The sequence below is a fragment of the Scyliorhinus torazame genome, chromosome 6 (genome assembly GCF_047496885.1).
Source record: "Scyliorhinus torazame isolate Kashiwa2021f chromosome 6, sScyTor2.1, whole genome shotgun sequence".
NCBI classification, from domain to species: Eukaryota; Metazoa; Chordata; class Chondrichthyes; order Carcharhiniformes; family Scyliorhinidae; genus Scyliorhinus; species Scyliorhinus torazame.
Window position 1 is genome coordinate 237,103,394 of NC_092712.1, and position 144,179 is coordinate 237,247,572.

The 144,179-nt window shown below is 48.0% G+C and overlaps 2 protein-coding genes across 4 annotated transcripts in view; both read right to left on the bottom strand.

Moving 5' to 3' along the window:
* Positions 1–21,983: 21,983 nt before the first annotated feature.
* On the bottom strand, positions 21,984–103,476 carry LOC140425344 (1-aminocyclopropane-1-carboxylate synthase-like protein 1). 3 transcript variants are annotated; one of them, XM_072509506.1, is made up of 15 exons: positions 103,276–103,476; positions 76,422–76,481; positions 76,072–76,145; positions 59,680–59,749; positions 56,754–56,820; positions 56,584–56,681; positions 56,416–56,493; positions 41,159–41,259; positions 32,881–32,964; positions 30,715–30,760; positions 29,279–29,420; positions 29,051–29,193; positions 25,979–26,132; positions 25,234–25,340; positions 25,004–25,151 (listed from the first exon to the last, which is right to left on the bottom strand). In XM_072509506.1, exons 1-14 carry the CDS (start codon positions 103,393–103,395, stop codon positions 25,273–25,275), a joined length of 1,305 nt encoding a protein of 434 aa, XP_072365607.1. In that variant the 5' UTR covers positions 103,396–103,476; the 3' UTR covers positions 25,004–25,151; positions 25,234–25,272. The 3 variants fall into 3 exon arrangements, with proteins under 3 accessions (XP_072365606.1, XP_072365609.1, XP_072365607.1); XM_072509505.1 differs by lacking the exon at positions 25,234–25,340 and having other exon boundaries at positions 21,984–25,151; XM_072509508.1 differs by lacking the exons at positions 25,234–25,340; positions 25,979–26,132 and having other exon boundaries at positions 21,984–25,151.
* A 23,770-nt stretch (positions 103,477–127,246) lies between these two features.
* The window catches only part of LOC140425345 (leukocyte elastase inhibitor-like), a 100,578-nt gene continuing 83,645 nt past the window's right edge, over positions 127,247–144,179 (bottom strand). The window contains exon 7 of the mRNA XM_072509509.1: positions 127,247–128,282. Within this exon, the coding sequence (XP_072365610.1) occupies positions 127,812–128,282 (471 nt within the window). The 3' untranslated portion in view covers positions 127,247–127,811. The remainder of the gene's footprint in view (positions 128,283–144,179) is intronic.

Below are 144,179 nucleotides of genomic sequence, written 5' to 3' on the forward strand. Positions count from 1 at the left end.
AAATGGTAGCAGCAATGACACAGGAGCCCAGGAGCTTATTTCTACTGGCATAGCACAAAGGGGTGGCACGGTGACACAGTGCTTGGCACTGCTGCCTCACAGCTCCAGGGTCCTGGGTTCAATTCCAGCCTTCGGGTGACTGTCTGTATGGAATTTGTATTTCTCCCCGTGTGTGCGTGGGTTTCCTCCGGGTGCTCCGGTTTCCTCCCACAGTCCAAAGATGTGCGTTAGGTGGATTGGCCATGCTTAATTGCCCCTTATTGTCCAAAAGGTTGGGTGGCGTTACTGGGTTACGGGGATTGGGTGGAGGAATGGGCTTCAGTGGAGTTCTCTTTCCAAGGGCCGGTGCAGACTCAATGGGCCAAATGGCCTCCTTCTGCACTGTAAATTCTATGATTCTAAGATTAAGCACAAGCTCGCAGATGATAGAATATAGGCTTAATTACACACCATCCCTTCCACACCGCTGAGATATGCTGCTACGGCAAGATGGTTTATTAGGAGAAAGACGCCTTTCCAAACGAATGGGGAAAAAAGGCAAGAAAAATGTAAAGGAAAACAAATGGGATAAAGGAAACTGTGGGACCCTTGTCAGATTCTGCTTCCGGTAGTGTAACATTTGCAATGCCAGAGCAAGTGATCACTGCTCACGCGCTGTGCTGCACATATAAAGATGGTAGCCACACATACAACTGTGCTTACACAGCATTGGCAGCAATCGCAGCCTTTTAAATACAAGTTGTTGCTGCTGAATCCTGTACAAAAGCACAACTTTGCCACCCAGTGGTAGAAAATAAGTAGGCATATAAGAGGTAATTTTTCAACATTTATGTTTTCTCAGAGATTCTCAGTCAATAGTTAAAGTTTCCTGTTGGGAGCATTAAGTTGGAAAATTATTTCCGAAAAGAACATTTAGAAATTCCAAATGGTGGGTGAATGGCCTCCTTCTGCACTGTAGAGATTCAATGAAGAGAACAAAATAGCACAGATTTGAAATAAGTGACAAAAGAAGCGACATGAGGAAAAGCTTTTTCACACAGTGAATGGTTGGAGTCTGGAATGCACTGAGAGTGTGGTGGAGGCAGGTTCAATCGACAAAGGGAATTAGACTGTTATTGGAAGGGAAGAATGTGCAGATTACGGGAGACGGTGGGGGAATGGTACTAGGTGAATTTCTCCTTTGGAGAGCTAGTGCAGACATGATGGGCCAAATGGCCCCTGTCTGTGCTGTAACAATGCCGTGATTCTGCGGGTGTGGACCTTTTGTCAGAAGTAAAAATTGGTATAGCTCCACTGCAGAAAGAGAATGTTGTACAAAATTCACTATTAGTTGCTATAAAAAAAGCCCTTGGGTCCCGGTAGCCGAAAATTATCATCTTGGTTTACTTTTTGTGCCTGGGCAAAAGAACATGAATCCATGCTTCACCATGCTTGACATCGTCCCATCTTACCTCTGGTGAGAGATGAGTGGAACCCTCAAAGAAAAGTCATAAATGACTTTTTTTTCCAGGGGGTTCCGCCAAAGTTATAGCAGGAATAACTCTTGTGGGATTTCAGGGCCAATTGGTTTTAGAATAGAATCTCTACCATCTCCCTGGACGCAGAAAAGGCCTCCGACAGGATTGAATGGAAATACTTCATACAGGTACTGGAGCGGTTTGGGTTTGGGCCAGGGTTCACCTTGTGGGTGAAACTGTACAGTGCTTCCATGGCAAGCGTACGGACTAACACCACCAGTTCTGAATACTTTGGCTGCACAGAGGCACGAGGCAGGGAAGCCCTTCATTCCCACTATTGAGCCATTGGCGAGCACTCTCAGGGGTGGAGAGGTATCCAAAGTGGGGACAGAGAGCATAGAGTCTCACTCAATGCAGATGACCTGCTCCTCTACATCTCAAACCCCCTGGCCAGCATGGAAAGAATAATGAAACACCTGAAGGAGTTCGGAACCTTCTCAGGTGACAAACTTAACCTGAGTAAGAGTGAAACCTTTCTGTAAACCCGCAGGGGGAGGAGCAGAGCTGGAGAGACTGTCGTTCAAACTGGCCCAGACTAAATTGCGATACCTGGGGATCCAAATAGCCCATGACTGGACATGGATCCACAAGTGGAACCTGACGAGTCTGGTGGAGGAAGTTCAAAGGAACCTGCAGAGATGGGACTCGCTCACCCGCTCCTTGGTGCTGCCCAAGTTCCTCTTCCTCTTCAGATCCCTCCCGATCTTCATCGCCCAGGTCTTTTTCACCGCAATCGAAAAAACAAATCATGGCTTTGTTTGTCATAGAATTTACAGTACAGAAGGAGGCCATTCGGCCCATCGAGTCTGCACCAGCTCTTGGAAAGAGCACCCTACCCAAGGTCAACACCGCCACCCTATCCCCATAACCCAGTAACCCCACCCAACACTAAGGGCAATTTTGGACACTAAGGGCATTTTATCATGGCCAATCCACCTAACCTGCACATCTTTGGACTGTGGGAGGAAACCGGAGCACCCGGAGGAAACCCACGCACACACGGGGAGGATGTGCAAACTCCGCACAGACAGTGACCCAAGCCAGAATCGAACCTGGGACCCTGGAGCTGTGAAGCAATTGTGCTATCCACAAGGCTACCGTGCTGCCCCTTGGGGGGGATGTTTCAGGTGGGATAGAGGGGGATGTAAAAGGGGTGGCGGAGTTGCGCTACTGGTTAGGGAGAATATCACAGCTGTACTGCGGGAGGACGCCTCAGAGGGCAGTGAGGCTATATGGGTAGAGATCAGGAATAAGAAGGGTGCAGTCACAATGTTGGGGGTTTACTACAGGCCTCCCAACAGCCAGCGGGAGATAGAGGAGCAGATAGGTAGATACATTTTGGAAAAGAGTAAAAACAACAGGGTAAACGACATGGCTGGGTTCATAAAGCTGGAGAGGATTAAGTTTGCCTTAAGAGGGTCTGCGCAGGGGTTCTACAGGCGGTGGCAACCGTTCCTAGACTATCTCGCGGAGCGTTAGAGGCAGATCGGTCAGCAGCAGCAACCCTGGGGGAGGGGGGGGGACGTCTTGGGAAGCGGTGGGGAATGGGGGATTGCTTGGGGGGGATGGATGAGCAGGAGATAACATGAAGGGTGGGGGAAACTGGCACGTGCGGGAGAGAGCCAGTGTATAAAGCTATGTAAATATACAATTTTGCCATGTATCTATCTTGCTCAATGCGATTTCGTGTTATTTTGTTACGGGGGGGGGGGGGAGGTTATTGTTTGTAATAATAAAAAAAAATTTAAAATAAAATGATTAGCATAGGGAGTAATATATTCGCATGGTTAAAAAATTTGGTCGCTGACAGGAAGCAGTGTTTGCAAAAATGGGTCTTTTTAAGGTTGCAAATTTTAATGAGTGATGTGCCACATGGCAGCAGGATGGCACAGCACCAGGGACCCGGGTTCAATTGCAGCTTTGGGTGACTGTGTGGCGTTTGCACTTTCTTCCTGTGTCTGCTTGGGTTTCCAGGTGCTTTTCTCTGTCACCCTTGCACAGCTGGTACTGCCAGGTTCATAGTGTCAGGTTGGCAGTGTCAGGGGCAGCACCTGGGGGTAGTGCCAGGGGCAATCCCAGGGCACTGCCCGGGCATGTCCCCCCAGGGGCTATGTTTACCTTGGCACTCCAGTGGGTTCCCCTCAAATCATTCCTGCTTTTGTAAACCAGACCAACGTGACATCATGTCAGTGAGGTTTGAACATTCAGTGATGGAGGATCATGTGGCTGGGAAGTCCTTTAATGATATTTAAATTTATTAAGATGTATTGAAATGAGGATTCCACTTTTTCTGGGCAGGAACCTCATTATTGATGTGTTGGGTGTTCTGGATCACAAACAGGTCACCAACACTGGAAGTGGTGCAACTCTATTTTATTATAAGGGTAACTATATTAACATACTTGAACTGTGGGTAAATGCAATACCAGCTTTAACTGTTGACCCTTGCCTAGTCCTAACCAGGTGATGCACTCAGCACATGGTGAATGTCTGTGTTGCAGGCTGTGAGCTCTGTGCTCCGAGCTGGCTGCTACTAGAATGAGCAGGAACTCTCCTGTCCCCTGTCTTTATAGTGCGTGTGCTCTCACTGGTGATTGGCTGCGGTGTTGTGTATGCTGATTGGTCCCACTGCATGTCCATCAGTGTGTGTGTGTGTCTGCACCATAATATACTGGTGTATATTATGACAGTTATGTCAATGGCGAGGGGCAGGGAAAATCGGGAAATTTTATGTCACTGTCAAGCAGTTTGTTTCCCGACTCTCGCGGGATTTGGGGCCCACATTGCTGTTTACGCTGACAGCCAACGCAGGCTCGAAATTTCACTAATTATTGAAATTGTAAGAGATTTCAAAGCTCTGAGATGCAGAGGAATCAGGGTGTCTTAGTGCATGAATCGAAAAATGGTAGTTTGCAGGTCTAGCAAGTAGGAAAGCTAATAGAATGTTATAATTTATTGGGAGGGGAGTGCAAATCAAACGTAGGGACGATAAGCGTGATAAACAAAGCAATAGTGAAACCACATCTGGAGTACTATGTACAGTGTTGGTCATTTTTTTTAAGGAAGGATGTATATGCATTTGAAGCTGTTCTGTAGCATTTTTCACCTGTTTGGTCCATAATGACAACACAAATTTATTTGCTTCACTGTGCATCACAGTGCTCAATAGCATGTTTTCTGCGTACCTTAGCTGGGTATACATACAAGCCTCAATGCTGAAGCAGAACCATGTGCCATGTATCATTACCTTAGCTGCAGCACGGTAACATTGTGGATAGCACAATTGCTTCACAGCTCCAGGGTCCCAGGTTCGATTCCAGCTTGGGTCACTGTCTGTGCGGAGTCTGCACATCCTCCCCGTGTGTGCGTGGGTTTCCTCCGGGTGCTCCGGTTTCCTCCCACAGTCCAAAGACGTACAGGTTAGGTGGATTGGCCATGATAAATTGCCCTTCGTGTCCAAAATTGCCCTTAGTGTTGGGTGGGGTTACTGGGTTATGGGGATAGGGTGGAGGTGTTGCCCTTGGGTAGGGTGCTCTTTCCAAGAGTCGGTGCAGACTCGATGGGCCGAATGGCCTCCTTCTGCACTGTAAATTTTATGAAATTCTATGAAAGTACTCAGATACAACACTTCCCTTGGCGTTTTATAAGCCAAACTGCTCACCTTGCAGCAGGACATGGAATGCACATGTGTTGATGTGCAATTTGCATCGAGGCCTTCTCCGTTGCTGCAGGGGCATTACGGTGGCCAGCAGGATAGAGAACTAGGGCTGGATTCTTCGTTCTGGAGACTAGGTCCTCACAACAGTGTGAAAACGGTGGCGTTTTGGAAAACTGCCGCAAAACGGCCACCGATTCCCTGTTCTGGGGAGGGCCAGCAGCCAAGCAGCGTAGAGCACCCAGCTCCTGCTGCCGATATGGCATGCACACGGCAGTGGCCTGCAGCGGCCGCGCCGTTCTTCATGGCGGATGCCGCTCGCGGACCTGGCCCGCAAAAAAGTCCCTCCCTTCGGCCGGCTCACACGCCCCAGACCGCCTCACCACAGTGCCCCCAACACTGAATATGTCCCCCTCTGCACGCGGATCGGCCCTCGCCCGACTGTGGCGGAGCTGGACTGCAGCCGCCACGCTGAGTTCCCGAGGGGTGAGACCATGAGAGCCCCACACCGTCGGGAACTGAGCCGGTCGGGGACGCAACATTGCGGGGCGGGCCTCATCCAATGTTCGGAGGCCATGGATACGACTTGCAGCGTACTCTCTGAGTACGCCACTTTTCAGGGGGCGGAGCATCGCTAAAACGGTGCCGCCACGATTTTGCCGTCATCTGGGATTCTCCGCCCCCACCGAATGCGATTTTGATGTCGGGGATCGGAGAATCCAGCCCCTGATCTCTTCTGGACCTCTTCCACTAAAACATGAGGCTGCCAGTCAGAAAGCCATTGGGTAGCAGGAGCCATTCCTTCCCAAGCCTCTCCTTTATAATAATAATAATTTTTTTTAGTGTCACAGTAGGCTTACATTAACACTGCAATGAAGTTACTGTGAAAGTCCCCTCATCACCACATTCTGGCGCATTTTCGGGTACACGAAGGGAGAATTCAGAATGTCCAAATTACCTAACAGCGCATCTTTCGGGACTTGTGGGAGGAAACAGGTTTGACATTCTAAGAATAAAACCGTAAGGTGAAAAGGTGAGCCATTCGGCTTACAATGCTCTCATGCACTTATATGTGCTTGCATGCACTAACCGTTTTCACCACATCATCAATGATTACTGTCAAAACGTGGTGGAGAAAATGGCTCGACACAAATGCTTATGGTTATGTATGTTGCAACTGTAACTCCCTACTGGTTCACTCCTTAGTCACACTGTTATGTTGTGTGATTGTGCAGCTGTGAAGGCCCTGAGGAAAGGTTAACAGCATGGGTGCAACTTGATAGATGGGTGGAAAGAGGAAATGGATGGGATCAGGAGGACAGCACAATTCATCCACCTGAGTCATGACAGCAGACTATATGACTGCATAATATCTGTAGTGGTAGTGGTGGCAAAGTGATGCCATCTCGAGAATCGAGAATCCACTCCATGCTTTTGAATGGTTCTGTCGAGCACACTTTGATTAGGCTGCAACAATGACACTTCTCCCAGAGGGAAAATCCATGTTGGCCCATCTGTTCCAGGGTCAGCTAACAGCTGGACAACATTTATAGCTTGGACACTCACTTCCTAAAAACAATGACATCTCCTCCAAGGCAAAGGGACCTACGTCTCAAATGGACTTTTTTTGAAGGCCCACAGAAATTATTACGGTGGAGAAGGAGGCCGTTTGGTCAATCATGTGTGCACAGGCTTTTCTTTAAAAATCGCCCCCAGACTCACTCAACTCGCATTGAACACATTTCCAACCCCTCACAACTTCTGGGCCTGGCCCCTGGCCCCCCCACCCCCCCCCCCCCCCCCCACCCCAAAGCGGATGTTCAGGCAGCCATTTTCAAAGATCAGGGGCGGAATTCTCTGACCCCCCGCCGGGTCGGAGAATCAGCGCAGCGCCACGCGAATTGCGCCACGCAGCCAGGACGCAATTCTCTGCAGTGCGGAGAAATGGCGCCATTGGCGCCGGCGTGGTCGGTGCGGAGCCGGTCGGGGTATGCGCCGACTCTCCGGCCCGGGTCGGCACGGGCCGGCGCGCCGATTCTCCGGCCCGCATGGGCCTAGCGGCCGTCAACTAAAAGCCGAGTCCCGCTGGCGCCGTTCTAACATCCTCTGAGCCGGCAGGACCTCGGCGTCGAAGGGTCCGGGAGCGGACTGTGGGGGGCGGAAGGGGGGTCTGACTCCGGAGGGGGGGCCTCTGTAGTGGCCTGGCCTGCAATCGGGGCCCACCGATTGGCGCGCCGGCCTCTCTGCCCCCCCGGCCTCCTTTCCTCTGCGCCGGCTCCTGTAGCCCTGTACCATTTGGCGTCGGGGCCAGTGGAGGGAAAAAGGCCACTGCACATGCTAGTTGGCGCCGGCCCAACTGCGTATGCGTGGACCCTGCGGCGCCGGGTTCAGGCCGGGATCGGCAGCTGGAGCGGCGTAGGCGCCATCCTAGCCCCCTGTGGGCCGTAGAATGGGGTCCCGGAATGGGCGCCGACGTCGGAGTAAAACACTCCCGTTTTTATTCCGGCGTCGGCACCTAGCCGCCCGTTGGGAAAACCCTGCCCCAGATTCGTGGAGCCGGGAATTCTCCTGTCTCTGCACACCCAACCATGGAGCAAAAATCTGAGCCCAAGGCAGCATTAAGCCAAGTGTGCATAGGGAGGTCCCATGAAACTAAGTCAATTGGGACCAGCGGGCAACTTCTCCAGTGGCTAGTCATATGTAGCATCAAGGAAGGCACAAGTCAAGTGTGAGACTGAATACTCTACACTTACCTGGAAGAGGGCTGTTGCAACAACACACTACACATTCCAGCCAAATTTGGCTGCTTGATTGCCATTCCATCCAACATATTAAACATCCAATACCTACACTGGTGGCATACTGTGTCTGCAGTGTGTGCTGTATATAGGTACACTGCAACAAGTTGTCATGTGGGAGTACCTTTAAGAAATGGATGTTTACTACTGCAATGATGTCAGAGAGTGGGTGGAGCTAGGCTGTCTGTCAGCTTTTTACTTTTGTTTTAGGCTGTTTGCTGCAGGGTGTGTTTTAGTTTCATTTTCAGTGTTGGAGCTGAAGCCAGACCAAGCAGGCGTACTGCTGTTCTCTCTGCCATCAAAAGACTATCTCTTGATCATTTGGTTAATTCAGAAATATAAATGTTTTCAGTAGTGACTTTAACCTGATGTGCTTCTGTTAAAGGTTATGTTTTTAAGTCATATGGATGTTAAAAGGAAAGCTTAAAGGATTACTTAGTGTTGTAGTCTTTGGGGGTTGTATTTGAATTAATGGTTGCTAAGATGTTCACTGTATGTTTTAAAAAGGTTAACTTGAGTTCATAGAATAAGCATTGTTTTGATTTTTAAAACTTTTCCATTTCTGCTGTACCATCCCTGTAGAGTGGACCTTGTGCTCCCCATACCACAATCTAGTAAAAGTTGTGGGTCAGGTGAACTCCATGATACACTTTGGGGTTCTCTAAACCCTGGCCCATAACAAATTGGGGGCTCGAGGGGATAAAAGTTTATCTAGTGGATTGGCTTAGTGAACTGAAAGACAGTGAGGGGTGAGCATATTGTGCGTGCTTTTCAGGTGTGGTATTTTAGTTTAAGTAGGGAGTGTGTTGTGGACAATGGCTCTTTCAGAGACTCTGAAGTTTTTCGGGGTGGAGACGGTGCCTTATGGACAGAGACTAAAAGCAGACTGTTAGATTGGGCAAAAACATTGCAGTTAACATTACCTGACAAAATGCGAAAAGATGAGGTCATTATGGCGGTGGCTAAGCATTTAAAGTTACCTGAGATACAGTTTGACTCATTGGAAATAGCAAAAATTCAGTTGCAAATTAAACAAATGGAACATGAAAAAGAATTAAAGCAGCTTGAATACGAAAGAGAGAGAGAGGAAAGAGAAAGACAAAGAGAAAGAGAGAGAGAGGAAAAAGAAAGAGAAGAAAGGAAAACAGAAAGAATAGCCCGAGCAGAACAAAAAGAAAGAGAAAAGGAGATACAGATCAGGGAAAAAGATAAAGAGAGAGAGTTTGAACTTCAGAAAATGGCCATGAAACATGACAGTCAGTTAAAATTGACAGACGTAAAGGGAAGCGTACAGTTGGGTGATAGTGATGAGGATAGTGAGAAAGAGCGTCATAGTCGAAGGCTTGGTGGGGATCTATTTAAATATGTCTAAGTATTGCCAAGGTTTGACGAGAAGGAGGTAGAAGACTTTTTAATTTCATTTGAGAAGGTAGCTAAACAAATGAAATGGGCACAGGACATGTTAGCTTGGAAGGACCTAAAGAGAGAGCTAAGAAGAGCCAGGAGGGGACATGAGAAGTCTTTGGCAGGTAGGATCAAGGATAACCCTAAAGCTTTCTATACATATGTCAGGAATAAAAGAATGACTAGGGTAAGAGTAGGGCCAGTCAAGGATAGTAGTGGGAAGTTGTGCGTGGAGTCTGAGGAGATAGGAGAGGTGCTCAATGAATATTTTTCGTCAGTATTCACACAGGAAAAAGACAATGTTGTCGAGGAGAATACTGAGATTTAGGCTACTAGACTAGAAGGCCTTGAGGTTCATAAGGAGGAGGTGGTAACAATTCTGGAAAGGGTGAAAATAGATAAGTCCCCTGGGCCGGATGGGATTTATCCTAGGATTCTCTTTGAAGCTAGGGAGGAGATTGCTGAGCCTTTGGCTTTGATCTTTAAGTCATCTTTGTCTACAGGAATAGTGACAGAAGACTGGAGGATAGCAAATGTTGTCCCCTTGTTCAAGAAGGGAAGTACAGACAACCCCGGTAACTATAAACCAGTGAGCCTTACTTCTGTTTTGGGCAAAATCTTAGAAAGGTTTATAAGAGATAGGATGTACAATAGTCTGGAAAGGAATAATTTCATTAGAGATAGTCAACACGGTTTTGTGAAGGGTAGGTCGTGCCTCACAAACCTTACTGAGTTCTTTGAGAAGGTGACCAAACAGGTGGATGAGGGTAAAGCAGTTGATGTGGTGTATATGGATTTCAGTAAAGCGTTTGATAAGGTTCCCCATGGTAGGCTACTGCAGAAAATACGGAGGCATGGGATTCAGGGTGATTTAGCAGTTTGGATCAGAAATTGGCTAGCTGGAAGAAGACAAAGGGTGGTGGTTGATGGGAAATGTTCAGACTGGAGTCCATTTACTAGTGGTGTACCACAAGGATCTGTTTTGGGGCCACTGCTTTTTGTCATTTTTATAAATGATCTGGAGGAGGGCGTAGAAGGATGGGTGAGTAAATTTGCAGATGACACTAAAGTCGGTGGAGTTGTGGACAGTGCGGAAGGATGTTACAAGTTACAGAGGGACATAGATAAGCTGCAGCGCTGGGCTGGGAGGTGGCAAATGGAGTTTAATGCAGAAAAGTGTGAGGTGATGCATTTTGGAAGGAATAACAGGAAGACAGAGTACTGGGCTAATGGTAAGATTCTTGGCAGTGTGGATGAGCAGAGAGATCTCGGTGACAATGTACATAGATCCCTGAAAGTTGCCACCCAGATTGAGAGGGTTGTTAAGAAGGCGTACGGTGTGTTAGCTTTTATTGGTAGAGGGATTGAGTTTCGGAGCCATGAGGTTATGTTGCAGCTGTACAAAACTCTGCTGCGGCCGCATTTGGAGTATTGCGTGCAATTCTGGTCGCTGCATTATAGGAAGGATGTGGAAGCATTGGAAAGTGTGCAGAGGAGATTTACCAGAATGTTGCCTGGTATGGAGGGAAGATCTTATGAGGAAATGCTGAGGGACTTGAGGCTGTTTTCGTTAGAGAGAAGAAGAACAAAGAACAAAGAAATGTACAGCACAGGAACAGGCCCTTCCACCCTCCAAGCCCGTGCCGACCATGCTGCCCGACTAAACTACAATCTTCTACACTTCCTGGGTCCGTATCCCTCTATTCCCATCCTATTCATGTATTTGTCAAGATGCCCCTTAAATGTCACTATCGTCCCTGCTTCCACCACCTCCTCCGGTAGTGAGTTCCAGGCACCCACTACCCTCTGCGTAAAAAACTTGCCTCGTACATCTACTCTAAACCTTGCCCCTCTCACCTTAAACCTATGCCCCATAGTAATTGACCCCTCTACCCTGGGGAAAAGCCTCTGACTATCCACTCTGTCTATGCCCCTCATAATTTTGTAGACCTCTATCAGGTCTCCCCTCAACCTAAGGTTAAGAGATGACTTAATTGAGGCATACAAGATGATCAGAGAATTGGATAGGGTGGACAGTGAGAGCCTTTTTCCTTGGATGGTAATGTCTAGCACGAGGAGACATAGCTTTAAATTGAGGGGAGATAGATATAGGACAGATGTCAGAGGTAGGTTCTTTACTCAGAGAGTAGTAAGGGCGTGGAATGCGCTGCCTGCAACAGTAGTGGACTCGCAAACAGTAAGGGCATTCAAATGGTCATTGCATAGACATATGGACGATAAGGGAATAGAGTGGGCTTTAGAGTGGTTTCACAGGTCGGCGCAACATCGAGGGCCGAAGGGCCTGTACTGCGCTGTAATGTTCTATGTTCTACTGATTCAAACAAAGCTGGTAGGTAGGGTTAGTGAAGTGCTTGCATCACTACCGGAGGAAGTATCTGGGACGTATGAGGAGGTGAAAAAAATCCATCTTCGGTGCATATGAACTAGTGCCTGAAGCCTACAGACAAAGGTTTAAAATTTTAAGGAAAGGATTTGGTCAAACATACATGGAGTTTGAAAGGATCAAACAGAGTAATTTTGATAGGTGGATAAGGGCTTTGAAAATAGACCAAACGTATGAAGCTCTCAGAGAAATTATACTTTTGGAGGAGTTTAAAAATTCAATTACTGATGTAGAGAGAACTCATGTGGAAGAACAGAGGGTTAAAACTGCGAGGTTAGCAGCAGAAATGGCAGATGATTATGAATTAGTTCATAAATCAAAGCTTGGTTTCTGACATCAGTTTAACCTGTGAGGAATAGAAACTGGGGACATGAGAAATACTCAAGTGGTAAAGATAAAGGTGATCTGATGGGAGATAATAAGGAGAGTGTACCTCAGATTAAAAAAGAAATCCAGGAGGGTGGAAAAGAAATGAAAAGTTTAAAATGTTTTCACAGTAATAAACTAGGCCATGTAAAGTTACAGTGTTGGTGGTTGAAGAAAAGCACTGGGAAGGCTGATGTGGTAAAACAGGATAAGACAGTGAGGTTTGTTATAGTGGTAAAGGAAAGCCCAAGTGAGTTGTTCTGCTGACGGGGATGGAAACTGGGCATGGTAACAGTGAGGAGGTCATGGGTGGAGCCGGCCAGGCGGCGTGCCAGAGGAAGCGCGACACATGGCTGGCGGGCTGGCCAAGGAAAGCGGATGGCTGATCGGCAAAGGGGGGGGGTCGAAGTGCCCCCCCAACCAGGCTGATCACCTGGAACATTAGAGGGTAAAACGGGCCAGTGAAGAGGGCGCATGGGTTTGCGCATCTGCGGGTTCTGAAGGCGGACGTAGTCTTGTTGCAGGAGATGCACCTGAAAGTGGCAGAGCAGGTTAGGTTAAGGAAGGGCTGGGTCTGTCAGGTCTTTCATTCGGGGCTGGATTCTAAGACGAGGGGGGTTGCGTTCCTGATTAATAAAAGGATACAATTTGAGGCGGAGGGCATAGTCGTGGATGGGGATGGCAGGTCGTTATGGTGAGGGGTAAGCTCGAAGGGGTGAGAGAGGTCCTGGTCAGTGTGTATGTCCCTAATTGGGATGACGTGGATTTTATTAGGAGAATGCTCGGGAAGATTCCCAACTTGGATTCGTGTATGTTGATCATGGGCGGGGATTTTAATACGGTCCTGGACCCGAGCCTGGACCGGTCATGCTCAAGAACGGGCAGGTTGCCAGCGATGGCAAAGGAACTGAGAGGGTTCATGGAGCAAACGGGGGGAGCAGATCCGTGGAGATTTAGCCGGCCGACGGCGAGGGAGTTCTCGTACTAATCCCACATCCACAAGGTGTATTCCCGAATTGACTACTTTGTTGTGAGTAGGGACCTGCTGGCCGGGATGGTGGGGGCAGAATATTCGGCAATTGCCATATCGGACCATGCTCCGCACTGGGTAGACCTGCAGTTTTGTAAGGACAGCTTTCAGCGCCCACCATGGAGGCTGGAAGTTGGATTACTCACGGACGAGGCGGTGTGCGAGATGCTGAGGAAATGCATGCAGAATTACCTGCAGGTGAACGATACTGGAGAAGTCTCGGCAGCGGTGCTCTGGGAGGCGCTAAAGGCAGTGGAAAGAGGGAGCTGATTTCAATCCGGGCGTACAGGGACAGGACAGATAGGGCAGAGACGGACCAACTGATTAAGGAAATTCTACGGATGGACAGGAGTTACGTGGAATCCCCGAGGCCAGAGTTTCTCAGGAAACAACAGAGACTGCAGGCCAAATTTGGGGTGATGTCTACAGTCAAGGCTGTAGAGCGGCTTAGAAAGGTAAAAGGTGCAATTTATGAGCATGGGAAGAAGGCCAGTAGAATGCTTGCACAGCAACTGAGGAAGAGGGAAGCGGCTAGGGAAATAGGGAGGGTAGTGGATGGGGAAGGTAATCTAGTGGGTGATCCAGCAGGGCTGAACAAGGTCTTTAGGGGCTTTTATAGGAAGCTGTACACTTCGGAACCACCCGGGGGACTGTCATGATATCCACATTAACATATCATGGTGCAATCACACACACACATTGATGGACAGTCCATGCCTCTATTCTTATTTCCAAAGTGCAAGACCTCGCACTTGCCCACGTTGAATTTCATCAGCCATTTCTTGGACCACTCTCCTAAACTGTCTAAATGTTTCTGCAGCCTCCCCACCTCCTCCTGCAGGTGAAGAGGGTGATGCTTGAAAGGAACAGAGGAGAAGGGGGGCTGGCGTTGCCGAACTTCAGCAACTATTACTGGATAATGGATGGTGGGTGCGGGATCGGTTTGGGAGCGGATGGAGGCTGCTTCGTGCAGGGGCACTAGCTTAGCAGCCCTGGTCACGGCGCCTCTGCCACTTTCACCGGCACGGTACTCCACCAGCCCGATAGTGGTGGCGGCTCTTCGGATCTGGGGCCAGTGGAGGAGGCATATAGGGGAGGTAAGAGCCTCGGTGTGGACCCCAATATGCAGCAACCACCAATTTGCCCCGGGGAACATGGATGGGGGGTATCGACTGTGGAGAAGGGCGGGGATTGTGAGGATGGGGGGATCTGTTCCTGGAAGGGAGCTTTCCGAGCATGAGGGCGCTGGAGTTGAAATTTGGGCTGACGAGAAGGAACGACTTTAGATACTTGCAGGTGAGGGATTTTGTACGCAGACTGGTGCCGTCCTTCCCATGTCTCCCGTCGAAGGGGAGGCAGTACAGGGTAGTTTCTAGGGGAGAGGTGGGAGAGGGTAGTGTTTCAGACGTCTACAAGGAGCTAATGGGAGCTGAGGATACGCAGACCGAGGACCTGAAGCTTAAGTGGGAGGAGGAGCTCGGGGGTGGAGCTGGAGGATGGTATTTGGGCAGAAGCCCTGAGCAGAGTACACGCGACCACAACATGCGCCAGGCTCAGCCTGATCCAGTTTAAGGTCGTGCACCGGGCCCATATGACAGTGGCCCGGATGAGCAGATTCTTTGGGCTGGAGGACAAGTGTGCTAGATGAGCCGGAGGGCCGGCTAACCATGTACACCGAATGGCCTCCTTCTGCATTGTAAATTCTATGATAATCTATGATACACATGTTCTGGTCGTGCCCTAAACTTGGGGGGTATTGACAGGGATTCACGGATGTTTAGCATAGGGCTAAATCGCTGGCTTTGAAAGCAGACCGAGGCAGGCCAGCAGCACGGTTCAATTCCCATACCAGCCTCCCCGAACAGGTGCCGAAATGTGGCGACTCGGGGCTTTTCACAGTAACTTCATTTTTCAGGGGCTGTTTAGCACAGGGCTAAATCGCTGGCTTTGAAAGCAGACCAAGACAGGCTAGCAGCACGGTTCAATTCCCGTAACAGCCTCCCCGAACAGGCGCCGGAATGTGGCGACTAGGGGCTTTTCACAGTAACTTCATTGAAGCCTACTTGTGACAATAAGCGATTTTCATTTCATTTTCATTTTCATGTCATGTCTCGGGTGTTGAAAACTGGGGTGGTAATGAGCCCGGAGGTGGCAATCTTTGGGGTTTCGGAGGACCCGGGAGTCCAGGAAGAAAGGGAGGCCGATGTTCTGGCCTTTGCTTCCCTGGTAGCTCGGCGACGAATACTGTTGCCATGGAGAGACTCAAAGCCCCCGGGAGCTGAGGTATGGCTATCGGACATGGCGCGCTTTCTTGGCCTAGAGAAAGGCAAGGTCGCCTTGAGAGGTTCGCTACTAGGGTTTGCCCGAAGGTGGCAGCCATTTATTGACTTCTTCGCAGAGGAGTAAGCGTCAGCAGGGGGGGGGGGGGGGGGCATGGGTAGAGTAGAGTAGAGTAGGGGGATATTGAGGTAGGTCCGTGCGTGAACAGAGCTGTGGTTTGCATTATGTTTCATGTGGAATTTGTGTCTTGACTTCTTTTTTTGTTTGTACTGTACAATGTCATTTTTTCTATATGCCTAAAATACCTCAATAAAATTGTTTGTTAAAAAAAAAGGAAAGCCCAAGTGAAGCAAAGGAGGTAAAAAAGATTGTACAGCCTGATCAAGAGGTGATTGATAAGAAGGTGCCAGATCTCTTTAAAGAATTTACTTGTGTGGGTAAAATTTACTCAGGTGTATCAGGAGCAGGTAAAGAAGTCACAATTTTAAGAGATACGGGAGCTAGTCAATCTTTAATGGTAAGAGATGAGGAGTTTCATAGAATTTACAGTGCAGAAGGAGGCCATTCGGCCCATTGAGTCTGCACCAGCTCTTGGAAAGAGCACCCCACCCAACCCCACACCTCCACCCTATCCCCATAACCCAGTAACCCCACCCAACACTAAAGGCAATTTTGGACACTAAGGGCAATTGATCATGGCCAATCCACCTAACCTGCACATCTTTGGACTGTGGGAGGAAACCGGAGCACCCGGAGGAAACCCACGCACACACGGGGAGGATGTGCAGACTCCGCACAGACAGTGACCCAAGCAGGAATCGAACCTGGGACCCTGGAGCTGTGAAGCATTTGTGCTATCCACAATGCTACCGTGCTGCCCTTGTTCGTAGTTTGGGAAGAATGTTGCCAGAAAAGGTGGTAATATGTGGAATTCAGGGTGAGAGGAGTAGCGTTCCATTATATAAGGTAAGGTTGGAAAGTCCAGTGAAGAGTGATAAAGTGGTAGTAAGAATAATAGAGTAACTATCTTTTCCAGGAATACAGTTTATCTTGGGTAATGATATAGCTGGATCGCAGGTGGGAGTGATGCCTACTGTGGTTGATAAGCCAGTGAAAAATCAGTCAACTGAAGTGGTGAAGGACGAATATCCTGGGATTTTTCCGGGTTGTGTAGTAACAAGGTTGCAAAGTCACAGGTTAAGACAAGAGGAGAAATCAAAGAGTGAAGATGAAGTTGAAGTGCAATTATCAGAAACGATTTTTGATCAGATGGTTGAAAAAGAACAAGAAAAGGTGGCGGATGAGGCGGATATTTTTAGTTCAGGAAAATTGGCGGAGTTACAACAGAAAGATATAGAAATAAAACGGATGTATCAGAAAGCATACACGGAAGAGGAATCTGAGTGTATACCAGAGTGTTATTACCGTAAAAGTGATATCTTGATGAGAAAATGGAGACCTTTACGGATGAAAAGTGGGCAGAGGTTCATCAAGTAGTATTGCCGGTAGGGTATAGAAAGGAGATGTTGCGAGTTACACATGAGGTACCAGTGGGAGGTCCTTTGGGAATAAGGAAAACTCAAGCTAAAATCCAGAAACATTTTTATTGGCCTGGGCTACATAACGATGTAGTTAAATTTTGTCAATCATGTCACACATGTCAGGTGATAGGGAAACCTCAAGCAGTGATAAAACCAGCGCCTTTAATACCCATTCCAGCATTTGAGGAACCTTTTACAAGGGTCCTAATTGATTGTGTAGGACCGCTTCCTAAAACAAAAAGTGGGAATCAATATCTTTTGACTATAATGGATGTGTCCACTGGGTTTCCAGAGGCTATTCCAGTACGTAATATTACAGCTAAAAGGATTGTGGAGGAGTTACTTAAATTCTTTCTCGATATGGACTACCCACAGAAATACAATCGGATCAAGGATCAAATTTTACCTCAAGGTTATTCAAAGAATTTATGGATAGCTTAGGAATAAAACAATTTAAATCAACTGTGTACCATTCAAAATTGCAGGGAGTGTTAGAAAGGTGGCATCAGACATTAAAGACAATGTTGAGGGCTTATTGTCACGATTATGCAGAGGATTGGATTCGTACTGTTTGCAATTAGGGATGCACCTAATGAGTCAACCAAATTTAGTCCTTTGAACTAATTTTTGATCATGAGATAAGAGGAACACTTAAATTGATTAAGGAAAAATTGGTGAGTGAGAAATCAGAACTTGCATTATTGGATTACAAGTCAAATTTCAGGGAACGATTGAATAGAGCAGGTGAATTGGCTAGACAACATTTAAAAGTTGCACAAAATGTGATGAAACGGGTAGTGGACAAGAAATCCAAAGTTCGCAGTTTTGCCTGTGGAGATAAAGGGCGCTATTCTCCCCCCCCCCCCCCCCACGCCAGGTGGGAGAATCGCAGGAGCGCCGCGTGAATTGCGCCACGCCGCCCTGACCCCCGCATACGATTCACCCACCGCTTGGAAACCAGCGGCACGCTATTCGCACCGGGCCACTCGGAGAACCGGCGAGCGGCGATTCTCCAGCCCGGATGGGCTGAGCGGTCGACACGACACGACAGGTTCCTGCTGGTGCCATCCACCCCTGGTCGCTGCCGGCGGGAACTCTGCGGGAATGCTGGAGGGGCGGCCTGTGGGGGAGTGAGGAGGGCTCCTTCACTGGGGTGGCCTCCGATGGGTCTGGCCCGCAATCGGGGCCCACTGATCGGCGGGCCGGCCTCTCCCCCCCCCTCGGCCTACCTCCTTCCGCTCGCGGCCCCAGAACACCGGCGCCAGGTTGGTGAGGGGCTGGCGTGCGTAAAACATTCCCCGCGCATGCACAGGATAGCGCGGCCCAACTGCGCATGTGCGGGTTGGCACGGCACCCATTTGGCGCCGCGTAAGGACCGCTCCAGCCCCGTGCGGGCCAGAATAGGTCGTGCCCGGGCCCTGTTCACGCCATCATGAAACGCGACGGCGTTCACGACGGCGCAAACACTTGGCCTCCATATCGAAGAATCGCCCCCAAAGTTTTAGTGTTGTTACCAGTGCAGGTGAACCTTTAAAGGCAAGGTTTTGTGGACCTTATCAGCTTGAAAGGATTAGGGTTAGGGTTAGGGTTTAAAAGCAAGGTTTTGTGGACTTTATCAGCTTGAAAGGACATTAAGTGAGGTAAATTATGTGGTAAAAACACCAGATAGAAGGAAAACTCACCGAGTGTGTCATGTCAATATGCTTAAAAGGTACTTTGAAAGGGAAGGAGAGAAAAAGGAGGTTTTAATGATTCTAACTCAAAGTGACGAACCAAATCCAGATGACTGTGAATTTGACATACCTCAAATTAAATTGGAAAACAAGGATGTTCTTAAAAATTGGGATAAATTGTTGAGTTATCTTCCAGAGGAAAAACGAACTGACCTGAAAGAGTTATTGATATCACATGGGCAAGTTTGTGGAGATAAATTGGGAAGTACTAAAATGGCTATACATGATGTAGATGTGGGAAATGCTGTTCCAATCAAACAACATCCATATAGACTTAACCCTTTAAAATTGGCACAGGTTAACAAAGATATTGAGAGTATGCTTAAAAATTGCATAATTGAAGTGGGTTGCAGCCAATGGAGCTCACCCATAGTGATGGTACCTAAACCAGACGGATCCCAACGGCGGTGTGTGGACTATAGGAAGGTTAATGCAGTTACAAGAATGGACTCTTATCCTATCCCACGTTTGGAGGATTGCATTGAGAAAGTGGGACAATCAGCTTTTATTTCCAAACTGGATTTACTAAAGGTTACTGGTAGGTACCTTTATCCGAATGGGCGAAGGAGATTTCAGCTTTTGTGACTCCAGATGGTATATACCAATTCAAAGTTATGCCATTTGGCATGAAAAACGCCCCAACCACATTTCAACGGTTAACTAACAAAGTCGTCTCAGGATTACCCAATTGTGCGGTATACATCGACGATCTGGTAATTTTCAGCCAGACATGGAAAGAACATTTAAAACATCTGATGGAGTTATTCGATCGACTTCAGGAGGCGGGTTTGGTGGTAAACCTAGCCAAAAGTGAACAGTCACTTTCCTTGAGGAGTTTCTGATACCCTCAAGATGAAGGGAAATAATGAGATTTCTTGGCATGAGCGGATTTAATCGAACATTTGTGCAAAAGATTCGTAGCGTGATTGCTCCACTGATGGACTTGCTGAAGAAGCGTAACAAATTCCAGTGGAGAGCAGAGTGTCAACAGGCATTTGACTGCCCGAAAGCTGTGATAACCAATGCTCCTGTGTTGGAGAATTACAAGAGACTCTGTGATCAGATTGAACTAAAGTATCTGACTTTAAAGAGAAATGCCGAGGCGTAGAGAAATGGACGGATCGTGCAGAGACCTTCTTGTTCAAAGAGACTGTCAATCAGGAAGGATTTCAGTTGGAGGAAGACGACCAAAAATGGACTAGATTATTGTACCTGTTGTGTGTGGGGTTGTTTTTTTTTTAAACAAAAAAAGTATATTTAGTGTGCATTTCTCAAAGAATAGTGAAAAGGTGAAAAATGAAACCATCTTGAAGTTGGTTGACTTTTTTTTCTTGGGGGAGGGGGGGGGGGGGGAGATGTTATGTGGGAGTACCTTTAAGAAATGGGTGTTTATATATGGGTGTGTATATAAATATCTGCAGTGAGAGTACCTTTAAGAAATGGGTTTTTGTTTCTGCAGTGATGTCAGAGAGTGGGTGGAGCCAGGCTGTCTGTCAGCTTTTTACTTTTGTTTTCAGTGTTGGAGCTGAAGCCAGACCAAGCTGGTGTCCTGCTGTTCTCTCTGCCATCAAGACTATCTCTTGATCATTTTGTGAATTCGGATTATAAATGTTTTCAGTAGTGACTGTCACCTGATGTGCCTCTGTTAAAGGTTTTGTTTTTAAGTTGCATGGATATTAAAAGGAAAGCGTAAAGGATTACTTAGTGTTGTAAGTCTTTGGGGGTTGTATTTGAATTAATGGTTGCTAAGATGTTCAGTGTTTTAAAAAGGTTAACGTAAGTTCATAGAATAAGCATTACTTTGCTTTAAAAAATACTTTTCCATTTCTGCTGTACCACACCTGTAGAGTGGGCCGTGTGCTCCCCATACCACTGTCTAGTAAAAGCTGTGGGTCAGGTGAACTCCTTGATACACTTTGGGGTTCTCTAAACCCTGGCCCATAACAAAGTCTTCCAAACCTGCAAACTTCATCACCTAGAGGGACAAAGACAGCAGATATATGGGAACATGAAAACTTTCAACTCACAGATCGCTGTTCCTTCATCATGGTTAGGTTAAAATCCTGGAATTTCCTGATGCAGTTGTTAGGTGCAGCAGTGCAGGACAACCCATCACCTTCTCAAGGTCAAAGACATTAGGCAATAAATGCAGGCCCAGTCAGTGAAGGGATTTTTTAAAAAAAATTTTAAATGCTGTTTAATTAGGTAGCATCCATGACCTGCAAACTCTCCAACTTCTCTTTCATGATCTAGTCAGATGGGTTGATCAGTGGCAAATGAAATTCAATCCTGAGAAAAGTGTGAGGTGATGCATTTGGGCAGGACAAACAACGTAAGGGAATATATGATAAACGGCAAGACCCTGAGAAGCACCGAGGATCAGAGGGACCTTGGTGCGCATGGTCACTAGTCCCTTAAGGTAGCAGAGCAGGTGGATATAGTGGTTAAAAAGGCATATGGTATACTTGCCTTTGTTAGCTGAGGCATAGAGTTTAAGAGCAGGAAGGTTATGCTGGAACTGTATAAAACGTTTGTTAGGCCAGTTAGAGTATTGTGTGCAGTTCTGGAATCCACATTACAGGAGGGATATGACAGCACTGGAAAGGGTGCAGAGGAGAGTTACCAGGATGTTGCCTGGGCTGGAGAGTTTTAGTTATGAAGAGAGATTGGATAGACTTGGATTGTTTTCCTTGGAGCAGAGAAGACTGAGGGGGGACATAATTGAGATGTATAAAATTATGAGGGGCATAGCTAGAGTAGACAGGAACAAACTTTTCCCCTTGGTGGAGGGGTCAATGACCAGGGATCATAGATTTAAAGTAAGAGGCAGGAGATTTTGAGGGGATGTGAGGGAAAACCTTTATACCCAGGGGGGGGGGGGGGGGGAGGGGGGGGGGTGAAGGTTTGGAATTCACTGCCTGAAAGGTGATGGAGGCAAGACCCTCATAACATTTAAGTATTTAGATGTGCACTTGCAATCCCAGGGCATACAAGGCTATAGGCCAAATGCTGGGAAATGGGATTAAAATAGGTGGTTGTTTTTGACCGGGGCAGACACAATGGGACGAGGGGCCTTTTCTGTTCTGTATGACTATTTCATGCAATGGTCTTTCTTGGTCTCCACTTTAAGTAGTAGTTTACAATTCTTTAAGCAGAGTTCACAGGAGTTCCAATACAACATTTTCAGAAGGTAAAACAGAACTCTATTTATTTCAAACATTTGAAATGAAATAATTTAATACAAGAACACAATGGTGAACAGCAGGTTCTGCTCGTTTTTAATTTGTATTATTTTTATGTCCCTGCTGCACAAGCCACAGGTTCAAGTCTGGGGAGAAAAAAAGTAAAGGTGAAAAATGTAAATTTCAAAGAAGTCTGAAAGGGTTAAAATTCAAAACAGGTTTAAACAAAACCCAACAAGCTGACGCAAGCTGCTGCTTGCTAGTTGGCAAGTTCCCACAGCTCTACAGATACAAATCCAAGGACTCTTGTTATACTGAAGCAAGGCTGTAGTCACACAGCTTGCGCACAAGAATTCAATTGATCATTATGCAGCTGCCGCCCATCTGCATCTTACAAAACACAGACAATGGGATGGGAGTATAACACACCACAGCCTTTGACAAGGTGCCGCATAGGAGACTGTTTAAGTTAAGAGCCCATGGTGTTAAGGGTAAGATCCTGGCATGGATAGAGGATTGGCTAACTGGCAGAAGACAGAGTGGGGATAAAGGTTTTTTTTTCAGGGTGGCAGCTTGTGACTAGTGGTGTGCCTCAAGGGTCTGTGCTGGGACCACAACTTTTCACAATATACATTATTGATCTGGACGCAGGCACTGTTGCTAAGATTGAGATGATACAAAGGTCTGTAGAGGGGCAGATAATATTGAGGAAGCAGGGGGGTCTGCAGAAGGACTTGGACTAGTGAGGAAAGTGGGCAAAGAAGTGGCAGTTGGAATACAATGTGGAAAAGTGTGAGGTTAAGCACTTTGGAAGGAGGAATGGAGGTATAGACTATTTTCTAAATGGGGAAATGCTTAGGAAATCAGAAGCACAAAGGGACTTGGACGTCCTTGTTCACGATTCTCTTAAGGTTAACGTGCAGGTTCAGTCAGCAGTTAGGAAGGCAAATGCAATGTTAGCATTCATGTCAAGAGGGCTAGAATACAAAACCAGGGATGTACTTCTGAGACAGTAGAAGGCTCTGGTCAGACCCCATTTGAAGTATTGTGAGCAGTATCGTGCTCAGTATCTAAGGAAGCATGTGCTTGCCTTGGAGTAGGTCCAGAGGAGGTTCACAAGAATGATCCCTGGAATGAAGTTGGATGAAGAGCTTGTCGTATGAGGAATGGTTGGGGACTCTAGGTCTGTACTTGTTGGAGTTTAGAAAGATGAGAGGGGATCTTATTGAAACTTACAGAATACCGAAAGGCCTTGATAGAGTGGACGTGGAGAGGATGTTTCCACTTGCAGGAAAAACTAGAACCAGAGGACAAATCTCAGACTAAATGGACAATCCTTTAAAACAGAGAGGAGGAGGAATTTCTGCAGCCAGAGGGTGATGAATCTGTGGAACTCTTTGCCGCAGAAGACTGTGGAGACCAATTCACGGAGTGTCTTTAAGACAGAGATAGATAGGTTATTGATTAATAAGGGCATCGGGGGTTATGGGGATGAGAAATATATCAGCCATGATTAAATGGCGGAGCAGACGCATAGAATTTACAGTGCAGAAGGCCATTCAGCCCATCAAGTCTGCACGGGCTCTTGGAAAGAGCACCCAACTTAAGCCTATGCCATCCCTGTAATCCAACCCAACCTTTTTTTGTGGTCACGAAGGGCAATTTAGCACAGCCAATCCACCTAATCTGCACAACTTGGGACTGTGGGAGGAAACAGGAGCACCCGGAGGAAACCCACGGGGAGAACGTGCAGACTCTGCACAGACAGTGACCCAAGCCAGGAATTGAACCTGGGACCCTGGAGCTGTGAAGCAACTGTGTTAACCACTAGCATTTTGGCTATGCTAAATTGCACTGTGCTACCGTGCTACCCTTGATGGACTCGATGGGCCAAGTGGCCTAATTCTGCTCCTATGTGTTTATGGTCTTATGGCTCAGGCATATCTTTATCTTTCACATGGCAAGCAGTTATTAGGTATGTAGAGACAAATACTTGCTTGTCGATATTATAACACATACGTGTTTGATTCTGATTGGTAATTATACTCAGATGTAATACATTAAGTAATCCTAATCATTAGCTGTGAATAGACAGATAACTTTTAAATAAATATATTCTGTTGTTTGGTGCATGTTAATTACTTGGGAAATACACAAAAGTATAATTGTTCTGTATTTTCTGAGAGAGGGGAGCTGACAAGCCACCTCATGGATGCTTAGCTCCCCTGCTATTGCTGGAATAAAGTTTGTGAACTGAAACTCCTGAGTGTTGTCTGGTTAGTTGGAGAATGAGGAACACTATAGTCAAATAGGTGTGAAACTTCCACAACAGAATCAAATCTTCAATACTCTAAATCACTACTCCTTTCCAAACATTATGAATAAATCAAACCAAGCTCAGTATCACTGTTTACATCAGTAACACTGGCTGCATTTCCCTGTAAATGTTGGATGTATTTCCCTGTAAATGTTAACACTATTGTTTACCGGTTACATAATGTGTTGAAAATAAATAAGTGATACTGATGTAACAACAATGCTGATGGGAAATAACACAATAATATACACGTTTATTGGGGGGTTGGGGGAAAAAGCTTGAACTGTTCTTCCACAAAATGTTTCATTACATTAAGAAAGCACATGTGCTTGCCTTCATTCTAAACCATCTGAACATATTGTCAACTAAATACACATAGGCCTTAATTGGTTCCAGAATAAACAGCATTCATATTGACCATCGAGTTCCTTTGTGCATGAACTCGGAGGGCAGCACGGTAGCAGTGGTTAGCACAGTTGCTTCACAACTCCAGGATCCCGGGTTCAATTCTCACTTAGGTCTGTGCGGGGTCTGCACGTTCTCCCAGTGTCTGCGTGGGTTTCCTCCGGGTGCTCCAGTTCCCTCCCACAGTCCAAAGATGTGGCGGTTAGATGGATTGGCCATGATAAATTGCCCAAGTGTCCAAAAAAGGTTAGGTGGGGTTACAGGGATAGGGTGGAGGTGTGGGCTTAGGTAGGGTGCTCTTTGTAAGGGCCAGTGCAGACTTGATGGGCCGAATAGCCTCCTTCTGCACTGTAAATTTTATGATATGATAACTTCTGAACAACTATAATGTATTATCTGAAAAATCACAGTCTGAATGCATCCTGACAGGGTCCACAGATGGCACCACCTCATTCAGATTATCCAAAGGAATTGTTTCTGATGCATAAGCCTGCAACATCATCTTCAGCCTCTGAATCCCTGCAAATTAGAAGAGCCTAGAATTAAATTCAACTTTTTCAGGGCATCTAACATTTTTATCTCAATATATGCCTTCATTTACCAATTCATGTACTTTCAGCCTGCAAAGTTAATTTGTTTTTCAGCTTGGGGAGATGATGTCATTGCTGGGTTGAGCCAAGGAATGCAGAGAGTCAACTTTGGAGAAGGCTTTGGAGAGAGAAGGGTTGAAGTCTGATAGTTAAAAAAGAGTAATCATATGTAAAGCAGAGCAGTTTTGTTTGGGGACAAGGAACAAAATGAAACACGCCAGGTTAACCAGCTGTTGGTAAAACAAGTATTATTCTATGCCATGCTGATTTTAAGATAGACCAAGAGCTGTATGGTTTGAGACTGAGACTAAAGCAAAACCTTTGGGTTTGGCGGAGAAGCTGCCTTAACGTTCAGGTCGCCATATTATAAAATGGATAGAGAAACATTGGAGTGGTTGCAGAGAAGATTTACAAAGATACAAGGAAATATCGACAAGCTAAGTCTCTTTTCGTCTGCTCCAAACTCTATCTTTCCCCCTTCCTTCTTTTCCCTTTCACTCTTCTGCACCGCACACCTCACCTCTGACTTGTACGCCCTCCCTCGGAAATGAGAAAAGGAATGATAATGTTTGGATGAAGATTCTTTGCTGAGAATAGAAAATAATCAAATACCTTTATTGATTTTAACAAGATCAAGGAGAGGTCAAACAGGTAAATATCAAAAATCAGAGATAGATAATGGATTCTATTTTTAAAGGAAGTTTCAAGGCCCAGTGTTTTAAAAGTAATAAATACATTGTTTTAAGCACTGCATACCCAAACGTATCCTATCAGCAGAGTCTGAAAACACCAATCTAAACCACCCAGGCTCGCAACAGTCAAAAGCTATGCCAGGACTTATGTAGAGTTTTCCATCAATGAGTTTCCACCAGAGTTCCATCTCAGCTTCTGATGTCTGAGTTCTCAGGAACTGTAAAAAGAGTTCAAAGTAATCAATTTATTATAAATATCCCCTTCCGTACTGAGTTTTCAAAAGTACTAAACATTCCAAACTTCCTTCTTCATTGTATTGTTACATTCCACCCAATGATGGCGTCTCTTCCACAACAAAATCAATGTTTTCTGTGTGAGCTATATGGGAAGTATTCAGGACACATCAGGCTGAAAATTAGCTTACCCTTTTCTCCGACACAGGATTACAATTCATAACATCAGTTCTGTTGGAAGTGGGCAGCATGTAAATTTGGTGCTGCCACCTCATTACCATGATTGTAGTGCAGAGCACCTGCCACTCGGCCTCCGTGTTCAGCGGGAACCAGTGTTGAGCCAATAGCAGGTGGTGCAACCAACTTGCTCGTCTTGAAGGGAAACAGTACTGAATAATATTGCCTCTGGCCACGAAAGAGGGAATTCCAGAATGGCAGATGCAATAGAAGGGAGCAGAGGAGAACGGGCAGGGGACAAAGACACCCACAGCTTCTGAACTCTTTGGCGGAAATAGCCTTCAGCATTATGTCGCCGGTCGCAACAAGGCCTGTGGCAAGAACATGGAGGGTGACAGCATCTGTCAACATATGCCTCTTACTCCCAGCTCGGCCTCATCCTGCTAGCTGGTATGATGCACAAAATTACCTCACATCAGCCTTCCCCTTCTTATTTTTTGCTTTTAGACACCAAGAACTGCGACCCATCCAAGTGCCACAGCCCAAGAAGGACAAGAGAACATGCAACTAGCACAGCACTGATGAAAAGGTCACATCATTTGATGCAACACTTGGAACCCACCAGCTCAGACACTAGTGTTTCACTTAACTTCGGGATCAGTGGTGCGTCACACAGCACAAGTTGTCTGCAGCCAAGCTAGGGTTAAGAAAGGTTTACTTGCCTGTTCCCTCAAGGGTGAGGTTCTACTAGACAACTCGGGTGAGGATCTCAACTGGACAGCATAGAGGACCGCACTGTATGAGCATGCACAGCAAGATGCTGGTTGTATCATTGGCCTGACAGACAGACTGGAAGAGGCTTGCTCCCAAGTTGACAGAAGCTATAACCAAGTTTGCCTCTCTGTCCATCTCCCTGTCGTACTGCAGGCCCAAGGACACTGCCATTGCTGACCCCATTACTTTGTGTGGATGGTTCAGCTAATTCTTCACCGTGCCTTTGAGGATGCATGAACACAAACTGGCAAACATAGGAACTCATTCCAACACCTCCAGAAACATCTTCCAAATGTTGTGCAATTACAGAGGGTACAATATTCCCATAATTTGTCAAAAGCTTGAGGCTCCAACTGAAAACTGGTGTGTATCTCTCGTGATGCACTGCAGAGTTTTCACACCAGATTTTCTGACACTGACTAAAAAAAAAAAGAAACGGGGCATAATTTACACCGTCGCTCTGGTGGGGCAGGCTAGATAGAGCCAGTAATGCCAGCTCAGGGAGATTGGGGCACCATCTTTAAAGTGCGCCCCGATCATAACTGACCTAAAGCTTCCCCCCGACAACCTCGCATACCCCCCTCCCCGCCCAAAATCGGGCTCTCCAGAGGATCTGCCCTCCGGCACAAGTGGGCTGCCATTGCCAGAGGGCAGTGCCCTGCCGTGCCCCCCCCCCCCCCCCCCCCCCCACTGGGGCTATGTGACCTTGGCAGACAGGAACCCTTCGACTGTTCCCAGTCTTCCTTAAGCTGTTGGGAATCAGGCGAAGCTTGAATATTCATAAGGGGGGGCCTTAAATAATATGTAATTCCATTAAAACGTATTTAAAGCGGGCAGGAATTTGCTATACGTGCTGGGAACACCCATGAGTCCTTCTCAAGAGGTTATGTAGCACAGGCCATGCTGAAACAACTGATTGCACAGTGCCCCAGCAAAAGGGCACAAGGCATTCTTAGCAGCCCTGGAAGCAGTGCACCAGAGATGAAATTCACTGAACTTTGCACTTCATTCAACATCCCAGCTGAAAGTTGGCAAAATTTCATGGAAGCTAAAAAGTAGAATCACACGAAAAGATACACTTTACACTATTTCTGTTACAGGTAACTGATTTTGTGAGTCACAGTTCTGGAGGCACCGAAGTGGATCGGTTATACTTGCCATACATTTTAAACACTCCACCTTCTTCCAAAACTCAATACTACCATTCTGCATTCTTTAAAATTGGAACAAAGCACAAGGTTAGATAATTTTAGTGCCATTCTAATCAAGTGGTATGCTAAACGTATTTTCATAGGTTATATAACAAAAGCAATCTATTTCTTCCAGCACAAGTTTACATTGATTCATTTGTTATCTTTATCATGCCTTTGACATTTTAGAAATTTTAAATTCATTGCCTTAGTTCCCGGTGGCACTAGTTTGCTCTTCCCCAACTCAATTTCTAACTGGGGCTCTTGTCGCACTAGCTTCTCAAGATATGTTGTTAATCTTCTTCACTCCCTTTCACAGAATAGAAGGAATCCTGTTCAGCCCATCACACATGGGAGCTACCCATTTGATCTTATCCCTTCATTTTTCTTCAAAAGTCATGTTTGTTCCACTCAAATTCTTTTAAATGACAAGTATTATTTTCCTTTCAACACTCCCATTAACCCCTATTTCTCAAAGTAACTGAATACTAGCACACATTCTGGGTGGGAATTATTCCAAGTTCCTTGATTGTGTTGGTGCAATCAGTCACATGGAACAGCAGCAGAACATAGAAAGGAATAAAGGTGTGGGGAACTACATCAAGAAGATAGCAGCGATATCCCATCTATACATATTAGATAGTCTAAGTTCATGGGTTGGATGCATCCTGCATAGTCTGAATATCCCCAATATGTATCCTTTTCCATGACAACTTGTTTCAGGACATCCAAAAATTAGTGAAATAAATTTTTATATTTACTTTTCTAAAGTCTGCCCAAACAAATAATCCTGCTGAGCTTCGAAAAACTGGAATCCCAAGTGCAGCTAAACCGTCAACAATGATTTGGTGTGCTTCTCTCAGACGTTGCCGGCTTCTTGGCAGAAACATTTTGTCTATCCATTCTGTACAAAAGAACAAAGCACTGTATGTTTGTGGATTTCCAAAAGGGAAAAGGCATTTTTTATTTGATACATTTATTTGACATACCTCTATCAGCAATTAGCTGACTCAGAACAAACTGAATTGGAACTGGACATCCATGGAAACTGGCCAGTTGATTAAGAGCAGAACGGACTTCCTGGTTTCTTGTATGCAAAATTGCAACTCGAATCCCACACATGGCAAAGTCCTTCAGCGGAAGGACAATAAAACATCGAATAAAATTATACTGAAAGGGTATAGTTTTTAGACCTTACATTGAAATTAGTTTTTTTTTTTTAAACTTTAGTCATCCAATAAGTGCTGAAGGGGTTAAAACTCTTCTGCATCAATTTGTATTACACACAAACTGTCATCCACAGGAAGCATGCCCCAAGGACACATCTCGCTGGTGATGGGGCCCAGGAAAGATAAACCACTTGTTCTTTATCAGGGATGGCAGGGGAACAGTGTGGGGTCTTTCGGCGGTGCCAGGCTGTCAAGGACAGGAACGCTATCCAGAGTTAATATAGCAGGCCATTTTTACCTTGGGAAACAGACTATAACTCAGAAAAGTCAGACAAGTAGATGATTGACAGCCACATTCTTGATATTGGGGAGCTGGTGATAATTTATAAGGGGACAACATATATTTGCCTTTGTACGGATAGTTTAATTAAGCATGTGGACCTTTGAAGCGATTGGTTAATTATTCCCATATACTATGCCTTATGTAAACCTAATCGATAGTAATGGTTGGACATAAATAACTAGTAACAAGTGATTGGTACGTGCTCATTTCTTGTAACCAAATCTCAAAGTATATCTGGCTGTACAATTCTTGAATCTGTACTCTCTGGAGTCCCAACTTCGAATTCCACTGTTACAATCCTACAGCAGGGGCTAAAGGCCTAGTTTTTAAACTCTCAAGAGCCTTTGTTTGGTTTCTCGTGAGTGGGAGTGAAGTACACTGAAGTCGAATAGCTGTCCTTAACAATTCCATTGAGCATACTCTCCTGTGACACCGTCATATCTGCATTACTTAAATAAGTGCAGATTAAAAATGATATCAACCCCAAAACAATGACAAGTCTAAATCACAAAGGCATCAATTCAATAAAATACCACAAAAAATACATTGAAAGGTTTTAATTTTAAGTTGCAGAAGTTCAAAATAAAGTTCTACAATACAGTAATTATTTAATTTATTTTTTTCGTATAAATTTAGAGTACCCAGTTCACTTTTTCCAATTCAGGGGCAATTTAGCGTAGCCAATCCACTGATCCTGCACATCTTTGGGTTGTGGGGGCGAAACCCATGCAAACACGGGGAGAATGTGCAAACTCCACACGGACAGTGACCCAGAGGCGGGATCAAACCTGGGACTTTGGTTCCGTGAGGCAGCAGTGGTAACCACTGCGTCACTGTGCTGCCCCTGTACAGTAGTTATTGCAACACAATTATAAATAATAAATAGCCAACTGTAAAGTAAAACCAAACATACCTTACTAAATCCCCACATAAAGTGTATTCTTTCTGGGTCGGGTGGACTGTAAATATATGTACACATAGAGAAATAAACAGTTTGTACTAAGTCAGGATGGGTTCACCCATGAAACTACATCTAGGAACTCTTATAACATTTATTTAATTTCTCCAAATAGAGCAGTGCACAGATTCATTGCAAGTAAGCAGTGTTCTAATTGTACGAGGACTTCAATTCCCTCTAATTAGAGGGAAAATGGATTAAAAAATCATTACCGTCATCCAAAAATAAGTATCAAGAATATTAAAGATGACATATTTGATATATTTTAAACGAGTGATGCATTGGATAAAGCAGATTTTCAGAACATATCTGATAAGATGTCACATAAGATACATGTTAAAATAATACATGGGTTTTGATACGTAGCAGCATGAATAAACAGATAGTCGATGGGCGGGAAATAAAGATTTTGGATTGACAGGTAGTATTAGAATGCAGAAAAGTGACTGGTGGTATACTGAAGGTACTAGGTGCACAATGGTTCAAAGACGATTGGGATGTGGCCATAGGTAGTACAATCTCAGGATTTCCTGATGCCACTAAAATGGCTTGGCAAAAAACAAGGAGGACTGCAAAATAATTCAAGATAACGGCAAGATTCACAGAATGGGCAGAAAAATGCATGATTTAATTAATGTGAAGTAATAATAGTTTGAAGAAGAAAAAAAGGAGTGTGCACTCAATGAAGGGTGTGGATGAGTTGGAGGTGTTCAAATACATAATACTGTGGAAGTGCATGTTCTGATAGACAAAGTCATAGAAATGGTTAACAGCTATTCGAATTTTATAAATATGCAAAGTTCAAGAGTAAAGAAGTTATACAAAATATTGTTTGGACCACTTTTAGAGTAACATACAGTTTTGAGGATTCTGTTATAGAAAGAATATTCAAGCCTTGGAGAGCATTAAATGCTCATTTAATCGGATTGCGCTAAGGTGGGAAAATAATCATGAGGACAGACTCAAGGTACTGTGACCATTTCACTTGCACAGAGACACGGCGGGATTTTCTGATCCTGAGGTTAAGTGTTGACGCCGTCGGAAACGCCGTTGTGTTTCCCGATGGCGTCAACATGGCCTCAGGATCAGCAATTCTGGTCCCTACAGGGGGCCAGCACGGCACTGGAGCGACCCACGCTGTCCAGCTGCTGATCCCAGCGTCCAACTGGGCGCCGCAAGGTCTGCGCATGCGCAGTGGGGGCCGGCGGCAGCGCATGCATGCGCAGTGGGGGCCAGATATCCATGCATGCGCAGTGGCTCCCTTCTCCGCGCTGGCCCCGACGCAACATGGCATAGGGCTACATGGGCCGGTGCGGAAGAAAGTAGGCCCCCAGCCAGAGAGGCCGGCCCACCGATTGGTGGGCCCCGATCACGGGCCAGGCCACAACGGAGCCCCCCCCCTGGGGTCGGACACCCCTCCCCCCCCCACAGGTCGCCCCTGGACTCTTCCACACCGAGGTCCCACAGGCTAAGAGCAGGTTAGAACAGCGCTGGCGGGACTCAGGTTTCTTGTTACGGCCGCTTGGCCCATCCCAGGCCGAGTAGAGCGTCCCCGGCTGGCGCCGCGCCGGCGTCAATCGCGTCCCTGCGTCGAGGCAGCGTGGCACAATTCACGCCGATTCTCCAGCCCCGCCCCAGGCTGCGAGAAACCCGCCCGCAGTTTTTTTTTAAATTACAAGAGTATTGAGAAAGTTTGGGGAGCTCATATGAAAAGAGACCATCAATTTAAAATGGTCACTAAATACAAGGAAAGTGGTTAGGAAAAAATATTTATGAAGCTGCTGGGGAATGCTTTGCTACAGGAAGGCAACACAATAACATTTTCTAAGGAAAGCTGAATATATATTTGAAACAAAAGAAGGTACTGGACTACAGAGAGCACACTAGTGAGCAATTTCCTTTTTGAAAACAGTGCACTAGCAAAAGCTAGAACATCAGTGAAGTACAAGGAGGAAAGGATCTAGCTGCTACTTAATACTTATGAATTTTACTTCTATTAAAATAAAAGGATAGTGAAGTTGGACTGAAGTCTTGTTCCTCACTGGGCAGTTTTTGGAATTGGTACAAACTTTATGTATGGTAAATCAAATCCAAATTACATTATATTCTTCACATACTTACTTTAAGCTAAGAACACTGGTGAAGTTGATGTCATCATACACTGAGAGCATGTAAATTTCATCCATTATTACATGCAATTGGTGTCTACAAAATGAGAAACAATAAGCAAGTTACAGACAATTCAAACATTAAATTAACACTCCTTTATGTTTTACCAAGTTGAATTTCCATGGGTCAGGAGCTGAACCTATTTCCCTATCCTAAAGGTCCTAGTACTCCAGAATCCTGAATGAAACACAATTATTTGACTTACACATTTTAAGAATCCACCTGGGATTTTTTACTCTAAGTTTCGCATACATGCATGCAGGCTCACACACAAACATGCACAACTACATTAACATAATATCAGTATTCAAAGTTACTAAAAATAGGTTTGCACATTTTGAACCAATTTTGCCCATTTATATTATAGATTTCTTTCTATTTTTCCAAAGAGAGTAACATTCAAGTATTTAATACTTGATTAAACTAATACATATATCTATGGATTTGTTTTTCTTGAATTTGTAGGCCCACTAGGAAATGCATTTGAGAATAAATTGTTTTGTGGACCGTTAATCTGGCTTCTCGCCTCCCAAACACAATTTTGTATACATCTACCATGGGATCTTCGTAACCAATATAATAGAAAATCTGTTTCTCAGGAGGGCAGTCTTATAGACCTTTCATAAAAATCATAACGTAACTTTAACAGTTGTTTCCTCAAGATTTTTTAAAGCACAGAATATTTATACTTAAACAGTGAGAACCAGGGAACTGGCTAAGATGAGCTACTGATTCTGACCTGCAATAATACAACAAAAATTACACAACTTCATTAGTTAAGAACTAGGCCAGTGTTATTTCAGTTCTCTCGCACAGAGTGTTGATTACCATCATTTAAATTATTACAAATAATCTGTTCTAGTTTATTTTTAAATACAAGATTGCAAGATCCTTCTAAAAGAATCAAGATTCTTTATAAATTTGCCTAAAGAAACCAAATAGAATTCTAAAAAATACACTAACAGTGTCTTCTGAAAGTGGGGGTAGTTCACGGGGTGGTGTAAAACGGACACCAAAAGCGATCCCCAAAGGTCGCCTGACCATTTTTTCCGTTTTCCCCCTGGTTAAATTCTCACTGCAGTACAATGTATGACCACAAGAGGCTGATGTTGAAGCAAATGCCGTGAACTTCCTTGCCTCCCTGGGCTACAGTGTAGTTGGGCAGTTTGCACTCAGACCTCAAATTCTCTTTGGGTGACATTTCCTGCTACTGTGTTCGGCGATGGGATCTGCATTATTTTGAGTTCAATGTGTTACTAACAAACCCCGTGCGTGGACAGGCTGGTAGGTGAAATCTTACAGGTGGACTGGAGATATGCAGAGTCTCCGGATGAGGAGCTCCTGAAAGGAGTGTCAGAGACCTCCAATGGAATTTGGGCTCCTGTCCACAGATAAGGCAGAGGGACAGCTGAGGAGGTTAAAAGGGGATTTATAAGAGTATGGTGAGATAGCTAGTAGGATGTTAGATGTTAGGTGAGAGAAATTGGGAAAGTAAAGGATATGAGGGAGAAGGTGGTGGTGGATCCGGGGGCAGTAAATCTCCCTTTTCAATGTAGACGCTAAATTACTGCCAAAGATCTTGGCCACACATATAGAGGACTGTGTCCCGGAGGTAATCGGGGAGGACCACGCGGGATTTGTAATGGGCAGACACCTGGCGTCCAACATTAGACGGCTCTTAAATGTTATAATGACGCCAGCGGAGGGGCGAGAGGTTGAGGTGGTAGTAGCTATGGATGCAGAAAAGGCCTTTGACCGGGTGGAGTGGAAGTACCTATGGGATATTCTAGGCAGGTTTCGTTTGGGCAGGGATTTGTGGATTGGGTCCGGTTGCTAAATCAGGCTCCGTGGCGAATGCAAGAACCAACCGGGTCCGGTCAGAATATTTTAGTCTTTGTATGGGGACAAGACAGGGATGCCCGCTCTCCCCAGTACAGTTTGCCCTGGCCATAGAGCCTTTGGCAATGACCCTTAGGTCATCGAATGTCTAGCGGGGGATAGTGAGGGGGGGTGGAGCAGAGGGTCTCACTCTACACGGAAGATTTACTTCTTTATATTACAGACCCATTGGGGGGGATGGCCGGAATCATGGAGACACTGGTAGAATTTAGGCGGTTTACAGGCTACAAACTAAATACGGGAAAGAGCGAGATATTTGCGATCAGGCACAGGGGCAGGAAAGGAGACTGAGGGAGTTACTTTTTAAAATGGTGGGGAAGAGCTTCAGGTACATGGGGATTCAGGTGGCTAAGGATTGGGGGCAGCTCCACAAGCTAAATTTGGGTAAAGCGGTCAATCAGATGAAAAGGGATTTCTGCAGTTGGGACATGCTCCTGCTGACAATGGCGGGGAGGGTATAAACGGTGAAGATGACAGTCCTCCGAGGCTGCTGTTCTTTTTTCAATGACTCCCGATTTTTTTCCCAATGGCCTTTTTTAGGAAAATGAATGCGGTAATCTCGGGTTTTGGGTGGGCTGGTAAAACCCCCGAGGGTGAAGAAGGCACTCCTGGAATGGGGTCGTGGGGAGGGAGCTTGGCCATCCCGAGTTTTATTAATTATTACTGGGCGGCCAACATATTGATGGTGAGGAAGTGGGTAGTGGGGGAGGGGTCGGTTTAGGAGCGAGGAGAGGCAGCATCCTGTAAGGATACGAGCTTGGAGGCTTTATTAATGGCGCACCTGCCATTCTCGCCGGCTCGGTACTCCACGAGCCCAGTGGTGGTGGCAGCCCTGAGGGTGTGGGGGCAATGGAGACAGCACATGGGATTGGTCAGTGTGGTCACCGATCTGTGACAATTACCGTTTTGATCTGGGGGGGCTGGATGGGGGCTTTCGGAGGTGGCAGCGCGCAGGCATTGAGAGATTTGGGGATCTCTTCATTCAGCAGGGTTTCCCGAGCCTGGAGGCTTTAGGAGGAGGAGTTTGAGTTGCCGGGTGGGAATGGGTTTCGGTACCTACAGGTACGGGATTTTGTCTGGAGGCTGGTTCCAAGCTTTCCACGCCTTCCCCTGAGGGAACGACAGGATAAGGTAATGTCAAAAACGGGGGTTAGGGAGGGGAGGGTCTCGGAGATATACAAGGAATTGATGGGAGTGGGAAGGGATCCCAATCGGGTAGGTGAAGAGGAAGTGGGAGGAAGAGTTGGAGGGGAGATGGAAGACGGACTCTGGGAAAAGGCCTTGAGGAGAGTCAATTCATCCTCAACGTGTGCCAGGCTCAGTCTGATCCATAGAGCTCATATGACTGTGGCCCGGATGAGTAGGTTTTTGAGGAAGTGGAGAAACTGTGGGGGAAGTCCGGCGAATCATGTACATATGTTTTGGGCGTGTCTGAAGTGGAGGGGATTCTGGCAAGGATTTGCAGACGTCTTGTCAGAGGTCCTGGAAGAGAGGGTGGCTCAAAGTCCAGAATTGGCAATATTTTGGGTATCAGAAGATCCGGGGACCTGGGGGGGGGGGGGGGAAGAGAAGAGAGAGAGAGAGAGAGAGAGAGAGAGAGAGAGAGAGAGAGAGAGAGAGAGAGAGAGGCTGATGTTCTGGCCTTCTCCTCCCCGGTGGCCCAGAGACGGATTTTGCTGGGATGGAGGGACTCGGAGCCTCCAAAGTCAGGAGTGTGGGTCAGCGACATGGCAGGGTTTCTCAGGCTGGAAAAGATTAAGTTCTCCTTGAGAGGCTCAATTCAGGGGTTCGCCTGGGAGGTGGCAGCCGTTCATCGACTTCAAGGAAAGTTGAACATCAGCAGCAAGGGAGGGTGAGGGGAAAGGGGGGGGTGGGGAGAAAGGGAGGCATGGTAGTGGAAGACAAGGACAGGGAACTTAGTGTACGGGTAATTAGGAAATAGGGCAGGGGTGGGAGGGGATGATATTTTTATGTTGTGTGTGTGTGCCGGCCCACTCGGTTGTTTAAGAAATGTCAAAGTGTTAAAACTGTGAAAATTACAAATGCTTCAAGAAAATATTTTCTAAGAAAAAAACAAACCCCGTGTGTCCTTTATAGTTATCGCAGTTATGCCGGCGAGGGAGGGGGAGGCGGAGATAGCGGTGGCGATGGACGCTGAGAAAGCCTTCGATAGGGTAGTGGGGGTACTTGTGGGAGGTGCTGAAGAGGTTCGGGTTTGGGGAGGGGTTTGTCAGGTGGGTTAGGCTGTTGTATGAGGTCCCGATGGAGAGTGTGGCCACGAACAAGGAGGTCAGAGTACTTTCGGTTGCATCGAGGGACGAGGCAGGGGTGTCCCCTGTCCCCCCCCCCGCTCCTCGCACTGGCGATTGAACCCCTGGCTATGGCACTGAGGGAGTCGAGGAACTGGAGGGGGTTGGTGCGGGGTGGGGAGGAGCATAGGGTGTCGCTATATGCGGACGACTTGCTGCTATATATGGTGGACCCGGTGGGGGGGAATACCGAAGGCAAATGAGGATCCTCAGGGAGTCCGGGGATTTCTCAGGGTACAAGCTCAACATGGGGAAGAGCGAGTTGTTCATGGCTCACCTAGGGGACCAGGAGAGGGGGATTGGCGAGCTCCCACTAAAAAGGGCGGAGAGTAGCTTCAGGTATTTGGGGGTCCAGGTGGCCAGGAGCTGGGGGGCCCTGCATAGACTTAATTTCACGAGGCTGGTGGAGCAAATGGAGGAGGAGGTTAAGAGGTGCGACGCGTTGCCGCTGTCCCTGGCAGGTCGGGTGCAGTCAGTCAGGATGACGGTGCTCCCAAGGTTTTTGTTCCTGTTCCAGTGCCTCCCCATTCCTATCCCGAAGGCCTTCTTTAGGCGGGTCAACAGGAGCATAACGGGGTTTGTGTGGGCACGAGGGACTCCGAGGGTGAGAAAGGTGTTCCTGGAGCGGAGTAGGGATGGGGAGGGCTGGCACTGCCCATCCTCTGTGGGTACTACTGGGCCACCAATGCGGCGAGGGGGCTGCATGGAAGAGGCTGGAGACGGCGTCTTGTGAGGGTACGAGTCTGGAGGCGCTGGCAACGGCGCCGCTGCCGCTCCCTCCAATGAGGTATACCACGAGCCCGGAGGTGGGGTCTACCCTCAAAATCTGGGGGCAATGGAGGCGGCACGGGGGGGGGGGGGGGGGGGAGAAGTGGGGGCCTCGGTGTGGACCCCGATACGGGGGAACCACCGGTTTGTCCCAGGGAGAATAGATGGTGGGTTTTCGGGGTAGCACAGGGCAGGGATAAGAAGGTTGAGGGACCTGTTTGTGGATGGGAAGTTCATGAGCCTGGGTGAGCTGGAGGGGAAGTACGGGCTCCCCCCGGGGAACACCTTTAGGTATCTACAGGTAAGGGCGTTTGCCAGGCAGCAAGTGGTGGAATTCCCGCGACTGCTGCCACGCACAGTACTGGACAGGGTGCTCTCGGGGGTGTGGGTTGGAGAGGGGAAGATCTCGGCAACATACCAGGTGATGCAGGAGGAGGAGGAGACCTCAGTGGAGGAGCGGAAAGGTAAGTGGGAGGAGGAGTTGGGGGAGGAGATCGAGGAGGGGACGTGGGCAGATGCCCTTGGGAGGGTGAACTCTTCCTCTTCGTGCGCGAGGCTCAGCCTCATACAGTTTAACGTACTACACAGGGCACACATGACCGGGACAAGGATGAGCCGGTTTTTTGGGGGTGAGGAGAGGTGTGTTAGGTGCTCAGGGAGCCCAGCAAACAACACCCATATGTTCTGGGCATGCCGACGCTGGAGGAGTTTTGGAAGGGCATAGCAAGGACGGTGTCGAGGGTGGTAGGATCCAGGGTCAAATCGGGCTGTGGACTCGCAATATCTGGTGTTGCAGGGGAGCCGGGAGTGCAGGAGGCGAAACAGGCCGGTATTCTGGCCTTTGCGTCCCTGGTAGCCCGGTGAAGGATTCGCCTTCAGTGGAAGGATGAGAGGCCCCCAAGCGTGGAATCCTGGACCAACGATATGGCAGGGTTTATTAAATTGGAGGTGAAATTTGCCTTAAGGGGATCGATGCAAGGGTTTTTCAGGTGGTGGCAACCATTCTTGGACTTCCTGGCAGAACGGTAGACAATGGTCAGCAGCAACCCGGGTGGGGGGTTCAATTTTACTTTTGTTTGTCTATACTAGGGGATCTGAGGGGGTGTATATATTTGCTCTGTGTTAATTCGGGGCGTTAATTTATTATTTATGTATAGGGGGAGGGGGGCACGGGATTGTTTTGTTTTGTATTTAATTCTATTGGGTTCCTTTTACATTTTGTTGGTGATACTTTGTGAAAACTTTAATAAAAATTATTTTTTTAAAAAAAATAGTTATTGCAGTTAACTCAGAGGTACAGCCTCCTCCACCCCTACAAGCCCCTATGTCTACTCCCTCCACTTCCAAAATGTCTCTCCAAATCGGAAGGTCTGGTCCTTTTTTTCCCCCCATCACGTTCACTGCCACTATCCACCCCTCTTCCAAGTACGCGCCCCATAGCATCAGTCACTGCCGTGTGGCTGCATAGGCTTGATCAACCGAATTGGTTCCTGCACCATAAGGACTTTTGTATCTACCCTTATCAGGACTTCAGTTGTACACCAAAGATGGCATTAGCTGGCGACTGAACAACACTCATGTAGGTGATCAGGCAGAATGGCAGAAGTGTGCTTGCTGTCAAACAAAAGGTGTGCCAGTGCAGCGTTTTGCAAACACTTTTCTGATGATCCACTTTTACAAGATGGAGCCAGTAAAATGTTGCAGGTGTGCAGAATGGAATGTGTCTGCAAAGTTTTGCATATTGGTCAGCTGAGTTGTGGCCAGCGTTTTTTTTAAGCGTGTTTTCAGTCTGTTACATATTTACCTAGGAATGGTACTGACAGGCGTCCAGTGACATTCTGTCTGACCATATTTTTAGTTCAGCAATTAGGGCTCCTGATTTTGAAGAGCAAGTTTTGAATTTAATTTCCTATCCGAGGTAGTGTTAGGTTTTGAAAGAGTGAACGTTTCATTGTAATCACTATATAATATTGAGCCTGTTCATCCTTCCAGCCCTTGCATGCAATTATCCAAATGCTAACAAAATATAATCAAATAATCCTGAGTTACACTCTTGAGCAAGGTTTCAGGAGAGAGCCATCCTTTAAGGTGAAACAGCAGCTCAATTTACAACTTTTACATTTAATAACACAAGTGCCAACAATAAAATGTGACATATTTAAAAGTAACCATGGAGACGATGGAGAATCTATTGTGAACGTGGAGTGTGTCGTGAGAGTTGGGCATTTTGTATAAGTGGGTCACCGGAAAAAGAAGTTTGAAAAACATTGCACTAGCACACGTGGTGTGAGAGTGCAAGCACCTTTCTGCCATTTTCTACCCTGGTCTTCTCATGAATTGTACAAACTCCAGCGACAAATCCAGCCAAGGAATCTGAATCCAGGCGCCAAATGCTATGTTGAAGGCCAAACAGAGCTGTTGAGGAATATCCAAAATGGTGTTATACATGTTCTCTCCCCCAACCCCACTGATTAGTGGCAGCCTGGCTATGCTCTAAAAGGCTCGCGTAATCACCCACTTTGTACATCTTTGCAACATTCATACTTTGCAAAAGTTTTAAATAACAAAAAGGTAAATGTGTGGAAGTCGAAATGTTACCCCAACCCCGCATGAGCTAACATAATGCAGCCCCATCATATACAGATAACACACTTATGTTGTTGGGCAAATTCTGTAACCATCCATTCGTTCTGTAACCATCCATTCGGTGCCTTTGTTTTATACAAGCTACCCACATGCCTGCACCCCAACCAAGAGACCAGATAGTAACATGTGCCCAACCATCCATCTATACTGGAATCAACAGGTAGTTGTGCGGGATGACTCATCCTTGGATTCTCCCTTCCTGCTGGTAAGCATCCACAATTCAGCTGAGAATGGCCACACTAAATGTGAAGTGTAAAACTGTATCTTTCATACAGCAAGCTGAAACAATGCCTTGAGTTAATCTGATCTCTACTTTCAAATGAGTATTTAAGAAACATGCATATTATATACAGAATTGCTGCTTAGTTTGTTGTTTTATGAAACATACACAAAATCCTTTCATTCGTACTTCAAGAGATTAAATTTGGAGTGCTAAACTTTAGTTTTAGTTTTAAACATTTTAAATTGTAGCTGTCCGCCAATAAATTTCTTTAAGTCCACATGCAAATATACTTTGGTCAGTGCTGCACAGCGAATACCAAAGTTAATTTTGTATTCAAATTTCCAATATGAAAATATTGCAGCCCAAACAGTGTTGGGACTCAAACCTGTGTGCAAAGTCTAGACAGTCTTTCAGTAACTGTTCAGGGTAAATGTCCCCTAACGGATTGTGAGGGTTGATCAGGATTAAAGCTCTGACTTTGATGTCCTGAAAAAAGAAAAACTGAAAGTCGAAGATGCCAAGGATGTGATTAATCGGCATCCCTTATTAAGCAAACAATCACCAATCAAATTTGTGATCGGTACATGAACATCTGTAACTGTGCTACAATTATTTAAGATACTTCAGAAAAATAATCAGTGCCCCAGTAATTAGAACTGGTATATGTCGTACGTCTAAAACAAAATAAATTCTTCTTCATCAATTGGGTCCCAACAAATAAACGTTTTGTAAATCTTGCTCCTTCAGATTTGAAAAGATTTCCCTTCTAGATTGTTTCCTCTAAAACCCCCAAACCCTACTGTCCAAAATAACAAACTAGCTGCGGCACTGATTATACATTTAAAATTACATTAAATAAATGACTTAGAATTAGTAACTATTTTATTCAAACAGGCTGCAAAAATGCGGTTTCCAATTTTTTAAGTGACTCAATCAGGCCTTGTGCTAACTAATCTCCTCTGAATCTGAACAAAAACAGAAATAAAATCTGCAGGACAATAGTTGGATGGCTAAAACGAGTGTCAGGAAATCGGAGTTAAAGAGGGAGCTAAAGTTTGAATTCCTGTTCCTTATCGTCATCCAGTGGTTCTTTCTGGAATGTGTGTGTGGATATTAGGGTCAGGATTTTCTGGCCTCCCCCCTCAGCGGGCTTTCTCGATTGCAGAGCTGGCTTGCCATCGGCTACCAGCGGGATCTCGGTAACGCCAAAGCCAATGGCCATTTGCATGGCTCAACAGCCCCGCAGCCAAGAAACATGTCTTGGAAGGGTCGGCCTCAATGGGACCATTGGCAGGAAGGGTTGGAAAATCCCAACCTAGGTAGAGGTGAGATTTAATTTACTGCAGGTACAACTGTTCCATGCTTGCTCAAATAACAATTTAAATAAATGTGAAAAACTCATGGTGTGGCAGCATCTAGAGAGAAAAACTGAGCTAACATAAGAGTCCAAATAACTCTTCTTCGTTGGGAAATCACATTCGACATAAAACATTAACCATGTCTCTCTCCACGTGCTGCCAGACCAGTTGTGATTTTCTAGCACTTCATTTTTATTTCAGATCTCCAGCATCCACAATATTTTGCTTTTAATCAAGTAACTGGCCATCTAGGCTCACATGTGACAAATGACTACTTTGGTGAAACATTAGGGTCGGGTCTTTGGTGGCTGTAGAAAATTACCCCAGCAAGGGTTGGCACCTTCAGAGGTGGCGGCAAAATCAGAAAACAACAGAAATTCAAGAATTTTGTAAATTCACTACTTTCTTTGGTATAAGAATTAATACTCATTATATTTTAGGTTAGAGTGGTTTAATGTTAATTAAAACTCGCCTAGTGTAGGCTACCATCGGATTCGACTACCATAAATGTAACTTTTAACACTTGAGCATTATTCACTGGTTAAGATAGGATTTTTATTTATTTATTTTTTTAATTGCAACTTGGGAGACTGCCGATTCAAATATTAATGCATAGTATAGAACGCAGAAGAGGCAACATAAAACATTTCAGACATATAAGCGAGCACCATGAAGACATTAACATATTGGGATTTAAAATAAAACACAAATTTGATGAAAGTAGGTTAATAAACTTCAAGTGCAACTGCTAAATGAGAAAATGTATCAAGCAGGTCTAGTTCAATTTCCTTCCCACTCAAACCCTGGGAAGGAAATGGGAATACCAGAATGATGCCCTGTTTTAAGAATGTACGTTACAAAGACAGGTTATTAATTTGGTCGCAACTGTGCTGGGATTTCACAAATTCAATTTGATCCAATTGCTTTACGCAATTACGAATGGAATTGATACAAATTGTTCACACTGAAGATTACAAACACTAACCTGAAAGTTAACAGTAAATAGGAAATTTAGTTAAAGTAACGGACTGAAGAAAAATATTACAACAAAGAAATACAAGACAAATAACCTAGGTTTCATGTGTATAAACTGAAATTTCTTATGTTCTGGTGCAAATACTCAGTAAACAATGCTGAGCCTGTGTAAGCCTCACCTAGTCAACATTTCTACTTATGAAATTGGAAACAGGATCATTTCTGGCCAAAAGAACTTAAAACAAGTCAAATTACTAAGCAAGTCATCAAACTCTAACCAAGTCAAACTGATAGGATTTGCCTGGGGCAATTTTACTTAAATCAGACATTGTCTAGGAGATAGTATTTAGTTCCATTTTCAATTTTTCATTTCCAAACAGGCACCAAGGTAAACTCTTCCTATCTTTAAAAAAAGTAAGCAAACTAACTTTCTTTTACAAAGTTTTAAAAATGCCTTCTGGTGAATTTTGCACACATCATGGTATGAATACTGGGGAATGGAATGAATGACATAAATCCAGCATCAGAATCAAGTATCTCCTGACCAGGCACAGCCGAGTTAGAGACAGAGTCGAGCTCCCTTGCCTCTTCCTCTACAAAGCCCTGCAGGCCCAACCTCAGGGAAGCATCTGTTAATATAGCAGAACATCCTTTTCCATTTCTCACACCAAGCATCATGCAGACTCTGAGCGAGATTCTTATTTCGGAGTGGTTTTGCATTATGAAACACTGGGAACCAAACTGGGATGCCCAAATTCATTTTGTGTAGGACCTCTACAGGCAGCAGATATCTGATCATTCTGCACTAAGTGCAATAGTTGTACAAATGATCAAACATTGTACCAGTACGTTAAGGGCAAAAATAATACAGTTTCTATTGTACAGTGCAGCAAAACCTAATGTGAGAATCTAATCTCAACTACACTTTGAAAATTATTTTCTCCCTTTCAAGAAAATGCTGCAACAACCAATCTTAAGTAAAAAATAAGAGAGTATTAATCAAAAGGGAAAAACAAGTACACACAGCAGCCCTCAACACATTTTCATAACTAACATGGGCATAATTCAAACAATTGCACTGATATTTGAAAATATTACCTCCATTCAGAAACTTATTCAAAAATAAATCCATTTTTTATACTAGAATTACAAGTGCCACATCAATTATTCCAATAGAATTTTCCCCTTTAGAAGAAAAATTGCTTTGCTTCATAGGAAGTCATAAAGTACAAGAGTTTGAAGCTTAAAATGATTCTAAAACAATGATTCAGATCTTAATCCTACAAGCTAGATTTAAAACAGAGTTTCCCCAAATGATTAAACATTATTTAAGGCTAACTGTTAGAATTCAAATTTGTTGTTCCTTCATGGAAGTCAATATCACGTCTTATTATACATTATGTAGTAATTTTGAGAGCTGCAATTAATCACTCCTCCTCTCCTGAATGCAATGAATGAAAAAAATGAAAATTGCTTATTCTCACAAGTAGGCTTCAAATGAAGTTACTGTGAAAAGCCCCTAGTCGCCACATTCCGGCACCTGTTCGTGGAGGCTGGTACGGGACTCAATGACTCAAGCTGAGATACAAATCTATGGGAGCATCACCTTAGCAGTCACTCTTTGTTTAAATTCAGCAGAGGTCAATCCAGTCTTTGGTCAATGTGTATACGTGATTCTTTCCTGCTGGTTATGCACTAACTTAACAGAAGCTGCAGTAGAAGCCCATCCACAAAATCAAGGAGATTCAACACAATACTAGCACTTCCTATACTATACCAACGGAGATCAGCTCAACGGACTGAATTCCTAATCGGAATGACTTGTATCCACTACATCTTCAATACAGCCCCAAAAATGTCATTTAGAAAACAATTTTTCTAAACCACAAAAAAGGTAGTTATCCATACACATTAGTTCTTAAAAGAACTTTGTTAAATAAATACAATTTTTGTAAGTAACACGAATGACCCAAAGAAACAGGAATTCCATGACAGTAACATGATTGGAATCTTCACCATACAACACCATTTCATGGTTTTCTAACTGCACCAAACATCTTCATCTCAAAACGCCACAGGCATAGAGTTCATGGACATCCTCAGCTTAGACTAACTAGATAAGCTAAACCAAAGCCACGATCTTCAGTTCTCACCTGACATCCCTCAGCCTAGTCCACAGTTTCATCCCAAGAACACCTGAAATCATGGGATAAACTCAAGAATAGCAAACTTCAGGTGTCCTGCTGTGGATCTCAAGCTGAGTATTAGACACCACATCCAAGTGCATTGATGTGGCAGTATCACACATCTCTATTCCTCCGTTATTGCTGGTAACATCAAAATCCTCAAACATGCCTTCATCACCTCTCAACCTAATTTTCCCATAGCTATCTCAATAGCCTCCAAACCTTTTAGCTCACATGTCCAATATGCCATCTATTGTGAATTGTTCCAGAATATTTTACAATGCTGAATAAAAAAGGTAAGCTGTTGTTGCAGAAATGAGGTAGACCTCAAACAACAAACCACAAAATGGAAAATAATTTATTAAAGATCTGTTAAAAAGTCACATGGTGACATCAAATGAAGGAAACGTCAACTGCGTTAATAAACAGTTATGCCCAAGGTTGACCTTTTATTAATCTTAATGCACTGACAAATTGCTTTTGATTCAATTCAAACTTGTACTTGACAAGACATAATTTTTTTATTTTTTTTTTTTTAAATAAAAGGGTATGCATGCATACCTTTTTAAACAGTGATACTTAAAAAAGGTAGAGAAACCGATTTCAGTGCTCAGTTCGTTATTTTCTCCTAATATTTCAACTAATATTTGGCCTGAACTGGATAGTTCCAGACTGCTGTTTTCTTAAAAAGCACAATTAAGACCGTTGTGAAATTTGTAACGCTGCTGAATTTTACTCCCTTTTGAAGGAAAGTTTTGTACGGAACAATTTACAACAGCAACAATTGCATACATATAAAAGAGCTGAAAGTTACAAGAAATCTTCATAAATTAATATAGCATTTCATTTGTACATGGTTTTAAAAATTATACCAACAATGTGCCATTCTTGTCCTGCAATTTGAATCAGCTTGGTTGTATAAAATTGTATTTTTCCCATCATTAAAGCCAGATGCAAGGTGAAGAAAGCAGAAATGTGGTGCACACCTTGTAACAAAAACAAAGACCATGAAAACTCAGAACGTAGGTTTACACCTACAGTACCAGATTCTCCAGATGAAGCAAGGAACTCAAGCAGGCTGCTATACCCTGGATGGTATCGAGCTTCTTGACTGATTTTGGAGCTGCACTCATCTAGGCCAGTGGGGAGTGTCATGTTGGGTGTTCCGATACACAAACGAACCAACACGGTTGTGGATGGTACAACTCTGTTTTATTATTCTGTACAATAATAACTATTAACTTCTGGCTGTGGTTCGTACTTCACCAGCTAACCTGTGGACCCAACCTTAGCACTATCTTTGTGAGGCACTCAGCACATGGTGTATGAGCTCTGTGCTCATAGCTATCTCCTGGTAGAATGCACAGAAACTGTGGTGTTCCCTGTTTTATAGTGAGTGTGCTCTCACTGGTGATTGGCTGTGATGTTGTGTGTGTGTTGGTCCCCCAGAAACTTTAGCTCAGTTTGGCTAAAAGAACACTTGGTTCGGTTGAGGCGCAGGCCGTGATCTCGTATCCGTACAAAGACACACTGGAGACGACTGATGTCTCCAGATGATGACGGCGTCAACATAGACACGCACCCCCTCGAATCCCTCCATCATCTGTTCCATGATGCGATGAAACACCTCGGATGCCGCGATGATGCCAAACAGCATCCTATTGTAGCAGTACCTGCCAAAGAGTGTGTTGAAAGCGCACAGCTTCCTGCTGGACTGATCCAGCTGAATCTGCCAAAAAACCTTTGAGGCATCAAGCTTGGTGAAAATTTTAGCCCGAGCCATTTCGCTCGTGATTTCTTCCCATTTGGGTATGGGGTAGTGTTCCCTCATGATGTTATTGTTCAGGTCTTTCGGGTCGATGCAGATCCAGAGCTCGCCACAGGGCTTTTTTACGCACACCATGGAGCTGACCCATGGCGTTGGCTCCATGACCCTGGAAAGCACTCCTTGGTCCACCAGCTGCTGCTTGAGGCGGTCCCTGAGTGGTGCTGGGACTCTACGAGGTGCGTGAATGACCGGGGTGGCGTCCGGTTTGAGCCGTATTCTGTAAGTGTAGGGCAGTGTGCCCATGCCCTCGAAAACCTCCTGGTTGTGGGCGAGGAGCGAGTGGTGCTGCGCCCTAAAGTTTGTATCCGGGAAATCGGACGTGCCTTCTGGAGACAAAGTGTGTACCCGCTGAACGAGGTGGAGAATCTTGCACGCCTGTGCGCCTAACAGAGAATCCTTCGAGGATCCAACTATCTCAAAAGACAGTGTGGCTGTGTATGAATTGTGTGCAACCTCGAGCTGGCAGGATCCCATGGCCAGGATAACGTTCTCGTTGTAATTGACCAGCTGACAGTGGGATGGCCGAATCGGTGGTTTTACCTTCAAGGTGTAGAAGGCTGACCATGCAATGAGATTGGCGGAGGCACCAGTGTCTAAGCGGAATGTGATCGGTTGACCGTTAGGGTGGCACACCATTCATCGCCCGGATTAATGCTGTGCACTGGCATCGGCTGGTGGGTCCTACTTGGGGACATCCGGTTCGTGTCTATTACCGCAACGCAGAAGGGTTCCTGGTCATCGGTATCACCAGTTTGCACGTCGTCAGGGTATGACTCGGTGTATGGGGGCTGAATGGCCCGCACGTCCCTGCGAGGCTGGCGGAATTGTGGAGCGTTTGCAGGTCGAGCGTAGTGGCCCATCCTGCCACAGCGGAGGCATTGTCAAGTTTTGGCTGGACATTGCCGCTTTAGGTGTGCGGATCCACAGTTACGGCACATCGTGACGCCATGGCGTTCGTTGCGCCACCGCGCATGCGTGGTGCGGTCCTGCGCAGAGCACGCCTGCACATCACGTCCCTCTGCGTCGACATCCCCTCTTTTGGCGCGTACAAGGAGGCCTCGAAAAGCGCGCAAAATGGCTGCCCTCGTCCGGACCGCGGACCGTGAGGAACTCGATCGACTGGACCCGCTCGGCCTCGTAGGACCCCTGCCGTGCCAATTCGGCCACCTGGAATTGGGAGTACCCACTGGTCGCGTTTTTGAGGACGACGCAGGTTTCGATGGCAGTGGCTAGGGTGAGGCGCTTTATTTTGAGGAGCTGCTGGCGTAGGGTGTCCGAGGTGACCCCAAAAACTATCTGATCCTGAATCATGGAGTCGGAGGTGGCCTCATAGCCGCAGGACTGCGCGAGGATACGGAGGTGTGTCAAAAAAGATTGAAAAGGCTCATCCTTACCCTGCAGACACAGCTGGAAGAGATACCTCTCGAAGCTCTCATTAACTTCCACGCTGAAGTGTTCCTCAAATTTTAGAAGGACCGTCTTGTACTTCGTCTTGTCCTCGCCTTCCGCGAATGCCAGGGAGTTGTAGATGTGGATGGCGTGTTGCCCCGCCGTGGAGAGGAGGAGGGTGATCTTCCTGGTGTCCGATGCAATCTCCCCGTTTGTGGCTTCTAGCAAGAGCCGGAAGCGCTGTTTAAACAGCTTCCAGTTGACGCCGGGATTTCCAGCGATTTAGAGTGGCTGAGGCGGGCTGATGGTGTCCATGGCGCAGGATGTCAGATCTCTGAAGAGTTGCAGGTAGGTCTCACAGTCGCTGGCGAGTTTCCAGTCCTGGTATCATGTCGTGTTGGGTGTTCCGATACACAAACGAACCAACACGGTTGTGGATGGTACAACTCGGTTTTATTATTCTGTACAATAATAACTATTAACTTCTGGCTCTGGTTCGTACTTCACCAGCTAACCTGTGGACCCAGACCTAGCACTATCTTTGTGAGGCACTCAGCACATGGTGTATGTCTGAGTGGCACGCTGTGAGCTCTGTGCTCTGAGCTATCTCCTGGTAGAATGCACGGGAACTGTGGTGTTCCCTGTTTTATATTGCGTGTGTTCTCACTGGTGATTGGCTGTGATGTTGTGTGTGTGTTGGTTGGTCCATCTACCTGTCCATCAGTGTGTGTGTGTGTGTGTGATTGCACCATGATATGTTAATATGGATATCATGACAGGGAGTATTCCATCACACTCCTGACTAGTCTTGTAGATGATGGACAGGCTTTGGGGAGACAGGTGATTTACTCGCCTTAGAATCTCCAGCCTCTGACTTGATCTTCCAGCTGCAGTTTTTATGTGGCTGTTCCTGTCAGTATCTGGTCCATGGTAATGCCCAGGACGCACACACACTTATGACCCAAATGAACCCAACAAGTGAGGAAGCACAGCTAGACCTAGCAACGGAAAAACAAATGGGCCCAACATGAATAAGGTTAAGATAATTACTGAGAGGGATATAGATAATAAAAGAACAAGCAATAAATACATTACAGAAAATCAAAACTGAAGAAATGAGGATACAGATAAGATGAACAGGAAAATATATCCTAGGAGCCAAGAATGAGAAATGCTGGATAAAGAGTTGTGGATAAAATTGAAACTAAAGAAAAAAAATGCAAAAACAGTAAATCAAAAGTTTAGCAAAAGGGAACTTGATAAGCTCAGGAAAGAGATCCCAGACACAAAACAATTGGTTCTGTCATGTTGTATCACTTGAACAAAAACTGATAAACTAATCATTTTTCACTTTTTTATCATTGACTGTAAGTAGCATCGTCCTGGTCAATTATAAATTCAGTTCATGAAATGTTATTTACGTACAACAGTTTGAAAAACCTGCCTTTTGTGTGTTTAAGCAATGTACAGAAAATGTACATATATTCAATAATGGCTTCAGGTAGCGGATGTGAGGAAGACGCATGCATCCAGAGACTCTTCACTCCATGCCGGAACCTCACGGTGCAGCGGGCAGCAGCTCAAACGTCCAAGGAAAAAAAACAGCTCGAAATCACTGGAGGAATAATAGGACTGTAGAATATGCGTAATAAAAACTGTAAAAAGGGGGACCGGATGTGTTCCCTGGACTCGCAGGCATCCAGGATTCAGCAGGAAACAAATGGCGGCGGCGAGCTCCCCCTCCCCCAGATGCCCGTCAGCAGACGGCATCAGCCGCATCATGGCGTCTGAGAAAAGAAGCACCATCAAGACCTGGCTGGGGAAGTTAAAAGGCGGTGGATGGGTCCCTGGCACAGATAGCGAGCAAACTAGAAGGAATGAACAAAATTCTGGAGGCACATGGAGACACAGTGAGAAATATGGAACAAGCCCCCTCTGATCACAGTGACTGGATCGTAGCGCTCGAGAAAGACCTGCCCTCGGTATTGGAATCTAATAAATATTTTAAATCCATAGCAAGTGACATAGAACATACAGTGCAGAAGAAGGACATTCGGCCCATCGGGTCTGCACCGACCCACTTAAGCCGTCACTTCCACCCTATCCCCATAACCCCTCGTAACCTTTTTGGACACTAAGGGCAATTTATCATGGCAAATCCCCTAACCTGCACTTCTTTGGACTGTGGGAGGAAACCGGAGCACCCGGAGGAAACCCACGCAGACACGGGGAGAACGTGCAGACTCCGCACAGACAGTGAGCCAGTGGGGAATCGAACCTGGGCCCCTGGCGCTGTGAAGCCACAGTGCTAGCCACTTGTTTTCAAGGGCAGCATGGAAGCACAAGTCCTGAAGTCAAAATATCTGCCACGTGGGTAGCCTGAGGGGTAGCCTGAGAGGATGGGAGAGAACACCCCCAGGAATATGTATCTAATATGCTGACCAGGATGGTGGGCGAGGGTGTTTTTATATCTCCCCCCAGAGCTAGATCGTGCCCATTGCGCACTGCAGCAGAAAACCTGTGCTGGGAACCCCACAGGCAATCATCAAAAGAACAAGTCCTTTGATGGGCCAGGGAACGCAGGGATGCGAAATGGGATGGTCATTCAATCCGGTTGTACCAGGATCTTAGCGCCGACTTGGAAAAGGAGAGCAGCTTTTACGGCGTGATTGCTGCTCTATGAAAGGTTTCGATTCGGGTTATTATACTCAACCCGCCGATTCGGGTTATTATACTCAACCCGCCTCAGAGTTTCTGTCAAGTGGAAGGATTACCTATTTACTCCCCAGAAAATGCAAACTTGTTTGATCAGAAGCTTGGTCTGAACAATGTTTAAATCTTACTTTGTTTATAAAGGGGGTGGGGGGGGGGGGGGAAAAGAGATCTTGTTTCGCCTTATAACGTGGAAGGCGAGGAGTTTGAACGGACCAGTGAAGTGGACACTGGTCTTTACTCCCTCGCGGTATATGGATGACCCCAATGGTCGTTACATTATTCTGTGGTTTGCTGGAAAAAAACTCTGGTTATTTTAGTAAATATTTATGCTCCCAACTGGGATGACCTGAGCTTCATAAACTCCCTGGTAAACCTCCTCCCCGGCTTATAGACTCACACCGGATGATCCTGGAAGATGTCTTAAAGTGTGTCCTGGACCTTAAATTGGACTGTTTCTTGCCAAAATCCCTGATCCAAACTGGGATGTCCAGGGCATTGACCTCTTTCATGGAACGGATTGGAGGGTTTCACTCGTGCTGCTTTCTGCATCCAAACAGTAAAGAATTTTCCTTTTTTTTCCCCCACATGTTCACCGCGCCTCATCCAAATTTTTTTTATTTTTATTGTTGACAAATCCCTCCTCCCCTCGGTGAGAACTCAGCAATTGTCATCGTGGATCATGCCCCTCATTTTGCTGACTTTTGCTTTGATTTTGGCCCTCTCTAACACCATGGTGATGAGACACCACTTTACTGTCGGATGACAAATTTTGTGAGCCTTTGTTGGCTGCCATAGCGGACTTTATCAAGCTCACCAAACCAGAGTCAATTTCTCGTCCAACACCCTGGGAAACCCTGAAGGCCGTCATAAGGGGTGAGATTATCTCATCACATCATGAAACAGGAGAGAGTGAAACAACAAAGGCCAGCGTACTCCATCTTCATTTTCCCCAACACCAGGTCTACTGATGAATAGATAAAATTTGCAATTTCAATTCAAGTTGATTTCCATGAACAAAGAGGTACATCAGTTATTATGTTCTAGGGGCACCTTCTACGAACTTTGGGAAAAGGCGGGTCATCTTCTTGCGCAGCAACGCAAGAAACAGGCTGCCTCCCGAGAAATCCCTCAGATTCGGAACAAAGAAGGCAACTTTGTGTCAACCACTTTCCAGGTTAATGCGGCTTTCAGCTCATATTACCACGAGCTATATGAGTCAGAGATTCCTCCAGATACCTTGGACATGAGGTTTCGAGATGGTTTACACATCCCGGCTATTGAGGTAAGCAGGAAACTGGAACTGGAATCCCCCTTAAGCCCAGAAGAAATGCAGAAATGTATCGGTTGGCTGCAATCTGGCAAAGTTCCTGGCCCTGGCGGCTTCCCATCCAAATTTTATAAGAGGTTCTAAGAGCAACTCACACCTCTATCATTGGACATGTTTAATAAATCACTGTCTAGGGGGTCACTGTCCCTGACCCTTACACAAATGACAAAGAAGGCAAGGATCCAGTTGAGTGTGGACCCTACTGTTATGGGTCAGAGTTTATAGAACCCCAAAGTGTATCATGGAGTTCAACTGACCCACATTTTTTAATAGATTGTGGTGTGGGGAGCACACGGCGCACTCTACAGGTTGATACAGCATAAATGGACAAGTGTTTTTTAAAACAAAACAATGTTTATTCTATCAACTCAAGTTAACCTTTTTTAAACAACCATTGAATATCTTAACACCCATTAATTCAAAGATAACCCCTATAGACTAAGCTGCTGCTTTTGGTTACTTCAGCTACAGCCTCTTTGTTTTCTTCATGCAGCTCACTGGAAACACACAGACACACCCAAGCTGCTCTCTCAAACTGAAACTCAAAAAGCAGGAGTACAAGCTCCCCCTCACACTCTGACATCACTTCAGTAACATGAGCAGTTCCATTTCTTAAAGGCACATTTCTTAAACACCTATTTATTAAATGTACACTCACATGACACCTACCAATCCATTTCACTCCTAAACACACGTTAAACTACTGGCTAAAGTCTTGATATCCCGAATGGAGCCCTGTTTTCTGGTTATATCGGAAGATCAGACAGGATTCATTAAAGGCAGACAGTTGTCGGCCAATGTCGGACATGTCTTGAACATTGTCCTTTCCTCCCCCCATCTGCTCGGGACCCTAAAGTCATAGTATCTTTGGATGCAGAAAAAGCATTTCATAGCATGGAGTGGAACTACCTTTTTGAGATCTTGGGTAGATTTGCATTTGACCCCAAATTTTCCTCCTCGCTTTATCTGATGTACAATGCCCCAAAAGCCAACATCCGTACAAATATGGTTTCCTCAGAATATTTTCTGCGAGGCAGGGGTACTAGACAGGGCTGCCCTTTTCTCAATTGCTCTTTGCGCTGGCCATTGAACCTCTGTCGATAGTGCTAAGGTCTTCGGATTGATGGAGGGGAATATACCGTGAGGGAGTGGAGCATAGGGTCTCACCCTACTCCAATGATCTACTCCTTTATATTATAGAAGCGGCCTCCTCAATAGACAACATTATGAGGATACTCACAAGATTTGGCACATTCTCAGGATAGAAGTTAAATGTGGGTAAGTGAGTGTCTTCCAGTGAACCCATCAACCAAAGAGGCTCGGCTTGGTTTGCTGTGGTTTCTTTTCTCACCCTCTAATTTCTGACACCTGGGGATCCGCGTAGCCCATAACTCGGCTTTGCTCCACAAACTGAACTATTCAAGCCTAGTCAGTAAGGTTAAAAGAGAGGTGGAAAAGTCTTCCTCAGACTCTTGCGGGCAGGGTCCAAACTGTCAAGTTGAATGTGCTCCCAAGGTTTCTATTCTTATTTAAATGTATCCCCATTTTTTATTACAGTTAACAAATTAATATCAGCTTTTATCTGGGCAGGTAGGAATCCCAGAATCCACAGCGCTCTGCTTCAGAGAGACAGAGGATCGGGAGGCTTTGCCATCCCAAATCTCCTGTTTTATTACTGGGCTGCCAACGTATAGAAAATTCTACAATGGCTCAGTGACCAGAGGTCGAACTGGAGTAAAATGGAGGCTCGGTCTTGCTCCACAGCCTCTTCCCTACACACAATTGCTGTGCTGCTGCCCTTCTCCCGTCTGTCTTTTCTCAAGTCCTGTGGGTGTTCTCCTCCCTCAGGATTTGGAAACAGTCCCAGCAGCAATTCAACCTTTGCTCACTGTCCTCACTTGCCCCGATTTTTGACAACCACTTCCTCGTGCCTTCTAGCTTGGACCCATCGTTCAGGTCCTGGAGAACGGAAGGTCTGGTGCACTTTCATAGAATTCACTTTGGTGAATTATTTCTAGAAGGAAGCTTAAAAAACTCACGGACAGATACAGTCTGACTGGCTCCAACCTTTTTCATTTCTTTCAAACTCAGGATTTCTCAGGCAAGTTATTTTAGCTATTCCCCTGACCCCACCCTCTTCCCTGCTGGAAAATGTCTTGGCCTTAGAACAGCAGAGGAGAGGGTCTACCTCAAACCTGTACAACCGCATTCTATCTTCGGATCCTGCCCTTTTGAATAGAGTATACGAGAAATGAGTGAAGGAGCTAAGCTCTGTGTTTACTGAGGAAGCTTGGAGGGAAGCCCTCTGCAGGGTGAACTCCACGTCACCTTGTGCCAGACTGAGTTTGATTCAGTTCAAAGTATTAGATAGAACACATCGGACAAAGGCAAGGACGAGGAGAACAAGTGGGACTGCTGTTCACTTACGGCAGCTAACCACACGCATGCGTTCTGGTCTTGTCCTAAGCTTGCTCGATACTGGGTTTCCTTTTTCAACTCGATATCCAAGATTTTACAGATAACCCTAGAAACCCACTGGTTGCAATATTTGGAGTCTCGGACTCTTCGTCATGCCATTCAGGAGCGGGGGCGGATGTTCTTGCATTTGTTTCCTTAATAGCCGGAAGGCAAATATACAGATAGCATGGTGGCACCATGGTTAGCACTGCTGCCTCACAGCTCCAGGGTCCCGGGCCGGGTTCAATACCTGCCTCGGCTAACTGTCTGCGTGGGTTTCCTCTGGGGGCTCCGGTTTCCACCTACAGTCCAAAGATGGTTAGGTGGATTGGCCATGCTAAATTGCCCTTAGTGTCCTAAAAGGTTAGGTCAGGTTACGGGGATAGGGTGGAGGCGTGGGCTTAGGTAGGGAGCGCTTTCCAAGGGTTGGTGCAGACTCGATGGGCTGAATGGCCTCCTTCTGCACTGTAAATTCCATGATTCTATATGATACTTAAATGGAGAACTCCCCTACCGCCCAAAGCATCCGTATGGGTGGAAGATATGACATTGGTCTCTCATCTGGAAAAAGTTAAGTATATCATCAGGGGCTCGGTGGGGAGGTTCTACCAGAGGTGACAGCCATTCATTTAATTCTTTAAAGACTTAGACACGTATGAGGGTTAGGGGGGTTGAGTTATAAGTGGTTAGTTTAAATATAGGGATTTCTTGTTCCATTGTACTTTTTAAAACACTTCTTTACTCTTGATTCAGTTTTATATAATATATATATTTACCAATATGTATGTTATTGTTTATATTTGATAATTTAATAAAAATATTTGACTAAACATAAAAATGCACAATAATAATTTACAGTTTTAAAACTTCAGCCCTGCTGCATTGCCAATTGTGCTCATCAAGTTTGAATAACAATTAGGTGCACTGTATAATCCAACTCCTGAATATTCCAACGTATGACTTTATTGTATGCCTACCCATGAAACATTACAAGCATAAAATGAACTATGTCAGCCAATGCTCAGTGGATAGCACTTTCCCCTGAGATCGAAGGTTGTGGGTTTGAGTCCCATTCCAGAAATTCAAGGACAAATACCTGGGCTGACAGTCGTCATCTTTCAAATAGGACATTATACAAGAGTCCTTCTCGGCTGGATGTAAAAATTGCATGGTACTATTTTGAAGAGAAGGGGAATTATCCCCCTGTTCTGGCCAATATTTATCCCTCAAATCAACACCACAAAAACAAATTATCTGGTCATTATCACATTGCTATTTCCTACGTTACAACAGTGACAACGACATTCCAAAAATACTCAACTGTGAAGCACTTTGGAACATCTCAAACCCGCGAAATAAATATCCTAAATACAAATCTTTTTTTCTTCCTAAAACAGTTCAGTGTACCTGCTCGTTTGCTTTCTGCATAGCTGCTTCAAGTTTTTTCACTGTTAGCTGAAAGGGAAAACTTTCACCACCCGACATCTAAAAATAAATATTTTTTAAAATCTTAGTTTTCCCATTGCAACTTTAGATTAAAAACAAAAATAAGAGAGTTACATTTCATTCACATACCTTACTATCCAAAGGTACATGCACAGCTTGAACATCTCCATAAAGCCACATATCTGGATTCACACCACCAAAATACGGAGTTGGAATCAGGTAGCCATCTTCAAAAAAGAAAATTAGCTTTACTGGAGTCAAAAAAAGCTAAGCAAAATAAAAATAATGACTGAATTTACCTCCAGGGTCAAATAAAACCACAGAGAGTGCAGCAAAGATGGAACAACATCCATTCATGACCACAATCTAAAAAGTGCAGAGAAATGAAGTCAAAACCAGTGATTTTTAAAAAACAGTGTTTGGCAAGAGTCATTAATTTTGACTATATTGGATATTTATTTCAAAATATTCTTTCGAAGCCCCCTAAGATTACAGGGCATGCCAACGTGAACAGATTTCTTTAAACATGCACACTTAGTAGTTGAAGAAGTTCAGACACAATAAATAGTTTAGGAAACTTGATACCTGTGCAGGGAAAGCAGTTGCCACCTTTGGCAATTCATGAAACACACGTGGCTCAAGCTGACCGAGGATCAAGCTGATGAATTGGAAGGCCTAAACTCTCAGCACTTTGCTGTATGACTGCGAACCAGGGGACATGTACAGCTATCAGAAAGGTCAACAATTTCTATCTTCACTGTCTGCAGCGACTATCCTAGCAAGACAAAATCGCGAATGCAGCAGTCCCCTCAAAGAGCTCCAAATTTGTTTACGCTGAAACAGGTGGCTTTGTTGGCTCGGGCACGTCAGCAGGATGGAAAGGGTCACATATCCAAGGGCCTTCACTATGTTGAGGCAGCCGGAGACAGGTGGCAAGTAGGTCTCATCAAGTAGGCGGCACGGTAGCAGAGTGGTTAGCACTGTTGCGTCACAGCGCCAGGATCTCAGGTTCGATTCCCGGCTTGAATCAACGTCTGTACAGAGTCTGCAGGTTCTCCCAGTGTCTGCATGGGTTTCCTCCGGGTACTCGGGTTTCCTCACACAAGTGCTGAGAGACATGCTGTTAGGTGAATTGGACATACTGAATTCTCCCCGTGTACCCGAACAGGCGCCGGAGTGTGGCGACTAGGGGATTTTCACAGTAACTTCATTGCAGTGTTAATGTAAGCCTACTTGCGACAATAAAGATTATCAAGCTCTGCTTCAAGGATGCTTGTAAGCATGACATGGAGATCCTAAACATTGATTATCACACCTGCGAATCGTCAACTAACAACAGAGGATAATGGCAACACCAGCTGTTGGCCGGCATGCACCAACACTGTGACTATTGGCTAGGCAACAAGAACAACCCACGACACCTGGTGGCTTTATATGCAGCACTTGCAGCAGAGCCTGTCTCTCAAAGATTGGCCTCTTCAGCCATCATCAAAGGTGAGTCTTATGTAGCTACCTGATCTGAAATGGATTTGTTTGCTCTGTATCCATCATCTTTTGTAGATGAAAGGATGCTGCTGCCAGCTAGTATCTAGCTAGTAACTCAGCTGAACAGTGGCAAAATTCCCCACACAAAGACAAGCTCAAGTTAAGCCTTGGGCTTCAAATTCATGGCGTAGCTCATTACATTATAATTCAATTTAACAAGTGCAAACAAAGGATGCCTGCGTAACAGCAGAAGCAGCAAGCTATAGAGGGAGCTCAGTAATCCCCCAACTACAGGGTCAGATCAAAGCTCTGCAGTCCTGCCACATCCAGTTCCACAAGGGCATTCAGCACCAGAGCTCATTACCACCTTGGTCTAAACATGGACAAAAGAGCCGCTTGCCATTGACATTGCATTATTTGACTAAGTGTGGCATTGATGACTCCGGGCAAAATTGAAGTCAATGGGAATCATGAGAAAAACTCTCCATTGGATGCAGTCATAACTTGCACAAAGGAGGATGGTTGTTGTTATCGGAGACCAACCATCTCAGCCCCAGGAATTCCTCAACGAAGTCAGGATTATTATTGGCATTCTCTCCACTTGTCTTGATATTAAGCTGGAAAAGAAGCACGTCTATATGGCAGCCCATCCACTACCTTAAACATTTACTCCCTCCACGAATTGTGCACGGTATGTACAACCTACAAGATGCACTGATGCTCCTTTTAACAGCATCCTCCAAACACACAATCTCTACCAACTAGAAAGCACATGGGCAGCAGCCTTATGGGAACACTGCCACCTTAAGCTCTCCTTCAGGTTGCACATCATCCTTACTTGGAACTATATCACTGTCGGTGGGTAAAATCCCAGATTTCCTCCCAAACAGCACATGGACTGCAGAGATTCAAGAAGTGTATAGAACAAAAACTACTTAGCTTACCCCTACCAAGGGCAATTAAGGATTGGCAATAACTGCTGGGCTTGCCAGCAATGCTCACATTCCCAAGAACAAATTAAAATCAATCTATGGGCCCTAAAATAGGAAAGGGGTGATTTTAATTTTGTTTAATCATTTCCCCCGCCATACCAGCTGTGGAACAAGACAATAGATAGCAGGAATTAGCAGTACCATTTGTTGTTTCTTTCACAAAAGAGACTGCGGAATGTTTTATCTTAGTGTCCTTTACCTTTTCCCTTTGATATTGCTCAGCTACCACCATGCATGGAAAAAAAATATGGAGAGAGTAGTTTTGACTGGAACAAAAACTAATTACAAACTAGTCTCAGCAATAAATTCCACTGCTTTCCTTTTAGCTCCTGAACAGCAGTATTGCAGGAGGAAAATAAATCAGAAGATAAGCATGAACCAGTGAAATGAATTGCAATGTAGGAAGTCTACTAGGGTTGAAAAACACACTGCACCAACAATGAGTGCAGGCCAATGTAGAACTAGCTTACCAACAGCTGGCAGGAAACGTACTATACATTTCTGGACAAATTAGTAATGCAGATTCCGCAGCCAGCACTTTTGACCCCAGTATATTAAAGGGCAACAACAAGAATGTGAAGATGCCACCAAGTCCCAGCAACTTCGATCCCTTCCTTATTTCACAGAAATATATTAGTAAAGTTAAGCAAGACTCCAAGTCAAGCGCAATTACCTATCACTAAACAAAAATACAATTTAAAGAGATAATTAAATATGAAAGGCAAAACAAAGTACTGATATTTCTTACGTGCTCTGGATTCAATGCTTTTGGAGCCCTGGCATAGTCAGTGAGAAATTTGGCAATTTTGTGTCTGAAACTGAAACAAACAGATAATGTTGACAGGAACACTCAATTTTGGTTCAGTAACATTACGACATACAAAAGTCCAGCAAAAGTGAGAAAAAAGATTTTAGTAGATTTAAGAATCATTAATCGTTCTATTCGTTCATTTAAAGTTTAAAGATATATCCAAGTCTATACGTGAGCTGTGGTTATAAATGTTCTGAAATTTTTAAAGAAATTTAAGAAATGCTTGCTCAAATGGCGCAAGCACCAAAGCGCCCTATTTTGGTCCATTATTCCATTTCAATGCATCAAGAGACATTTTTGTCAAAAAGAACATTCATCACTTTCATAGCATTAACTTTAAAATCAGTAGAAAGAAAAACAAAATACATGCCAAACTGAACATACAAGAATATATCAGTCAGCACGATTATGGCTGATCTGATCTTGGTCTCAACTCCACTTTCCTGTCCAATAGGTACAAGTTATTAGTACAACAGGTACAAGACTTCACCTGTTGTAGGGATGAGCTTGGAGGCTGAAAGGTGGATAAGCAAATTGACCATGGCCCCATGTGTCAGGACGTCATTCAAATAGGGAGTAACTAGCAATGTAGCAGCAGTAGTAAGAGATAGCATAGTCAGAGCAGGAGTCCAGAAGATTGCAGCGCCAGGGTTCAGGACATCTGCTCGGGGGCTTGGTATGAGCAGCTAAGAGATAAATTATAAAGCAGAACCTCAAAAAGGAAATAATCTCTGGATTATCAAAAATTGTGGGAGAAATGGGTTTCAATTAATGGGGCACTGGTACCAATACTGGGGAAAGTAGGAGCTCTACCTTTGGGACAGCCTTCACCTGCTGGGACCAGTGTTCTACCAAGTCATATATATCTAGAGCTGTGGAGAGGGCTTTAAAATAGTGGGGAGGAAGGGATCTTCAGCAGAAATGTGGTAAATCAAAGGGAAATAACGATGTAATAGAGCAGGGCAACAATTTAGGTAATAATAACCAGAGTGAGCAACAAGGGACATAGTGTAAAGAATGCATCAACAGATAAGGCTAGGGATTGCAAATATGCCAAGAAAAAAAACCAGTTAAAGTCTCTAAACCTGAATGCACACAGTACTCATAATAAAATGCGGAACTGTTTGCACAGATAGAAATGTACATGTATAATCTGGGAGACATTACAAGATATGGGGCAGGATTCTCTGACCCCCGCCGGGTCGGAGAATCGCAGGGGGCTGGCGTGAATCCCGCCCCCGCTGTGTCCCGAAGTCTCCACCACCAGAGATTCAGCGGGGGCAGGAATCGCACCGCACTGGTCAGCGGGTCCACCCCCGCAGATTCTCCGGTCCGCGATGGGCCGAAGTCCCGCTGCTGGAATGCCTGTCACGCCAGCGTGGATTAAAGCACCTTTTGAACGGCGGGACAAGGCGGCGCAGGCGGGCTCCGGGTTCTTTGGGCGGGGTGGGGGGGGGGGGGGGATGATCAGGCCCCCGGGGGGTGCCCCCACAGTGGCCTGGCCAGTGATCGGGGCCCACCGATCCGCGGGCGGGTCTGTGCCATGGCAGCACTCTTTTTCTTCCGCCTTCGCCATGGTCTTCACTATGCGGAGGTGGAAGAGACTCCCTCGCCTGCGCATGCGCGGGCCCGCGTCGCCCGACGAAGACCTTTCGGCCCCGGCTGGTGTGGCGCCAAAGGCCTTTCCTGCCAGCCGGTGGAGCGGAAACCGCTCCGGCGCGGGCCTAGCCCCTCAAGGTGAGGGCTTGGCACCTAAAGGTGTGGAGACTTCCGCACCTTTGGGGCAGCCCAACGCCAGAGTGGTTCCCCCCACTCCATTACGCCGGAACCCCCCGCCGGGTAGGGGAGAATCCCGCCCATGGTTGCAAGAAGGCCAAGGCTGGGATATGAATATGGAGAGATATTTGAAATTTTGAACAAAGGGGGGGGGGGGGTAGCTCTGTTGATCAAGGATGTTATTAGTAACCAGTAGGAGATTACCTTAGCTTAAAAGAGCAAATGTAGAATCAGTTTGGATAAAGATAAGGAACAGAAAAGGTAAGAGATCATCGGTGGGAGTAATTTATAAGCCCCTAACAGTAGTTGCAGGTTAGGATAGAGTGTACAAGAATAAATGGGATGAGTAAGAAATGTACTGCAATAGTCATGGGTGACTTTAATCTACAGGTAAATTGGTGAATCATATTGGCAAAGGTAGCCTGGAAAATGAGTTCATACAAATGCATGCTTAGAATAGTACTTTCGAGAACCAACCAGGCAACAGACTATTCTAGGCCCGATGAAGTGCAAGAAGACAGGATTAGTCAGTAAATCATGTAAAGAAGCCTGTAGGCAACAGAAATCATAACCAGTGACTAGCGGGGTACTGCAAGGATCTGTGCTAGGACCTCAACTGTTCACATTAATATTGGACAAGGGAACTAAATGTATTATCTCCAAATTTGTAAATGATATAAAGTTGGGTGGGAGGGTGAGCTGTGAGGAGATTTCAGAAATGCTTCAGCGGGATTTGGACAGGCTGAGTAAGTGGCCACATGCATGACAGGTGAAGTATAATGTGGATAAATGTGAGGTTATCCACTGTGGTAGCAAAAAATAGGAAGGCAGATAATAATAATAATAATAATAACCTTTTATCGTCACAAGTATGAACTTACTGTGAAAAGCCCCTAGTCGCCACATTCCATCGCCAGTTCGAGTAAGCTAGTACGGGAATTGAACCTGCGCTGCTGGCCTTGTTCTGCATCACAAACCAGGGGATTCATTCTCCGACCCCCCGCCGGGTTGGAGAATCGTCGGGGGCTGCCGTGAATCCCGCCCCCGCCGGTTGCCGAAGTCTCCGGTACCGGATATTCGGCGGGGGCGGGAATCGGGCCGCGCCGGTTGGCGGGCCCCCCCGCTCGATTCTCCGGCCCGCATGGGCCGAAGTCCCGCCGATAAATTGCCTGTCCCGCCGGCGTGGATTAAACCTTCTTTTGAACGGCGTGACAAGGCGGCGCGGGCGGGCTCCGGGGTCCTGGGGGGGGGGGGGCGCGGGGCGATCTGGCCCCGGGGGGTGCCCCCACGGTGGCCTGGCCCGCGATCGGGGCCCACCAATCCGCGGGCGGGCCTGTGCCGTGGGGGCACTCTTTCCCTTCCGCCTCCGCCACGGTCTCCACCATGGCGGAGGCAGAAGAGACTCTCCCCACAGCGCATGCGTGGGAAACTTCCAGCGGCCGCTGACGCTCCCGCGCATGCGCCGGCCAGAGATGTCATTTCCGCACCAGCTGGCGGGGCAACAAAGGCCGATTCCGCCAGCTGGCGGGGCGGAAATTCCTCCGGCGTCGGCCTAGCCCCTCAATGTTGGGGCTCGGCCCCCAAAGATGCGGAGCATTCCGCACCTTTGGGGCGGCGCGATGCCCGTCTGTTTGGCGCCGTTTTGGGCGCCAGTCGGCGGACATCGCGCCGTTTCCGGAGAATTTCGCCCCAGGTGTTTAGCTCAGAGATAAACCAGCCCTTGAAGGGTGTAAATTGAGAGAGGTGGATACTCAAGTGTCCTTGTGTATCAGCTGTTGAAAGCAAGTGTGCAGGTACAGCAGGCAGTAAAGAAGGCAAATGGTATGGTGGCCTTCAGAGCAAGAGGATTTAAGTATAGGAATAGAGATGTTTTACTGCATTTGTACAGGGCATTGGTGAGGTCAAACCTGGAGTAGTGTATGCAGTTTTGGTGTCCTTATCCGAGAAAGGATGTTCTTGCTATGGAGGGAGTGCAGCAAAAGTTTATCAGGCTGATTGCTGGGATGGTGGGACTGACATAGGAGGAGACACAAAGTCAGTTAGGATTATACTGAATTTAGAAGAGTAAGGGGGGGGGGGGACACGGAATGTCATAGAAACTTACAAAATTCTAACAGGATTAGTCAGGGTAGATTCAGAAAGAATGTTCCCAATGGTGGCGGAGTCCAGAACTAGGGGTCATAACTTGAGGAGAAAGGTCAATCGTTTTAGGACTGAGGCGAGGAGAAATTTCTTCAACCGAAGAGTGGTGAATCTGTGGGATTCACTATCACAGAAAGTCGTTGAGGCCAAAACGTTGTGTAATTTCAAGAAGGAGTTAGATACAGCTCTTGGGGCTAAAGGGATCAAGGGGTCCTGAAAGATGTGCTTGTTAGGTGAATGGGACATTCTGAATTCTCCCTCAGGTGGACCCGAACAGGCGCCGTAGTGTGGCAACTGGGGGATTTCCACAGTATCATTGCAGCGTTAATGTAAGCATACTTGTGACACTAGTAAAGATCATTATAAATATTATATGGGGGGGGGGGGGGGGGGGGCGGAAGGGGAAGAGGGAGTGGGATCAGGGCATTGAACTTGATGATCAGCCATGATGAAAATTAATGGTGAAGCAGGCTAGAAGGGCCGAATGGCCTCCTCCTGCTTCTATTTTCTGAGTATGTTCGAAAACATGATAGAATTTTACCTTCAGTTTGATGGGGAGAAGTCCAGCTCTAAGACAAGTGTTTGAAGTCTAAATAAAGCTAACTATAAAAGGGTATGAAGGCAGGGCTGGCTAACATGAACTTGGAAACTAGATTAAAAGGGACAGTAGAGATGCAGTGACAGACTTCATCATAGAATCATCAGAGAACCCTACAGTTCAGAACGAGGCCATTCGGCCCATCGCATTTGCACCAACCCTCTGAAAAAAAAAAAAAAAAAGAGTACCCAACTAGGCCCAATCCCCCTCAAACCCACCAAGGTGCAATTTAGCATACCCAATCCACCTAACCTGCACAGATTTGGACTGAGAGAGGAAACCAGAGTACCTGGAGGAAACCCATGCAGACACATGGAAATTATACAAACTTCACACTCACAGTCACCCAAGTTCAGAATCGAACATGGGTCCCTGGCTCTGTGAGGCAGCAGTGCTAACCACTGCACCACCGTAAGGCATTGACTTAGAGATATTACATAACTCCCAGCAAAGATTTATCCCAATCTGAAAGAAAGACTCTTTGATGATGCATCACCCATGGCTAAATAAGGAAATAATTGTATCAAATTGAAAGAAGCACTGTACAAATCGGCAAAGAACAGTGGTAGGTCAGTTAAGGACGAACAAAGAATAATTTTCTTTTTTAAATAAGAGGGATAATGTAGAGTATGAGAGAAAGCTAGCTAGTAATATAAAAACAAACAGTAAGAAAAATGAAATGAAATGAAAAGAAATGAAAAGAAAATTGCTTATTGTAGGCACCAAATGAAGTTACTGTGAAAAGCCCCTAGTCGCCACATTCTGGCGCCTGTTCGGGGAGGCTGGTACAGGAATTGAACCGTGCTGCTGGCCTACCTTGGTCTGCTTTAAAAGCCAGCTCTTTAGCCCTGTGCTAAATAACTAAAGTTAGTAATCATCCTCTAGCGAGGAAACAATAATGAAAAACAAGGAAATCTCAGAGACTTTAACTCGATAGTTTGGGCCTGTTTCATTGTACAAGACTTGCAGAACTTCCCAAAGATACTTAAAAATCAAAGGGTGAAAGTAAAGAGGAACTTGAAACAATCACCATCACCAAGGAAAAAATGCTAGGTAAACTATCAGATTTGAAGTTTGACAAGTCCCAGACCAGATGCCTCACATCCTCAGGTCGGAAAACAAGTGGCTGCAGAAATAGTAGAGGCATTAGTTATAAATTTGGCAGTAGACTTTAAAGTGGGAAATTGTGAACTTGTCTACTTTGGTGGGAAATATAGAAAAACAGTTTACTATTTAAATAGAAAACAATTTTAGACCTCAGCGGTACAGAGGCATCTGGACACCCTGGTACATGAATCACGATGTTAGTATGCAGATATAGCAAGTGATCAGGAAGGCAAATTAAACATCGGCATTTGTTGCATAAGGAACGGAATAGAAAAGTGTGACGTTTTACTGAGCTGTACAGAGCCTTAGCGAGACCACATGCGAGGTACATACAGTTTTGGTCCCCTTATTTGAAAAGGATATAATACTGTTTAGTTAGCAGTTCAGAGAAGGTTCACTCAAATCTTTAATGAGACTATATTGAGCAGGTTGGGCCTATACTCATTAGGGTTTATAAGAATGAACGGTGATCTTACTGAAACATACCAGGTCCTGAAGGAACTTTGATAGGATGTAGAATGTTTCCTATTCACTTAGCTGTAACATAGCTCCTCCGTGAAGGAACCCTCTACGGACGCAGATTTTCTGGACTCTGGCAATCATGTGAAATGAAATCCATATCGAGTGATGCTTTCTCTTTAACTCATTTTAGTTATAAACGCTCCTATTTTCTATCTTCTTATTGTATCCATGAAGTTTCTTTCCCCAGGTTTGAATGTGTAAATAAAATATACTTCTGACTTAAGAGTTTTCAGTGAGACATTTTAACATAAATTATCCATGGAGGGTGTTGGAAAACACACAACTTATTTCAAAAATACTTTTGCTAACAGGCAGACAGCAAGGTTCTAAGGAGTTTAGTTCTGCCTCCCTCCCTCCCCTGTCCATGACAGAAGAGGTTCATCCTTATTGCCCTCTTAATGGCAACACTTACTCTGAAGCTATGCCCCTAGTTCTAGACTCCCTCGAGTTGGGAAACATCTTCTCAGCATTAATCTCATCAGACCCCTCAGAATCTGGATATTTCAATAAGATTACCTAGAATCAACGCTTTACAGCACAGGAAGAGACCATTTAGCCCATCTTTTCTGCACCAGCCATCAAGCACAGATCTATTCTAATACCATTTTCCAGCACATGGCCTGTACCTTGTATGCTATGGTATTTTCAAATGCTCATCTAAGTGCTTCTCAAGTGTTGCGAGAGTTCCCACCTCTACCACCCTTTCAGGCAGGGAGTTCCAGATTCCCACCATCCTCTGAGTGAAAAAACTTTTCCTCAAATCCTCTTGTGACAATTGGAAGGTGTTAGGAAAATTAGATTATAAATGTAGGGCAATTTAAAGGTTAAAAGCCTGGGGTTAGAATGCATTTGTTTTAAAAAGAATTCTGTTCTGCAGGGCCTGGTGGTTTTAGCAGCCAGCAGGTGAAATTGACAAAGGAATGTGTTTTTCAGTCTGGGTAATGCACAGTGGTTTGTCTGGGGAAGTCCCTGGGGAGTTAATGTACTTTGCAGCCTGCAGGGATAAGTTGTTTTTCAGCTTGAGGAGATGAGGTCATTGCTGGTGCTGGGTGGAGTCAAGGAAGGCAGAGAGAAATTTTGAAAGCATTAGAGAGGCAGTGGGTAGAGAAACTTTGGAGGCAGAAGTTGCTTTCTGATCTGCCTGATGCTGAATCCACAATTCTCCCACAGCAAGTTAGATTGAGATGTATGTTTCTTTTGTTGTTGTTTGATGGGAAATTGAGTAGTTGTGTTTAAGTAGCAAATTAAAAGCAGTTCTTTTTGGATGTGAATTTAAAAAGTTTAATATGATAGTTATAATAAAAAGTTGTGATTTAAAAACAACCAAGCCCGATTTCTTTGTGCAAGCACTCCCAGAGTGAATAATTCTTTCCGCACAGTCTTTCAAATAAACTATAATATTGTGGTTTCAGTCCAGTATCCTAGCCACTGTTGGGAGACTGATTTGGGATTGTAATATCCTCTAAATCTCCTGGCCCTTACCTTAAATCTATGTCGCCTGGTTGTTGACCCCTCTATTAAAAGGGAAAATGTGTCTTCCCGTTGGAAGGGCTCTTCTTGTTTATTATCATAGAATTTACACTGCAGGAGGCCATTCGGCCCATAGAGTCTGCACCAGCCCTTGGAAAGAAGACTCTACTGAAGCCTATGCCTCCACCTTTTTCCCGTAACTCAGTAACCCCACCTAACCTTTTGGACACTAAGGGGCAATTTACCATGGCCAATCCACCTAACCGGCACCTCTTTGGACTGAGAGAGGAAACAGGTGCACCCGGAGGAAACCCACGCATACACGGGGAGAAAGGGCAAACTCCACACAGACAGTCACCAGAGGCTGGAAATTGAACCAGGGACCCTGGAGCTGTGAGGCAGCAGTGCTAACCACTGTGCCATCGTGCCGCCCCTGCTTATTCCCTTAATCCCCCTTTCCCTTAACTCCGGTGCAGACATGTTCAAGTGAGATTAACTACTCACTTGAATATGCAAATCTGGATCCCGCCCATTGAGAGCAAGATCCATATCGGGAAGCCTCGAGAGATCTCGTTAGATGTCACAAGACGTAACAAGCATCGTAATTCCCGGGATAGGCCTCTCGTGAGATTTAATCGCCTCGTCGTATCCAGAGTTGGGCGTGATGAGGCCGGTAGATCGCGCCCAAAGTGTCTCCATAAAGTCTGATGCTTGTAAGTACTGCATTGTCTAACCTGCTGTGAGCCTGAATGAACGAATCTACAAAGAAGACCAATACCAGCTTAAACCAAAGGTCAACCAGCATGCTGTGAGGAAAGCGTGCTAAAGAACCACCATTTGAAGCAAAGATCCTTATAAGACCATAAGAGCTAGGAGCAGATGTAAGGCCATTCGGCCCATCGAGTACACGCCACCATTCAATCATGGCTGATTTCAATTTCATTTACCCGCTCTCTCTCCATAGCCCTCAATTCCTCGAGAAATCAAGAATTTATTAACTTCTGTCTTAAAGACACTCAACGTCCCGGCCTCCACCACCCTCTGTGGCAATGAATTCCACAGACCCACCACTCTCTGGCTGAAGAAATTTCTCCTCATCTCTGTTCTAAAGTGACTCCCTTTTATTCTAAGGCTGTGCCCCCGGGTCCTAGTCTCCCCTGCTAATGGAAACAATTCCCTACATCCACCCTATCTAAGCCATTCATTATCTTGTAAGTTTCTATTAGATCTCCCCTCAACCTCCTAAACTCCAATGAATATAATCCCAGGATCCTCAGACGTTCATCGTATGTTAGGCCTACCATTCCTGGGATCATCCATGTGAATCTCCGCTGGACCCGCTCCAGTGCCAGTATGTCCTTCCTGAGGTGTGGGACCCAAAATTGCTCACAGTATTCTAAATGGGGCCTAACTAATGCTTTATAAAGCTTCAGAAGTACATCCCTGCTTTTATATTCCAAGCCTCTTGAGATGAATGACAACATTGCATTTGCTTTCTTAATTACGGACTCAACCTGCAAGTTTACCTTTAGAGAATCCTGGACTAGGACTCCCAAGTCCCTTTGCACTTCAGCGTTAAGAATTTTGTCGCCGTTTAGAAAATAGTCCATGCCTCTATTCTTATTTCCAAAGTGCAAGACCTTGCACTTGCCCACGTTGAATTTCATCAGCCATTTCTTAGACCACTCTCCTAAACTGTCTAAATCTTTCTGCAGCCTCCCCACCTCCTCAATACTATCTGCCCCTCCACCTATCTTTGTATCATCGGCAAACTTAGCCAGAATGCCCCCAGTCCCATCATCTAGATCGTTAATATATAAAGAGAACAGCTGTGGCCCCAACACTGAACCCTGCGGGACACCACTCGTCACCGGTTGCTATTCCGAAAAAGAACCTTTTATCCCAACTCTCTGCCTTCTGCCTGACAGCCAATCGTCAATACATGTTAGTACCTTGCCTCGAATACCATGGGCCCTTATTTTACTCAGCAGTCTCCCATGAGGCACCTTATCAAAGGCCTTTTGGAAGTCAAGATAGATAACATCCATTGGCTCTCCTTGGTCTAACCTATTTGTTATCTCTTCAAAGAACTCTAACAGGTTTGTCAGGCACGACCTCCCCTTACTAAAAAAAGGGGACCTTCATCCTTATTATTTTTACTTCTTTCCACCCGTTTGTTTATCTTGTGTGTGTGAGTCAAGGACGGGACAGTTAAAGTGGGTAGTAGTAGTGGTAGGAACAGCTTGCTGTTGTCCAGTTGTATTCACTGCATATTTCAAGATAGTCCTTGTTATCAATAAACAGTAATTGTGTTTCAACTTACAAACCTGGCAGCTGTAGGGCCAAAGACTTCAGGGATTTTATAAGAATTGGTGGTTAATTCACTTTGTTGTGACTCAGGGGCATGTGTGACTGGAATTGACCACGCACTTGCCCAGGGTGGCATAACACCATCAACCCTAACTAGGTCCCCCTTCAGCCTTTTTTGCTCGTAGGAGAACAACCCCAATCTAACCGGTTTCTCTTTGATAACTGAAATGCTCCAGTCCAGACAACATCCTGGTGAATCTCTATACCCTTTCTAGTTGCAATCACATTCCTCCTTTTATGTGGCGACCAGAACAGCACACCGTACTCTAGTTGTGGGCTATTGAGCATTTCATACAACTCCATCATAACCTCTCTGTTCTTATATTCTATGCCTCGGCTAATAAAAGTATCCCATATGCCCTTTTAACCACCTAATCTACCGGTCCTGCTGCCTTCAGGGAGCTATGGGCATGCACCTGGGATCTATGGGCATGGGATCTGGTCCTCTGAACCTCCTAGCATCTTCCCGTTTGTTGTGCATTACTTGCCTTTTTAGTCCAACAAAAATGCATCGCCTCGCGCTTTTCAGGGTTAAATTCTATTTGCCACTGTTCTGCATATCTTACCAGCTCATCTATATCACCCTGCAATGATCTACAGCGTTGCTCCTCGCCATTTACCACACCACCAATTTTTGTGTCATCTGCGAAGTTACTGATCACACATCCCACATTTACATCTACATCATTAGTGTACACTACAAACAGCAAGGGACCCATCACCGGTCCCTGTGGAACACCGCTGGACATTCTTCATAACCCTCAATGAGTATGGACCCACCTTTTCCTCACAAGGCAACCCATTCATCCGAGGAATCAACCTAGTGGACCTACCATGAACTGCCTCCAATAAAATATGTCCCTCCTTAAATAAGAGCCCCAAACAGTATATTGTGCACTCAGTGTGTATCAGCTTTGGCTTGGTTGGTATCCCTCAAGCCACAAAGTTCAAATTTTCCGTCCCACTCTAAAAATCACTTCAATGCAGTATTGAGGGTGTGCTGCACGGTCAGATTTGCCTTCTTACAGTTGAGACATTAAACCAAGACCCTTTGAGACTTTGGTAGTCCTGATATATAAATGCACATCTTTTTACTTCAGTTGGAGTAGGACTTTTCTACTTGTATAATATATTTGCATTGCAAAAAAAATTGCTCATTTCTTGTGATTCATGTACAAGGATCCCTCTGCGCAGCAACATTCTGCAATCGGTGTCCATTTAGATACTTTGTTTCTCTATTTTTCATACCAAAGTGAATAACATCACACTTTCCCACATTATACTCCATTTTTCCCACTGCCTTAAACTGTATATACTTCATTGCAGGCTCTTTTTGTCCTCCTAACAACTTACTTTGTGATGACCTTTGTATGAGCAGCAAAAGTGGCTACAATACACTTTATCCCTCATCCAAGTCATTAATATAGATTGTAAATGGTTGAGGCCCCAGCACTGACCCATTTGGCACACACTAGTTAGTTTGCCAACCTGAAAAAGATCTTGGACTTTTTTATATATACAATTTGACCTGATGCTCCTATTCATGAATCTCAATTCTGTTAACCAACCATTTGTGTGGTACCATATCAAAAGATCTGACAATCGTCTAGAACAAAGAACAAAGAAATGTACAGCACAGGAACAGGCCCTTCAGCCCTCCAAGCCCGTGCCGACCATACTGCCCGACTAAACTACAATCTTCTACACTTCCTGGGTCCGTATCCTTCTATTCCCATCCTATTCATATATTTGTCAAGATGCCCCTTAAATGTCCCTATCGTCCCTGCTTCCACTACCTCCTCCGGTAGTGAGTTCCAGGCACCCACTACCCTCTGCGTAAAAAACTTGCCTCGTACATCTACTCTAAACCTTGCCCCTCTCACCTTAAACCTATGCCCCCTAGTAATTGACCCCTCTACCCTGGGGAAAAGCCTCTGACTATCCACTCTGTCTATGCCCCTCATAATTTTGTATACCTCTATCAGGTCGCCCCTCAACCTCCTTTGTTCCAGTGAGAACAAACCGAGTTTATTCAATCGCTCCTCATAGCTTATGCCCTCCATACCAGGCAACATTCTGGTAAATCTCTTCTGCACCCTCTCTAAAGCCTCCACATCCTTCTGGTAGTGTGGCGACCAGAATTGAACACTATACTCCAAGTGTGGCCTGACTAAGGTTCTATACAGCTGCAACATGACTTGCCAATTCTTATACTCAATGCCCCGGCCAATGAAGGCAAGCATGCCGTATGCCTTCTTGACTACCTTCTCCACCTGTGTTGCCCCTTTCAATGACCTGTGGACCTGTACTCCTAGATCTCTTTGACTTTCAATACTCTTGAGGGTTCTACCATTCACTGTATATTCCCTACCTGCATTAGCCCTTCCAAAATGCATTACCTCACATTTGTCCGGATTAAACTCCATCTGCCATCTCTCCGCCCAAGTCTCCAGACAATCTAAATCCTGCTGTATCCTCAGACAGTCCTCATCGCTATCCGCAATTCCACCAACCTTTGTGTCGTCTGCAAACTTACTAATCAGACCAGTTACATTTTCCTCCAAATCATTTATATATGCTACAAAGAGCAAAGGTCCCAGCACTGATCCCTGTGGAACACCACTAGTCACAGCCCTCCAATTAGAAAAGCATCCCTCCATTGCTACCCTCTGCCTTCAATGGCCTAGCCAGTTCTGTATACACCTTGCCAGTTCACCCCTGATCCCGTGTGACTTCACCTTTTGTACTAGTCTACCATGAGGGACCTTGTCAAAGGCCTTACTGAAGTCCATATAGACAACATCTACTGCCCTACCTGCATCAATCATCTTAGTGACCTCCTCGAAAAACTCTATCAAGTTAGTGAGACACGACCTCCCCTTCACAAAACCGTGCTGCCTCTCCCTAATACGTCCATTTGCTTCCAAATGGGAGTAGATCCTGTCTCGAAGAATTCTCTCCAGTAATTTCCCTACCACTGAAGTAAGGCTCACCGGCCTGTAGTTCCCGGGATTATCCTTGCTACCCTTCTTAAACAGAGGAACAACATTGGCTATTCTCCAGTCCTCCGGGACATCCCCTGAAGACAGCAAGGATCCAAAGATTTCTGTCAAGGCCTCAGCAATTTCCTCTCCAGCCTACTTCAGTATTCTGGGGTAGATCCCATCAGGCCCTGGGGACTTATCTACCTTAATATTTTTTAAGACACCCAACACCTCGTCTTTTTGGATGACAATGTGACCCAGGCTATCTACACCCCCTTCTCCAGACTCAACATCTACCAATTCCTTCTCTTTGGTGAATACTGATGCAAAGTATTCATTTAGTACCTCGCCCATTTCCTCTGGCTCCACACATAGATTCCCTTGCCTATCCTTCAGTGGGCCAACCCTTTCCCTGGCTACCCTCTTGCTTTTTATGTACGTGTAAAAAGCCTTGGGATTTTCCTTAACCCTATTTGCCAATGACTTTTCATGACCCCTTCTAGCCCTCCGGACTCCTTGCTTAAGTTCCTTCCTACTTTCCTTATATGCCACACAGGCTTCGTCTGTTCCCAGCCTTTTAGCCCTGACAAATGCCTCCTTTTTCTTTTTGACGAGGCCTACAATATCACTCGTCATCCAAGGTTCCCGAAAATTGCCGTATTTATCTTTCTTCCTCACAGGAACATGCCTGTCCTGTATTCCTTTCAACTGACACTTGAAAGCCTCCCACATGTCAGATGTTGATTTGCCCTCAAACATCCGCCCCCAATCTATGTTCTTCAGTTCCCGCCTAATATTGTCATAATATTATCCGTGCTATTACCCCCAACCATCTTTTGTGGTAACTTACCAAAATTTTTTTGGAAGTCTTAATACACAAATCTACACATTCCCTTTAATCCACCATATTCATTACATTCTCAAAGAGCTGTCAGATAAATCTCAAGACATGAATTTCCTTTCAGAAAATCATGCTGATTATGCTCAATTGTCTTTTGATTTTCGAAATGTCCTGTTACCACCGCTTGAATAATGGATTCCATCATGACAAATGTTAGGTTATCTGGCCTAAGTTTCCTGCTATCCGACTCCTTCCTTTGTTGAATAGGAATGTTACATTTGGAGTTTTCCAATTCACCAAGATCTTTCCAGAATCTATAGAATTTTGGATTATAATCAATACATCCACTATCTCTTCAGCCACTTCTTCTAAAATCCTAGGATGCAGGTCAACAAATTGAGGGGGCTTATCAACCTTTAGTTTGCCCAGTGCTTTTCCTCCAATGAGAATGACCTTTTTAATTTCCCCCCACCCTTTTGCCATTATGACAGAGAAGGAGGCCATTTGGCACATTGAGTCCTTGTTAACGGCCTATCAAGTCCATGTTGGCTCTCTTTGAAGCATTCCACTCAGTCCCATTGCTCAGCTCTATCCTCGCAGCCTGCAAATTTATTTCCTTCAAATGCACATCCAATTTCCTTCTCAAATCATTGATCAGGTCTGTTTCCTCCACTCCCTAATGGAACATTGTTACTCGTCTGCCTAATCCAAACATGTCATAATCGAGTACACCTCTATCCTATCTTCCGAGTCTTCATTGCCCCAAGGAGAACAACACCAGCTTCTGCAACCTAACCCCTTCAGCCAAATTTCCTCATCCTTGGAACCATTCTGGTAAATCTCCTTTGCGCCCTCTCAAGGACCTTCACACTGTTCCTAATGTGTGATGGCCAGAACTGGACACAATAATCTAGTCATGGCCTAACCAGAGCTTTGTAAAAGATTCAACATAACTGTCCTGCCTTTGTACCCAATGCCTTTATTTTTGAGGCCCAAAGTCCCATATGCTTTGCTATTCACTCTCTCAATATGTCCTGCCACCATCAAAAGTCAGTGCTCCCTGCTCCTGCATATGTTAAAATTGTGCTGTTAAGTCTACACTGCCTCTCCCTACCCCTTCTGGCAAAACGCATCACCTCACGTTTCTATGTATTAAGTTCTATCGGTCCCTCGGCTGCCTATTCTGCTAGTCAAATTATGACCTGTTGCAATTAATTTGCATCATCCTCACCGTTTGCCATTCCTCAGAAGTTTGGTATTATCATAAAAGTTTGAAATTACACCCTGCATTCCAAGATCCAAGTCATTTATATATAGCAAAAGCAAACAGTGGTCCAAGAACTGACTCGTCTGAAACACCACTATCCTCCAGTCTGAAAAATAACCATTTACCAGAACTCACGACTTTCCAAATTTTGGATTTTGTTTTATATATACAATTTGACCTGATGCTCCTATTCATGAATCTCAATTCTGTTAACCAACCATTTGTGTGGTACTATATCAAACACTTTCTTAAAGTCCATATGATAACATGCGCTGTATTCCCTTCATCGACCTTCTCCGTTATCTCACCAAAATATTCAATTTGATCAGTCAAACACAATTAGTCTTTTACAAATCCATGCTGGCTATCTTTAATTAACTTAAATGTGTCCAGTGCCGGTTGATTGTTTTCCCCAATTATTGTTTCTAAAACCTTACCCACCACTGAAACTAAACTGGCCTGTAGTTATGAGGACTATCCTGAATTAGAAGTATCGCATTTTGCCCTCTTAATGTCCCCTTTACTTGAACCCTACATGTAACTAAACTCAATTTATAATTTGATGAAAATGTTTCTAGGAGGTGCATTTTTACTATAATGGGCAGTCAATTTTCTTCTGTTATGGACTTCAATTCCGCTAGCCATACAGTTCACCTTTGTTCTATTGTAACCATTTTCAATCAGGAAAATATTGACAGCATTATTCAGGAAAAAAAAAGGAAGAAAAAAAAGAAGAGAAAAGGAAAAAAAAAATTTTTTTTAAAGAAAAAAGAAAAATCGCAATTATGCAGTCATGTCCCTTTCACAACTTGTTTCGATCATGTATACACCCGCAAATATTAAAGTTCAAATCTACACAAGGAGTTTATAAACATCCTGTAGAATAACACTAAATATAGCATTGTTTGTACATTTGAAGGTTTTCAAAATAGCATGTTACCTTTGCAAAGATAGAGACCCGTAGGGGGTGGAAAAGTAATTTTTATTTTGTTACCGTGTGGCAACTTTCATTCAATGAAGTGGAATTCCAACCATTTCTAGAATGGATGAGTGATGCCCTCCTCCAGATTACTGCTTAACTAACAAAGTTGAAAATGACTCCATGTTAATTAGTGTCTCTACAAATAAGGGCAAAAAGTATATTTCCCCTATCCACCACCTGCCATCTCCCCCCCACCCCCCTCCCTCCCCACATCCCTACCATCTGGTACACTTTCCTTTTAAAACTATGAAGTATTCGGATTGCTCTTACCTCTCGATGCCTGGAACGTCAGAATACTGTAACATGTGAGGTGCAATGTTGCTTCCACCATTATGTCTGTTGAACTTTGAACACAGGGGTAAGCTATTATATGTATAAATATATTTGAAACGGTGAAATTGTAACTTCTAAAACCACTCACTAATGAAATAAAGTAATTGCAAACTACGGTTTTATAAACTGAAAAGTCTCCAGCTTTACTGGGAGGGCAAGTTAAATCGACATGCCAACATCAAAAACAAATTGAACTCCATGGTGCAAAAATTGTGATATTTAAAACAGTCCCATAAACAGGTACTTTCAGTAGCTGAAAAGTTACTTTCAGTATTTCACTTACTCACCCACTCTTCTATCAAGTCAAAACAAAGTTTGTTCTCACTAGTTCCCAAATTCAGCACACCCTAAAAAGACAACAACAACAAAATGTTCAACTAAGCAAAATACTGTAGATGCTGATAAATTGGAAATGCAAACATAAAATGCTAGAAATATTAATCAGGGCTGGCAGCACCCAGGGAGAGAAACAGAGTTCATTAGAACTCAATTTTTTTGTGGCATTCTTGCAGATGTAAATTCAGATACAGTAGCACATTAAATGTCACAATACTGTAAATATTACGAATAGAGTGACTAAAAACAACTGGACGAGCCACATAAATATATGGTTGTAAAAGTGGGCTGTAGGCTGGGTATTCTGTGGCAAGTGACTCACCTCCTGACACCCAAAACCTTTGCAACCTCTACAAGACACAAGTCAGGAGTGGGATCGAATAATCTCTACCTGCCTGGATGATTTCTACTCCAACCAGGCTTCAGAGCCTCAATGCTATCCAGAACAAAGTAGCCTGTTTAATTGTCACCCTATTACCCCCATTCACACCCTCTCTCCACTGGCACATCATGGCTGCAGCATGCATCACTAACCAGATACAATCAACAACTCACCCAGGCTCCTTCAGTAACACGTTTTTAGACCAGTGATCCCTATCACATAGAAGGACAAAGGCAGCAGGCAGATAGGAACACCACTAGCAGCAAGTTCTCAGAGTCACACCCAACTTGACTTAGAAACATAAGAGGTTTTTTTATCATCAAGAGTCAAACGTCTGGAACACCCTACCTTACAACACCGGGCCTATCTATACAGCAAAGAATGCAGTAATTCAGGAGGACAACTCAACACCATTTTCTCTGAGGCAATCAGGGTTGGGAAAAAGGTTCTGTAGAACGGTCACATGGATTCCAAATATTAACTATGTTTCTTGTTGTGTTAGGTTTCTTCATGTAGCATAAGCTGCTTCCTTGATGTATGCTCTGACAAAGGAAGATTCAGACTTGGAGATAGGTTTAACACATTTATTGAAAAGTTAACAATTCTCCTACTAGAGTTTGACTCTCCTGTTAATCTTGCTTTAGTAACTCAGTCTAACTAATCAGTCTGCTCGAAGCCATGCGGTGGGTGTGATGCTTCTGATCTGCCCCTGTACTTCTCTGAGTGTCGCCTGTGGAAAGAGACAGAGCATGTGTGCCCTGTCCTTTTATATGGGTTGCCCCCTTGTGGTAGTGTCACCTCTGGGTGTCTTGACTGCCCATTGGTCGTGTCCTATTCTATGTGTTCATTAGCTGCATGTCATGATGTCTCTGGTGCTCCCTCTAGTGTTTATTTAGACTTAGTGTATTTACATTAACCCCTTGTGTATTTACAGTGATGCATATCACCACACTGCTATCTCTCTCAGCGGATGCTGTCAGATCCTGCTGAGCTTATCCAGCATTTTCTGTTTTTAAATTATTTTGTTTATGGGAAAGAAAGTGCTGGCTTGGCCAACGACACCATATTCTGTTACAAAAAATTTTAAACCTTACTTCTGATACAGTACAAATTGGCATGCCATTGAATATAGGAACAGGTATAGGCCATTTCTCATTCAGTGAGATCATGGTGGTTTGCAACCAGAGTCCATGGGTGCGGTTTAATGGCCTCATCACTCTCAACTTGGTGATGCAACGAGGACATTGAATCTTGCAAGAGGCATTTCACGGGATTCACCACACTCGAGCTATCTCACGAGATTCAACGGAATCTTGCGAGATGTTGCGATCTGGGAGCGATCCAGATTAGCATCAATAACACCTTTCAAACCAGTGATCCCTATCACCTAGAAGGACAAAGGCAGTAGCCATTAGGCTCATTTAAATATGTCTGCACCTTGCCTGGGAGACCTCGCCAGGGTGCCGTTTCACACTGGTTTTCACACACGTGGACCAGGCGTTAACAGCACCTGGGGGGGGCGGGGTCCAAGCCCATGAGACTCCACCCCCCCCCCACCCCCAAGGTGGTCAGGCTCTGGCAAGGGTGGTGTCCTGGCATCTTGGCACTTTCAGCCTTGCACCCTGGCACTGCCTGTTAAATGCACCCAAAACGAGATGCTTTTGTCCTGTTAAATAATTTTTAAAAATAAATTTAGAGTACCCAATTCATTTGTTCCAATTAAGGGGCAATTTATCGTGGCCAATCCACTGACCCTATATATCTTTGGGTTGCGGGGGCGAAACCCACGCAGACACGGGGAGAATGTGCAAGCTCCACATGGAGAGTGACCCAGAGCCGGGATCGAACCTGGGATCTCGGTGCCGTGAGTCTGCAGTGCTAACCACTGCGCCACCGTGCTACCCTTGTCCTGTTAAATCATGACCAACATATCAACCTTTACTCCATACCCCCAGTAAATAGTTGAAATAAAAAAAGGTTAATATCGCAAAGATTTAAAATTGACAAAATGATTCACCATTTGAAAAAGAGGGTTCCAAACAGTGACTTAAGTCAATAGATGTCGACATGTTAAAAACACGGGGATATGAGGATAGTGCAGGAAAATGGTGTTAAGTAGAACAAAGAACAAAGAAACATACAGCACAGGAACAGGCCCTTCAGCCCTCCAAGCCTGCACCGACCATGCTGCCCATCTAAACTAAAATCTTCTACACTTCCGGGGTCCATATCCCTCTATTCCCAACCTATTCATGTACTTGTCAAGATGCCCCTTAAGAGTCACTATCGTCCCTGCTTCCATCACCTCCTCTGGTAGCAGGTTCCAGGCACTCACTATCCTCGGTGTAAAAAAAACTTGCCTCGCACATCTCCTCTAAACCTTGCCCCTCGCACCTTAAACCTATGCCCCCTAGTAATTGATCCCACTACCCTCGGAAAAAGTCTCTGACTATCCACTCTGTCTATGCCCCTCATAATTTTGTAGACCTCTATCAGGTCGCCCCTCAACCTCTTTTGTTCCAGTGAGAACAAACCAAGTTTATTCAACCTCTCCTCATAGCTAATGCCCTCCATACCAGGCAACATCCTGTAAATCTCTTCTGCACCCTCTCTAAAGCCTCCACATCCTTCTGGTAGTGTGGCGACCAGAATTGAATAGTGTGGCCTAAGTAAGGTTCTATACAGCTGCAACATGACTGGCCAATTTTTATACTCAATGCCCCGGCCAATGAAGGCAAGCATGCCGTATGCCTTCTTGACTACCTTCTCCACCTGTGTTGCCCCTTTCAGTGACCTGTGGCCCTGAACATCAAGATCTCTCTGACTGTCAATACTCTTGAGGGTTCTACCATTCACTGTATATTCCCTACCTGTATTGGACCTTCCAAAATGCATCACCACACATTTGTCCGAATTAAACTTGATTTGCCATCTCTCCGCCCAAGTCTCCAAACGATCTGAATCCTGCTGTATCCTCTGACAGTCCTCATCGCTACCCGCAATTCCACCAACCTTTGTGTCATCCGCAAACTTATTAATCAGACCAGTTACGTTTCCCTCCAAATCATTTATATATACTACGAACAGCAAAGGTCCCAGCACTGATCCCTGCGGAACACCACTAGTCACAGCCCTCCAATCAGAAAAGCACCCTTCCATTGCTGCTCTCTGCCTTCTATGACCTAGCCAGTTCTGTATCCATCTTGCCAGCTCACCTCTGATCTTGTGTGACTTCACCTTTTGTACCAGTCTGCCATGAGTGACCATTAAAAGGCCTTATTGAAGTCCATATAGACAACATCCACTGCCCTACCTGCACCAATCATCTTTGTGACCTCCTCGAAAAACTCTATCAAGTTAGTGAGACACGACCTCCCCTTCACAAAACCATGCTGCCTCTCGCTAATATGACCCCTTGCTTCCAAATGGGAGTAGATCCTGTCTCGAAGAATTCTCTCCAGTAATTTCCCTACCATTGACGCAAGGCTCACTGGCCTGTAGTTCCCTGGATTATCCTTGCTACCCTTCTTAAACAAAGGAACAACATTGGCTATTCTCCAGTCCTCTGGGACATCACCTGGCGTAAGTGAGGATCCAAAGATTTCTGTCAAGGCCTCAGCAATTTCCTCTCCAGCCTCCTTCAGTATTCTGGGGTAGATCCCATCAGGCCCTGGAGACGTATCTACCGTAATATTTTTTAAGACGCCCAACACCTCGTATTTTTGGATCTCAATGGGACCCAGGCTATCTACACACCCTTCTCGAGACTCAACATCTACCAATTCCTTCTCTTTGGTGAATACTGATGCAAAGTATTCATTTAGTACCTCGCCCATTTCCTCTGGCTCCACACAGATTCCCTCCCCTGTCCTTCAGTCGGCCAACCCTTTCCCTGGCTACCCTCTTGCTTTTTATGTACCTGTAAAAAGCCTTGGAATTTGCCTTAACCATATTTGCCAATGACTTTTCATGACCCCTTCTAGCTCTCCTGACTTCTTCTTAAGTTCCTTCCTACTTTCCTTATATTCCACACAGGCTTCGGCTGTTCCCAGCCTTCTAGCCCTGACAAATGCCTCCTTTTTCTTTTTGACAAGGCCTACAATATCTCTCGTTATCCAAGGATCATGAAATTTGCCATATTTATCCTTCATCCTCAGACTAGACCTCAATGAAGAACTGAATAGCCTATTCCGGTTCCTATTTATGGGACACGATCTATTCGAATGGGGACAGAGTCCAGTAGCACGAGATTAGCCAGGTGGTTCAGAGCGCTGAGACACCCCACTATCTAATGCCCATGCGGGTAGTTCGGGGGCCTCAGTGGGGAACTCACAGTGAGACTGGACTTAACCCCATTTTCTGCACTGAGGAGCTCCATTTGCCGGAACACTTATGTGCAGCAAGAGATCAGGACATCATTTTTAAATGCCCCCCCATTTCCTGTGACCCTTACATGCCCCCTTCCCCCCGACCAACCCCCAATTCACAATAAGTAGGCCCTGGACCCCCACTCCACCCCTCCCGCCACATCCACATAGGGCAGACCCCGGCCCCATCACCGCCAGGCAAAAAGTGCCAGCTTGGCAGGGGCACTGCCAAGGTGCTGGGCTGGCAGTGCCAGGATGGCTCCCTGGTGGCCCTGTCCAGAGGGCATGCACCTGGGGATCTCTAATCCACTGGGTGACCCACACTAGTACCGTTCCAGCTGGTCCCCGTTTGTGGAGACCAGCGCTGAGCAGTGCTCGGCCAAGGTCTCCAAGGCGGAGGGGTTAGATCCCACGTCTTGGTTAGATCTTGGGAACGCATATTAGAATGAGGCGAGCTGACTTGCAGAATTGCCAGAAAGTGAACCTGCCCACAATGCGATGAAGACCCGTCAGGTCTATAAACAGGAGCTGCACGTCATCAGGCCGTGCACCTGGTGGAAGAAATATGTTGCCAAAGCACATCATCACAGGGGGGGGGGGGGGGGGGGGTGTATGTAGCAGTGTTCTCTGGATGTTTCTGACATAATCAGGGGGAAGGAGTCTGACCACAACATGGAGGCAATTATCTGGGGGGGGGGGGGGGGGGGGGGGGGGTTGTAAAGTATTTTTATTGAGGCGTTTGATTTAAAACAAACAAATAAAATAAATTATAGTCAAAATACACAACAGTAACATGAAGAAACTGATATTACAAGTACTGCATCAGAGATAGATTTGAAAAAGGGTGGAAATTCAACAATTCGGAGGGCACTGCTACCGTAATGCTCTTGGTAAGCACCCGTGCCACAGGTGTAGTGCAAACACATTTTCTTCGCAGTGGTGAATGGACATTTCCCCCAACCCACCCCAAACAGGTCCAACAGGTCTTCGAAGATGCGAGTGAACGGTTTCCACACGAGGTGGAACCTTTCATCCGAGCCCGATGGCCAATTTTCCTCGAGCCTCAGGAATTCCGCCAGGCCGGCTAGCCAGTCTGAGGCCTTGGGTGGAACTGCCAATCTCCATCCGAGGAGGAGACATCGCCGTCTATCAGAGAGGCGAAGGCCAGGGCATCTGCCTCCCCTCCCTTCATATAGCTCCAACTGCTCGGACATCCCAAAGTCCGCCACTAATGGGTATGTCTCCACCCTAACCCCCACGACCTCTGACATGGCCCCGAAGAAGGTGGTCCAGGATTTGGTCAGCCTTGGCAGGACCAGAACGTGGAAGTGGTTGGCCAGACCCCCCTGACATGGCACGCATTTGTCTTCCATCTCTGTGAAGAACCCGCTCATTCTTGTCCTGGTCAGGTGTGCCCCATGCACCACCTTCAGCTGTGTCAGGCTCAGCCTCACACACAAGGAGGTGGAGTTCACTCTGTGTAGTATATTGTTCCAGAGTCTCTCCCCCCACACCTCCATGCTCAGTTCTTCCTCCCACCTCTCTCATTTCGTCCAGTGGGGCCCCTACCTCCTCTAGCAGTCATCTGTATATGTCAGAGCAGGCAGCATTTTAAGAAATTTGTCGAGGACATTCCAGTTAAATGTACAGCCACCAATAGTGGGATAGAAGATGTGGGAGATGCACAAGAGGCAAATAATTTTTACATTTCAACTTCTGTGACCATGTATTCATTTCTGAAATCATTGATTACACAAAAACAAGTACAGTTAACATATACAGAACAGCCTGGATTTTTTCAGCTGTAATAACAATGAAACGGTCAGCATTTACCATCATTATCCTGAGTAGCAGGCCCCCACACAACTGCTGGCAGTGATTCCTGCTCCTCCACTGGATGCAATGTGCTGCTGAAATGCTCACAGTGACCCTTAGAAATCAGTGAACTGATAAGAACTTCCTCTTTTCCTCAGTAATTTAATTGTTAATTGTTTAATTGTTAAGAATTTCCGAGACAAATTGCATCTTGTTAATGAGGTGTTAATCATGACTAGTGATGAACAACCTCTCTAGCCCCGAAACCCAATTTTATATTGTGTAAAGTCAATTTCTTTCCACTATATTAAAAAAAAATCCACGGCTTTAAAATTGTTAATTTTTTCTTTCTCGGTTGTCAATTTGATCTGATGTGCTTTTCTGGTATGTTAATTCACATGTCCAAAGTTTTTATTAGCTCTAAAATACAAACCTAAGTTTTCAAAATTATTTGAACTTCTAATTTCTCTCTCTCACCACCAAAGATTAGTGACCATCTTAGAAATAGGTGCAGTTTTGTGTAGGTTAACTGCAAATGTTTTGCAGCTGATAAGATGACAGGCAGGTACAGGTATTTTGCAGTTGATGGACAGACGGCAATGATGCCGGTGTTGAAGGGTAGAGAGGGGTGGAAATGATTTACAATTGTATAAACATGGGACCAGAAGTAAGCCATTCAGCCCTTTCATACTACTGATCTTTCTTGGATCCAAAGTAGTTGACTTCACTTCTTCCCACATGGAAGTCTATTTGTCATAGATTTTCCCACTCAAACTATTTCTGAAAAGAGAGACATGTTGCCGAAGCTTTTCGTCTGGCACTCAATCAGGACAAACGCAGAAATGTCAAATTTCAAATGATCACAACAATTTATACAACAGGAGAAAAAGGTGCTGATTGGTTAGCAAGTCAACTTGGATTGCTTTCTCTATGGCAATGTCTCGGCCAAGGGGGAAACCATAGGTTCCTGAAGCAAGATTTGAACACATTTGTTTTGTCTAATTTTTTCTTTTCACTGTCTAATTTATTTATTTATTTTTTCTTTCGTTTTTTGGAATTGTAGTTGTATAAGTTAACCTAAGGTTTAAGACATGGCAGGAGATCCCAGACCCGTGTCATGTTTCTCGTGTGCGATGTGGGAGCTCAGAGACACGTCCACTGTCCCTGGCTCCTTCAAGTGCAAGAAGTGTGTCCAGTTGCAGCTCCTGTTAGACCGCTTGACGGCTCTGAAGCTGCGGATGGACTCACTTTGGAGCATCCGCAATGCTGAGGACATAGTGGATAGCACGTTTAGCGAGTTGGTCACGCCGCAGGTGAAAGTTACTGAGGGAGATAGAAAATGGGTGACCAAAAGACAGAGCAAGAGTAGGAAGGCAGTGCAGGAAGAAGAATGGCAGGGTTATAGTGATAGGGAACTCAATCGTAAGGGGAATAGACAGGCGGTTCTGCAGACGCAATCGAGACTCCAGGATGGTATGTTGCCTCCCCGGTGCAAGGGTCAAGGATGTCTCGGAGCGGCTGCAGGACATTCTGGGAAGGGGGGGGGGTTGAACAACCAGCTGTCGTGGTGCACACAGGCACCAACGATATAGGTTAAAAAACGAGACGAGGTCCTACAAGCTGAATTCAGGGAGTTAGGAGTTGAACTAAAATGTAGGACCTCAAAGGTAGTAATTTCAGGATTGCTACCAGTGCCACAAGCTAGTCAGAGTAGGAATGTCAGGATAGATAGGATGAATGTGTGGCTCGAGAGATGGTGCAAGAGGGAGAGATTCAAATTCCTGAGGCATTGGAACCGGTTCTGGGGGAGGTGGGACCGGTACAAACCGGACGGTCTGCACCTGGGCAGGACTGGAACCGATGCCCTTGCCGGGGGGGGGGGGGGGGGGGGGGGGGTTTGCTCGAGCTGTTGGGGAGGGTTTAAACTAATGTGGCAGGGGAATGGGAACCGATCCAGGAAGTCGGAAGGTAGTAAAACAGGGACAGAAACAAAAGGCAGTAAGGGGGAAAACGTGCAAGGCAGAGAAGCCATAGTCAAAAATCAAAAAGGACTACAGTACAAGGTACAGTGACTGAGGGGAGCTCAGTGAATAGACCCAGTAATACTAAAAGGAATAAAACGGGAAGTAAAAACATAATTGTAAGCGACGCGGGAGGTTGTTACATGAAGATATGGGTTCAACGACAAGGAAAATTAGGAGAAAAGTTAAGAGGAAATATAACTTAGGAGAGGTTACTGATCAAGGTTGTAAGATTCAAAACAGAGGTATAAAAGCCAGTATAAGTGTACTTTACCTGAATGCTCGTAGTATTCGGAATAAGATAAATGAGTTGATGCCGCAAATCATCGTGAATGACTATGATTTAGTGGCCATTATTGAAACATGTTTAAAGGATAGTCACGACTGGGAGTTAAATATCCGAGGGTATCAAACTATTCGGAAGGATAGAGTGGATGGTAAGAGAGGTGGTATAGCTCTGTTACTTAAAGATGACATCCGGGCAATAGTGAGTGATGACATCGGTGCTATGGAGGATAAGGTTGAATCCATTTGGGTGGAAATCAGGAATAGTAAGGCGGAAAAGTCACTGATAGGAGTAATCGAGAGGCCACCAAATAGTAACATTATGGTGGGGCAGGCAATAAACAAAGAAATAACTGATGCATGTAGAAATGGTACAGCAGTTATCATGGGATATTTTAATCTACATGTCGATTGGTTTAACCAAGGCAGCCTTGAGGAGGAGTTTATAGAATGTATCCGCGATAGTTTCCTAGAACAGTATGTAATGGAACCTACTAGGGAACAAGCGGTCCTAGATCTGGTCCTGTGTCATAAGACAGGATTGATTCATGATCTCATAGTTAGGGATTCTCTCAGAAGGAGCGATCACAATATGGTGGAATTTAAAATACAGATAGAGGATGGGAAGGTAAAATCAAACACTAGTGTTTTGTGCTGAAACAAAGGAGATTACAATGGGATGAGAGAAGAGCTAGCTAAGGTAGACTGGGAGCAAAGACTTTATGGTGAAACAGTTGAGGAACAGTGGAGAACCTTCCAAGCGATTTTTCACAGTGCTCAAGAAAGGTTTATACCAACACAAAGGAAGGACGGTAGAAAAAGGGAAAATCGACCATGGATATCTAAGGAAATAAGGGAGAGTATCAAATTGAAGGAAAAAACATAAAAGTGGCAAAAATTAGTGGGAGACTAGAGAACTGGGAAATCTTTAGGGGGCAACAGAAAGCTACTAGAAAAAGCTATAAAGAAGAGCAAGATAGATTATGAGAGTAAACTTGCTCAGAATATAAAAACAGATAGTAAAAGTTTCTACAAATATATAAAACAAAAAAGAGTGGCTAAGGTAAATATTGGTCCTTTAGAGGATGAGAAGGGAGATTTAATAATGGGAGATGAGGAAATGGCTGAGGAACTGAACAGGTTTTTTGGGTCGGTCTTCAGTGGAAGACACAAATAACATGCCAGTGACTGATGGAAATAAAGATATGATAGGTGAGGGCGTTGAGATGATTGTAATCACTAAGGAGACAGTATTGGGCAAGCTAATGGGGCTAAAGGTAGACAAGTCTCCTGGCCCTGATGGGATGTATCCCAGAGTGTTAAAAGAGATGGCTAGGGAAATTGTAAACGCACGAGTGATAATTTATCAAAATTCACTAGACTCTGGGGTGGTCCCAGAGGATTAGCAAACGTGACACCACGGTTTAAAAAAGGAGATAGGCAGAAAGCAGGTAATTATAGGCCCTTGAGTTAAACTTCAGCAGCAGGGAAGATGCTGGAATCTACACAGTAGGGAAGATGCTGGAATCTATCAAGGAAAAAATAGCAAGGCATCTGGATGGAAATTGTCCCATTGGGCAGGCACAGCATGGGTTCATAAAGGGCAGGTCGTGCTAATTTAGTGGAATTTTTTGAGGACATTACCAGTGCAGTAGATAACAGGGAGCCAATGGATGTGGTATATCTGGATTTCCAGAAAGACTTTGACAAGTGCCACACAAAAGGTTGCTGCATAAGATAAAGATGTATTGCATTAAGGGTAAAGTAGTAGTATGGATAGAGGATTGGTTAATTAATAGAAAGCAAAGAGTGGGGATTAATGGGTGTTTCTCTGGCTGGCATTCAGTAGCTAGTGGTATCCCTCAGGGATCAGTGTTGGGCCCACAATTGTTCACAATTTACATAGGTGATTTGGAGTTGGGGACCAAGGGAAATGTGTCCAAGTATGCAGACGACACTAAGATGAGTGGTAAAGCAAAAAGTGCAGAGGATACTGGAAGTCTGCAGATGGATTTGGATAGGTTAAGTGAATGGGCTAGGGTCTGGCAGATGGAATACAATGTTGACAAATGTGAGGTTATCCATTTTGGTAGGAATAACAGCAAAAGGGATTATTATTTAAATGATAAAATATCAAAACATGCTGCTGTGCAGAGAGACCTGGGTGCGCTAGTGCGTGAGTACCAAAAAGTTGGTTTACAGGTGCAACAGGTGATTAAGAAGGCAAATGGAATTTTGTCTTCATTGCTGGAGGGATGGAGTTTAAGACTAGGGAGGTTATGCTGCAATTGCATAAGGTGTTAGTGAGGCCACACCTGGAGTATTGTGTTCAGTTTTGGTCTCCTTACCCGAGAAAGGATGTACTGGCGCTGGAGGGCGTGCAGAAGAGATTCACTAGGTTAATCCCAGAGCTTAAATGGTTGGATTACGAGGAGAGGTTGAGTAGACTGGGACTGTACTCGTTGGAATTTAGAAGGATGAGGGGGGATCTTATTGAAACATAAAATTATGAAGGGAATAGATAGGATAGATGCGGGCAGGTTGTTTCCACTGGCGGGTGAAAGCAGAACTAGGGGGCATATCCTCAAAATAAGGGGAAGTATCTATGGAATTCCTTGCCCAGTGAAGCAGTTTAGGCTTTTTCATTAAATGTTTTTAAGATAAAGATAGATAGCTTTTTGAAGAATAAAGGGATTAAGGGTTATGGTGTTCAGACCGGAAAGTGGAGCTGAGTCCACAAAAGATCAGCCATGATCTCATTGAATGGCGGAGCAGGCTCGTGGGGCCAGATGGCGTACTCCTGCTCCTAGTTCTTATGTCTACAAAGAAAGGACCACAATTGAGCAACATCTTGTATGAATCAAAGACACTCCTGGAGCGATGCCAGGTACATAGGCCGTATGCCCCTGTGGTTGGCTGATTGCCTGTTATGAACAATTAAGGACCATGTTGTTTGATTAAGAATACAGACTGTACTCAAGCAGCCCGCACTTGCAAAACCCAAAACATCTATTAGATGCGATTCTGCAAGTGGGCAGCACTTGGACGATCCGAAGTTTGCTAAAAGCTACATTAACAACCAATTTAAGTTAATCAGTCAAGCTCATAACATGGCTTATTAATGCTTGCAAGAGACGGTGTACAATGATATGCAGGGACTGTTCTCTGCAGGCAAAGTAAATATGTTCAAGCCTTGTGCAATATTCAAGTTCTACCAAGTGCACTATTTCCCTTTGTAACTGCCTGCTCCCATTTGAGGTATTCACTGTGCCTTTCCAACTTGCCATCATCTGCAAACCTGGATACAGAACTCCACAATCCTTAAAAAGGTATTACAAAACTCCACAATTATTCAAAGGTATTGATAAGCATTGTGAAAAGCTGAGATTTCAGTACAAATCCCTGGTGAACATCACTTGCTATGTACTTCCAGAGTACTTACTCTCTGTATCCTACACCCTTTCACAGTTCCAAGCCAGGACACAAGGTTGCTTCCAATTCTGTTTTTATTTGGTCTTGAGATGTGTGCATCACTGGCAAGGTCAGCATTTATTGTACATTCCCAATTCCTGTAAGCAGATCAACTGAGCTGCCTTCTTGACCCACTACAGTCTATGTGATAGTTCAGATTTTTCTAAATTTAATTTTCACAATATTGCCAGGAAAATGTTTTTTTTTTGTTTTGAATATCACGGTCATGTTGTTATATGCTGCAAAAAAGGATTGCGGTGGTGTGACTGGCTTAATTGAATTCGAGGCAGAAATACTGCAAAAGTCAAAAATCAGTAAGAAGGGTGTGAACGCAAGTGATTTGATGTGGTTATAAATGGAGGGAACCAGGAGAACATGGATAAACATTTGCATCAGGTAAAGAAAAGAAGTGGGTTGAAGTTGGTTGTTGCATTTCAAAAGGGAACATATATAATTGAAAGAATGTGAAAGATTGTAAATAGATGAGACAGAATAGTGTAAAATGTTGGGGAATTCATTTTGATAATTAGTGAAAATTTGATTTAGATACAGCATTTGGTCATTTTGAAGCATGGTAGCATAGTGGTTAGCACTATGGCTTCACAGTGCCAGGTCCCATGTTCAATTCCCGCTTGGGTCACTGTCTGTGCGGAGTCTCCACGTTCTCACCGTATCTGCGTGGGTTTCCTCCGGGTGCTCCGGTTTCTTCCCACAGTCCAAAGATGTGCAGGTTAGGTGGATTGGCCATGATAAATTGCCCTTAGGTTAGATGTGGTTGCTGGGTTACAGGGATAGGGTAAGGTGTAGGCTTAAGTGGGGTGCTCTTTCACTAATTAATGCCCACAATCAGAACGCAATTAAATAGGCATTTAAAATACAATTATGACAGGAGATTTGTCTATCTTCAGTTTCATTATTTCCTCAACTACAATTCTTGCATTTACATTACTTTTAGGGTGCAGTTGAAGAGCAAATGAAGATGGTACAGATGCTTTATAGTGAAACGTTGGTGGGACAACTAATAAACAGAGAACTTGCATTTTTATGGCACATTTCATGACCTCAAGAGGCCACGAAGCAATTGAAATGAAATGAAATGAAAAAGAAAAATGAAATGAAATGAAATGAAAATTGTTTATTGTCACAAGTAGGCTTCAAATGAAGTTACTGTAAAAAGCCCCTCGTCGCCACATTCCGGCGCCTGTTCGGGGAGGCTGTTACAGGAATCGAACCGTGCTGCTGGCCTGCCTTGGTCTGCTTTCAAAGCCAGCGATTTAGCCCTGTGCTAAACAGCCCCTTAAGCCAATTAAGTAGATTTGGAAGTATAGCCATTATTGCATTGTGCAAACAAGGTCTCACAAATAACAATGTGATAATTGCCAGGCAAGTTTGTATTAAAGGGAAAATACAGAGAATGTTGGAAATGCAGGTTGAGCAGCATCCGTAGAGAGAGAACGTGTTAACGTTACGAGTCAGTTTGGCTCTATATCAGAACTGAAAGAGGGAAAATCTGTTAGATACTGTACAGTAAATGGAAGTGATTGCAACAAAAGTGGAGCAAACCTAAGAAGAGATGGATGACCAGGTGCGGAGGAGGAAGAGTAAGTAGGAGGTGTTGGCATCAAGACAAAAAGAGGGGTTTAGTATGGAAGAGAAAGGGCTCAGTCTTAACTGTTGACCTCAATGAGGAGACCCGAGGACTGTATAGCTAAAGATGTTTAACACAGATTGAGTGGGGGTAGGGGGTGCAGATGTTTCACAGTGATTGGGTGGGGGTAGGTGGTGCAGATGTTTAGTAGAGATTGGATGGGTGTTGGTGCAAATCCTGAGCAGAGATTAGGTGGGTGTCGCTGGTGCAGATGTTGAGCAGAGACTGGGTGCATGTTGTTATTGTGGATGTTGAGCAGAGATTGGGTGAGTGGTGGTGCAGGTGTTGAGCAGAGATTGGGTGAGTGGTGGTACAGATGTGGTGTAGAGATTGGGTGGTGGTGCAGATGTGGTGTAGAGATTGGGTGGGTGTAGATGGTGCAGAGATTGGGTGGGTGTAGGTGGTGCAGAGATTGGGTGGGTGTAGGTGGTGCAGAGATTGGGTGGGTGTAGGTGGTGCAGAGATTGGGTGGGTGTAGGTGGTGCAGAGATTGGGTGGGTGTAGGTGGTGCAGAGATTGGGTGGGTGTAGGTGGTGCAGAGATTGGGTGGGTGTAGGTGGTGCAGAGATTGGGTGGGTGTAGGTGGTGCAGAGATTGGGTGGGTGTAGGTGGTGCAGAGATTGGGTGGGTGTAGGTGGTGCAGAGATTGGGTGGGTGTAGGTGGTGCAGAGATTGGGTGGGTGTAGGTGGTGCAGAGATTGGGTGGGTGTAGGTGGTGCAGAGATTGGGTGGGTGTAGGTGGTGCAGAGATTGGGTGGGTGTAGGTGGTGCAGAGATTGGGTGGGTGTAGGTGGTGCAGAGATTGGGTGGGTGTAGGTGGTGCAGAGATTGGGTGGGTGTAGGTGGTGCAGAGATTGGGTGGGTGTAGGTGGTGCAGAGATTGGGTGGGTGTAGGTGGTGCAGAGATTGGGTGGGTGTAGGTGGTGCAGAGATTGGGTGGGTGTAGGTGGTGCAGAGATTGGGTGGGTGTAGGTGGTGCAGAGATTGGGTGGGTGTAGGTGGTGCAGAGATTGGGTGGGTGTAGGTGGTGCAGAGATTGGGTGGGTGTAGGTGGTGCAGAGATTGGGTGGGTGTAGGTGGTGCAGAGATTGGGTGGGTGTAGGTGGTGCAGAGATTGGGTGGGTGTAGGTGGTGCAGAGATTGGGTGGGTGCAGGTGGTGCAGAGATTGGGTGGGTGCAGGTGGTGCAGAGATTGGGTGGGTGCAGGTGGTGCAGAGATTGGGTGGGTGCAGGTGGTGCAGAGATTGGGTGGGTGCAGGTGGTGCAGAGATTGGGTGGGTGCAGGTGGTGCAGAGATTGGGTGGGTGTAGGTGGTGCAGAGATTGGGTGGGTGTAGGTGGTGCAGAGATTGGGTGGGTGTAGGTGGTGCAGAGATTGGGTGGGTGTAGGTGGTGCAGAGATTGGGTGGGTGCAGGTGGTGCAGAGATTGGGTGGGTGCAGGTGGTGCAGAGATTGGGTGGGTGCAGGTGGTGCAGGGATTGGGTGGGTGCAGGTGGTGCAGGGATTGGGTGGGTGTAGGTGTTGAGCAGAGGTTGGGTGGGTGTAGGTGTTGAGCAGAGGTTGGGTGGGTGTAGGTGTTGAGCAGAGGTTGGGTGTGTGTAGGTGTTGAGCAGAGGTTGGGTGGGTGTAGGTGTTGAGCAGAGGTTGGGTGGGTGTTGCTGATGCTGAGCAGAGGTTAGTTGGGTGCTGGTGCAGGTGTTGAGTAGAGGTTGGGTGGGTGTAGGTGTTGAGCTGAGGTTGGGTGGGTGTAGGTGCTGAGCAGAGGTTGGGTGGGTGTTGCTGATGCAGATGTTGAGCAGAGGTTGGGTGGGTGTAGGTGTTGAGCAGAGGTTGGGTGGGTGTAGGTGCAGGTGTTGAGCAGAGGTTGGGTGGGTGTAGGTGCAGGTGTTGAGCAGAGGTTGGGTGGGTGTAGGTGCAGGTGTTGAGTACAGGTTGGGTGGATATAGGTGTTGAGCAGAGGTTGGGTGGGTGTAGGTGTTGAGCAGAGGTTGGGTGGGTGTAGGTGTTGAGCAGAGGTTGGGTGGGTGGAGGTGTTGAGCAGAGGTTGGGTGGGTGTAGGTGTTGAGCAGAGGTTGGGTGGGTGGAGGTGTTGAGCAGAGGTTGGGTGGGTGTTGCTGATGCAGATGTTGAGCAGAGGTTGGGTGGGTGTAGGTGTTGAGCAGAGGTTGTGTAGGTGTAGGTGTTGAGCAGAGGTTGGGTGGGTGTATGTGTTGAGCAGAGGTTGGGTGGGTGGAGGTGTTGAGCAGAGGTTGGGTGGTTGTAGGTGCAGGTGTTGAGCAGAGGTTGGGTGGGTGTAGGTGCAGGTGTCGAGTAGAGGTTGGGTGGATATAGGTGTTGAGCAGAGGTTGGGTGGGTGTCGGTGTTGAGCAGAGGTTGGGTGGGTGTAGGTGTTGAGCAGAGGTTGGGTGGGTGTAGGTGTTGAGCAGAGGTTGGGTGGGTGTAGGTGTTGAGCAGAGGTTGGGTGGGTGTAGGTGTTGAGCAGAGGTTGGGTGGGTGGAGGTGTTGAGCAGAGGTTGGGTGGGTGGAGGTGTTGAGCAGAGGTTGGGTGGGTGGAGGTGTTGAGCAGAGGTTGGGTGGGTGGAGGTGTTGAGCAGAGGTTGGGTGGGTGGAGGTGTTGAGCAGAGGTTGGGTGGGTGTTGCTGATGCAGATGTTGAGCAGAGGTTGGGTGGGTGTTGGTCTTGAGCAGAGGTTGGGTGGGTGTAGGTGTTGAACAGAGGTTGGGTGGATATAGGTGTTGAGCAGAGGTTGGGTGGGTGTAGGTGTTGAGCAGAGGTTGGGTGGGTGTAGGTGTTGAGCAGAGGTTGGGTGGGTGTAGGTGTTGAGCAGAGGTTGGGTGGGTGTTGCTGATGCTGAGTAGAGGTTAGGTGGGTGCTGGTGTTGAGCAGAGGTTGGGTGGGTGTGGGTGTTGAGCAGAGGTTGGATGGGTGTAGGTGTTGAGCAGAGGTTGGGTGGGTGTAGGTGTTGAGCAGAGGTTGGGTGGGTGTAGGTGTTGAGCAGAGGTTGGGTGGGTGTAGGTGTTGAGCAGAGGTTGGGTGGGTGTTGCTGATGCTGAGTAGAGGTTAGGTGGGTGCTGGTGTTGAGCAGAGGTTGGGTGGATGTAGGTGTTGAGCAGAGGTTGGAGGTGTTGAGCAGAGGTTGGGTGGGTGGAGGTGTTGAGCAGAGGTTGGGTGGGTGTAGAGGTTGGGTGGGTGTAGGTGTTGAGCAGAGGTTGGGTGGGTGTAGGTGTTGAGCAGAGGTTGGGTGGGTGTAGGTGTTGAGCAGAGGTTGGGTGGGTGTAGGTGTTGAGCAGAGGTTGGGTGGGTGTAGGTGTTGAGCAGAGGTTGGGTGGGTGTAGGTGTTGAGCAGAGGTTGGTGGGTGTAGGTGTTGAGCAGAGGTTGGGTGGGTGTTGCTGATGCTGAGCAGAGGTTGGGTGGGTGTTGCTGATGCTGAGCAGAGGTTGGGTAGGTGTTGGTGCAGGTGTTGAGTAGAGGTTGTGTGGGTGTAGGTGTTGAGCAGAGGTTGGGTGGGTGGAGGTGATGCAGATGTTGAGCAGAGGTTGGGTGTTGAGCAGAGGTTGGTTGGGTGTAGGTGATGCAGATGTTGAGCAGAGGTTGGGTGGGTGTTGGTGCAGGTGTTGAGCAGAGGTTGGGTGGGTGTAGGTGTTGAGCAGAGTTTGGGTGGGTGTAAGTGTTGAGCAGAGTTTGGGTGGGTGTAGGTGCAGGTGTTGAGTAGAGGTTGGGTGGGTGTAGGTGTTGAGCAGAGGTTGGGTGGGTGTAGGTGTTGAGCAGAGGTTGGGTGGGTGTTGCTGATGCAGATGTTGAGCAGAGGTTGGGTGGGTGTAGGTGTTGAGCAGAGGTTGGGTGGGTGTAGGTGTTGAGCAGAGGTTGGGTGGGTGTAGGTGTTGAGCAGAGGTTGGGTGGGTGTAGGTGTTGAGCAGAGGTTGGGTGGGTGTAGGTGTTGAGCAGAGGTTGGGTGGGTGTAGGTGTTGAGCAGAGGTTGGGTGGGTGTAGGTGTTGAGCAGAGGTTGGGTGGGTGTAGGTGTTGAGCAGAGGTTGGGTGGGTGTAGGTGTTGAGCAGAGGTTGGGTGGGTGTAGGTGTTGAGCAGAGGTTGGGTGGGTGTAGGTGTTGAGCAGAGGTTGGGTGGGTGTAGGTGTTGAGCAGAGGTTGGGTGGGTGTAGGTGTTGAGCAGAGGTTGGGTGGGTGTTGCTGATGCTGAGCAGAGGTTGGGTGGGTGTTGCTGATGCTGAGCAGAGGTTGGGTAGGTGTTGGTGCAGGTGTTGAGTAGAGGTTGTGTGGGTGTAGGTGTTGAGCAGAGGTTGGGTGGGTGGAGGTGATGCAGATGTTGAGCAGAGGTTGGGTGTTGAGCAGAGGTTGGTTGGGTGTAGGTGATGCAGATGTTGAGCAGAGGTTGGGTGGGTGTTGGTGCAGGTGTTGAGCAGAGGTTGGGTGGGTGTAGGTGTTGAGCAGAGTTTGGGTGGGTGTAAGTGTTGAGCAGAGTTTGGGTGGGTGTAGGTGCAGGTGTTGAGTAGAGGTTGGGTGGGTGTAGGTGTTGAGCAGAGGTTGGGTGGGTGTAGGTGTTGAGCAGAGGTTGGGTGGGTGTTGCTGATGCAGATGTTGAGCAGAGGTTGGGTGGGTGTAGGTGTTGAGCAGAGGTTGGGTGGGTGTAGGTGTTGAGCAGAGGTTGGGTGGGTGTAGGTGTTGAGCAGAGGTTGGGTGGGTGTAGGTGTTGAGCAGAGGTTGGGTGGGTGTAGGTGTTGAGCAGAGGTTGGGTGGGTGTAGGTGTTGAGCAGAGGTTGGGTGGGTGTAGGTGTTGAGCAGAGGTTGGGTGGGTGTAGGTGTTGAGCAGAGGTTGGGTGGGTGTAGGTGTTGAGCAGAGGTTGGGTGGGTGTAGGTGTTGAGCAGAGGTTGGGTGGGTGTAGGTGTTGAGCAGAGGTTGGGTGGGTGTAGGTGTTGAGCAGAGGTTGGGTGGGTGTAGGTGCTGAGCAGAGGTTGGGTCGGTGTAGGTGTTGAGCAGAGGTTGGGTGGGTGTAGGTGTTGAGCAGAGGTTGGGTGGGTGTAGGTGTTGAGCAGAGGTTGGGTGGGTGTAGGTGTTGAGCAGAGGTTGGGTGGGTGTTGCTGATGCTGAGCAGAGGTTAGTTGGGTGCTGGTGCAGGTGTTGAGTAGAGGTTGGGTGGGTGTAGGTGTTGAGCAGAGGTTGGGTGGGTGTAGGTGTTGAGCAGAGGTTGGGTGGGTGTAGGTGTTGAGCAGAGGTTGGGTGGGTGTAGGTGTTGAGCAGATGTTGGGTGGATATAGGTGTTGAGCAGAGGTTGGGTGGGTGTAGGTGTTGAGCAGAGGTTGGGTGGGTGTAGGTGTTGAGCAGAGGTTGGGTGGGTGTAGGTGTTGAGCAGAGGTTGGGTGGGTGTTGCTGATGCTGAGTAGAGGTTAGGTGGGTGCTGGTGTTGAGCAGAGGTTGGGTGGGTGTAGGTGTTGAGCAGAGGTTGGATGGGTGTAGGTGTTGAGCAGAGGTTGGGTGGGTGTAGGTGTTGAGCAGAGGTTGGGTGGGTGTAGGTGTTGAGCAGAGGTTGGGTGGGTGTAGGTGTTGAGCAGAGGTTGGGTGGGTGTTGCTGATGCTAAGTAGAGGTTAGGTGGGTGCTGGTGTTGAGCAGAGGTTGGGTGGATGTAGGTGTTGAGCAGAGGTTGGAGGTGTTGAGCAGAGGTTGGGTGGGTGGAGGTGTTGAGCAGAGGTTGGGTGGGTGTAGAGGTTGGGTGGGTGTAGGTGTTGAGCAGAGGTTGGGTGGGTGTAGGTGTTGAGCAGAGGTTGGGTGGGTGTAGGTGTTGAGCAGAGGTTGTGTGGGTGTAGGTGTTGAGCAGAGGTTGGGTGGGTGTAGGTGTTGAGCAGAGGTTGGGTGGGTGTAGGTGTTGAGCAGAGGTTGGGTGGGTGTTGCTGATGCTGGGCAGAGGTTGGGTGGGTGTTGCTGATGCTGAGCAGAGGTTGGGTGGGTGTTGGTGCAGGTGTTGAGTAGAGGTTGTGTGGGTGTAGGTGTTGAGCAGAGGTTGGGTGGGTGGAGGTGATGCAGATGTTGAGCAGAGGTTGGGTGTTGAGCAGAGGTTGGTTGGGTGTAGGTGATGCAGATGTTGAGCAGAGGTTGGGTGGGTGTTGGTGCAGGTGTTGAGCAGAGGTTGGGTGGGTGTAGGTGTTGAGCAGAGGTTGGGTGGGTGTTGATGATGCAGATGTTGAGCAGAGGTTGGATGGGTGTAAGTGTTGAGCAGAGTTTGGGTGGGTGTAGGTGCAGGTGTTGAGTAGAGGTTGGGTGGGTGTAGGTGTTGAGCAGAGGTTGGGTGGGTGTTGCTGATGCAGATGTTGAGCAGAGGTTGGGTGGGTGTAGGTGTTGAGCAGAGGTTGGGTGGGTGTAGGTGTTGAGCAGAGGTTGGGTGGGTGTAGGTGTTGAGCAGAGGTTGGGTGGGTGTAGGTGTTGAGCAGAGGTTGGGTGGGTGTAGGTGTTGAGCAGAGGTTGGGTGGGTGTAGGTGTTGAGCAGAGGTTGGGTGGGTGTAGGTGTTGAGCAGAGGTTGGGTGGGTGTAGGTGTTGAGCAGAGGTTGGGTGGGTGTAGGTGTTGAGCAGAGGTTGGGTGGGTGTAGGTGTTGAGCAGAGGTTGGGTGGGTGTAGGTGTTGAGCAGAGGTTGGGTGGGTGTAGGTGTTGAGCAGAGGTTGGGTGGGTGTAGGTGTTGAGCAGAGGTTGGGCGGGTGTAGGTGTTGAGCAGAGGTTGGGTGGGTGTAGGTGTTGAGCAGAGGTTGGGTGGGTGTAGGTGCTGAGCAGAGGTTGGGTCGGTGTAGGTGTTGAGCAGAGGTTGGGTGGGTGTAGGTGTTGAGCAGAGGTTGGGTGGGTGTAGGTGTTGAGCAGAGGTTGGGTGGGTGTTGCTGATGCTGAGCAGAGGTTAGTTGGGTGCTGGTGCAGGTGTTGAGTAGAGGTTGGGTGGGTGTAGGTGTTGAGCAGAGGTTGGGTGGGTGTAGGTGTTGAGCAGAGGTTGGGTGGGTGTCGGTGTTGAGCAGAGGTTGGGTGGGTGTAGGTGTTGAGCAGAGGTTGGGTGGGTGTAGGTGTTGAGCAGAGGTTGGGTGGGTGTAGGTGTTGAGCAGAGGTTGGGTGGGTGTAGGTGTTGAGCAGAGGTTGGGTGGGTGTAGGTGATGCAGATGTTGAGCAGAGGTTGGGTGGGTGTTGGTGCAGGTGTTGAGCAGAGGTTGGGTGGGTGTAGGTGTTGAGCAGAGTTTGGGTGGGTGTAAGTGTTGAGCAGAGTTTGGGTGGGTGTAGGTGCAGGTGTTGAGCAGAGGTTGGGTGGGTGTAGGTGTTGAGCAGAGGTTGGGTGGGTGTTGCTGATGCAGATGTTGAGCAGAGGTTGGGTGGGTGTAGGTGTTGAGCAGAGGTTGGGTGGGTGTAGGTGTTGAGCAGAGGTTGGGTGGGTGTAGGTGTTGAGCAGAGGTTGGGTGGGTGTAGGTGTTGAGCAGAGGTTGGGTGGGTGTAGGTGTTGAGCAGAGGTTGGGTGGGTGTAGGTGTTGAGCAGAGGTTGGGTGGGTGTAGGTGTTGAGCAGAGGTTGGGTGGGTGTAGGTGTTGAGCAGAGGTTGGGTGGGTGTAGGTGTTGAGCAGAGGTTGGGTGGGTGTAGGTGTTGAGCAGAGGTTGGGTGGGTGTAGGTGTTGAGCAGAGGTTGGGTGGGTGTAGGTGTTGAGCAGAGGTTGGTGGGTGTAGGTGTTGAGCAGAGGTTGGGTGGGTGTTGCTGATGCTGAGCAGAGGTTGGGTGGGTGTTGCTGATGCTGAGCAGAGGTTGGGTAGGTGTTGGTGCAGGTGTTGAGTAGAGGTTGTGTGGGTGTAGGTGTTGAGCAGAGGTTGGGTGGGTGGAGGTGATGCAGATGTTGAGCAGAGGTTGGGTGTTGAGCAGAGGTTGGTTGGGTGTAGGTGATGCAGATGTTGAGCAGAGGTTGGGTGGGTGTTGGTGCAGGTGTTGAGCAGAGGTTGGGTGGGTGTAGGTGTTGAGCAGAGTTTGGGTGGGTGTAAGTGTTGAGCAGAGTTTGGGTGGGTGTAGGTGCAGGTGTTGAGTAGAGGTTGGGTGGGTGTAGGTGTTGAGCAGAGGTTGGGTGGGTGTAGGTGTTGAGCAGAGGTTGGGTGGGTGTTGCTGATGCAGATGTTGAGCAGAGGTTGGGTGGGTGTAGGTGTTGAGCAGAGGTTGGGTGGGTGTAGGTGTTGAGCAGAGGTTGGGTGGGTGTAGGTGTTGAGCAGAGGTTGGGTGGGTGTAGGTGTTGAGCAGAGGTTGGGTGGGTGTAGGTGTTGAGCAGAGGTTGGGTGGGTGTAGGTGTTGAGCAGAGGTTGGGTGGGTGTAGGTGTTGAGCAGAGGTTGGGTGGGTGTAGGTGTTGAGCAGAGGTTGGGTGGGTGTAGGTGTTGAGCAGAGGTTGGGTGGGTGTAGGTGTTGAGCAGAGGTTGGGTGGGTGTAGGTGTTGAGCAGAGGTTGGGTGGGTGTAGGTGTTGAGCAGAGGTTGGGTGGGTGTAGGTGTTGAGCAGAGGTTGGGTGGGTGTAGGTGCTGAGCAGAGGTTGGGTGGGTGTAGGTGTTGAGCAGAGGTTGGGTGGGTGTAGGTGTTGAGCAGAGGTTGGGTGGGTGTAGGTGTTGAGCAGAGGTTGGGTGGGTGTAGGTGTTGAGCAGAGGTTGGGTGGGTGTTGCTGATGCTGAGCAGAGGTTAGTTGGGTGCTGGTGCAGGTGTTGAGTAGAGGTTGGGTGGGTGTAGGTGTTGAGCAGAGGTTGGGTGGGTGTAGGTGTTGAGCAGAGGTTGGGTGGGTGTAGGTGTTGAGCAGAGGTTGGGTGGGTGTAGGTGTTGAGCAGATGTTGGGTGGATATAGGTGTTGAGCAGAGGTTGGGTGGGTGTAGGTGTTGAGCAGAGGTTGGGTGGGTGTAGGTGTTGAGCAGAGGTTGGGTGGGTGTAGGTGTTGAGCAGAGGTTGGGTGGGTGTTGCTGATGCTGAGTAGAGGTTAGGTGGGTGCTGGTGTTGAGCAGAGGTTGGGTGGGTGTAGGTGTTGAGCAGAGGTTGGATGGGTGTAGGTGTTGAGCAGAGGTTGGGTGGGTGTAGGTGTTGAGCAGAGGTTGGGTGGGTGTAGGTGTTGAGCAGAGGTTGGGTGGGTGTAGGTGTTGAGCAGAGGTTGGGTGGGTGTTGCTGATGCTAAGTAGAGGTTAGGTGGGTGCTGGTGTTGAGCAGAGGTTGGGTGGATGTAGGTGTTGAGCAGAGGTTGGAGGTGTTGAGCAGAGGTTGGGTGGGTGGAGGTGTTGAGCAGAGGTTGGGTGGGTGTAGAGGTTGGGTGGGTGTAGGTGTTGAGCAGAGGTTGGGTGGGTGTAGGTGTTGAGCAGAGGTTGGGTGGGTGTAGGTGTTGAGCAGAGGTTGTGTGGGTGTAGGTGTTGAGCAGAGGTTGGGTGGGTGTAGGTGTTGAGCAGAGGTTGGGTGGGTGTAGGTGTTGAGCAGAGGTTGGGTGGGTGTTGCTGATGCTGGGCAGAGGTTGGGTGGGTGTTGCTGATGCTGAGCAGAGGTTGGGTGGGTGTTGGTGCAGGTGTTGAGTAGAGGTTGTGTGGGTGTAGGTGTTGAGCAGAGGTTGGGTGGGTGGAGGTGATGCAGATGTTGAGCAGAGGTTGGGTGTTGAGCAGAGGTTGGTTGGGTGTAGGTGATGCAGATGTTGAGCAGAGGTTGGGTGGGTGTTGGTGCAGGTGTTGAGCAGAGGTTGGGTGGGTGTAGGTGTTGAGCAGAGGTTGGGTGGGTGTTGATGATGCAGATGTTGAGCAGAGGTTGGATGGGTGTAAGTGTTGAGCAGAGTTTGGGTGGGTGTAGGTGCAGGTGTTGAGTAGAGGTTGGGTGGGTGTAGGTGTTGAGCAGAGGTTGGGTGGGTGTTGCTGATGCAGATGTTGAGCAGAGGTTGGGTGGGTGTAGGTGTTGAGCAGAGGTTGGGTGGGTGTAGGTGTTGAGCAGAGGTTGGGTGGGTGTAGGTGTTGAGCAGAGGTTGGGTGGGTGTAGGTGTTGAGCAGAGGTTGGGTGGGTGTAGGTGTTGAGCAGAGGTTGGGTGGGTGTAGGTGTTGAGCAGAGGTTGGGTGGGTGTAGGTGTTGAGCAGAGGTTGGGTGGGTGTAGGTGTTGAGCAGAGGTTGGGTGGGTGTAGGTGTTGAGCAGAGGTTGGGTGGGTGTAGGTGTTGAGCAGAGGTTGGGTGGGTGTAGGTGTTGAGCAGAGGTTGGGTGGGTGTAGGTGTTGAGCAGAGGTTGGGTGGGTGTAGGTGTTGAGCAGAGGTTGGGTGGGTGTAGGTGTTGAGCAGAGGTTGGGCGGGTGTAGGTGTTGAGCAGAGGTTGGGTGGGTGTAGGTGTTGAGCAGAGGTTGGGTGGGTGTAGGTGCTGAGCAGAGGTTGGGTCGGTGTAGGTGTTGAGCAGAGGTTGGGTGGGTGTAGGTGTTGAGCAGAGGTTGGGTGGGTGTAGGTGTTGAGCAGAGGTTGGGTGGGTGTTGCTGATGCTGAGCAGAGGTTAGTTGGGTGCTGGTGCAGGTGTTGAGTAGAGGTTGGGTGGGTGTAGGTGTTGAGCAGAGGTTGGGTGGGTGTAGGTGTTGAGCAGAGGTTGGGTGGGTGTAGGTGTTGAGCAGAGGTTGGGTGGGTGTAGGTGTTGAGCAGAGGTTGGGTGGGTGTAGGTGTTGAGCAGAGGTTGGGTGGGTGTAGGTGTTGAGCAGAGGTTGGGTGGGTGTAGGTGTTGAGCAGAGGTTGGGTGGGTGTAGGTGTTGAGCAGAGGTTGGGTGGGTGTAGGTGTTGAGCAGAGGTTGGGTGGGTGTAGGTGTTGAGCAGAGGTTGGGTGGGTGTAGGTGTTGAGCAGAGGTTGGGTGGGTGTAGGTGTTGAGCAGAGGTTGGGTGTAGGTGTTGAGCAGAGGTTGGGTGTAGGTGTTGAGCAGAGGTTGGGTGGGTGTAGGTGTTGAGCAGAGGTTGGGTGGGTGTAGGTGCTGAGCAGAGGTTGGGTCAGTGTAGGTGTTGAGCAGAGGTTGGGTGGGTGTAGGTGTTGAGCAGAGGTTGGGTGGGTGTAGGTGTTGAGCAGAGGTTGGGTGGGTGTAGGTGTTGAGCAGAGGTTGGGTGGGTGTAGGTGTTGAGCAGAGGTTGGGTGGGTGTAGGTGTTGAGCAGAGGTTGGGTGGGTGTAGGTGTTGACAGAGGTTGGGTGGGTGTAGGTGTTGAGCAGAGGTTGGGTGGGTGTAGGTGTTGAGCAGAGGTTGGGTGGGTGTAGGTGTTGAGCAGAGGTTGGGTGGGTGTCGGTGTTGAGCAGAGGTTGGGTGGGTGTTGCTGATGCTGAGCAGAGGTTAGTTGGGTGCTGGTGCAGGTGTTGAGTAGAGGTTGGATGGGTGTAGGTGTTGAGCAGAGGTTGGGTGGGTGGAGGTGTTGAGCAGAGGTTGGGTGGGTGGAGGTGTTGAGCAGAGGTTGGGTGGGTGGAGGTGTTGAGCAGAGGTTGGGTGGGTGGAGGTGTTGAGCAGAGGTTGGGTGGGTGGAGGTGTTGAGCAGAGGTTGGGTGGGTGGAGGTGTTGAGCAGAGGTTGGGTGGGTGGAGGTGTTGAGCAGAGGTTGGGTGGGTGGAGGTGTTGAGCAGAGGTTGGGTGGGTGGAGGTGTTGAGCAGAGGTTGGGTGGGTGGAGGTGTTGAGCAGAGGTTGGGTGGGTGTAGGTGTTGAGCAGAGGTTGGGTGGGTGTAGGTGTTGAGCAGAGGTTGGGTGGGTGTAGGTGTTGAGCAGAGGTTGGGTGGGTGTAGGTGTTGAGCAGAGGTTGGGTGGGTGTAGGTGTTGAGCAGAGGTTGGGTGGGTGTAGGTGTTGAGCAGAGGTTGGGTGGGTGTAGGTGTTGAGCAGAGGTTGGGTGGGTGTAGGTGTTGAGCAGAGGTTGGGTGGGTGTAGGTGTTGAGCGGAGGTTGGGTGGGTGTAGGTGTTGAGCGGAGGTTGGGTGGGTGTAGGTGTTGAGCGGTGGTTGGGTGGGTGTAGGTGTTGAGCAGAGGTTGGGTGGGTGTAGGTGATGCAGGTATTGAGCAGAGGTTGGGTGGGTGTAGGTGTTGAGCGGAGGTTGGGTGGGTGTAGGTGTTGAGCGGAGGTTGGGTGGGTGCAGGTGTTGAGCAGAGGTTGGGTGGGTGTAGGTGATGCAGGTGTTGAGCAGAGGTTGGGTGGGTGTAGGTGTTGAGCGGAGGTTGGGTGGATGTAGGTGTTGAGCGGAGGTTGGGTGGGTGCAGGTGTTGAGCAGAGGTTGGGTGGGTGTAGGTGATGCAGGTGTTGAGCAGAGGTTGGGTGGGTGTAGGTGTTGAGCAGAGGTTGGGTGGGTGTAGGTGATGCAGGTGTTGAGCAGAGGTTGGGTGGGTGTAGGTGTTGAGCGGAGGTTGGGTGGGTGTAGGTGTTGAGCGGAGGTTGGGTGGGTGTAGGTGTTGAGCGGAGGTTGGGTGGGTGTAGGTGTTGAGCGGAGGTTGGGTGGGTGCAGGTGTTGAGCAGAGGTTGGGTGGGTGTAGGTGATGCAGGTGTTGAGCAGAGGTTGGGTGGGTGTAGGTGTTGAGCGGAGGTTGGGTGGATGTAGGTGTTGAGCAGAGGTTGGGTGGGTGCAGGTGTTGAGCAGAGGTTGGGTGGGTGTAGGTGTTGAGCAGAGGTTGGGTGGGTGTAGGTGTTGAGCGGAGGTTGGGTGGGTGTAGGCGATTCCCTCTCATTGTCGACTCTCTAACATATTAAGAATGTTCCTTCAGACTGGGGTCCATCGGAGGCAAACAATAGAGATGAATGCTGAGCTGGGTTCATGCCGCCGTCACAGCAGCGCTGAATTCACAACTGCCGGTTGCCGCTGCCAGACTCACCTGAGGGTTGCTCTGCTCGTCGAACCGGTCCTTGCGATATATGGTGAATCCTTGACTCAGTATCCCCTGGTAACGGCCAATCCGCGCCCCTCGGCGGGATACATAACCGTCAGCAGCCATGAGAACAGCACGCACGACCTCAAACACACTCAGCCCCTAACCACTGATCACTCGTCCGCTCAGCAAGGAGCTAACCGCCGGCGCCCAGACAATTGCGCAGGCGCGATGCCGATCACCAGGACCATTGCTAATTAGTCATTAATACCTGCCTGGTTCCGACGCATTTCAGATGGCAGCCAATGAGGTCTGTGTATATCTCGCGTGCTGCCGCTTGCTCCACCCCCTTGGTGGCTGAGCCACGAGGGCGACAGGCAGGCTGACTGTTGTGGAGGTTTGTTCATGTGGATGGAGCCCCCTCTCTACCAGGGGGAGTGGACTTTTACCACATGCATGATATAATTGTTAAGGTGTAGAAGGAAGCATTCAGCCTATTGTGTCTGCACCAGCTCTCCAAATGAGCACTGTGACTTATGTCAGTCCCCCCTGCTTTATCCCCACACCGCTGCACACTGTTTCTATTCAAATAATCATTTAATACCTCTTGAATAGTGCATTCCAGACTGAAACCACTCGCCCTGTGAAAACGATTTTTCTCAAATCACATTTGTTTCTTTGGCAAATCACACTAAATCTGTACCCTCCTGCTCGTGATTATTCTATCTGGTTCAGCTCATTTCTTTCGAACGTCTCTATCAAATCTCTTCTTAGCTTTCTTCACTCCAAGGAGAACAGTCTCAACTTCCCCAATCTATTCTCATAACTGAAGTTTCTCATCCCTGAACCATTCTTGTAAACCTCCTCTGCACTCCAATGCATTCATATCCTTCCGACAGTACTCCAGCTGTGGTCTAACTAGTGTCTTGCTTAGGTTCAACATAACCTTCTTACTCTTATACTCTAAGCCCCTATTAATAAAGGAGGTTGAGGGGCGACCTGATAGAGGTATACAAAATTATGAGGGGCATAGACAGAGTGGATAGTCAGAGGCTTTTCCCCAGGGTAGAGGGGTCAATTACTAGGGGGCATAGGTTTAAGGTGAGAGGGGCAAGATTTAGAGTAGATGTACGAGGCAAGTTTTTTACGCAGAGGGTATTGGGTACCTGGAACTCGCTACCGGAGGAGGTAGTGGAAGCAGGGACGAGAGGGACATTTAAGGGGCATCTTGACAAATATATGAATAGGATGGGAATAGAAGGATACGGACCCAGGAAGTGTAGAAGATTGTAGTTTAGTCGGGCAGTATGGTCGGCACGGGCTTGGAGGGCCGAAGGGCCTGTTCCTGTGCTGTACATTTCTTTGTTCTTTGTTCTTTGTTAAAGCTCAGGATACTATATGCTTTGTTAACCTCTCTCCGCCTGTCCTGTACCTTCAATGCTCTATGCATATATACACTTAAGTCCTTTTGCTCCTGCAGCTCTTTAAGAATTTTACCCTTATTTTACATGGTCACCCATGTTCTTCCGAACCAAAATCCAAAAGCTCATACTTGACTGCATTGAACCTCATCTGCCCACTCCACCAATTTGTCTATGTCCTGTTGAAGTTCTACATTGTCCTCCTCACAGTTTACAATACATCCAAGTTTTATATCATCAACAAACTTAGAAATTGTCCCCTGCGCAACAAGATCTAGATCATTAAGGGCTGGTTTAGCTCAGTGGGCTAGGCAGCTGGTGCAGAACAAGGCCAGCAGCATGGGATCAATTCCTGTACCAGTTTACCTGAACAGGTGCCGGAATGTGGCGACTAGGGGCTTTTCACAGTAACTTCATACTTGTGACAATAACATAATATAAATATATAATTAATATATATCAGGAAAAGCAAGGGTCCCAATACCAATGAAGGCAACGACTGTATTGTAGCCAGATTTGCAGATGATACAAAGATAAGTAGGAAAGCAAGTTGTGAGGCAGATATAAAGAGTCTGCAAAGGAATATAGATAGGTTAAGTGCATACGTAGAAATCTGGTAGATGGAGTATAATGTGGGAAAGTGTGAGGTTTTCTGCTTTGAAGGGAGAATAGGAATGCAGAATATTATTTAAATGGAGAGAGGTTATGGAATATTGCAGTACAGAGGGATGTGGCGACTAGGGGCTTTTCACAGTAACTTCATTGCAGTGTTAATGTAAGCCTACTTGTGACAATAATAAATATTATTACTATTAATACCGACGAGGCATTTCACTTGTGGTTTTAAAATTCAAGAAACATGCGCCGCGGCTGCTGAGGAAGGGAGAGGAGGTAGGACATGTTCCCAAAGGCACGGCCGTGGGCTGCCGGTCCTGCCGCTGGCAGGGCTGGATGGGGTTGGGTGGCGGTGTTTACCATGGTCGATGGGATGTAGTGGGGGAGGGGGGGGGGGAAATGTCGACGGTGACCAGGGGACGGGGTGACTCCCGGGACCGAGGCGGGGTACAGGCAAGGACTGCCATTGCTGCAACCTGCAGAGCAGCCATCTTGCTACGCACCCCACTGACTGCTGACCGTGGCCCGTGGTTGTGCAAAGTACATCCAGACCCCACCCTACTCCACCTTACCAGCCCCCCTCACTACCCCTCCCTGCACCCCGCCTCCACCCCACCAATCTCCCCCACAACCTGGATCCTCACTGTCTTCAGGTGATGTCCCGGAGGACTGGAGAATGGCCAATGTTGTTCCTCTGTTTAAGAAGGGTAGCAAGGATAATCCAGGGAACTACAGGCCGGTGAGCCTTACGTCAGTGGTAGGGAAATTACTGGAGAGAATTCTTCGAGACAGGGTCTACTCCCATTTGGAAGCAAACTGACGTATTAGTGAGAGGCAGCATGGTTTTGTGAAGGGGAGTTTGTGTCTCACTAACTTGATAGAGTTTTTCGAGGAGGTCACAAAGATGATTGATGCAGGTAGGGCAGTGGATGTTGTCTATATGGACTTCAGTAAGGCCTTTGACAAGGTCCCTCATGGTAGACAAAAGGTGAAGTCACACGGGATCAGGGGTGAGCTGGCAAGGTGGATACAGAACTGGCTAGGTCATAGAAGGCAGAGAGTAGCAATGGAAGGATGCTTTTCTAATTGGAGGGCTGTGACTAGTGGTGTTCCGCAGGGATCAGTGCTGGGACCTTTGCTGTTTGTAGTATATTTAAATGATTTGGAGGAAAATGTAACTGGTCTGAATAGTAAGTTTGCAGACGGCACAAAGGTTGGTGGAATTGCGGATAGCGATGAGGACTGTCAGAGGGTACAGCAGGATTTAGATTGTTTGGAGACTTGGGCGGAGAGATGGCAGATGGAGTTTAATCCGGACAAATGTGAGGTAATGCATTTTGGAAGGTCTAATGCAGGCTGGGTATATACAGTGAATGGTAGAACCCTCAAGAGTATTGAAAGTCAGAGAGATCTAGGTGTACGGGTCCACAGGTCATTGAAAGGGGCAACACAGGTGGAGAAGGTAGTCAAGAAGGCATACGGCATGCTTCCCTTCATTGGCCGGGGCATTGAGTATAAGAATTGGCAATTCATGTTGCAGCTGTATAGAACCTTAGTTAGGCCACACTTGGAGTATAGTGTTCAATTCTGGTCGTCACACTACCAGAAGGATGTGGAGGCTTTAGAGAGGGTGCAGAAGAGATTTACCAGAATGTTGCCTGGTATGGAGGGCTTTAGCTATGAGGGGCGGTTGAATAAACTCGGTTTGTTCTCACTGGAACAACGGAGGTTGAGGCGCGACCTGATAGAGGTCTACAAAATTATGAGGGGCATAGACAGAGTGGATAGTCAGAGGCTTTTCCCTAGGGTAGAGGGGTCAATTACTAGGGGGCATAGGTTTAAGGTGCGAGGGGCAAGGTTTAGAGTAGATGTACGAGGCAAGTTTTTTACACAGAGGGTAGTGGGGTGCCTGGAACTCGTTACCGGAGGAGGTGTTGGAAGCAGGGACTATAGTGACATTTAAGGGGCATCTTGACAAATACATGCATAGGATGGGAATAGAGGGATACAGACCCAGGAAGTGTAGAAGATTGTAGTTTAGTCGGGCAGCATGGTCGGCACAGGCTTGGAGGGCCGAAGGGCCTGTTCCTGTGCTGTACTTTTCTTTGTTCTTTGTTCTTAACCCCTCCCTCAACCTCACCTCCACCACACCAATCCTCCCTGTAACCCCGCCATCCAACACACCCCCAACCCCGCCATCGCCTTCCTCTCAAACCCCTCCCTCCATCCACCTCCACCCTACCAACTCTCAACTCCACCCACAACTGGACGCCACCGCCAGCGGGACATCATGCGGCCCACTCGAGGCCAATGACCACAGTAGTCCCGAAATGAAGGCGCCAGACAGGGGCCACAGAACATACTGCTGGCATGGGTAGGGCCAGTCACCAGTACCCCTGCCGGCAGGGACTGGTGCCGGGGCCAGAGACACCCGCTGTGCCAGGCACCGATGGAGGCAGGGGTGTGGTGCAGAGGGCAGAGTGCCTGGGAGAACATCGGGGTGGGGGTAGGGATAGGAGAGGAGGGAGGGGTGGACAGGAACATGCAAGAGCAGGGGCTGCAGTGCTGTTGGACCTGGTTGGGTACGGTGCTTTGCACCATGCTAGTATGTCTGCCTTTCACACCCTGCAGACAATGGACTTCGGAATCCAGCCAGGAATGGTGGCCTTCATTCTGCCCGCCGCATCCGTGGGGACTACACTGAGGCTGTTCAAGCAGAAGCTGCTCAGTGAGGAACCTGCAGCAGCAGAGCCTGCCCCAGAGGAACAGGAGGCATCCGGTGAGGATGGAGAGCCGGCCGCCCAACAGGCCGAGGAGGAGATGGGAAGGAGGTGCCACATGAGGCCTTGGGTGTACCAGCAGCATCTATCATTCGAGGACCTGCCGGACCGGTCATGCCATCGAAGACTCCTGAACAGGGGGAGTGTGTGACATATCTGCCAATCATGGCACATCTGGAACTGTGGGGGTATGAGGGAGGACACCCGCTCCAGGTGGCCGTCAAGGGGGTACTTCCAGGCTCCAAATGGGGACCTGTCCAGGATCTCACAGACCTCGGTGCACAGGGATATCCGTGGCGTAACGGAGACCATGTATGCCCACTCGGCACAATATATTAAATTCAATGTGGGCCGAACCCGCCAGGATGCCCAGGCAACGGGGTTCACTGCTATCGCTGTGGTAGCCCAGGTCCAGGGGATGATCGACAGGCTGCATGTCCCCCTACGAGCACCGGCTCATGATGGACCGATCTTCACAATGTTATGGGCCAGGGTTTAGAGAATCCCAAAGTGTATTATGGAGTTCACCTGACCCACAACCTTTAATAGATTGTGGTATGGGGAGCACACGGTCCACCCTACAGGTGTGGTACAGCAGAAATGGAAAAGTATTTTTTAAAGCAAAACAATGTTTATTCTATGAACTCAAGTTAACCTTTTCTAAAACATAGTGAACATCTTAGCAACCATCAATGCAAATACAACGCCCAAAGAATACAACACTAAGTAATCCTTAATAACTTGCCAAACAACATCCAGAAAACAAAAGAAACACCTTTTAACAGAAGCACATTTGGTTTACATTCATTACTGAGAACATTTATAATTCTGAATTCACCAAATGATCAAGAGATAGTCTTTTGATGGCAGAGAGAACAGCAGTACACCTGCTCTGTCTGGATTCAGCTCCAACACTGAAAACGAAACTAAAACACACCCTGCAGCAAACAGCCTAAAACAAAAGTAAAAAGCTGACAGACAGCCCAGCTCCACCCACTCTCTGACATCACTGCAGTAATAAACACCCATTTCTTAAAAGTGCTCTCACTACAGATATTTATATACACATCCATTTATAAACACCCATTTCTTAAAGGTACTCTCACATGACAACAAACCGAAAGGGATTTCACTCAGTGAACATGCAGCTGATATGTGACCATGACCTGCACATCATGCCCGTCTGCGTCTACTATCCGGGCAGTGTGCACGACGCTTTCACCCTGGCACACTCGACGGTTCCTAACACCTTTGAGGCTCACCCCCGGGTGAGGGGTTGGCTCTTGGGTGGCAGGGGTTACCACTGCAGTTGTGGCTGATGATGCCTATCCGGGCCACGGACCAATACGGCGACCCATGAATTCATAAGATATAGGAGCAGAATTAGACCATTCAGCCCATCTAGTTTGCTCCGCCATTCTATCATGGCTGATATGTTCCTCATCTGCTACCTACAATGTTGCAGAGCTGGATTGTGAAATCAGCCAGAGCATCTCCTCCCTAGAACACCTGACCAAGGAACAGGAGTACGCAATTTAGCCTCCCGAGCCCAATGTTCATGGCTGATCCCATCCTGGCCTCAACTCCACCATCTGCCCGAAGCAGATGGGTTTTTATGACAATCGACTATAGTTTCATGATCATCATTAGACTTTTAATTCCAGATTCGTTTTTATCGAATTCAAATTTCACCATCTGCAGTGGCAGGATTTGGACCTGGACCTCCAGAGCATTACCCTGGATCTCCGGTTAAGTAGTCCCGCTACAGTACCACCCATGCCGCGACCAGGGGCGTGATTGGGGTGGTGGGTGGTGGTGAGGGGGTGGTGTGGGGTGGTGAGGGGGTAATGTGAAGTGATGCGGGGGTGGTGAGGGAGTGGTGTGGGAGTGGTGTGGAGGAGGGTGGAGTGGGGTGGTTAGGGGGCAATGTGGGATGGTGAGGGGTGGTGTGGAGGGAAGTGGGGGTCCTGCCACACATGCCATGGGAAGACCCACTGCTGCAGTGTTTCATGTGGTTGGCTGACGGCGACCTCTGCCTCAGCGACTGACCAGGTCCAGTGACCAGGTTCAGACCCTGCCGCTCAGCTGCAGTGAGGGGCCGCAGGCCCGCTGGTCCCCCTCCGGTCTTCTCTTTCTCCCGGAGGTTGGATGCCGCCTTCTCCTGGGAGTGGGGGGGGGAGACAGAGAGCACACAGTGTTAAACAGTCAGGCGCGGACAACACAGGGGGTGGCCAGCTGATGGCCTCCATGGCCAGGGCACCAGGCCATGGCAGTGGGTATAGGTGCTGGCATATAGTGCAGGGTGTGGAGCATGCACGCTGCCGGAAGGCGAGGTTTGGTCACCACCTGCGCCCAGGCCCAGTGTACGGTGGCCGGTGGCAGCCTCCTTCCCATCCCGGGGAACAGGGTGGCCCGTCTCTCCTCGACGGCATCCAGCAGGGTGTCCAGCTCTGCATCTGCAAACCGGGGTATTATAAGGTCTGGAAAGGAGTCCACACCGAGCCGAACAGGTTGAATCAAAAGGAAAAAGATTTAATGTAACAGAATAAGATTTCAGAGCAGTTAATCTACTACAGGAGCCAGCTCACAGTTCATGGCCCTCCGGTTTTATAAAGGGTGTAGAAGGGGGTGCCCACCCCTCAGTGGAGGAGTGCATATTCCACGTAGTCCTTTGGGCAGCACGGTAGCATAGTGGTTAGCACAATTGCTTCACAGCTCCTGGGTCCCTAGTTCGATTCCCGGCTTGGGCCGCTGTCTGTGCGGAGCCTGCACATCCTCCCCGTGTCTGCGTGGATTTCCTCCGGGTGCTCCGGTTTCCTTCCACAGTCCAAAGATGTGCAGGTTAGGTGGGTTGGCCATGCTAAATTGCTCTTAGTCTCCAAAATTGCACTTAGAGTTGGGTGGGGTTGCTGGGTTACGGGGAGCCGGTGCAGACTCGATGGGCCGAATGGCCTCCTTCTGCACTGTAAATTCTATGATTCTATGATGAAATATCAATCCCGCATTCTCTTCAGTGTCCCATGACCTCCCTAAGGTTTTGTTAGTATCCAATGACCGGTTTGAGGTGTCATTAGTGACCCATGACCTACGTAATCCCAGGTTAGAACATGGGGTGCCGCTCTTCGGGCTGCCTTCTTTTTGACTGGGATGAATGTGTGTGGGGTGTAGAGTGCTAATATGCGGCTTGTCAGCCGCTCGAGTGGCAATCCCAACCCCGGCGTATCGGACATCGTTTTTTTATTGGAATCAATCGTTCCACATGGCGCTGGTGCTAGCCCATTGACAGATCCGAAGTTGCTCTGGAACCGGCAACAATATAGTTGCCGTAAAAGTCTACCAATTCAGCCCCGGCATCAACACTTACGTCACAATGTTACTGAATGGGAAGAAAGTCCCATAGCGAGTGCGTTTAGTCGCGTGTTTCCCGGCACTCGCAGTGCTGAGAAACACATGCATCTCACGTTTGATAAGGGGCCTCCACGGGGAACACGCGGCCGAGGACGCTCATAGCCCCATATTGTACACTGATGAGCTCTGCTAGTCGGATTTTAAATGAGGCCTCTGAATTGACCCTTGACGCCCCCCAAAGCACCAACGCAGGGCACCCACGGCCCAATCGCACCCACACAAAAAATGCCAGCTGGGAATCTTGGCAGTGCTAACCTGGCATCCTGGCAGTGTCCATGCCAACTGGCAGTGCCAGGGTGTCACCTTGCCCAAAGGACATGCACCTGGAGGCCGCCAATCCCCTGGGAGATCCCCCACGAGTGTCGTTGTGTCTGGTCCCTGTTTCTGGAGACCAGCACTGAACGGCGCTTGCCTGAGGTCTCCGAAGTGAAGGAGATTGATCTCAACGCTTCGGGTAACTCGGGAATCTGCACATTAAAATAAGACTCGCTGTCTCGCTTTAGTGTGCAGATTTGCCAAAACATGATCCCGGCCACAATGGGCGGGATTTCCATTTCAATGTCTCTCGAGATCGCATTAGATCTCGCGAGGTGAGAGCAGATCTCCCGGTTTCTATTGGCCATGCTGCGCTGCAGCGAGCTGTTTTACGGGCGCAGTGTGGCCATTAAATCGCGCCCTTAGTTTCTGAAATGGAGACTCCCGCCCATAGGGTCTCCCATTTAGGATGGAGATCAGGATGAATTTCCTCCCTCAGAGGGTGGTTAGTCTTTGGAATTCTCTTTGACAGAAGGAAGTTGAAGAAGGGCCAGTGAACATATTTGAGGTTGAGTTAGAAAGATATTTGATCGAAAAGGGACTCAAGATTATGGAGGGCGACAGGAAAGTGGAGTTGAGGCCACATTCAGATCAGCTATGATGTTATATGGTGGAGAAGGCTTGGGGGCCGAATGGCCTACTCTTGCTCCTAATTCTTATGTTCTTGTGATCCCTCTTCCAATATATAAGTTCTACTCCACTCCATTTGGTCCACAATGCCCAGCTTATTTCCCAGCACATAATCCAGCATTGCCACCTTCCTATTTGGACCAAGAACAGATTGCTCAAGGAAATTCTCCTGAAAACATTTAGGAATTCCTTCTGCTCCTTACCCTTTACTCTAAAATAGTCCCAATCGTTTTTGGGGCAATTGACATCCCCTTATAACACCGCTCTATAATTTTTGTACTTCTCTGGGATTTCCCTGCAGATTTTCTCCTCTGCATCTCTCTCTCCCACTCTCTTGCTATTTGGAGGCCTAAAGAACACCCCAGGGGGCAGGTTCATTACCATTTAGCTTCTCAATGCTTTTTTATTATTCTTTCATGCATGTAAGTGTTGTTGGCACAGGCAGCGTCCAAAATCGCGTTCGGCGACTGGCCGGAGAATCCAAGTTTCCGACAAAATCGGGGGCGACGCCGCTTTTGCGATGCTCTGCCCCCTCCAACCACACCATATACCGACAGCCTCAGGACATTGCCTCAGGCCCACCCCTCGATGCTCCGCCCCCGACCGGCTGAGTTCCCGACGGCGTGGGTCTCTCATGGTCTCACCCATCGGGAACTCGGCGTGCTGGCTGCGGACTCAGTCCAGCGGCAACACAGTTGGGGGAGGGCCGATCCATGGGCAGGATGGGAATTTATTTGGGGGTCGGGCATTGTGGGGGGGCAGTCCGGGTTGTGCGAGCAGGCCGAAGGGAGGACTATGTCGCGGGCCGGGTCCGCGAGCAGTTGCCGCCATGTACCATGGCGCAGCTGCTGCAGGCCGCCACCTTGCGCATGCCCGGTGACGGATCCGGCAATTCTCTGGGGCGTATCTGCAGCCAGAGCCGGGTGCTCTAAGCTGCCGTCCTGCTAGCCCCCAGAAAAACAGGGAATCGGTGGCTGGTTTGCGCTAGTTTTTCTGGCGTAAAACACCACCGTTCCCATGCCAGCGTGGAGATATAGCCCCAGAATCGGAGAATCCAGCCCAGCCAATCCCAAATTACCCTTAAGAAGGTGGTGGGCTTTCTGCATCAAGGACATCCTCTCTTTTCAACACTGCAATGTGTTCCTTAAAGAATACTGCAACCCCGTCTCTCTTTTTAATCCTTGAAGCCCTTCCTAGTCTGTTTTAATCTAATAAGGTACTTTTTCCTTCACTGGAACACTCCAACACTGTGTGCTTGATTCCCCTTTTTTACTTTAAAATATATATATTTTTATTAGTATTTCCAGTATTTGCATAATAACAGCTCAAGTATATCTGATATTTACAAACAGGTTGGGTCTTATTTACAACGGTTTTTACATGAGGTTTCTCCCCCCTCCCATCCCTTTCCCTCTCCCCTTCCCTTGTTGGTAGCTCAGTTCCTCACTTTGTGTTGCCGTCTCCTGGGTGCCACGTGTTGTGTTCTGCTTCCTTCTGCTGGGGTTTTATTTTTTATTGTTTAGTGTTGGAGGGGGGAGGGGGCTGGCTGCATTGACCTTCCCATCCTCCCCTTGTCCCCGTGCTTCGTTTTGTGCTTCAGAAGGTGTTGGGAGTGGTGCCAGGCCCATTTGTCATGAGAATGTCGCTTTAAGAAATGTTTGGCTGCTCATATTACTGCAGTGATGTCAGAGTGTGGGTGGAGCTAGGCTGTCTGTCAGCTTTTTACTTTTGTTTTTAAGCAGGCTGCAGGGTGTGTTTTAGTTTCGTTTTCAGTGTTGGAGCTGAAGCCAGACCAAGCAGGTGCACTGCTGTTCTCTCTGCCATCAAAAGACTATCTCTGGATCATTTGGTGAATTCAAAATTATAAATATTATCAGTAGTGAACGTAAACCTAATGTGCTTCTGTTGAAAGGTGTTTTAAGTCTTATGGATGTTAAAAAGGACAGCTTAACGGTTTACTTAGTGTTGTAGTCTTTAGGGGTTGTATTTGAATTAATGGTTGCTAAGATGTTCACTGTATCTTTTAAAAAGGTTAATTTGAGTTCATAGAATAAACATTGTTTTGCTTTAAAAATTACTTTTCCATTTCTGCTGTACCACACCTGTAGAGTGGGCCGTGTGCTCCCCATACCACAATCTATTAAAAGTTGTGTGTCAGGTGAATTCCATGATACACTTTTGGGTTCTCTAAATCCTGGCCCATAACAAATTGGGGGCTCATCCGGGATAAAAATCTATCTATTGGATTGGCTTAGTGAACTTAAAGACAGTGAGGGGTGAGCATATTGTGGTTGCTTTTCGGGTGTGGTATTTTAGTTTAAGTGGGGAGTGTGTTGTGGACAATGGCTCTTTCAGAGGCTCTGAAGTTTTTGGGTTTGGAGACGGTCACACACAGTACCTTACGGACAGAGACTAAAAACAGACTGTTAGATTTGACAAAAACGGATTTGACTTCCGGCGGCGGAGGAGAGCGGTCACGCGTAGAGGAGCTGCGGAGGAAGGAACATAGTTGCGTCCCGTTCCCCCACGAAGAACGTGCGCAAGCTTGGCCAACTGGGCCCCCGCACGACGGGAGAGGGCGAAAGACGAGGAGTGACCCGGACTCTGAGGCAAAGCGGGGCCGGAGACCTGGGCGCTCGGGAGCGGAGCGGGCAGCAGAAGCACGAGGGGAGAGCACCCCGGGGAGAAGGCGAGGAGACCGCAAGGGACCGGAGCGGTAAGCTGCGGCCCGGGGGGAGCAAAGATGTGCAGTAGGAGCCGGGGCCGGAGACCAGGAAGCGACCGGAGAGAGTCGTGCCCCCCCCCCCCCCCCCCCCCCGCCCCCCCCCCCCCCACCCCCCCCCGCGAACGGAGACAGTGCATTGGAGCGCGGACCTGCGACCAGCACGACCGACCAAGCCATCCCCCCCCACCCTGCACAGCGGAATGGGGGCGGCAGCGGGGCACGGGGACGACAACACGGGGCAGCGAAACGCGCCCTGGGCACAACCGAGCCAGCAATGAGGCCTGACCCCCCCTCCCCCTGCGGCAACCACCACGAGGCCGGCAGCGGTGGGACAAAGGGGGACTCCCGGCCCGACAAAACAAAGAACAAAGAACAAAGAAATGTACAGCACAGGAACAGGCCCTTCGGCCCTCCAAGCCCGTGCCGACCATACTGCCCGACTAAACTACAATCTTCTACACTTCCTGGGTCCGTATCCTTCTATTCCCATCCTATTCATATATTTGTCAAGATGCCCCTTAAATGTCCCTATCGTCCCTGCTTCCACTACCTCCTCCGGTAGTGAGTTCCAGGCACCCACTACCCTCTGCGTAAAAAACTTGCCTCGTACATCTACTCTAAACCTTGCCCCTCTCACCTTAAACCTATGCCCCCTAGTAATTGACCCCTCTACCCTGGGGAAAAGCCTCTGACTATCCACTCTGTCTATGCCCCTCATAATTTTGTATACCTCTATCAGGTCGCCCCTCAACCTCCTTCGTTCCAGTGAGAACAAACCGAGTTTATTCAATCGCTCCTCATAGCTTATGCCCTCCATACCAGGCAACATTCTGGTAAATCTCTTCTGCACCCTCTCTAAAGCCTCCACATCCTTCTGGTAGTGTGGCGACCAGAATTGAACACTATACTCCAAGTGTGGCCTAACTAAGGTTCTATACAGCTGCAACATGACTTGCCAATTCTTATACTCAATGCCCCGGCCAATGAAGGCAAGCATGCCGTATGCCTTCTTGACTACCTTCTCCACCTGTGTTGCCCCTTTCAATGACCTGTGGACCTGTACTCCTAGATCTCTTTGACTTTCAATACTCTTGAGGGTTATACCATTCACTGTATATTCCCTACCTGCATTAGCCCTTCCAAAATGCATTACCTCACATTTGTCCGGATTAAAATCCATCTGCCATCTCTCCGCCCAAGCCTCCAGACAATCTAAATCCTGCTGTATCCTCAGACAGTCCTCATCGCTATCCGCAATTCCACCAACCTTTGTGTCGTCTGCAAACTTACTAATCAGACCAGTTACATTTTCCTCCAAATCATTTACATATACTACAAAGAGCAAAGGTCCCAGCACTGATCCCTGTGGAACACCACTGGTCACAGCCCTCCAATTAGAAAGGCATCCCTCCATTGCTACCCTCTGCCTTCTATGGCCTAGCCAGTTCTGTATCCACCTTGCCAGTTCACCCCTGATCCCGTGTGACTTCACCTTTTGTACTAGTCTACCATGAGGGACCTTGTCAAAGGCTTTACTGAAGTCCATATAGACAACATCTACTGCCCTACCTGCATCAATCATCTTAGTGACCTCCTCGAAAAACTCTATCAAGTTAGTGAGACACGACCTACCCTTCACAAAACCGTGCTGCCTCTCACTAATACGTCCATTTGCTTCCAAATGGGAGTAGATCCTGTCTCGAAGAATTCTCTCCAGTAATTTCCCTACCACTGAAGTAAGGCTCACCGGCCTGTAGTTCCCGGGATTATCCTTGCTACCCTTCTTAAACAGAGGAACAACATTGGCTATTCTCCAGTCCTCCGGGACATCCCCTGAAGACAGCGAGGATCCAAAGATTTCTGTCAAGGCCTCAGCAATTTCCTCTCCAGCCTCCTTCAGTATTCTGGGGTAGATCCCATCAGGCCCTGGGGACTTATCTACCTTAATATTTTTTAAGACACCCAACACCTCGTCTTTTTGGATGACAATGTGACCCAGGCTATCTACACCCCCTTCTCCAGACTCAACATCTACCAATTCCTTCTCTTTGGTGAATACTGATGCAAAGTATTCATTTAGTACCTCGCCCATTTCCTCTGGCTCCACACATAGATTCCCTTGCCTATCCTTCAGTGGGCCAACCCTTTCCCTGGCTACCCTCTTGCTTTTTATGTACGTGTAAAAAGCCTTGGGATTTTCCTTAACCCTATTTGCCAATGACTTTTCATGACCCCTTCTAGCCCTCCTGACTCCTTGCTTAAGTTCCTTCCTACTTTCCTTATATGCCACACAGGCTTCGTCTGTTCCCAGCCTTTTAGCCCTGACAAATGCCTCCTTTTTCTTTTTGACGAGGCCTACAATATCACTCTGAAGCCTTTCCCTCTCTCTCTCTGGTTCCAGGGTGAGTGAGGAGGAGAAAAAGAAAACAAGAACTCCCTCTTTTTTGGGGGGGGGGGGAGAAAAAAAAAGAAAAGGAAGGCATAGAAAAAAAAACTATTAAAGGGACAGAACACTCCCTCTCTCCTTCCACGCTTCTCAAAAAAGAAAACCAAACTTACCTGAAAAGAGTCTCTTCAGAAGGGAGGGGGGGGAGAGAAAACGAGGGGAAGGGGGGGCAAAAGAAAGGGGGGGGGGGAAAGAGGAGGGGAAAAAAAACCCCCAAAAAACAAAAGGGGGGGGGGAAATGCCAGTAGGGAGCCAAAGCAGAGGGAGAAAGGGCACCAAAAGCAAACGGGGCAATACACCAGCCCACTCAGACGAGCTAATTGGTACACGAAGCGGCGGAATGGAAGCCTCGCCGCAACAAAAAGAACTGGGCAGACAGGAGCATTTTCCCCCTGGGCCAGAGGGGAACTGGAAGGCAGCCTTTGCCGAAGCGCTGAGGGAACACCAGCAAGAAAACAAGGCAGGGACCAAAGCAGACATAGAGGCCGCAGTACAGGCAGCAATGGCCAAGGCCCTGGCGGAGGTGCAGATTGCCCTGGGCAGAGCAGAGAAGAAACTGGAAGCCCAGGAGGAGAAACTGGAAACCCAAAATACGGCCATTACGGAGCTGGAGAGGGCTGTGACTGACATGAGCGACCGGATCACGGCCCTGGAGAAGGAGGTGGCGAGACTTGGCACAACGCAGGGGAGCCTGAAGGGCAGGGTGGACGACCAGGAAAACCGCTCAAGAAGACAAAATGTCAGGATAGTGGGCCTGCCGGAGGGGATCGAGGGTAGAAACCCCACGGCCTATGTGGCCGAGATGCTGGGCAACTTAGTGGGAGGGAAACTTTCACCAACCCACCAGAAATGGACAGAGCGCACCGATCGCTGCGCCTGAAACCCAGGACGGGGGAACACCCGAGGGCAGTTATAGCCAAACTGCACTGGTACAAAGACTGTGAAACAATCCTGCGCTGGGCCAGGCAAAACAGAACCTGCAGATGGGAAGGACACCTCATTAGAGTTTACGAGGACATTGGGGCAGACCTCGCCAGGAGACGGGCCGAATTCAACAGAGCAAAAGCAGCCCTTCACAGGAACAAGGTGCGCTTTGGTATGCTGTACCCAGTGAAACTCTGGGTCACATACCAAGAAAGAGAGTATTTCTTCACATCCCCCACTGACGCAAACAAATTTATCGAAGAACACGGGCTGGAAAACCAACAGCGAGGGTAGAAACACGGGGCCCCTGGTAAGGGGCAACAACATGCCTACGGGGAGGGGGTGAGGGGGGGAGGGGTGAGGCAACGTCAGGCCCCCCTGCCCCCACCCCCAACATGGCAAGCGCACCCTGAACAAAAAGCAAACCGCTACCCATCGAACCGACATTGGTGGGAAACCAGGCCCCAGCACAAGACTACGAGAGTAGCGGAGAAGGGTGAGCAAACAGGAGGAGCGCAGGGTAGGGCGGGGGAAGAGTGTGCAAAAAATCGCAGAGGCTGTGCAGGGGAGAAGCGAGGCAGTAACTCCCTAGAGGGGGGTCGCTGCACTGGCAAGAAAGCTAGCACTGGGGACATGCAAAAAAGCAGGGCCACAGCGCGCCCCCAACAGAGGGGACAGCGCCAGGCAGAGGGCGGGAGAGCAAACGGGGATAGGAGCAGAGGAAAGAGAAACAAAGGAGGGATATACGGGAGAGGGGAGAAAGGGGGAGGAAAGGGAGATACTGGGGGAGGGGCATGTGGGGGGTGGAACACAGGGACGGAGGGACAAATAAGGCTAGAAAAGGAACAGCAAAAGGGCTTCAAAGTGCCGCAACCAAGGGCTCGGAACAAGGAATCGCTGCAAGCATCCACCCAGTACCGCCTCTGGGCGAAGAGAAATCCCAGAGTGCAAGGGGCCACCCGCATGGCGGTCGCACAGCGGGTGACCATGGCGGGGGTCCCCTGGATGGAGGGAAGCCCCGGAGCGCAGGGCCCGACCGCATGGAGAGAGCAGTGACAGCGGCCATCCTGCACAGCCCCCTAACAAGGGGGAACCCCGGAGGGCAGGGGCGCGTCCACCAGGTGAATATGGTTAATCCCACAGGAGCGGGGGGACAGAGGCCCCCCCCACCAGGATAGTCACCTGGAACGTAAGGGGACTCAACGGCCCAGTGAAAAGATCCAGAGTCCTCAACCACCTATGAAACATGAAGGCAGACATAATCTTCCTTCAAGAGACGCACCTGAGAGAGCAGGACCGACTGCGGGTAAGAAAGGGCTGGGTGGGACAAACCTACCATTCCTGTAACGGGACGAGGGGGATGGCCATACTGATAAGCAAATGGATGGTGTTTAGGGCGACAAAGATGGTTATGGACCCAGGGGGACGGTATGTCATGGTTAGCGGGACCCTGGATGGGGCACCAGTAGTACTAGTTAACGTGTATGCGCCCAACTGGGACGACCCGAGCTTCATCAAGAAGACCATGGCAGAAATCCCTGACATAGCGACGCACCGGCTAATCATGGGGGAGGACCCAACGACTGACAGAACAAACCCCAAAACGGGGAAAACCTCAAGCATGGCATGGGAACTTGGTCACTTTGTGGAACAGATGGGAGCAGTGGACCCCTGGAGGTTCACCCACCCAGGGGAGAAGGAGTTTTCCTTCTTCTCCCCAGTACACAACGTATACACCAGAATTGACTTCTTTGTGGTGGGGAAAATGGTGCTTCCGGGGATAGACAAAGTGGAATACTCCGCTTTGATATCAGACCACGCTCCACACTACATGGGCGTGAGGCTGGAGACGGGCAGGGCCTAACGTCCCGCATGGAGGTTGGACGTTGCCCTACTAGCGGACAAGGCCTTCAACGAAAAGATATCGCGGGCCACAGCACAATACACGAAGAACAACCACAATGGGGAGGTCTCACCCACCACATTCTGGGAAGCGCTGAAGGCCGTACTAAGAGGGGAAATCATCGCTTTCAAAGCGCGAAGAGATAGGGAGGAAAGGGCGGCTAGCCAGCAGCTGATCGACTCCATACTGGAGCTAGACCATAAATACTCCGAGGCCCCGACCGTAGAACTGGCGGAGAGGAAAGAGTTACAAAGAAACTTTGATCAGCTCTCCACCAGGAGAGCAGTGCTTCAACTCCGCCAAGCACGTGGGACCCTATACGAACATGGAGACAAAGCCAGCTGCCTGCTGGCACACCAGTTGCGAAAGCACGCAGCCACCAAAGAAATTGCACAAATGAGGGATACCAGAGGTGCATTACAAACAGACCCAGAAAAGATCAACATAGCATTCAGGGCCTTCTACCAAGGGCTGTACACCTCAGAGCCCCCAAGGGGGGAGTCCGAGATGAAACGATTCCTTGATGGACTGGACATACCAGTCGTGGGGGAGGGCAGAAAATGGAGTCTGGAAACACCACTAGCACTGGGAGAGATCATGGACAGCATAAGCTCCATAAGGCGAGGAAGGCACCGGGACCGGACGGATTCCCGGGGGACTTCGACAAAAAACTTGCATCAGCACTGGCCCCGCACCTGCAGGAGATGTTCACAGACTCGCTGGCTAGGGACACACTGCCACCCACGCTAGCACAGGCCTCAATCTCGCTGATACCTAAGAAAGATGAAGACCCAACGGAATGTGGGTCATACAGACCCATCTCACTGCTGAACGCAGATGCCAAAATACTGGCCAAGATTCTAGCCAAAAGGCTAGAGGACTGCACGCCAGAGGTGGTCGCAGAAGACCAGACGGGTTTTGTCAAAGGTAGACAGCTTACCTCCAACATCAGGCGCCTGCTGAACATGATAATGACCCCCTCCGGGGAGAGAATACCAGATGTGATCGTCTCCCTAGACGCAGAAAAAGCCTTTGACAGAGTCGAATGGAAATACCTCATAGAGGTACTGGAGCGGTTCGGGCTTGGAAAGGATTCACCTCCTGGGTAAAACTCCCATACAACGCTCCCATGGCAACACCAACTCCCGATACTTCCAGCTGCACAGGGGCACCAGACAAGATTGCCCACTGTCCCCGCTGCTGTTCGCCATAGCGATTGAGCCACTAGCAATTGCGCTCAGAGCGGCAAAAAGCTGGAGGGAGATCCGAAGGGGCGGCAGAGAGCACAGAGTCTCACTCTATGCAGATGACCTGCTCCTCTACATCTTGGACCAACAAAGCAGCATGAACGGAATCATCGCGCTCCTGAAAGACTTTGGCACGTTATCGGGCTACAAACTCAACATGAGCAAAAGCGAGATCTTCCCGGTACACCCACAAGTAGGTGGGGCAGCACTAACAGGACTGCCGTTTAAACAAGCCCGACTCAAATTCTGCTACCTGGGTATCCAAATAGCCGACGACTGGAAAGGGATCCACAAATGGAACCTCACCAGTCTGACGGAGGAAGTAAAAAAGGACCTGCAAAGATGGAACACACTCCCACTCTGCCTTGCCGGAAGAGTCCAGACGAAAAATGAATGTACCGCCCAGGTATCTCTTCCTACTCAGATCCATTCCGATCTACATCCCCAAGGCCTTTTTCAAAGCACTGGACAAACTAAACTAATCATGGCGTTCATATGGGGGGGGGGGGGGGGGGGGGGGGGGGGGGGGAAGAATGCGAGGATCACAAAGAAGGTCTTACAAAAAGCAAAATCCAGATGGGGGGTCTTGCCCTCCCAAACCTACAATTCTACCACTGGGCGGCGACGGACGAGCGAATAAGGGGATGGATCAAGGAGCCAGAAACCTAGTGGGTGCGCGCAGAAGGGGCCTCCTGTAAGGGGACCTCCCTCCGGGCCCTCGCCACGGCGGAACTCCCATCCCCACCCAAAAATCACTCCAGCAGACCGGTGGTGATAGCCACCCTCCAATCCTGGAACCAACTACGGCAGCAATTTGGCCTGACCAAAATGTCGGACAAAGCTCCCGTCTGTAACAACTGTAGGTTCACACCAGCACTGACGGACGCCAGACAGGACGAGGGGACACTGACAGTCAGGGACCTATACACTGATGGCAGGGTCGCGACACTGGATGCTGACGGAGAAATTCCAGCTGGCCAGGGGGAACGAGCTAAGGTACCTGCAACTCAGAAACTTCCTATGAAAGGAGACAAGGACTTACCCACAACCGCCACCACATACTGGAAGAGATACTGGACGCAAGCATATTAGAGAGAGGAAACTGTAGCGACATGTATGACCGACTGCTAGAAGGGGCCGACACCGTACTGGACGCAACAAGAATGAAATGGGAGGAGGACCTGGGGGGATCGAGGTATGGTGGGGACTCTGGAGTGAAGCACTGCAGAGGGTCAACTCCACCTCCACCTGCGCAAGGCTCAGCCTGATGCAACTAAAAGTGGTACATAGAGCCCACTTAACAAGAACCCGTATGAGTAGGTTGTTCCCGGAGGTGGAGGATAGATGTGAACGGTGCCAAGGAGGACCGGCCAACCACACCCACATGTTTTGGTCCTGCCCCAGACTTGTGGAGTACTGGACAGCCTTCTTCGAGGCAATGTCCAAAGTGGTGGGGGTGAGGGTGGAGCCATGCCCGAAAGTGGCGGTCTTCGGGATTTCAGACCAGCCAGATCTATTCCTGGGGAGGAGGGCTGACGCCCTTGCCTTTGCCTCCCTGATCGCCCGATGTAGAATCATGTTCGGCTGGCGGTCAGCAGCAAATGATCACCTAAAGCTGCAGACTGGCTTTCCGATCTCTCGGAATCTCTCCAAATGGAGAAAATTAACTTCGCCACCCGAGGGTCAAACGACGACTTCCACAGAATGTGGGAGCCATTCACCCGATTGTTCCGGGACCTGTTTGTGGCCAACAAACAAGCAGAAGAATAGCCAGGTAGCCAGGAACCTGGGGAAAGCAGCCAAAGCATGAGAGGGAGAGATAGACCGGGAGAGGGGGGGGGACGACAACTCATTCTAAGAGGAAGGAAAGGCGAACCGCAGGGGTGGAGGGGAGGAGGGAAGAGACAGGGAACAATAGAGGAGAGCCACGGAGAGGGGGGGGGGGGCAGGGAAACGTTAACCAACCTGACATCCACAGGAACAGAGAAAAAGGAGAATACAGGCGGAGGACGGGAGGGCCGGCGGAAGCGGCAGCGTGCACGAGAAGACAACTGCGGCAAAATCCGATCGGGAGAAGCGAGGGGAACACCGGCACCAGACCCACTTGAGGATTGTCCTCCAGAAGTGCCTCGCCGGCACAAACGGATGCCTACTTACAAATATATATCATACGCTGTGTACAGTACGCAAAATATACTCTGTTCAAAAATCAGGTGAACTCCATGATACACTTTGGGGTCTCTAAACCCTGGCCCATAATACATTTCGTAATGGTGAAGAAACAACTCTTTTCATCGTGCCTACTGACTGAATTCAACCCAACCAAGCCGCTGTTGTTAACTTGCGATGCTTCCCCCTATGGGTTTGGGCTGTCTTCGCCCATTGAATGGACAATGGGTCAGAGCGCCCCATTGGGTTTGTGTCTTGGACATTGGCCGCGCTGAAAGAAATTGCGCGCAAATCGAAAAGTAAGGCTTGCCTGTGGTATTTGGAGTTAAAAGATTCCATCAATACGTCCAAGTACATCCGTTCATCATCTACACTGATCACAAGCCCCTATTAGGGTTGTTTAAGGAAGTCCAGGCGATTCCCCCTATTGCGTTAGCCAGGATCCAGCGGTGGGCTCTGTTGTTAGCAGCACAGAAGTACATATTGGAACATATTTCCGGGTCCGCAATACCTCAAACCGATGCTTTGAGCAGCCTCCCTGTCCCCACCAGGCCGCCTGCACCGTTACCGGCTGATGAAGTGATAGCTGCACTCCTTTTCATGGATTCTTTGCCAATTATGGCCTCCCGCATCCAAAGTTGGACTCAAATGGACCCGCAGCTGTCCTGGGTGTGAGACATAATCCAATATGGGGCCCAATACCGCACCTCGCCATGGGACTTGAAGGCATTCACTCATAAAATTCCTGAGTTGAGCATCGAGCATGGTGTCATATTGTGGGGAACACACAGGGCAGTCCCCGAACGCGGGAGAACTCCGCTCTTCAAGTCCTCCACAATGGACATCCAGGAGTGTCAAAATGAAGATGCTGGCCCACAGCTATATATGGTGGCCAGGAATTGACGTGGATATTGAGAAGGTGGTCCAGCGTTGCACTCCGTGCCAGGAGCACCAGAAGCTGCCACCGGCGGCACCGCTCCACCCATGGGAATGGCCAGGCCGTCCTTGGTCCCGTCTCCACATCTTGTTTGCAGGACCGTTCCAGGGAGGGATGCCCCTAATCGGTGTAGACATTCACTCCAAGTGCATGGAGGTCTACAAATGCAAAGCACGATGGCCCGAGCCACCATCGACAGACTGCGGCAATCTTTCAGCATGTACGGGATACCAGATAATGGGGCATCATTTACAAGTGCGGAGTTTGGGGCATTAATGGCCCCAAAGAGATACGACACGTACACGCCAGCCCGTACCACACAGCATCGAAGTGATTGGTGGAACATGCCATCCAGATTTTTAAAACGGAATGAAGAAGCAAACTTTGGGGTCTTGGGAGACGCGGTTGGTACGGTTCCGTTTTTTACAGGACACAACACACACCACGACGGAGTTCACTCCAGCTGAATTGTCGATGGGCCTTCGCCTGTGACCACCTTTGAGTTTAGTCCTCCTGGACACTGGCAGGACAATCCGCCAGAGCCAGGATCGAGCCGAGGCTAACGCTGGGTGATGTTTGCCCTTACGCGCCTTCGCAGTCGGAGACCTGGTGTACGTCTGAAACTTTGGAGAATGAGCTACGTGGACACCCGGCGTTGTGTTGGCCCAGACTGGACCAGTCCCATATCGAGTAAGGGGACAAGGAGGCAACTCGAATGGCATCTGGATCACCTCCGAGGGAGCATCCGAAGATGCCAGACCTGATTCTGGAGGTTTTGGACCGAAACCACCCCCAACTTGAACTGAGGCCTTCACCACAGTTGCTGTCATTGGTCCCGGGCACACCTGCCATGGAGTAGCTGATTTCAAACGTAGAGGACGGCCAGACAAAGATGCACTGAACTCTGATTCTGAGGTCAACATGGACGTATTGCCACCGCCATAGTCAACGGTGCCAACAACCCCGGCCACCGCAGAGTCTACAACCCCGCTGAGATGATCAATGTGGAAGCACCGCTTCCCAGTTTGGTTAAACGCCACCGGATGCCACACGTTCGGCCCTCGATGGCCGTTCCCAGGCTAGGACCCAGCCTATGGCACCATCAGACCCAGTCGCAGGCATGGACATGGACATATTTCCAGATATGGGGGGGGGGGGGGGTGGCCGGGGGCATGTTTTAACCCTCAAGGAGGTCACAGTATCAGGACAATTAGATTCCAGGTGACCTCCTCTGAATATGAGCTCCTCCGGTAACAAGGGGGCAGAGTTTCCCCCTTAACTAAGGTATTCAAACCTCCAGTATAAAAACCCCGACCTGGAGGCATCGAGAAGGGAGACCCTTCAGGAAATGGAGAGTGTAATATTGAAAATAAAAATAATCTTTGTTCTCTATCTGCAAGGTCAATGAGTGCTGCTTTAGTGGATTCTACACCCTTCATTCCGGTACAACTGCATTCCATACTTTCATCTATCATCTTTCATCTGCTATTCGCCTCCCATGCAATTAAGTGCAGTCGCTCACCTCATTTTCCACAACCATTACAAAGACAAGATTCTAGCTACTGTGCCTGAATTTGCAGCGCACATTTCCACTCTGTAACTGCCCTGAAATGACCTGACTGAATGCATGCTACAGAGACAAAAATAGGCCTTTCCGTGTTTTATCCATTTTACAAACTGAATGTCACCCTCCGACAGCCACATGAAATGAGATGGACTGTATTTTTTTGTGATTGCTGTCCATGTCACTCTGTGGTCAGTGAATGGAAGGGAACAGGATTTGAGCATGAGCAATCGGGTTCCAGTTCTATCAAAGCCACCACTTGCTCTATCTCTTATTCTGGCTGCCAACTGATTGTACTAAGGCAGCACGGTAGCATTGTTGGGCAACACGGTAGCATTGTTGGGCAGCACGGTAGCATTGTTGGGCAGCATGGTAGCATTGTGTGGGCAGCACGGTAGCATTGTGGATAGCACAATTGCTTCACAGCTCCAGGGTCCCAGGTTCGATTCTGGTTTGGGTCACTGTCTGTGTGGAGTCTGCACATCCTCCCCGTGTGGGCGTGGGTTTCCTCCGGGTGCTCCGGTTTCCTCCCACAGTCCAAAGATGTGCAGGTTAGGTGGATTGGCTATGATAAATTGCCCTTAGTGTCCAAAATTTCCCTTAGTGTTGGGTGGGGTTACTGGGTTATGGGGATAGGGTGGAGGTGTGGACCTTGGGTAGGGTGCTCTTTCCAAGAGCCGGTGCAGACTCGATGGGCCGAATGGCCTCCTTCTGCACCGTAAATTCTATGAAATCTCTATGAAAGTGATCAACCTCCCTCAGACTATCTCACTGGGATACAATGATGTACAAATGACTACCAGACTTGTGCAAATGTGTGCATGTCCAAAAACTGCAGTGAACCTTTTTTGAAAAGTGTATTTTTGTGGCATTTTCAAGAGAGAATTCAAATGTTGGCCAGTTGAAGGAATTTATTTTTGGAAAGAAAAAAATGGTACAATCAAAGTATTGCCAAACGTTTACATTTGTAATTTCTCCCAATAAACATGAATGTGTTAAAAGTAACAAAAATGCTAAATAGGTTATTCCTGTTAATTAGTTCATTTGAATTACAGATTATTTAATTTTATTTCAGTGTCAAAAATGCCTTTTGTGTCATTTTATTTCAACATCAGATCATTTGAATTTTTGTAACCAAAAACAGCTTTTGAGTAATAGGAGTATGCTGATCCAGAATACAATTTTGCAATTTAATGAAAGCAATATCTGCTTCAAAACATGTTGTCATCTTAAAGGCAATGTTAAAAACTGAAACCCTTGATGGTACCATTATTACACAAGCATAATATGGCAGGGAAAGCTGAAAGCTGTTCATTGAGTCCCCTTGTGCACTTTCAACCACCCATTCGGCAGATTGTCACCATTCATTAATTGAGAATCACTGGGAGATCTTTTGTATTATTGTGGGCAAAGCAATTATTTCAATCAAAATTATATCTTTCTCCACCCATCAACTTTTTATTTGTGGCATTGCACCTGCTGCTGCATCATGTTGCCTGCACCTCCACTTTCCCTGACCTCATTCCCTGGTGAAGAGAATCGGCCAAAGAATAGAATGCTCTGTGTTTTGTTGTGTCTGATGAAAAACAGAAAAGGGTGATCAGCTACAAATTTTCTTTTCAATTCTAGACTTCGATGGGAAATTATGCTTGCAGTGACACCGGCTGCTTCTGTGCCTTCTTCATTAACTTCCACAAAGGACTTGTGAATGACCTTTGACAAAAAAAGGCTATTTGTTTTCGACATTCCAGTCAAATTGACCTTTGACTGATCAAAGACATCACTCATCCCCATCGCTGGAAGTACATCTTCAAGGTCAAATTGGTCTTCTAGCTTAAATCTGGGCAGATGAACTTCAACCGTCATTTCCATCATGTTACTCTCGTTGGTCCAAATGAGCAGGTTTTTGTATGTGAGTGCCTGCTCAAGCTATCAGAAAAGAAACATAAGTTAATGAATATAAAATGGTATTTACTTGGCAATATTGAATCATCTCTGATCAGGAAGATTTACTGCCAATTTTACATCAATGCAAATTAGTTTCACCATTTCATCAGCGCAAATGTCACCCAAGTCAGGTCTATCTATCCATCATTACACTGATTATAGTAAGTCTCCCTTAACCCTAATCGACTGTTTCTCCTTGACTGTTTCACCCTCTGTCCTTTGGTGTCTCCATCCATAGTCCATTTCCATCTATCAACATTTTTGCCCACACTATCTCCTTTCAATTCAAATGAAATCATAGAATCTACAGTGCAGAAGGAGGCCATTCGGCCCATCGAGTCTGCACCGGCCCTTGCGTAGAACACCCTATTTAAGCCCGCATCTCTATCCTTCCCTGTAACCCAGTAACCCCACCTAACCTTTTGGACAATGAGGGACTATTTGCCATGGCCCATCCACCTAATCTGCACATTTTGGACTGTGGGAGGAAACCGGAACACCCGGAGGAAACCCACGCAGACACTGGGAGAAAGTGCAAACTCCACACAGACAGTCACCCGAGGCTAGAATTGAACCCGGGTCCCTGGAGCTGTGAGGCAGCAGTGCTAACCACTGTGCCGCCTTGCCGCCCCCAACTCATACACCATTTCCAATGATAAATTTGGGGCTGAATTTCTAGGAGGCCTGCCCCATTAATGCACCCCTAAACCCACTGCAAATTCAACAATTCACAGTGTCCATCATTTTGTAGTCATTTACCTGAAATACACTGCACATCCTACAAATTGACACCAGCCGCACTTCCCAGTTGACTGCAAACACCACCAAATTAGGTGGCAACCTGGCAACTGACTCGAGTAGTCAAAGACCCAGGTTTTAATGTTCCATGAAAAATCTGGACAACCGTCAACCACTTGAGGAGAGGCCAGGGAAGACTGGCCACTTGTTCCACAGGGACCAACACAAATTGTGTCTGCCAAAGCAGACCATTGCCAAAATGTTGATTTCTGCCCTGAGAGATCCATTCTTGGTGGGATCATAGCCATTCGCACTGTGTCAACTGAAGCCATTTAATGTACTGTTCAGCATTGAACTATAACTGCTTCCCCGGTCATAGGGATAGAAAATGTAATTTACAGTGCTCCTGGGGTGCCTGCCTTAGAGGCTGAGAAGGAATTACATTATACAGTGTAATCTCAACATACCTGTGGTGTTGGGTGCTCTGGTGCACAGATGAGCCAACACAGTTGTATGTGGTACAACTCTATTTTATTTTAACTCTTATAATACAGTTCGTTCTGGATACTCTGCACGTGCTGTCTCCCTGAGTGTGTTTGGTGGCAGATGTGTCCTGGTCCTCCTCTGCAGCTAATACTGACCACCGGGGGTCGTGTCTGTGCTTTTATATCTTTCTGTCATCGGTTGTGGTGTTGTGTGTTCTGATTTGTCTGTTGGTGTGTCTATCATGATGTGTGTGTTTGAATATCATGACATCCCCCCTTTTTACAAAGATATGTGCCTACGTGGTTATAAATATAATTGTGTCGTGAGTGCATCTAAGAGTGTGTGTGTGTGTTGTGTACAGCGTGTGTATATGACGTAACTATTTACATGGGGCGATGTCGGGTGCGTCACACTAACAAGGTTGTACCATAACAAAACTTGGATGCGAGAGAAAAAAAAAACTTGAACATTGGTCCGGTCAGACGATATCTGGAACAATAAACAACAACAGGTTATAATACAGAAGTGTTTGACTTTTTGAACGTATGAACAGCGTTATAAGTCCAATCTAATGGGTGACCGCCTCAAGAATGGGCTGGTCCTCAAGCCGGTTCAGCTGTGGAGATTTGGGGTCACACTGGTTCACCTTGGACTGTTGGAGGTGATGCTGTTGCCGAAGTCTCTACTTTACCATTTGTTGTACTTCGTGCAGTGCTTGGTTTTTTCATTCGTGCAAATATAACATTCAACATCTTTGTTAGTGGTGCCTTGGCTGTGGTTTGGTTCTGGTGGCGATGGAAGGGGCATGATCCGTGGCATCTCCACGAAGTCATCCTTGGGAACCAGTGGAGGATCCGGCGTGTGCGTACGGTTCAGTTGCGAGCGTGGAAGGCGGCGCAAAGCTCGCTGATTGCGCCTACGCACCAATCCATCCGCCCTGCATGCCAGGAACAAGGTGGAGTCTTTTTTCTTTTTATGTTTGTGGTGGACGGCATCTTGTAGCCGATGGGTCGTTGCCATCGAAGTAGCACCATCACTAATATCATGCAAGGCGATGACTGTGCCAGATGTGGAAGTTGGCCGAGACCGTGCACGCTGGTTCCGGCCACCTGCTGTGCCGGAAGGGCGACTCCGCAGAGAAACGTCGAAGCATGTCGCCTTGGAGAGAGAATTGTTGCTCGCATCAACGTCTGGCGATGGCGCGAATTGGTGTGTCCACCTTGGACCGCCGGTGCTGGTTGCCACTGCCGACCCAGTGGGACTGCCACGCGATCCATTCCCTGTCACCGTGGCATCCGCCGTCACCCTGAGCGTGCCATCACCGAGGCCGCGACACCGCCCGTCCGGAGCAAGGTCTGGCGTGCGCAAATCAGAGTCGGCGCTTGGCTGCTCCCCATCTGGAGTCCGGTCTGCCTTCCGTCGATGCCCCCCGTCCGGAGTCCCAACAGGTTCACTGGAGGCAGCCGAGATTCCCTGAAGCTGCACTTCTGGAGTCGGAACATGCAGGAATGCACCAACCAGTGGAGAGGCTCGAGCCATCGAGGGTGGAAGCGGTGCGCCGCCACCGCAGTCGTCAGTGGTCCCACCGTGATCGTCGAGTGCCTCGGTACGCACTAGGCGAGGTCTGTCACCTTGCACCTTTTGCATGGGAAGTGGGATGCTGTCGTCACTCGTCTCACATCCCGTGGATAGATCCTCATTAGCAGCTTGCTGTTCACTAGGGTTGGATAAATTGTCAGAGTTTTCATCTGGTGGTGCACACCATGTCGGTGGACTGTCATTGTCTTGCCGTTGTCCTTCATTTGGGCTTTTCTTCTTTGGAATTTTAAATCTTCCCCCAGACATTGCAGAACCTTGTTTATTACCCCCAAATTCTCCCATATGTATGGTCTCGAATATAGGATCCAATGTTTCTATCGACATTGTACTATTTTCCAAAGAACATTCCGTTTCACTTTTCTTCTCAGGTGCCTCATATGTATCTTTGTCTAATGTACATGCCTTCATGGTCTCTGGGTCTGATTTTGCTGGGACTGGCATGGTCACAGTCTCTCTTTTACTGTTCTCAATTGCCCACATTATACTCCCCATACATAACTGCTTAATCACTGGGGTTAGTGTGGTACAATGGATAATCGGGTCGACCTTATCTGCATCTTCACCATTAGTGGAAAGCACACTTGGTTCACTTGAAACTGCTGTGGGTTTTAAATTCGTTATCTGGCTACTCGATGTCGGTGTCCTCAGGATTCTTGCTCCAATGTTCTGCTCATTTATCAGTGGAGTGTGTATAGGTTCAATGCAATTAATGTTCCCCTCAAGGTTTGAAGAGTCATTACTGACTAACTGCTGGTCTCCGAAGTTGGGATTTTGCGGCGTTGTGTTGAAGGGAGACATTTGTCCCTGCTGTAGATATGATTCAGGTTGTGTTATTTCCATTACCTGAGGATCAATGTCTTGTCCATTTTTTCGATCCGTACTAAAACACTGGCAATTCTCAGTCTGCTCCTTGCAAGTTAAACATTCAATAAATTTCTTTAGCAAATCCGCAGCATCCTTCTGTGGCCGTGCAGCATTATTAATCTCTGTTCGGCTATAATGATCCTGAAGGTCAGCGCATAAACCTTTTTTCTTCGGGCTTGGACGAGGCGATTCCTTTGGCTTGTCTTCAGTTGGGCTTGAACAGTCATCAGCGCTGTGCCCTTCATTGTAGCATGAGAGACCTTCATGGTCATGCTGCTGTGTAGTGGAGCATGGTAGGCTGTTATAGCCTTCTTGCTGTTCACGTGAGCATGGCAGACTTGCATCATCTGCCGCTGGTTGGTCAGGAGAGGTTGCTAGACCCTCATGGTCTTGTTCCTGCAAGGACTGCACATTGGAGTCTTGCGTTGCTTCTATCGTGGAGGCTGTCCACGAGCTCTCTGTGGAGGCTTGTGACACTGGAGTCACTTCTTGTTCGTGCAAGGACTGCGCTCTGGAGTCTTGCGTTGCTTCTATCGTGGAGGCTGTCCACGAGCTCTCTGTGGAGGCTTGTGACACTGGAGTCACTTCTTGTTCGTGCAAGGACTGCGCTCTGGAGTCTTGCATTGCTTCTATCGTGGAGGCTGTTCACGAGCTGTCTGTGGAGGCTTGTGACACTGGAGTCACTTCTTGTCCGTGCAAGGACTGCGCTCTGGAGTCTTGCATTTCTGCAATTGTGGAGTCTGTCCACGAGCTTGCTGTGGAGGCTTGTGACACTGGAGTCACTTCTGCTTCATGCGAGGACTGCGCTCTGGAGTCTTGCATGTCTTCTTTCATAGAGTCGGGAACGTTGAGCGGGACGTGGACCACGCTCTGTGTGGCAGCAGGGCGCTCTCCGTGTGCTTGCACCGCTCCCTGTCTGTTAATGTCAGGCTGCAGCATCATCCGGTACTGATAAGTTGGAACGTCATATCTGCTGGATTGAAGATCCTCAAATCCGAAAAATGAATCCGCATCTGCGTCGGATTCAATGTGGGGGCCGCCAATGTGCAACACGAAAGGTTCGTCCGAGTCATAGTCGTATAGGACCACGGAGCTATCATTGGGCTCGCGAGGTCCGGAAACACTGTAAAGATCGTCATCGAAGTATTCGAGGTCGGAATCATCGGCTTGTGCGTAGGTAACTGCTTGTCGGAGGGTTCTTCGGAGGTCAAATTCATCTCCTGGGTCAATTTGCGGCACTGTGCTGTCATTCCAGGTGAGGGAAGGTTGTTTTACAGCTTTAACAGATTTTTGTTTTTTTGATTTGGGACGTTTCCCTTTTAAATTGGATTTGGGACATTTCCCCTTTAAATTGGTGCAGTCTGGGGCCTCTGACATCCTGACACTCGGTATGTAGCACGTAGGAAGCGACTGCGCATGCTCAGATCGCTGTTCCTTTACCGATGGCCGTTTTCTTGACTGCGCATGCGCAGCATCTCGCGCATGCGCAAACGAAACTTCCGGTTCTGCGCACTGCTCGCGCAACTGTGCTAGCGTGATACCTTTAGCAAGATGGCCGCCGACCTCGACCCAGCCCTCTCTCAGGCCCGGGATTTCGGCCTCTGGGAATTCGGGCTCCGGGATCCCAGCCACGAGGTGAGTACTGCCGCTTTTCTTACCTTTACTTGCCGATTGGATTGCGTTTTCTTCACAGTACTTGGAGAATTTGTCCAGGACTGCCTGGTAATCGTACCTTTGCTGCCTCCTGAAGAACCTGAACCTTGTGAATATTTCTCTTGCCCTTGCACCGGCGATGGTGAGGAGAAATTCAATTTTTTCGCTATCATCCAGGTCTTGGAGTTCAGCTGCCACCAGGAACAATTCGAACCATTGCCGGAATCGCCGCCAGTTTTCGCGGAGGTCGCCGTAGCACTGGAGCGGCTGCGGAACCGGGAGCTCTATCATTTTGCCTGGGCACTGCTGGTTGTCTCTGTACACTGAGGTATGCCGGCAGGTATCGATCCACTCCTGTACCATGTGGTGTTGGGTGCTCTGGTGCACAGATGAGCCAACACAGTTGTATGTGGTACAACTCTATTTTATTTTAACTCTTATAATACAGTTCGTTCTGGATACTCTGCACGTGCTGTCTCCCTGAGTGTGTTTGGTGGCAGATGTGTCCTGGTCCTCCTCTGCAGCTAATACTGACCACCGGGGGTCGTGTCTGTGCTTTTATATCTTTCTGTCATTGGTTGTGGTGTTGTGTGTTCTGATTTGTCTGTTGGTGTGTCTATCATGATGTGTGTGTTTGAATATCATGACAATACCCTTTTGGGACTGGGCTATTATGCACTCAACACCAAATGAGCCACTAACTTTGACAGGAAAAGGAAGTGCAAGTCAGGGCCCATTTCCAAGTCCCCCCTTGTCTGCCTTTAAATCAAAACACGATGAAAGTGAAAACATTTGCCTGGAAAGACACAAATATGTTATTGCACAAATTTTGGGTGAACCATACTATGCTGGTCTCTGTTACAATCTACCCTTTTTGTCACTGCGTACAATTAGGGAGAATTCCATCTGCCGCATGTTCACCCATACTACCAGCCTGCCTATGTTGTCTTCAAGTCTATCACAATCCTCCTCACAGTCATAGAACATAGAACGATACAGCGCAGTACAGGCCCTTCGGCCCACGATGTTGCACCGAAACAAAAGCCATCTAACCTACACTATGCCATTATCATCCATATGCTTATCCAATAAACTTTTAAATGCCCTCAATGTTGGTGAGTTCACTACTGTTGCAGGTAGGGCATTCCACGGCCTCACCACTCGTTTCGTAAAGAACCTACCTCTGACCTCTGTCCTATATCTATTACCCCTCAGTTTAAAGCTATGTCCCCTCGTGCTAGCCATTTCCATCCGCGGGAGAAGGCTCTCACTGTCCACCCTATCTAACCCCCTGATCATTTTGTATGCCTCTGTTAAGTCTCCTCTTAACCTTCTTCTCTCTAACGAAAACAACCTCAAGTCCATCAGTCTTTCCTCATAAGATTTTCCCTCCATACCAGGCAACATCCTGGTAAATCTCCTCTGCACCCGCTCCAAAGCTTCCACGTCCTTCCTATAATGCGGTGACCAGAACTGTACGCAATACTCCAAATGCGGCCGTACCAGAGTTCTGTACAGCTGCAACATGACCTCCTGACTCCGTAACTCAATCCCTCTACCAATAAAGGCAAACACTCCATAGGCCTTCTTCACAACCCTATCAACCTGGGTGGCAACTTTCAGGGATCTATGTACATGGACACCTAGATCCCTCTGCTCATCCACACTTCCAAGAACTTTACCATTAGCCAAATATTCCGCATTCCTGTTATTCCTTCCAAAGTGAATCACCTCACACTTCTCTACATTAAACTCCATTTGCCACCTCTCAGCCCAGCTCTGCAGCTTATCTATGTCCCTCTGTAACCTGCTACATCCTTCCGCACTATCGACAACACCACCGACTTTAGTGTCGTCTGCAAATTTACTCACCCTCCCTTCTGCGCCCTCCTCTAGGTCATTGATAAAAATGACAAACAGCAACGGCCCCAGAATAGATCCTTGTGGTACGCCACTTGTAACTGAACTCCATTCTGAACATTTCCCATCAACCACCACCCTCTGTCTTTCAGCTAGCCAATTTCTGATCCACATCTCCAAATCACCCTCAATCCCCAGCCTCCGTATTTTCTGCAATAGCCTACCATGGGGAACCTTATCAAACACTTTACTGAAATCCATATACACCACATCAACTGCTCTACCCTCGTCTACCTGTTCAGTCACCTTCTCAAAGAACTCGATAAGGTGTGTGAGGCATGACCTACCCTTCACAAAGCCATGCTGACTATCCCTAATCATATTATTCCTATCTAGATGATTATAAATCTTGTCTCTTATAATCCCCTCCAAGACTTTACCCACTACAGACGTGAGGCTCACCGGTCTATAGTTGCCGGGGTTGTCTCTACTCCCCTTTTTGAACAAAGGGACCACATTTGCTATCCTCCAGTCCTCTGGCACTATTCCTGTAGCCAATGATGACAGAAAAATCAAAGCCAAAGGCCCAGCAATCTCTTCCCTGGCTTCCCAGAGAATTCTAGGATAAATCCCATCAGGCCCCGGGGACTTATCTATTTTCAGCCTGTCCAGAATTGCCAACACCTCTTCCCTACGTACCTCAATGCCATCTATTCTAATAGCCTGGGTCTCAGCATTCTCCTCCACAACATTATCTTTTTCCTGAGTGAATACTGACGAAAAATATTCATTTAGTATCTCGCCTATCCACAAGCTTTATTACACCAGCTTACTTTGGAATTGTGTCCTGTACACCCAAGTCCCTGTGTCATGAATATAGATCAAGAAAAGCAATGGTTCAAATAATGATCCTTGGAGAACTCCGTAATGTATACTCCTCCTGTTGTTCAACAGAAATCTCTGGCTCCTGTCACTCTGCCAACTTAGTATCCATCAAATCGCAATTCTCCAGTGCCTCAACAGCAACGTCAATGCATTCCACTCTGCACGCACAGTAAACGCCATTGGCATATCATTAGCAGGCCTGACCCAGGGCGGGATTCTCCTTTGGCTGACGCCAAAATCGGGAAACGTGATTGGCGGAGAAAAGGTCCGACGCCAAAATCACAGCGGGTGCTGATTTGACGCCAAATCACAATTCTCTGTCACCTCAACAGCGGCGTCAATGCGGTCCGGAACGCACGTAAACACTATTTACATATCATTAGCAAACCTGACCCGGTATTTTCTGGGGCCTCCACGATTTGCCACCTCTGATGGACCGAGTTCCTGATGTCGCGGTTCACTTGTGCTTTTAAAAATCATGAAACCGGCGTGGCGGCTGCTGAGGAAAAGAGAGGGGGTACGGAAAGTGTCCAACATCACCCTAGTGTGTTGACAGTTGTGCCGCTGGCAGGGGGGCTTCTGCCAGGGCCGGCGGGGGGAGTAGTGAGCGGTGGCCAGGAGGTGAGTTGTGAGGTCGGGGTGGATGGGCATGGAGCACCATTGCCGCAGCCAAAAAGGCAGCCATGCAGCTGTGCACACTGCTGACAGCCCACTGCGAACTTAGGATCACGGATCTTATAGGTGTCCCCGCAGGTGCCCGCTGACCCTAGCCAACCCATCAGCGGGATGGGTGCGCTCCAGCGCAACCAGTGTCATTTTGTTGGTTGTGATGAGTGTGTGTGGGGATTGTAATATATATATGTGGCTGCAGCTTGTCAGCCTCCCGAGTGTCAATCACGGACCCAGCGAATCCTGCACCCTTTTTCATTGGAATTGATTGATGGGTCAGCTGGGGTTTGAGGGCTTCCAGACGGGTGGCCTAGGGGTTCCCTGATGACCTGCGGGCCTGTGCACATTTACAGGACACAGTGGGCAGTCAGCAGAGTGAGCAGCCAGGGGCTTGTAACTTGTACACAATGGAGGTTTGTGCCGGCCACCCGACCCTGAGGGGGACACCCTGAATCCACGGGGCCATCAGCAGGTCACTTCCTGCAACTCCCCCCTCGCCCTGGTAGCCACCACCCAGCAAGCGCGACATTTTGTACCAGTGCATACCTATTTTAGAAACTTCTCGTACCTCCTCTCTCTCCCTCAGAAGACATGATGCCCGGACCCTGCTGCTGTTCGGGTGTCCCAGGTGGCATGGTGCCACCCTGTTCTGTCTGATGCCCACCATATGCGCCAGGAACAGGAGGGGGAGCAGTCTGAGGCGCTGCGGTGTTCCGTCATCTCCCCTGCGGTTGTCATCGGCATGGGCCCCATCACTTTCTCCTCCCTCGGGGTGCCCGATGGCCCTCGGGCTACTCCATGGGACAGGGGTGTGAGCCGAGCTATCCCCTGTTCCCCCGCCACCTGGTGCCGCTGCTCCTAGAGGCCCACGACTGTCCCCGTACAGGGCTTCGATGCTCGCAGCCATGGAGCAGAGAGAGAGGACCACCTCCCCCTGGGACTGCGCCACATCATGCTGCGACAGTGCCATCTCTTCTGCGTTTATGCCACATCAGCCAGTGACTTCGCCACCTCCCTCTGGGTTGTGTCACTGGCAGCACCCGGGCAATGCCACTGATGCCCTCAACCATGATCTGCTGTGACTGGCCATGCTCTGGAGCACCACTGCCTGTGAGAGGGCTGCCCTGTACTGGGCCTCGGCCACTGCCCACGCAGAATGCCCCAGGCCTTGGACATCCTGACCCATGGCCTACACCTCTCTCTCTCCCCCCCCCCCGCGCAAGGCCTCCAGCCCGGATGTCACCAATGTGGTGCTGGGCTGGGTGGCACGCATGGTTGGCACCACCTCCTGCTTCTGCACGAGGTGCGACTCCTCTAACTGCGCCTGCAGGCGCTGGATGGTTGATGATCCCCTCAAGCACTCCCTGGCTCTGAGACTATATCGCCACTATTGATGAGACAGCCCTTTCCAGAAGCCCGAAGTCAGTCTGAACGGCAGCTAGTCTTTAGGTCGAGCCACCCTCCGACCATCCGCCCCCTTGGGCACTCCTACCTCCACCTGCTGTACTATTGCACGTGTGTGGTGCGTACCTGAATGGGCGGGGGGGGGGGGGGGGGGGAGGGTGGTGGTGGGGCTGATGACACACGTGCCATGGGGAACCGCAACTGAGAGGGCTCTCATTTGTTGGCCCAATGTTGACCTCTGCCTCGGTGACCGCCCTCTCCTCCAGGTCACCGATCAGGCCCAGTGCACATGTGGTGAATGTATTATGCCAATAACCCACCATTGTATCTGTGCTATGCTGTTGCCCTTGTGGGCTCCTCCTATGGGCCATTGTATGGCATTATCCGTAGGGGAACATGGCTCATCCCCTTGAAGGGAGGTATAAAGAGCAGTCGACCTGTAGGCGGTTCTCAGTATTGGATCAGTCGCAGGCAAGCACTGTTCTAAGTTGATTAAAGCCACAGTTTACTTCTACTCCCGTCTCGAGTGAATTGATGGTCGCATCAATTTAATCAACTTAAACGCAGCTATGGAATCGGCCCTCAAACCTGACCGACTTGAACTCGATCCGCAGGCCGCGGAGGTGAAATAAATTTTTTCGCACTGGCTTCACTGCTTTAAGGCCTATCTCGCAGCCGCCTCCACGCCTTCCGTCACCGATGATCAGAAGCTGAGCCTCCTCCATGCATGTGTGAGCCATCGAATCTCTGTTCAACTCGATGAGGCCTCCTCCTACGCAGATGCCCTCGCGATTCTCGAACGCCTCTATGTACGGCCCGTGAACAAGGTCTACGCGCGTCACATCCTCACCATTCGCCGCCAGCACCCCGGGGAATCGCTAGAAGACTAGCTATGCGACCTCAAAGCCCTCGCACGCAGCTGCAACTACCAGGCCGTTACAGCCGCTTAACATATGGAACTCGCCGTCCGAGACGTCTACGCAGCGGGAGTCCGGTCCAACTACGTGAGACAGAGCCTACTCGAAAAGGGGGCCCTGGACCTGGATCAGACAGTAAAGTTAGCCTCCTCTCTGGAAGTAGCGTTTCAGAGCCTTAATGCGTTCCCGGCTGACCACGCGACACCTTCGTGGACCCCCGACCAAAGACTACCCCAGGCCTGTGCCGCGTGGCCGCCTGCACACCATGGGGGGCTACCCTGCTATTTCTGCAGCCAGTCCCAACACTCCCGGCAGCACTGCCCGGCCCGTAACACGAACTGCAGCAGCTGCGGGAGAAAAGGACATTTCGACAAAGTTTGCCTGGCCAGGTCCAAGAACTCTAACTCACAGGCCCGCTCCTCAGACTCACAGGCCCGCAGACCCCGCAATGTGGCAGCATGTCTGCTAACTCCGCCCCCTGTAGACGCGTCATCAGCCTCATGCTATTCGTGGGGGCAGCCATGTTCCAGCCCTCACAGCACGTGAGACTCACGGGGGCCGCCATCTTGGCCATCCTCCCCCACGCGGCCGGCCACGTGCGATCCATGGGGCCGCCATCTTGGACGCCATCTTCCTCACCAACCGCCACGCTCGATCAATGGGGGCCGCCATCTTGGCCGCCATCTGCTACGCCGCTCGACGTGTACGATCAACAAGGGCAGCCATCGCGGAACCGCTCCAGCACCTCCGACCACGCGGCTACTCACAACTCAGCGCGGTCACCCTGGACCAGTCGCGACCCAAGCACCTCCGGAGCTCCATGATGACCATCCGGGTAAACGGGCTCGAGCAGCCTTGCCTTTTCAACTCCGGGAGCACAGAGAGCTTCATTCACCCGGACATGGTAAGACGCTGCTTGCTCCCAATTTTCCCGGCGCACCAAACCATCTCCCTCGCCTCTGGGTCGCACTCGGTGCAAATCCGAGGGTGCACTACCGCAACCCTAGCAATACAGGGTGCCGAGTACACCAATTTTAAATTATATGTGCTCCCAGACCTCTGCGCTCCTCTCCTTTTGGGACTAGATTTCCAATGCAACCTCAGGAGCCGAACCCTGAAGTTCGGGGGGCCCCTGCCCTCACTCACCATATGCAGCCTCATGACCCTAAAAGTCGACCCTCCCCCACTCTTCGCAAACCTCACCGCCGACTGCAAACCAATCACTACCAGAAGCAGGCAGTATAGCATACAGGACAGGACTTTTATCAGGTCCGAGGTCCAGCGTCTCTTGCGGGAGGGAGTCATCGAGGCCAGCTCAGATAGTGGTCGGCAAGACCGGGAAAAAGAACCGGATGGTTGTAGATTACAGCCAAACCATAAACCGGTACACGCAACACGATGCGTACCCCCTTCCCCAGATTGCAGACAAGGTACACTAGATCGCACACGACCGGGTGTTATCCACGGTGGATCTGAAGTCTGCATACAACTAGCTCCCAATCCGCCCGGAGGACCGCCACTACACGGCTTTTGAGGCAGACGGCCGCCTTTTCCACTTCCTCCGGGAGGTCCCCTTTGGCGTCACGAACGGGGTTTCGGAGTTCCAAAGAACAATGGACCGAATGGTGGACCGATATGGGCTGCGGACCACGTTTCCGTACTTGGACAATGTCACCATCTGCGGCCATGATCAGCAGGACCACGAAGCCAACCTCCACCGATTTCTCCAAACCGCCCAAACCCTAAACCTCATGTACACCAAGGAGAAATGCGTTTTCCGCACAACCAGACTAGCCATCCTCAGCTACGTCGTGGAAAACGGGATTCTGGGACCCGACCCTGACCGTATGTGCCCCCTCCTGCAACTCCCCCTCCCCCACTGCCCCAATGCCCTGAAGAGGTGCCTCGGGTTCTTTTCATATTATGCCCAGTGGGTCCCCAGCTATGCGGACAAAGCCCGCCCACTAATCAAGGCCACCATCTGCCCACTGGCAACTGAGGCCCGCCAGGCCTTCAGCTGCATCAAGGCGGATATCGCCAAAGCCGCGATGCGCGCGGTGGACGAGTCTGTCCCCTTCCAGGTGGAGAGTGACGCATCAGAGGTCGCTCTCGCCGCTACCCTCAATCAAGAAGGCAGACCAGTCGTGTTTTTTTCGCGCACCCTCACCTCCTCTGAAATTCGGCACTCCTCAGTCGAAAAAGAAGACCAAGCCATCGTGGAAGCCGTATGGCACTGGAGGCACGACCAACGATCGGTAGCCTTCATGTTCGATAATACACAGTGGGGCAAAATCAAGAACGATAAGATCTTGAGGTGGAGGATCGACCTCTCCACCTATAATTACGATATAGTATATCGTCCTGGGAAGCTCAACGAGCCCCCAGATGCCCTATCCCGCGGCACATGCACCATCGCGCAAGATGACCGACTGCGGGCTATCCACAATGACCTCTGTCACCCGGGGGTCACCCGGCTTATCCACTATATTAAGGTCCACAACCTGCCCTACTCCTCTGAGGAGGTCAGAGCAATGACCAGGGAATGCCAGATCTGTGCGGAGTGTAAACCGCACTTCTACCGACCAAATAAGGCCCACCTGGTAAAGGCATCTCGGCCCTTTGAGGGCCTCAGTATCGATTTCAAAGGGCCCCTCCCCTCCAATAACCGCAATACATATTTCCTCAATATGATTGATGAGTTCTCCCGCTTCCCCTTTGCAATCCCTTGCCCCGACATGACCACGTCCATCGTCATTAAAGCCCGAACATAGTGTCTTCACCCTGTTTGGTTTCCCAATTATGTCCATAGTGACCGGGGCTCGTCGTTCATGAGCGACGAACTGCATCAGTACCTGTTCAGTAAGGGCATCGCCTCGAGCAGGACTACCAGTTATAACCCCAGGGGAAACGGGCAGGTGGAGAGGGAGAACGCGACAGTCTGGAAGACCGTCCTACTGACCCTGCGGTCCAGGAATCTCCCAGTTTCTCACTGGCAGGAGGTCCTCCCCGATGCGCTCCACTCTATTAGGTCCCTACTTTGCACTGCCACAAACGAGACCCCTCATGACCGCCTATTGGTTTTCCCTAGGAGATCCACCTCAGGGGCCTTGCTTCCGTACTGGCTGAAGACACCGGAGCCAGTCCTACTCAGAAAACAAGTCAGGAGCCATAAGTCCAATCCTCTGGTAGAGAAGGTCCAGCTCCTACACTCAAACCCCCAGTACGCTTATATCGAACACCACGATGGCCGTCAGGATACGGTCTCCCTCCAGGACTTGCCGCTCGCCGGTTCCACCACCACCACCGCCCCTCCACCAGATCCCGCCCAACCTACCATGACCAGCGCCCCCGCCCCTGTATGGCTCCCGCGCTCCCTCCCGCCCGCCATCCCCACTTCACCGATCCACAGGAATGAAGTTCCAGAAGAGACGCTTCCGGAGTCCACGTCTGTACCCGCACCAGCGCCCTCACTACCGATGCCAGCACGGACGAGCTCGACACCCGGGCCAGCAACAACGCAAGAGCTTCGGCGATCACAGCGCACAATCCGTGCGCCGGACCGGCTGAACTCATGAACCCGTGACCCCCGCCGGACTTCATTTTTTTAACAAGGGGTGAATGTGGTGAATGTATTATGCCAATAATCCACCATTGTATCTGTGCTATGCTGTTGCACTTGTGGGCTCTTCCTATGGACCATTGTATGGCATTATCTGTAGGGGAACATGTTGGGGCCTGTGTGGGCTCCGCCCATGGCTCCTCCCCTTGAAGGGAGGTATAAAGAGCAGTCGACCTGTAGGCGGTTCTCAGTATTGGATCAGTCGCAGGCAGGCACTGTTCTAAGTTGATTAAAGCCACAGTTTACTTCTACTCCCATCTCGAGTGAATTGATGGTCACATCAGCACACTGCTCGCATGTCCAGCGGTCCCCCTCCGTTTTCTTCCTCTCACGGCGGATGTGTGCCGACTTCTCATGGTTGGAGAGGGGGGGGGGGAGAGAGAGAGAGAATGGGGCGTGGAGAGAGAGACAGAAAACACACGGTGTTAGACATTTGGATGCATGTAGCACAGGAGGTGTGTGCTTCGTGATCTTTGTGGCCAGGGCACCTTGCCATGACTATCCTGGGTATGGGTGCTGGAAGGTGGTACAGGGCGGGGGTTTGGTCGCCCCTCGGGTGGGGGGGGGTGGGAGGTGTGGTTACGGGTGTGTGGATGGGAATCCAGTGCCAGGGGCACAGTGTTCCCTACTCACTCTGGCCGTCCTGAGGAGGCCGTGCAGTTTTTTTGCGGCACTGATGGCCGGTCCTCGCCGTGTTGCCCATGACGCTCGTGGCCACTTCCACCTACACCCAGGCCCGGTGCACGGCGGCGGGTGGCAAATGCCTCCTCACCCCGCGGTACAGGGTAGCCTGCCTCTCCTCCACTGTGTCGTGTAGGGTCTCGAATTCGCCGTCGAAGAACCGCGGTGGCAGTCTGCTTGCTGCTATCTTGTTGGCTGGGATGAGTGTGTGTGGGGAGTGGAGTGCTTATATGGGCCGCAGCTTGTCAGCCTCTCAAGTATCAAACCCGACTCCGGCGAATCAGACACTGTTTTTGATCAGAATCGGTTGTGTTCCACGTAGCGTCAGTGCTAGCCCATTAACAGTCGGTGGATTGGTCTGGGAACAGTGCCAATTTTGCTGTGGTAGAACACTATCCAATTCAGTCCTGGCGTCAACACTTAGTTTCAGGCACGGAGAATTCTGCCGAAGGAATGAAAAGAACCAGAGGCGGGATTCTCCCCTACCCGGTGGGGCGGGGGGTC

Bases quoted from the DNA above. Each gene is read 5' to 3' on its own strand.
- LOC140425344 (XM_072509505.1), bottom strand. From the start codon at position 103,395: ATGGCTGCTGACGGTTATGTATCCCGCCGAGGGGCGCGGATTGGCCGT. The intron at 76,146-76,421 runs GTGAGTAAGTGA...CTGTGTTCAAAG, and splicing joins TTGACTTGATAGAAGAGTGG to TTCAACAGACATAATGGTGG. The intron at 26,133-29,050 runs GTAAATATAAAA...CTCTTTTTACAG, and splicing joins TTTGGGCAGACTTTAGAAAA to TTCCTGAGAACTCAGACATC.